Below are 143,615 nucleotides of genomic sequence, written 5' to 3' on the forward strand. Positions count from 1 at the left end.
GCCCATTATTCATTTATTCCTTCCACAAATTCTCCTTGAGATACTTACTGTGTGCAAGACAGAAATTACCCAAAGCTCATCACCTGGTTTCTTTCAGACTCAGCTTCATTTCTTTCTAATTTGTTCAGCTAGCCTAAGAGCTCCTAGACAGATAGGTATTAATGTTTTTTTTTTTTTTGAAAAGCCTCCAGGGAAGAAAGTTTCTTATGTTCTCTCGGTAACTTTAAGTTTCCCAGAACTTCCAAGGATTTCTAACTGTAAGGCTAACTTAAGACCCTCTTGCTACAATTGAAGCTGGTTCCTTATAAGGAGATGAGGAGCAACTAAAGCCAAAGGGAAGTCTTTGAGAATAACCTGTCCTAGAAGGAAGGTAGACACAGTGAGATAGGGCCCCAGGGTCAAAGAATATTAGGGCTAACTGGGACTTTGGGGGCTAAAGACTCTAATTTCCTATTTTACAGGAAAGAAAATGAACCTAGAGAGAGTGAACAATTTTCCCAAATCACTGAGCTCTTTAGTAGCAGAGCTAGAACTAGGGTCTGAGTCTGCTTATTTTCAGGGAGGAAGAACATTTTGATAGAAGGCTGGAACTTTTTGAAGCAGGCAGGTCATGGTTCAAACCCTAGCTCTGCATTCCCTAGCTATGGGACTAGGCAGATTTTATATACTTGGTGCCTTGGTTTTCTGTTCTGTAAAATGGAGCTCATAGCTCCGTCATAGGGATATTGTGGGGATTAAATGAGATAATATATGTGAGTCCCTGAGGCATGGTAGTTTGAGATATAATAGTAGGAGTTCAGTTACTATCTTTCATTTCCCTACCCAATCTTTTATCTGCTGTATTAGTTAATGTAACAAACAACACCAAATCTCTGTGGTGTGGGACACCAATAATCATTTTTTACCAATAACAGATATCGTCGGGCAGGAACTTGGCAGCCACTTCACTGGGTGGCTCTGAGGGCTCGTAAGTTCCCAATCAGGTGTCAGCTGGGGCTGCATCATCCGAAGGCTTGATCGAGGCTGGGCTATTTAGCATGAAGGTGTCTCACACATCCCAATTCCAGACCACATGGGCATCTCCACAGGGCTCCTCAAGTGTCCTTACAGCATGGTATCTGAATGAGCAATCCGAGAGACCAAAGTGGATTCCGCACTGTTATTTACCATCTAGCTTTGAAAACCATCCACTTGTGTACTATTGGCCATGTGGGGCCAGCCCTGATTCCCCGAGGGAGGGGGCCACACAGGGGCATAAAGGCTAGGAGGTGAGGATCACTGGTGGCTGGCTGGCACACAGGCTCATGGATGAGGTTGTTTATAGGTCCACCATCATGCCAAACTGTCATGTCCCCTCTTACTTTCCTGGGTCCTGCGTGTTGAGTTGATATGATTCCATAATTACCGCAGGCTTCTCAGGGCAGACAGGGGCTGTGCCCCCCTTAGTGTCTTCTGGAGTTCCGAGAATGCTGTTTATAATTAGCCAAGCAATAATCCCCACCGCTGAGCTAACTCCAAGGCTCATCTGCTTGCTTCTCTGGAGGTTTTTAAATAGACAGGGATGTGTTAATGACACAGTACATTATCTGTCTGTTACCGTTTTGGCAGGCAGCGTGGAAACGTGACTTTTTTAAGGAGGAGTTAATCAGTATTTAAAAAGCAGCTCCTGTGGCAGAGGCATGAAGCAGGTATCAAAAGGCTGCCTGGGAAGGCTGAGGTTTCAGAACCCTGGGCCCTGACATTGTGCCCTTTGAGTGGCTACTGGGCCCGTCCAGCAGGGCTCATTAGGACTGACATCTTCCCCCTTCCTCTGCACTTCGAACACATTGAATCTGCTCCCCAACTCAGCATCATTCTCACAGAGGAAGCCTGTGAAGTGTGATTGCTGCTTTTTTGCTGATAACTCTCAAATCTATTTGCCCTGCCCCCTACCGAACCTATTTCCTGAGCTCCTAGAACACCTACTGCTCATCTTCATTTGGATGTTCCACAAGCAGGCGGCAAACTGATCTTGTAACTTCCTTCCCACCCAAACTCATGGGTCCTCCTGTCTTCTACCTCAGTAAGTGGCACCACCATTCTCCCTCTTGCCCAAGCCAGACGCCCAAATGCTATGGTGCCATGATCAAGATCTGGCCCTGGGATGAATCTCAGCCCTGCCATTTACAAGCTGGGTGGTCCGAGGCAATTTGTTCACCTTCATGTCTCAGTTTCTTCCTGAAAACTGGAGATAATAATAGAAACAATCCAAGAGGATTGTTGGGAGAAGTGGGAAGTAAATAAGATCATTCCTGCCTGGCATCCAGCAAGAACTCAATAAATGCTCTGAGAATCCTTAAACTCTTTGTGTTCTCTCTCCTAAATATTCCCTGAAATCATCAGCATCTTTCCACTCGCCACCCCCAGCCCGGGTCACCATCAGTGCTCAGCTGGATGAGGGCTTCCTGATGTGATCTCTGAGGTCAGAGAGATATCATAAAGATACAAATGTCAGTGACATCATGTCCCTGCTTAACCGTGACTCCCTTGATTTTAGGATTTGGGGAAAATTCCTTACATGAATGGAAGATTATGCAGGCTCTGCCTCTGCCTGCCTCTCCAGCCACGTCTCCCCTGCCTCTTACTGAGCTGCTTTAAGTCCCTCTGGTGGATCCCACCATCTTGTACTACAGGCCTCATGCATGTTTTTCCCTCCTCAAAGAAAACTTCCCCTGTCTAGCCCCTTCTCAGCATTTGCTATGGAGTTTATTGTTGAAAAAGAAAGGGAGAGGCAGGTAGAGGTGAATCAGATCAAGGTGTTTTATCTCTTCCTTTCAAACTACTCATAGGCCTTCAATAGACACTCGGTTGTAGACGATGTTGGCCTCCCGGGTGTCAGCTGTCTGAAGAGCTGTGGATGGAGACTCTCCAGCTGGAGATTGAGTGTCCCCAGGTGTGTCCTGTGACACCTCCAGTTGTATCCCGTTGCCTGGCCCTTGGTTCCTTTCATCCTTTAATCCTAGTGACACATCACTCCCCTGGGAAACTGTTCGCAGATCTGGACTGGGCCAACCTCCCTCTTCTCCTCCCTCCATGGATTAAACTTTGTTGAAAGTACCTGTCATGAGACAGAGATCAGACTCACTTCTGTATCTTTGGTGCCTGTGGAGCGCTGGGTGCTTAACAAGTCTGAGTTGGATTAACATATGAAGGGTTGCTACAGTTTTCAAGTATCTATACGTTCCAAGTACCCCAAGGGCTTCCAAAGCTTCCTCTTTGCTAATAGTTCACTCTTATTTTCAGAAGCAGGTACATAAATCAGATTCTTAGCTTGAATATGTTGGCATTTCTTTGAAAAAAAAAAAAAACCAGAATTCCTGATTTCACCCAACAAATATTTATTGAGCATTTCATATGTACGAGGTGAATATGAAATAGTCCTGGGTTTCCTATTATCATGGAGTTAAATAAGGTGTTGAAAAAAACATTTGTTGGGTGGGTGAATAAATAGTGAAATGAGTATTTACTTTAAAAAATTAAAGCTTTTAGGGGCACCTGGGTAACTCAGTCACTTAGGTGTCTGCTTTTGGCTCAGGCCGTGATCCCAGGGTCCTGGGGTTGAGCCCAGCATTGGGTTCCCTGCTCAATGGGGAGGCTCTTTCTCCCTCTCCCTCTGCTCCTCCCTCCTGCTAGTTCTCTCTCAAATAAATAATCTTTTCGTTAAAAGCAAAGCTTTTAAACTTTATAAATGCTTAGAACACCTGCATGTATGTGGCTACTGTGCAGTGGCAAACTTATCTTTTAATTCATTTTATTTATTAATTCAAACTATAGTTATTGAGCATCTATTATATATTTTTAAACAACTTTATTTATTTTTATTTATCTATGATAGGCACACAGTGAGAGAGAGAGGCAGAGACATAGGCAGAGGGAGAAGCAGGCTCCATGCACTGGGAGCCCGACGTGGGATTCGATCCCGGGTCTCCAGGATCACACCCTGGGCCAAAGGCAGGCGCTAATCCGCTGCGCCACCCAGGGATCCCCCTATTATATATTTTTAAAGGATTTTATTTATTTATGAGAGAGAGAGAGGAGGAGGAGGAGCAGAGGGACAAGCAGACTCTGTGCTGAGCACTGAGCCCAATGTGGGAGGTTGATCTCAGGGTTCTAAGATCATGACTTGAATTGAGACCAAGAATTGGATGCTGAACCGACTGAGCCACCCAGGCACCCCTCTATTAGATTTTCAGGACAAGAATATCTGGTCCTTTCAGAATGGGAGCCATTAACCCACCCCAAATTTGGGCCTTTCAAGACCAAATGAAATGTCAACAGAGAAGAGCTATTTGCAATGCAGATGTGAAGTCACCAGCCTCTGTAATAAACTGGCTGATGAAATAAACCCCCAAGAGCTTCTGGTGAGAAGATCAGGTTTAGCAGTTTTAATGAATTACAAAGGCAGTGAAAACTGCTTCTAATTTATTTATCGTCCATATCTGAGGACAAGGCATCAATCTGTACTTGGGCAGGACTGCCAGACCGCTGGGTCTGGCAAACTAAGACGTTTGCCTACAGATCAGTGATTTTTAACCTTTCTGAGGACACATTCCCTTTCAAGAATCTGCTGAAAGCAATGAACCCTTTCCCCAAGAAAATGTAGACCCAGCATGCTTTGCGTTCTAGGGATGGGTCCCTGGGAGCCCAGAGTCAAGGTTGAGGCCTCTGGAGTTGAGCCACATATCTGATTCCAAAAGTGGTTCCCTGAAGCTTGCTTTAGAGCAAGGAGATGGAGATGGAACCTGTATGCATACGAGGGACTTCAGAAAGGGATGAATGTTTGGGGTGTGTTTGGGCATCTGTCTGCTGTGGTTCCGGGGCACGTTAGGAGTCCCTCAGGATGGGTGGCAGCCCTGGACCCAGGCAGTATGCAGGAAAACTTTCTCACTGTGTTTACTATGTTGCAGCTGGACGTTCTCTGCGGGAGCACAGAGATCCAGAACTAAAGCCCACAGAGCTTCATGTGCTTTGAGGTGGATGCTGGTTGGTTAAGGCTGGGGATGAGCATCACCTGGGTTGGGGTTGGGCTGTGGAGGCCAACAGCCATGGCCCTGGCATTTGTCCTCTGGGTGGTCTCTCCTGTAACTCTCTTGCTCCTCACTCCGAGGGGAGGGAGGAGGACAGCATCTTCCTGTCGTTGTCAACAGAAATCTTTGTGTCTCTGTGAATCATGACCCATCCCTCCCGAGGAGCCAAGCAGTTTCCTTGGTGGCTGAGCTAGAAGCTCAGGTGAGGGGCTCTCCATTCACCTGACTCCACGTCACCACAGGTTCCTTCTCAGTGGCATTAGGGAGTGTGGGGACCCATTTCCCCGAGATCCCGGTGGAGGAGGAGTGCCTCAGGAGGATGTGGGCGTCGGTTGCTGTCTCAGGCAAACCACCCAAGGCCTGGCTGGCCCACCCCTCTTCCAGGACAGATACGGCAGGCGTGCCAGGCATGGGTCGGAGGTGCACAGGCCTGTCAGTGTTTATTAAAAATCCTGATTGCTCAGTGCCTGTTTGGGTCTGAGCCCTCCTGATGTCCTTCTGCTTCTGAAATCCCTAGGAGTTTTCAAGGATGACATGAAATGCATGGAAGCTTCGGTGACATGCTGCTCCTGGCAGACACTCTGACACTTCACTCCAGGTGGGGGGACCTCGGGCCAGGGCTGGCGAAGAGCTGTTAACAGCTGGAGCTGCTGAGGTCACGGCCTGTGAGCATGCCCACCCTGACTATGATGCTCTAGGCTTCTACCTCACAGTTCACTAATTTTGCTTCCCAGGGTTTGACAAAACCCAGCTTTGCCACCACTGGTGTTGCATGAAGCTGGCTGTTTAAAATATATTAGCAGCTGCTGTTATATCCAGCTGGCAGGGTGCCAGGGAAGGAAATTAAACTTTGCATCTCCCCAGCCCTCCCTCCCCACTTCCTACTAACCCATCGATTCTGTTCAGAGTGTGCCCAGGAGTGCCAGCTCTTGCCATGTGCCAAGACCATGGCACTTGGATTTCTCAGTGAATTCAGATATTCATTTAGCCTCTGCCAACCCATTGACAGGCTCTGAAGATTCTAGTGTTATTCTAGAGAAGGGTCCTCGCCTGCCCAGTGTCTGACCCTGAAGTGGGTATAGCCTGTGGGGAGACAGGTGGGTGGTTGCCAACATCTCAATTTGGCTTTTCTTTTAAATATTATTTATTTATTCATTCATGAGAGACACAGAGAAAGAGAGAGGCAGAGACACAAGCAGAGGGAGAAGCAGGCTCCATGCAGGGACCCTGACGTGGGACTCAATCCCAGGTCTCTAGGATCACATCCAGCGGCGCTAAAGCACTGAGCCACCTGGGCTGCCCATCAATTTGGCTTTTCAATGATGGAGAGGAAATGTAATTTACAAAAGTCAGAAAAGCCATATATGTCAACAGTTTAAGAAATCAGCATGTGAATAATAAATATGGTTCTATTTGTTCTATGGCAATAAACAGTAATCTTTCATTGAGAGAGAACACAACAAATGGACAGAGTGTCTTCTTATGGAGACACTTACCACCACGGTGCCCAAGGAATCTCTGTCTCTCTTCCTGAGCCATTTTATCCAGACTGCCTCTTGGCTCATGTCTAGGGACAAGGAACCACAGAAATGTGGAAGTTCTCTCCTCCTGGCCCCTGGGGAACTCACAACCCACTAGGGGAGATACCAGGCCTGCTCCTCATCCCTGTAACACAGGCTGTGATGAACACTCGTGTTAAGAGAAAAAGCCTCTACAGTGAACACGGTGCACAGCTCAGACCTAGTCCTTCATTCAGCAAACACTGAGCTCCTCCCATGCTCCATCTAGGATACTTCTTGTGATTGAGATTCAAGGACTAAAAAGTATTTCTATCTCTGAGGAATTCGCAATGAGTAGACAGGGAAAGATATGACTTCTGTAGAGAGAAGACAGGTTCAAGTGTTGGTTCTGGCAAGACACTTTTCCACTCTGAGCCTCTGTTTCTTCTTCAAGAAAATAAAGGAGGTTGAGAACAGCCTCAAAGGGATGGTGAGGCTATTGGAAATGAGATAAGGCATGAGGAGGTTTTTTTTCCAGGAGGTAAAGCTCTAAATGGGAGTTTTTCTGAGACACCCTGGTGGGTTGAGAGGGGATACATTAATTGGGGCCCCCTGGTGAACCTCTCTCCACAAGGCCTGACTGTTCCCCCTGCTGGTGGTCCTCGGGATCTTGCCACCTCAGGACTCCCCATCTCGGTTTCTCTGCTTATAGGACTGGCCTATGAGGGGGTGAGTCCTCCTATCTGTAGAGCTTCCCCACCTCTCCTCCCAACTGGGCATCTGGAACCCTGAGGCGGGAGGGGTGGGGGTGCTACCAAGGTGTGGTGTGATGCCTGCTGAAAGCTTTGCCCGTTAGTTGTTAAATAATATCTCAGACATATACAAACACAAAGAAAATAGTATAATGAACCCTGTGTACTCAGTCCTCAAGGTCAACAATTATCAGTACAGGGATGCCTGAGTGGTTCAGTGGTTGAGCATCTGCCTTGGGCTTAGGGCGTGTTCCCAGGATCCAGGATCAAGTCCCACATCAGGCTCCCTATGCGGAGCTTACTTCTTCCTCTGCCTGTGTCTCTGCCTCTTTCTCTGTGTCTCTCATGAATAAATGAATAAATCTTAAAAAAAAACACAATTATCAATACATATCCAATCTTGTTTCATTCATAACTCTATCTATGCCTCCAGTCCCCTGGATTATTTTAAAGGAAAGCACTTCACACACACACACACACACACACACACATACACACAATCATAAGATCACTATCACACCTAAAAATGTAAAGATTGTTCCTTACTACTATCAAACATCTAGTTGGAGTTCACCTTTTCCCCAATTGTCCCACAAATATTTTTGTGGAATAGATTTCTTCAAATCAGGATCTGAACAAGATCCATACCATGTATCATGTCCTGGTATTTTGGCACGTGTGTGTGCTCCCCTAAGTAGGGAGGGCAAAATTGGTTTTGCAGGAAAGGGAGAGAATGATTTCAGGACCAAGGTGTTCCAGTGCACACAAAGTCCAGAGCACAAGTAGAGAAGTTGACTTTGAAGAGGTGTGGAGATGCTTCCTCTCTTGGGATGGCTGGCTGGACTCTGGTAGGCTACCAGGAAGGTGTGTCCCTGGGGATTGTTACTGATATTTCCACAGTGGCTTTGTTTTTTTTTTTTTTTTAACTTTTATTGGTGTTTAATTTACCAACATACAGAAAAACACCCAGTGCTCATCCCGTCAAGTGTCCACCTCAGTGCCCGTCACCCATTCCCCTCCAACACCCGCCCTCCTCCCCTTCCACCACCCCTAGTTCGTTTCCCAGAGTTAGGAGTCTTTATGTTCTGTCTCCCTTCCTGATATTTCCCAACATTTCTTTTCCCTTCCTTTATATTCCCTTTCACTATTATTCATATTCCCCAAATGAATGAGAACATACACTGTTTGTCCTTCTCCGCCACAGTGGCTTTGATGGGTGAGTCTGGATATTGCGTTGCGTGATTGAAATCCAAGAGTTTGGTCAAGGAGGAGACTCATAATTACAGAATTTCAGACTTAAAGAGGTGCCCCTAAGATCCATGCTCATTGCTAAAATATTCCCCAGAGCACCTTATAATCCTTTAGTAAGAGGTTGTTGAGCCAGAGCAACCTGGGACAGAGGCAGAGGGAGAGAGAGAATCTTAAGCAGGCTCCATGCCCAGTGTAGAGCCGGACACGAAGCTCAATTTTATGGCCCCTGAGATCATGACCTGAGCCAAAACCAAGAGTCACACTCTTAACTGATTGAGCAACCCAGGTGCCTCTCAGCCCCTCAGCCACTTTTGGATCACATGCAGTGACTGGGTGCTCACCACCTCTCAAGCAGTGTACCCTACTGTGGGACATCTCTAATGGCAAAAAAACATCAGGCTAATGTGGGGTTGAAATCTGCCTCTGTATAATTTCTACCCACTGAGTCTAATTCTGCCTCTGGAGCTGTACAGTTAGACTCATCTCCCTCCTTCGTGACAGCCTTTCAATTACTTGGAGCTTCCTCCCAGGTCCCCCTGCTGAGAAGTGACACTGCTTCTGAACCTCAAGTAGTAGAGTTCTCCTCAGAACAGCAGCCTCACCCCAAAGCTTGGAGGACCAGATTCTCCTGATAGCTCAATTTCTGTTGCTTTTTCTGGCGGATGTCAGGAAGTTAACTCTGCTGCTGACCCCATTTTCTATTTCTTAAAAATGCTTTCTCTTTTCATTTCAGTGCCCTCGGACCCCAATACAAGCTCTCTAGTACACCCTACTTGTCTTGCCTATACCTTGCACATACCACAGACACACTGCTGGCACATACCACAGACACATACCTGCTTGCTCTTCCTTCCTCTGTTAGAGGGCAAGGTCCAGGGCACCAAGCCGCAATCAGGGGGCTCCTCTGCTGATTCACTGACAGGTTACCAATAGGAAGTCTTTGTCAGGGAAGGTGGGGAAGCTTCTCAGTGTGGCAGACACACAAGTGGAATCTTGTCTGGATTCCCTACACTTACCCCTCACTCTTCAAGTTCTTCCCACACATCAGGGTTCACTTTTGGACCTGTCTCCTCTGTGAAATCTTCCCAACCAACTCTAACCTGTGCTAACTCCCTCTTGCTCAGGGATCTTCATCTTCACAGCAGTGACATATGGGTAGGAGCCATTTTTACCTCTGGGGAGGAATAATTTTTGACAGCTATTGTTTAGAGTTACAGCAATGATGATAGCAACAAGCAGACCTTCTTTTCGTCCATCTACTGATTGTAAATCCTCTGTGCACAATATATCTCCTCATCGCTTGCCCAGGCATGGGTGCCCCAAACGCACCCATGGCTTATTGATTCCTTGCAGCTTGCCATATGTTTCTCTGATTGTTGCATGAGCCTTTGTTTTCTCCCCCAACCCAAGCATAAGCCGTTGATGGCTGAGAGGAGTCTTAACTAATGTTTAGCTAGCCCTTCTGAGCCTGGGCACGTAGTCATGGCTTAAGAAGTAACTGCCTGATTTAGCAAGCGAATTATTGGAGTGTTTCCCCATTCCCAGCATCCACAGCAGTGCACTGCGGTTCTAATCTCCCTTGAAGTCATCCCTTCTGACTGGCCTCAAGGAGGAGAGAGACTAGAGTGAGTGGGCATTTGTGTGTGTGTGAAGGAAGAAGGAAGCACCAGGGGAGAACCCTGCATGCCCCCCGCCCTGCCCCCCAGCTGTGGAAGAAGGCAGAACTGGAATGCTCTCTGGATGGCTGGTCCACACCTACCCAGAATCCCCCCAATCTAATCAGGGGCAGGAATCCTACTTCTGCTCCTCTTCTCTCATCCTTTCTCCTCCTCACTCCCACCTTCCTTTTGTAATTACTCTGATGGGATTTCAAAAACTAGAGCATCTTTTCCTGACCTCAGCAGTCTATATGATTTCATTTTGATTATGCTTTGGCTGAGCCCTTGACCTGTTGTAATTATTTTCCCAAAGTGCCTGCAGTCCCCAGTGCACACGGCTAATTATCTGCAGAGCATGCACAAAGTGATCTCTCGGCTTCTGATGGATCCAGGGCTCTGCAGCCCTAGACTGTTGGTTAAGGACCGGGAGCTCTGGCTGGACAGCTTTGAACTTTTCATTCAGAGCTTTGGCATGTGGGAGGTTCAGTAAGGGCCCCATTCCTTCCGGAGGCTGGCTGTCAATGAGCAACACCCAGTAATCAAGAGTACGCTTTTCCTGGATATTCATTCCAACCACATGGTGGCTAGCCTGCTTTCTGGGAATGAGGCCACCATGGGAAATAATTTCATTCAATTACTCATTCAATTCATTCCTTCATCTATTCAACATCTTTTGAGACCCTACTACATGGTAGACATTATGCCAGGTGCTATGTATCTGATGAATGAATAAGACATGGCCTTTGCTTTCAAGAATCTTGGTCTAGTCAAGGAAATGACAAGCACATAAGAGAGTCTTATGTGCTATGAGGGAGGCACAGATCAAATGCTGCAGGAGTTCATATGACAGGAGGGAAAAACACTTTTAAATGAGGGGACAGGGAGGTCTTCTGGGGTAAGGACATGGTTAAGCTGGACTTAGAAGATGGCTTTAATTTGGATGTTGGGAGGCAGAAAGTGGAAGAAGCCCATTGTGTGGGTGAATCTGTAGGACTTTCTCCTAAGGGCCAATCAGGGACCCCAGCTTCTTTGAGGCCAGCCGCAAAGTCTCTACAGAAGCCTTGCTAGCCCCAGTCCTCACTCCCTCCCAACCTGAGCAGTGATCCTCTGAAGACTGATGCTCAAGGTCATGTTCTTGAAGTGTCATAGGCTTACAGCTCCACCGTCTTCTTTCTGGCCCATCTCACAGATGCTGAGGAACTTCTCCACTTCCAACTCCTGCCACCTCCTTGCTTCCCATCGTACCCTCTCCAGGGTCTGGATAAATCACTCTAAGTGTCAAAGATGCTATCACCATAGACTGAAGACCCGAGAAGCACACCTGCCATGCTCCTGGACCTGCCACGCCCCGATACTTTCTCACCTTTGTTCCTTTGCTTAAGCTGATCTTCCCTCCTTCTCACTCCTCCCAGGGCTGACTCCTTATGTCCATCTAGACTCAGCTCCAGTGCTGCCTCTCCCTTGGGACCCCTTTCCCCCAGCCCAGGCTGTGTTATGTGTCTCTCTTGGAGTTCCCATAAATGCCACCATTGCCCAGAACTGTTTGTTTTTGAACCTATGTACTCTTGCTTCTTTGAGGTCAGGAACTCTGTGTTTTTCATCCCCAGTGCATACATAGTAAGTGCTTAATTGGTGTTTGTTGGATCAAGAAATGCAGGCAGGGTGCTCTATCAAGCAGATGCCTCTGCAATAAATGTGGATTGAAGAAAAGGACTTTGCACATTTTTCTTAAAACTGTCATGATATTTATATTATGTCACAGCTGTGGCCACGTTCTGATAAGTCTTCCTGGCTTCCTGGTAGTCTATGTGGCCTATAGACCTGGCTGCTGGGAGACCTTCTGGGTGAGACTCTTACCCAGATGCATGTTTTAGATAATCTTCAGGAGATCACTTTTCTCAAAGTGGAGTTCTCAGACTCCATTAGCATCACCTGGGGACTGGTTGAAATATAGATTCTCAGACCTCCCTTGAGTGTAACTGGATCAGAAACTCTGAGGGTGGGGCTCAGCCACCTGTGTTTTAACAAGTTGTCATGCTGAAGTCTGAAAACCTCTGGCCTAGCTTAGCGCTCCTTAAACTGTACTCTGTGTAAAAATCACTTGGGGGAACTTAGAATGAAGGTCCCTAGACCCAATCGCAGAAGCTGTGATTCTGAAAGTCAGGGAAGCCCAGGAATGTGTACCCTGGGAGATTTAGGATCCATCTCCAGATCATATTTCAGTTCATCCACATGGCAGGAGATGATGCTGAGGTCCCCGCCACAGCAACTGGCCTCTGGTTCTGGTCGGCAGGGAGCTGTTGATACAGTGAGTGGCAGAAGGTGGGCCTGGGGAGCAGTTGACGGGGAGAGGCCCTCAGGGGGAAACCGTGATGACTGTGACCGCCCTGTGGGACAGGACCCAGAAAGGAAAGTGGCTCTGTGCCTGAAGTGGAGTAGTCTTTCCCCAAAATAGCCTAGAGTGGTACTGGGGGAGGGCGTAGCTCTTCTGCCCCTTTAAACACCCTTGTAATTTGCATTTAAAAATAGAAAGAAGCTCATGAATAATTTGTGAGTCATGAGCAAGCCCCTTCAAAATACAGTCATGAATAAAATATCCTGCTTTCCCTCCTCTAATGGCATCGGCCTTTGATGTTTTATTGATGGCTTGCCTGCCCTGAGTGCTGCCAGGCTCTGGGATTAATTCATACACTTGGGCCCTCGACCCTCCCAGGTTGGTGGGTTTGCCCTTTCTTGCTTGCTGGCTTGCTTACACATAAATATACCACTGTTTTAGACAGTTGGAAAGGGCTGCCTCAGATCCCTTTGGAACAAGAAGCATAATTACAGGACTTGTGGGAACCCCTGCCCGGGCTCACAGAGAGGGTGAGACCTAAATCACCGGGAGCCATTGTTTATGGCAAGGTGAGCATTTAGAGCAGGTGTAAGTGTCTCCCATTTTATTGCTTCCTAGGAAGCCAGGCATGGAAAGCAGACATTAAGGAATTGTAAATAATAATCCCCCAAAGCCTGAAGGAAGAGGTGCCCTGGAGGCATGTGCCCCATCTAAACAGACGCTCTGTTTTTCCTGGAGGGGTAGGGTGGGGTGTGTGTGTGTGTGTGTGTGTGTGTGAGAGAGAGAGAGAAACAAAGGGGGAAGCTCCAGTGAAGGAGCTGGAGGTGGGGCTTGGCTTTATATCCTACCTGGGGAGTCTGGACACCTGCCAAGGACCCTATCTCCAGGCAAGTCCAAAGGACTGCCTGGGTTATGTTGCTATCTACACAGGCATAGGAAAAAGTAGGGGAGGGTCGAGGAGGGCCTTTTAAAAGTAAAACTAAACAAACCAACCTTATTAGGAGAAAAGCACTTCATGGGTGAAGAGGATGCTGGTAGTGAAGTTCCAGACACTGGATGTTCTGATGAAGAGGAGACCCCAGCTTTCCCAAGGATGACCTGGATGGTCTGGGAATTCACCCTGGGACAACAGAGAGTAGAGGTGCTTTGGATCTGTCCTGGGATGGACTGATTGGAGGTGGGACAGTTTTGGGGTGGGAATGTGGGGACCCTACCAATGTCTTTGATTTAGGTCTTGGGCCATGTCCCAAGTTTGCTGAGATAGCCCACTGGAAGAGTAGAGAGAGTTGTAACAGGTGAGGGCAGAGCCCTTCAGAGCCTCAGCCCTGTCTGAGTGGACAGCTGCGGTCATCCAACCATGGATCCAAGTCTGGTGGTGATGAGAAGAGCCAAGGGACACTGGGGACATTGCAGAAGCAGCTGAAGGCATTCAGGCTGGGGAGTGGGAGCGCCTTGACAGCCGGAGACTATGGTGGTCGATGAGGAGACACTGTGAGCTCCCTTGGATCTGACTGCTCTCCCCGACCCCTTCTCCCCATCCTGTGACTGGGCTGGAGTCCCCGGGCTAGTCTCCTGTGAAGAGTAGGACACTGGTCCCATCAAGATGCAGAAAGAGGGACGCCTGGGTGGCTCAGTCAGTTAAGCATCTGACTTCTGATTTCAGCTCAGGTCATGATCTTAGGGTCATGGGATCGAGCCCTGCATTGGGCTCCACTGGGCATGGAGCCTGCTTGTGATTCTCTGTCTCCCTCTGCCCTCCCCCCACCCTGTGTGCGCATGTGTGTTCTCACAACAGCCATGAGGGAGCACAAGCCCTGGTGAAAAGAAGAGACCAGAGCAGACAAGGTTCACGACACCTGCTCCCCCTCCAGTGAGTTAAGGCAGTGAGGTGGTCTGGATAAAGTGGGATCTGTCCTGCTGGTGGTGGTGGTGACACTAGTCCTAGAAATTTGCCTGCTATCTGCCAGAAAACTGTCACAAAAACATAAAAAAATCCCTGAGGATTCTAATATAAACGACACCCTTAGAGCTGTGTAGTGTACAGCATACAGCAGCCCTAGGGGAGGTGGGGAGGGGGCTCCTTCACCACTACCCCAGGCTGCCCTTCCAGGGGCCAGTGTATTGTAATAGGATCAAAGCCTCATGCAAAAGGAAGTCAAGGCTTTGCCCATTGCAGGTAGGGAATAGGCATTTTTTAGGGGGGTGTCTCAGTCTGCTTGGGTTGCTCTAACAAATTACCATAGGCTGGGTGGCTTATAAACCACAGTATTCTTTTCTCATAGGAGGCTGGAAAGTCCAAGATCAGGGTGCTGGTAGATTTGGAGTCTGATAAGGGCTGATTCCTGCCATCAGGAACAGCCATCTTGCCATGTCCCTCAGAGTGGAAGGGTCCAAGGAGCTCTGTGGGGCCTCTTTCATAAGAGGACACATTCCACTCATGAGGCTCCACCCTTGTGATCCTTGTGACCTAATTACCTCCCAAAGGCCCTACTTCTTCTTTTTTTAATGATTTATTTATTTGAGTGAGAGAGAGAGAGAGAGACCATGAGTGGGAGGGGCAGAAGGAGAAGGAGAGAGAATCTCAAGCAGACTTTGTGTTGAGCATAGAGCCGGACCCGGGGCTTGATCTCATCACCCTGAGACCATGACCTGAGCCAAAACCAAGCTATGAGTGGCCCCTCTGGCACCCTCCTGGTACCAGGGCTTGTGCCTGAGCCTCTCCTTGCAGCCACTAGACAGCTGTTTAACTGCCTTGGAGCCCTCTCCAAATGGAAATGATAAAGTTTTTTTGCAGAAGAGAGAGAGAGAGAGAGAGAGAGAGACTTGAGCACCAAGGAGCTTATTGGAGGTGAGAATCGCTGGTTGCTGTCTTGTCCACACAGTCTGGGAGACAACCAGAACTATTTCCAGGTCAGAGGCAGGAGGAGATCGTCCATTTCCTCATCATGCCTCTCAGCCAGCATTCAACGGAGCACCTATGCTCCAGAGCCTTCTTGGCCATTCTTTGGGATGTGTATAGCAGGCAAGCAGTGGCCTAGCCCACCCCTGCTGTCAGGTGGCTGGGAGCGCAGCATCGAGTTCCCACTTACCACGTGCTCTGGGGTACCATGTCCTCAGTGCCGGTGAGCCCCAACTTCATCATGTAAAGCGTCATGCCATGACTTGGCAGTGTTGTTGTGAAAGTGGAATGAGGGGTGTCTCAGTGCTCAGCACTTGATAAGTCTGATAAGTATATTTTTCAATGCTTCTTGAAAAGGAAATACATAGCAACGGGTGACTATCAGTGCAAAATGTGGGAAGGTCTATATATATTAAATATGATGAGGAAAAAACTTTTTGAAGAGATATGCACACAAATCAAATATGGTTAAAGGATATTATGCAAAAATATATTCCCTTCTTCGCTTCTTCTTGGTTCCTTCTCTGCTTCTTCTTGGTTCCTTCTCCCATGAGATGATCATGGGGTTTTTTGGTTCCTTTTTGGTTTTGTTTTTTTAAGATTTTATTTATTATTTGAGAGACTAAACGAGCAAGTATGAGCAGGAGGAGGGGCAGAGGAAGAGGGAGAAGCAGGGGAGCCCAACGCGGGACTTGATCCCAGGACCCTAGGATCATGACCTGAGCTGAAGGCAGATACTTAACCGACCGAGCCACATAGGCGCCCTAGAGATGATCAAGTTTCGCTCTCTGTTGAGACGGCTGTGTTTTGGATTCCCCTTACTTCCCTCTTAGGCTTAACTCATCTCGACCTCCAAGATTTTCTATGCAGCTTCGCTTGTCTGGGAGCCGGTTTTGCAGAAAACATGATTTGAAATGTCTTAACACACGAATAAGTGTTCTCCACATTTGTTCTACAAAGGATTTGTTTCCTCAAACCCCGGTGCCCCAGACAAATACATCTGCCTCGCTGGCACCGTGACCGGCCGCTGGTGTGTTTGTGCACGGTGGCCGTGAGGCCGGACCCGGAGGGAGAGGTGTGAACGGCAAGCGCCTTGTGGGAGTGGGCTGGCGGGGAGCTGTGGCTGCACCTGCACCCTAGCCACCGCCCCTTCTCTCTGCATCGTGACCTGCACTGGTAATCAATGGGCTCCAGCGAAGCAGCCTGTGGTGATGGGGGTAAACTCATGGTGATTCATGAGTAAACCCTGAGCTCTTGAAGCAGCAAATGCCATGGCTAAAGTCTCACTTTGGCAAAGATAGGCACGCAAAGTCAGTGACAATTACCTCTTTCCCTCTGGGCCCCTAAAAATGGCATTGATGTAGAGTCCTGCTTGGGTTAGGCACTTGGCACCAGTCATGGGACCCCCCGCGGTCCCCACATGCCCGATCTTGTCCCCACCAGGGAAGGGCCAAGCCATGTGACTCCCTCTGGGGCCACATGAGGACTGGGAGCTGGGCTGTGTTCAGGTGACTCCAGCTCTGGGGAGACTCAGCCCCCACCCCAGGGATCTCCAGGCCCCCACCAATGGGGAGTGGGACTGACTGGTTCCCCTCATGCAGGCCCGTATGCCAGCTCACAGATGCAATAGGAGAGTTTCTCTGCACAGGAACTGTATTTGCTCCAGTGTAGATGCTCCCTCCATGAGGCTGCAGTAACTGCCCTCAGAGCCCTCGGTTCTAAGGAAAGCAAGGATCCTAGAATCTCATATTCATCCACCCAGGGACCATCTCTTCTGAGGTCCTGGGATTTTGGTATTGCTCCTGACCTCAAGAAACTCACAGTAAGCCAACCGCAGAGCACCCAACGTGAGTGTAGGGGTGCGTGCCAGTAGCTAGGATGACTGAGCAGGTGCAGCAGAAGGGGCAGGGGAGGATGGGCATTCGCACAGGGGCAGTTGGTGTAGAGCTGCCAAGGAAATAGCATGACCTGTTCACAGCCCTGGTTAGAAGTCCATGGTCTTTCCACGACCCCATGTGTCCTATACCTGCTTCTCCTTATTTCCTTCCTTCTTTTTCCCAGTACGAACTCACCTCCGTCAAAGACCTGCGAACTACTGAAGAATTTCCATGGGGAAATTGGTTACCCAGATAGGACATGCTCACCTCTGATGAAGACCAGTGGGTAGGGCCAGTTCAGACTCCGTAGGGCGCTCAGATGAGCTCCTGGCAAGCTGGATGTGAAAGACAAGGCTCATTCCACTCTAACCCCACTGGGCTTCTGTAGTTCCTCAATCATGTCCACACCCGGCTCCAGCCTCAGGGCCTTTTCACTGCTGGTTTCCTCTTCCTAATAAGCAACTTTTCTAGGTTTCCCCCTGACACCAATTTCTTTCAAGCCTATGTTTATTTTTTTTCAAGCCTATATTTAAATGCTACCTTCTCCGTGGACCTTCCCTGACCATCCTTTTTTAAACCCATCAATCTTTATTTTCCTTTCCTGCCATAGTCTCCTCCAGAGCGTTTGTCACGAACGTAGCCTCTGTTTTGCCTGCTGATTTTATCATCTATCACTCCCCAGCCACCAATAGCATGTAAGCTCCGGAAGACAGAGTTTTGCCTGCCTGGTTCACTACTGGGTCTCCCACACCCTAAACGGTGCCTGGCACAGAGGAGGTGTGCCCGACATGTTTGTTGAATAAGTAGCGAAGAAATGGGTATTTCTGCGGACCAAGTAATTGGACCGAAGGGAGGTTCCTCTTGCACCTCCGCTGGGGGGTGTTGCATGGTGGTTGCAGACCACAGGTGAAATCGCTGGGAAACTCCTCTCCTTGGTTTCCAAGCCCCTGATCCCTTGACTCCAGCCTCTGTCTTCTTTCAGAGAGGATCCAGCAGGGAGAGCTGTCCCTAGAGGGGAAGGAGGCAGTAAGGACTTGGGGTCCCTGGTCAGCTTTGTTGCTGTTTCTCCCACAGCTTTGGTGTTAGCCTCCCTGCCCCTGGGACCCCAAGCTGTGTGGTTACTGAGCGACTCAGCACCCCAGAGCCTCCCCATTCCCAAGCTCTATTTCCTACTAAGGGGCACTGATCGTGGGTGTGGGATTTGGGGCATTTGTCTTTATAGATATCAGTTTAATACCTTGGAATTCAGAAGAAATAGCTCAAGTCAACTCAGAAATGCCTGGGGACAAACTTGCCAGCCTGCTGTGTTCACTGCTGCCGTATGGTCCTCTCTATATGGGGTAGGAGAGGGGTGTTAGGAAGGGAAGAACTGGGATCCCTGGGTGGCTCAGCGGTTTGGCGCCTGCCTTTGGCCCGGGGCGCGATCCTGGAGACCCGGGATCGAATCCCACGTCGGGCTCCCGGTGCATGGAGCCTGCTTCTCCCTCTGCCTATGTCTCTGCTTCTCTCTCTCTCACTGTGTGCCTATCATAAATAAATAAAATTAAAAAAAAAAAGGAAGGGAAGAACTGGTTCCCCACCAAAGACCATTTTTCACTCTCTCAGAATCTTAGCAAAAGGTCCCTGCAGCTCCGGTTGGAGCCCATTTCTCTCTGTCTTTCCTCAGTGATAGGAACATAATTGGTTCCCATCATCCTCAATGTAGATAATCTCTCTAGAGTGAACAATTGCTCCGCCTCAGAAGATGCTGCTGGGTGGAGACACAGACAAGTTCCAGAACTATGCGGATAGATTCTATTTAAACTATTTTGTGTCTTTGTCGGGCTATGGGCATCATGATTCTAGCATCTCCCACATGCTTCCTGCTTATTCTGGGATTGGTTCCACCTTCTGTCGTGGTTCGTTCACTACCCTTCCCAACAGAAATGAGACTTGCTCAAGTCCTTCATCGTGACCCTGGGCTTATCAAGTGTCTTTGTGTTTTGGGTGGTTTTGTCCAGCTTCCCTTGGCATCTTGATGGTGAGGAGCCGCAGAAGCAGGGAAAGGACACTTCTGTGCCTCCTCCAAGTTGGGAGGACAGGTGAAGAGGCTACTTACCATCTTCCCTTGTTGTTCTAAAGTCTCTCACCCTAACGGTGGGAAGGGAAGGGCAGGCAACATCTGGCGACTCTACGAACCATTTCAGAAGAGAATGTGCCTCTTGTTTTCCCCATTTGGACGGCTGTAAGAACACCATACATTGGATTGCTTAACCAACAAGGGTCTATTTCTCAGTCTGGAGGCTGGGAGTTCAAGATCAGTGTGGTGGCATGGTGAGGTTCTAGTGAGGGAGTCCTTCCTGGTTTCTTCCCATGGAGGAGAAAGAGAGAGAGAGAGACAGAGACAGAGACAGAGAGAGAGCCCGTGCAAGAGAGTACATGCAAAGGAGTGAGCTGGGGTCTTTTCATCCCTTTATAAGGGCATCTTGCTGTCAAGGAGGCTCCTTCCCCATGACCTCATCCAAACCTGATCACCTCCCCAAGACTAAAATACCCCCAAACCTCATTACCTCCCAGTCTCCAAATACCATCAACTTTGGGGATTAACCCTTCAACCTACACATGTTGGAGGACCCACCCAGTGCATGGCAGCTTCCTACCCTTAGTTTTTATCTTCTAAGCTTTCCCAGAAGCTGAATTCAATCTTCTTTCCTTAGACTGATGGACTCAGTACCAGCTACCTTTCAGGCCGGTGTGACACTTTCTCTCTGCTCCGTGGTGGGCATTCTCCAACGGCCGGTGCAACAGAGGGACACCAGAGGCCTGAACGGGACAATAAATCCAACTGGTTGTTCATGGCCACACCCACAGCCCTGGGATCCGTCACACGAATGTCCTTTTCTCCACACACAGTGCTCAGAAGCCCCTGACACAGACCACGTCCCAGGGCTTCTTTAACTCATGTAGTGTGGTCATCTGTGTGCTTTCTAGAATACCTTCAAGTGGGCTTGCTTTGAATCCAATTGGAATCAGATAATTAGTTTACAGACAGAAAATATATACTGTTTTAATTTTTCCAACTTGAGTAAGGATTGCTTTGGGAGTTGTGTGCAGAATGCTATAAAAATAACTCCTTTTAATTATATTTATTTACTTAATGAATCACACAGATAGTAGCTAAGTGGAGTGTTGAGGCAGCCTGCAGAGTTGCCCAAAAGCGTCATTGGTACCATGCCTCCTGATTTATAATGTAATTTCACATCCAGTCACATCTTCTGTTTGCAGGGAACTTTTTGAGGTTTCATACACCTAGTAAAAGGCAATGCTGGGTCTCAGTTTTGGATCTTCTGGCTTCATGTCTTGTGCTCTTTACAAGTGCATCAGGAAAATTATACAATGGAGTCACGAGGGCGTCCTTAGAGTCCTCACCGTGACACTTAGCAGCCATGTGGCTCTTGGGGGTCACTTCACCTTTCTCAGCAGCAGTAAATGAAGGCTTCATGCATTGCTTAAGATAGGAGACAATCAACCTGAGACTGCCTTGGAATGTGTGAAGTGTAGATCTCAAGCCTTCCATGGCCCAGGACGCCTCCTGATGCAGAGGTTAAATGGGAGAGGCCATAATTACTATTGTTATTAGTAAATGCAATCGACAGCTGCTTCTTCATATATGGTCCAGACAGAAAAGCACCTGGAAGCTGATCTTCCTGAACTCTTTCCCCCTCCTGTTGACCCTCTTGCCACATAACATATCATTTCCTTATTCATTATGTCCGTTGTCTATTCTCCCTCCACTACAATGGCAGTTCCAGGAGGGATGGGTGTTTGTGTGGTCCTGAGAAATGCTTGGCATCTAGAATAGTGTCTGGTACATGAAATAATACATCTCCTGCTCTGCAGATCTCTCCAGTGGTCTCCTTACTTGTGCACATGGGGGCTTCAGGGAGGGGGCATAGCAGAGGAACCAGGGCCTTTCTGTAAGACAGGGAATGAGAGCAAATTCCTCTCCCCAAGGATGCCCGTGGGGCACTCCGGCGGACCCCACCTGGGCTTAGAGCAGGAAGCATGATAAGGTCACTGACCTGGAGAGGACAGGGTTGTAGGTTGTTAAACTGAGTGTAACATAGAGGTTTAGAAATTTGTTGAAGGTGGTTTCAGCACAACATGGGATGGATTTTAGAAAGGCCTCCAGTCCCAGCACCCTTGGCATCGCTGTTCATTGAGAACAGTGACTGAGCAAAGTATGGTGTCCAAGGCTGTACCAAGGTAACAGCTTGTGTCCTGGGCATCCTAGCAGCAGGGAATTGGCATTCTCTGCAAGAATGGATTAATATGACCCTGTTCTTTCTGTCTGGTGTTTCAGCTCTCTTTGGGATGGGTTCAGGACACAGGGTTCCTGACGAATTGGGGGTGGGTGGGCTGTGGGACCTCAAAAGGGACTATCATACTCTCTGCTAACAGGGACTTCTTAGGAAAGTTCATGTAATTAATTTGAAAAATAAAAGAAATGTGACCATATTTGTACCCATTAGTTGATAAGGCAGGTTGTTCCATTTTTTCATGTAGGTAACAATAAATATGTAGTTTCAATTTGAATATTCTGTATTTGTTCCCCCACATTTCTTCTTTAAGAGAGTGTGTGTGTGTATATATATATATATATATATTTTTTTTTAAATCACATACATCATTGTTTCCTTTTCCAAACCATCACAGAGTTTAACATAGAATTTTATGGTTCCTTTTAGTGAGAAAGAAATGCCACTTATTTTCAAGTTTGCTTTAACTGTCACTATGTTCCCAACCCTCATTCATCCATTTGAGCTTTTTACATGTACACACACATGTTCAGCCATCACCAGCACGTTGTTTATTTCTTAAATTAATTAGGAAAAAAGTGCCAATTGCCACAAAGGTGTGTGCCTCAGTTGATGCTTTTTAATGGATAAGCTAGAGGAATCCCTTTTCTGAAATGTGCCTGTAAGGCTGCTGCCCATAGAATTACGAACGTGCTGTTCAGCTCACTTGGTAAGGGGGGGGTGTCCTTGTTATAAATCCGTCTGTTGACAAATGAACCCCCCTTGCCCCATGAGTTGCATGATAGACAAATATTTTTTTTCCAGTAGTGGAAACCACTCTAAGTATCTGAGTCTCCTTGATTTTCCTCTTTTGAACGGTCTGTGTGTGTGTGTGTGTGTGTGTGTGTGTCCGTGTCCGAGAAAGAAAGAGAGAATGAGTATGCATTTTTAACTCCAGCCTTCTTAAAACTGCTGACCTCTCAGAAGAGTGGCAGGAGAGCTTGTGGCAAATAGCCGTGATGGCTCTGAATAAAAGGTCCAGGAGAGAGAACAGCTGTGGCCGGCTGACACCCTGCGCTTGCCAGCCAGGTGCTCCTTCAGGCTGGAAAGCGGGGCGAGGAGGAGGCGGGAGAGGCAGAGGGGCTGGGGGCAGAGCAGGGCTGGACAGTGTGTCCCTCACTTCCCACCCGCAGAGTGTTCAGAATCCCCGTGCACATCAAGATCTCCATCCCAACTATGCTGCCCACCATTGCTAAGAACTGACCATTAAAATATGTGGGACGCCTGGGTGGCTCAGTGGTTGAACATCTGCCTTCTGCCCAGGGCATGATCCTCGCAGGGAGCCTGCTTCTCCCTCTGCCTGTGTGTCTGCCCCTCTCTCTGTGTCTGTCATGAATGAATGGATAAAACCTTAAAAAAGAAAATCCTTTTTGAGAAAAAAAAAATGCACCTTGAAGGAGAGCAGGCAATACCCCAGAAGCCTTAACTACCTTCGAGTATGCAGACTCTTCACATGATCTTGTTTTAGTAGAATCCTAAGTGGCAGGTGTTGAGCTACAGGGATATCATTTAGCGGAAGCAAAGCAGAAACTGGCCAAAGGGTGCTCTGGAGAGGAGGAGTGATGGGGAGTGGGTGAAGGGTAAGGTTTGCCCTCTGTGTTTCTAGAATGTTCTCCTTTCCCCAGTTTTGCAGCGCTAAGTTGGCCTTGTCCTTAGTGGGCAGGATCCTTGCATGTGCCCTCTGTACGTCCCCGAGATGCTTGCTCTGGAGCCTCCCCCAGGCTTTTTAGGAAACCAGCCACTGCATCTTTAATGACGGAATTAAAGAGAAAAGATACTTTGTTGTTGTTGAATACATACTGTATTTAACTTTTTTTAATCCCAGAGAAGTGAAATGCAACATCTGTTTGAGTTTATGTAACATCCAAAGACTGACGACTCAGAATTTCCTAATTAAAGTCATTTTTAAGGCACTCTGCAGAGCCAGCTTTCGTCTCTTCCTCCAGTGGCTTTTTTTTTTTTTCCAAACTGCAGCAGAATACCTGGTTTCTCTTTCTTCCAAGCGATACACACATGCTCATGCTTTTAACCTGCTCTTTGTCCAGACAACACCGAAAAACAGCACAATTCCAAATGGGAAACAGTGAAAGAAGGAAATACATTTGTCAGAGTTGGGGGTGGGTACAGAGAGGATGCTTTTGAGTAAATTAACTGATGGGGTGGTAGCAGAAAAGAGAAGGAGCAGAAGGTAAATGGACCAGGGTGGGGTGGGCCAGATGGCTGGCGGCCAGTGAAAAATAGGCTACATTTCCCAGTGAGGTTTAAATTAATTTAGCTGTTCCTTCTTTTTCTTTTTCATCTTCTTCTCTCTCTCTCTCTTTTTTTTTTCATTTGTAAAGTTTGGGCCAATATAAGGGAGGTGTCTCAAAATCCTGGAAAGTATATGTAGGTAAGTGTGCTTGCTTGTGCTCATGTATTTAGGAAGGCTTGATCTTAGAGATAGGTATGGTTTGGGGAGGCCCTAAGAAGCTCCCCTGATAAAAAATAATCTCCCTTACTGGCCCAAGGCTGTGCCTGAGATACCCACCATTAGAGCCACTCCTTCAGATTAAGGCATTATCTGTAGCCCCAATTAAAACATAAATGTCACCTGGGAGGGGTAACACTCAACTCTTTAGCACCCACTGACTGAACCGTCTGTCACCTATCAGAGAGTAGGACCCTGAGAGATGGGACATGGGGCAGAGACATTCTAACTAATGGGGAAAGAAGGCTTGGTGGCATGGGATGTGGGAGGGGACAGGCTGGCAGCAGAGGGTGTGTGTGAACTAGTACTTGCCCCAGGAAATTACTCAGATGAGGGAAGTCAAATACTAAAAAAACCTCTTGTGTGTTTGACAGTTTGTGTATATTATAACCTTCTTGTGTGTATATCTAATATGGAATTCACCGGGCCCCATTATAAACATGGTACATCTCTACGGATCTCGGTGGTTTGTATGCAGCATATGGACACCACACACATACACACATTCACACACGTGTTTGCTCACACTCAGCCCTGGAGGTCTCGTAAGTGTAAAGGGGGAGATGTCTCTTCTCAGCCATTTGGGATTTGGATGCTGTGCAATTGTTGGGAAAAGAACTGGCTTGGGGCAATGAGACTCCTTCTGTTCCCAGTCGACCCCCATTCAATTCAGGTGGCTCTGCAGAAATAGTCAAGGCTTGGGTTATCAAGACTCAGCCTGGGCCTTCCCATCAGGATTGGGATTTGGAGACATAAATGTCACCAAGTGCCCTTTAAACCTTTGGAGTTGGGGAGTCTAGGGCAGGTGCAGAGAGCATCTGGGCAGGGAGTAGGTTTCTGTTCCTAGAAAAGCTGGACACCATTTGAGAGCCTCTGGGCGGGGTGCAGACATCAGCCTCAGGGTGCAAATGGTGGGACCTGCCAACTCTCCAGGGATCTTCTCAGGTTGGTTGACCTGATGGGTAAGGTTCAGTGAGGAGGAGGAGCTGGAGAAATGGGAAGAGAGTTCTCATTCCCCAGTGGCTTCTCCCATTCTTGCAGAAAGCTCAGGAAGTAGAGAGGATAAAGGATGTGGGTGGGTGGATGGGTGGGCAGGACGAAGGGAAAAACCACTAGAAGTGCTTCTCAACCCTAGTCTCACATTAGGATCATCCAGGGTACTTTTCAAAACACCAGTGCCCAGGTTTTATCCCCAGATTCTGCTGTAATGAGCTAAGGGGGACAGGTACTGGGTCTGGATGGTTTTTAAGCTCCTCGGGTGTCTAATGTGCATGTAGCCTTCAGAAGGCGGCACCAGAGCAGAAGGAGAAGTCTGGTTCTGCGGTGGCCAGGCTATAGCTGACTGCCCCCCGCGCCCCCCTCCCCGCCCCTGCCCCACCAGCACACGGAGCAGGAGGGGAGGTAGAGGGGGTGCTGCTGGGAGGGGGAAGGGAGGGCCGGATGCTGGAAGCTTCCATTTGGACAGTTGAACCTCTGCTGATTTGTGTGGCTTTATCCCCTCACTGTAGCTGGTGGTTTCTAATCCCATTTCTGGCTGAAAATCTGGTTGGGGTGGAAGTATTTGGGCACAGAGAGAATTTCCACCCTCTATTTTCTGTGGCTTCAGAGAGGAGTAACTAACTCACTGTGCTCTTTGGGGCCAAGAAGACAAATTCTGGGGCTGGGTGCCTCAAAGGTGGGAGTGGGTTTTCTGCTGTATAATAAATACATATTTCATAAATGAATCAACTGGTGAGCAAGCCAATCAATAAACCAAAATAAAACATTACACACCATTTTTGCCCTCTTAGGGTGGCTTTCCCCTCACCCCACTGATCCTGCTGACATACACTTTGCCTTTGGTCACCTGAAGACACCTAGTGTGGTCATGCTGGAGAAGGGGGACTGCTTTGGCCCTGGCTCCAAGGATCAGAGAAATCGCGAGAAAGTATCAACACTGGCCACCCACGTGGAGAAAGGAAGTAAAGGGGAGATACGCATTCCCTCTGTTTCCCACCCAGAAGTGTAGGGAAGGGAAGGCAGAGTTTGGGAACCAAGGCTGGTCAATTTTAGGTGTCTCAAGTCCAGGCTGACCAGCTCCTTCTCCCTGGGCGGCTTCACTTAGAGGGTTGGGGATGGACTTGAGATCTGGATGGATGGGCCCAATCTTTCCACACAAAAAGCTACAGCAGGCATAGCTCCCACTTCAGCGCAGCCCACCGAGAGCCAAACAGCCAGCCCAGCCAGTCCATGGGGGGTGCTGCGTGACACATGGTGGGGCAGGAGGGGATGCACATCACAGGATGGGAGGATGTAAGGAGACAGGTATAATGGCACTCGTTTTAATGGGAAATCAGCTGTCCAGGTCTTCAGCTTCTAGAGCCACCAGCCATGGCTCGTTTCCTCCTCTTTAGTCTCTGCCATGTGGTTCTGCTTGCTGGACGTGCCTTGTCCTACTAGGTGACCTGTATGTGGACATGAAAACATGTAAACAAAATGGGCATTAAGACAGTGGCCAACACATGTCATTCCTTAGAAGCAGATGTTTATAATCTGGGCTTCATAAATAGGCTTCAAGGGGACAACGACCCTGACATTTTATGCAGAGTTACTGGGACTTGTTTACAAATGCATTTCTCTGCAATGATGGTCTATAGCATGTATGCAGGTCTTTAAAAAAACTTATCAAAAACTAACAATATTAAGGGATCCCCGATCATCAATAGGTGTAACCCACCAGCAAGGCTTAAAGGGATCTTAAGAAACAGGTGGGAATTCCAGATGCCCACTCCCCACCCCACGGCCTTGTGTCTCAGCAGCTGAAGACACAAGATGTGCAACAATCGCTGATTGATCAGAACCCTGTGGCTTACCCCACTTTCCTGTGCAAGGGCGCACACTCCAACTGCACTAGGATTCCTTGAGTGTGGGTCTATACTACTCAACGGGAAGTTGTCAGTCAGTTTTTCTTTTTAAAAACTTGCTGCCACTATTTCATTGTGGGGGTGCTGGGGATAGATATCTGTATATATGGCTTTATGTAATAGTTATGGTCCTAAAGAAGAGGGCAAACTGAATCTTTCAAATGAAAAGAATATTTTTGAATGCATGGAAGGACGGAAGGAGTGCTCCGAGGTAAAGCCCAAGCACCAGGCATCCTCCTCCTTCTTCCCTGATCATTTTTTTTTTTCATTTTGTGCCTTTGGGTTTTCAAGATACTGGCTTTGCTCATGGGAGTGCACTGCCATAATGGCAGAACAAGTTTCTATGCTAACAAACGAACACCGTTGCATTTTCAGATTTTTATGCGTGGTTTCAATTTCAGGAAGAAAACAAATCTCAAATTCTTACATAGATTGTCAAATAAGCTTGTTCCAGTTGTTTGCAGTGTGCAAACAACCTCATTATACATACAAATGGGGACTTAATAACCTAAAAGCCATTCCAGAAACGGTTCCTCCATCCACCCTATACTCTGGATTAGCTGCCATGCTCCAGGGTCAACGAATGTCTGTTCCCTGTCATGCAGTGAGTCGTCAGAGGCACTGAAGATGCCAGGCTCTGGGAGCCTGCATGTTACCTTGCATGGCACAGAATGACAGACAAGGTGGTTGATGGGGGGAGGATGGGGCACGGTGTGGGCACATGTCTGCAGAAGCCTTGGGACAAGCCCAGATCTGTCTGTTGCTCATGGACCATACTGGAGAGAAGCCTGTGTGCAAAAGTCACATCATCATGACGATTGCTTTATAGGACCATTATATTCATTATTATAATAATCACATTCTGTTAATGGTATTAAACTTACTATACAGTTAGGGGTGCCTTTGGGTTAGCATAATTTTTGCACAGGAAATCTTTGAACTGCGTGCTTGAGTTCTGTCTCTCTGTTTCCCCAAGGTAGCTCTGTCGGTGCGTTGTCACAAGCTTAGAAACGTTGAGGGGGTGATTATGGCACCGAGAACAGGCCTGCCTCCCATTTCACAGATGGAGAAGTGAAGAGACCTCTTGCACAAGAGACCTGCATAATAATGCCAATTCTAAAGCAGGCTGGGGGTGGGGGGGCTCCCGTCTCCTGATCCCTGCCACCACCCTGAGCATTTGAAAGAGGGAGCTGGCTTGGGACGTGCCTACTGCTTTCCTGAAGAGGAAAAGACAAGATCTGTCCTGCAAAAAGTCTGGAATCCAGCTGAGTTTAGAGCTGCTTATTCTCTCGCAACAAAGGCCCTACTTCCTTTCTGATGAATGTGCCCAGAGAAGGCATTTCCCTTTGTTTGATTTTGTGAGTGACTCTGAGGAGCAGGTGTTTTTTTTTTTGCTGTTTTTCAGAAGACCCATGAAATTCTTCAGGTGAGACAGCAGATGAGCCTCAGTCCCTGAGGCGTGTGTGTGTGTGTGTGTGTGTGTGTGTGTGCGTGTGTGCACTGCCCACGAACAACTAGGTGGTGTAGCTCCTCAGTCCCTGTTCATCTGATATGCATATGCAGGGCCCTTCTTTCTTTCCTAATTAATTAGAAGTAATAGCTTTCTATAGTTTCTGGTACGTGAGGGAGTGAAGTGGGAAATAATTTAATTGGCTGTCTTGCTTTCAAAGCCCAGTTTAATGAAATAGTTCTCAGCCTGAAGTGCATGTATTATCTTTCCTGTTATTTTTCCAATTAACATTTCATTGGATCATGTCTGTGTGGAATATTCTAATTGGCTTGAAGGGTGGGGGTGACGGGACAAGAGCAGATGGAGAGATAAGCAGCTGTTTCTCCAGTCTCCAGTGCCCGCGTCTGTACGGATGAGGCTGTGGGTCCTCCCAAGTGCCTTTGCTTGGAAGAGATCAAACAACATGACACAATGTTGCCTGTCACCTCACCCGTCCTCACCGAGTCCTCGGGCCAGAAAGGCAACTTCCCTTCACAGGCCGACTGAGGGAACGCTTGCTAAACTGGGGCTCCTTGTGATGTGTGGCACTGAAGGGGAACAGGGGAACACTGAGTGGTGCCCAGAGCTTCCTGTGAGCCTCGTCTCCCTCTGGGCAGGGCCTCCGTTTAGTCCGGCTCACAGGAGATGCTGGAAGAATGGGCGTCCCAAGGGACCTTCTGGGACCCACCTCCACCCACCCTTGCTGTGAAGAAAGCAGCGCTGCGTAGACGGTGGCGCAGAGCAGGGCTGGGAGCAGGGTGAGGGAAGCAGGTGTCCCGGGCAGACACCGCAGGGCGTTCGCTCTCAGCAGGTGTGGAGTCAGCCTTTGTACAAACCCGCATCAAGGGCCTTCTGAGATTCGGTACCCTGGGCACCTTGGCTGGTTCATCCTCACCCCGGCCCTGGCCTGAGGCAAAGTAGTCCGGCCTCCTGCCTGTAATGCTAATGTCTATTCTCCATTCTCCTGGACACTTCTGACGAAGCACTCTGCGGCTGTAAGGGTTGAGCCACATTTTCTGGGTAGCTAAGGACTCCTGGGAGCCTGGCTGCCAGGACAGGCTCCTGTGTGTGGTCATGTGACCTGCTGCCCAGAGGCCTGGCTTCATTTTTATCCTGGTGAGAAGAGTGGGTGGCTTCTCTTCTGGACCACTCCCCGGGGCGGCGGGGGTTGGTGGTACAAGATGACCTCTCTCTTCAGGGGGCCTGTGCTGCTGGGCCCAGCTGGGAGAGAGGCGCAGTGGCATGTGGGGCCAGGGGCCTTGGGAAGCAGACCTGAGGCAAGCTGTGTGGCTGGTCCACGTGCGGCCACAGCGGGCAGGGTGGGCAGAGAGAGAAGGGCCATTACAAACATGCCTGCCATGTGGTGGGACAGCCCGGGGGGGTGGAACATTTGGAGAACTATAACCTTTTTTTATGTGTACCGTCAGGGCCAAATCTGTAATGCGACCTCCAAACTGTGGAGTCCTAGCCAAGATCTGGGGCATTGGAGACCGTGTAGACAGGCCAGTGGCCAGTGTGTGTTGATTCCCCCCAGCTCCAACACACACACTATATACATAATTACTTTCTGCCTCTGAATCAGTGCAACCCACAAAAGAGGTGTGTGTGTGTGTGTGTGTGTGTGCGTGTAAAATTATTATTCTCATTTTCTGCCTTTGTCTCTTGCCTGAGCTCACAACAGGAAAAATGCCACTGCCCCTGGCTGGCTTCTCCAGGCGACTTAAACCAGGCAAAGTGTGCTGGGATTTCAAGTCTGGCCCAGATCTGATGTTCAGCATCCTTTCCTTGCCAAAAGGCTTCTTGGAGTTGTAGCTACCAATCCTGCCCGGAGCTCTTTTCTCAGGGCTACCTAGTGGTCTCCTTTCTTTTTCTGACTGCCAGGGTCCAGGCCTCTCTAGCAAGGTGTTTGGGGACAGGGGGAGCTCAAAGCCCATCACCCTCCACTGAGGTCAGGCTTACTTGGCAGGAAGAGTGGGCTTCCTGAAAATGGTTTTGGGCTTCCCAGTAGATGAAACTTGAGATCGTGCAGCTAGCTCTAGGCCGTGTGATTCTGCTGATGTGACAATACCTTACAACAGGCAGCAGGTTAGAAATTTTGGGAGTGTTTCCAGATGTCATCCTACTATGTCTTCCTGACTGTGATGTTGATGGGTATTAGTGGCTCAGTTAATGGAAAAGGCAACAGAAGCCCAGGTGAATTAAATGATTTGCTTAAGGTCTAGTTCAGCAGCTGGATCGCAAGTCACGCTGAGGTCCTGGGCTCTGACCTCCAACATCAGAGCGCCCAAATGGGCCTCCCTTCCGATGAGGAATAGGAGGGAAATCCCCTGAAGCCATAGAGCCTGCAATAGTTGAACCCAGACCCTTCAGGTGAGCTGATTCCATCTTGTCAAACTGAGTTCAGAGATCAATCAAAAAGGATCAATCTTTGCACCCCTGCAAAGACTCCCTCTCCTAGTTAGTCAACCCTGCCCAAGGAACGGCAGTAACTAGACAAACAGAAAAATGCTTGAATTTAACAAGGGAAAGAATATTCCATGAGAATGGAGTAAATATATGCAGGCAGAAGACTGAAGCTCAAGTCTTCCACGCACTACTAACATCAAGGTGACCTTGGACAGGTCACTTGACCTTTCTCTTCAAATCCCTTATCTGTAAAATGGGGACATAAGGCAGCTCTTACAGGGTAGTTGAGAACAAACTGACAGAATGTTTGTGTTGGTGCTGTGCAAAGTGTAGCATGGGAGTCAATCAAATCAAATGGGAGTGAATGTTGCTAATAAGGATAGAAAGATAACGCTAAAACTAAGATTTCCTGTCTTCAACAGAGCTGTTTTTTTTTTTTTTTTTTTTTTTTACTTTGTGTAAAGGACAGTAAAAACCCTTTGTAAGCTGTTAAGCATGGTGCACCTGGAAGGGATTGTTAGCAGGATTGAAGTTAGGGTTGGATCCACCGTGGGAGGGAGCAGGGCTGCTCACCAAGGGCAATGGCACTCATCGCCCAGACGCATTCCCATAAAAGTGTTTGAGGATGGCCAAACAACCTTGGCTGTCCTCCGGCCACTGAGCTGGCAATGCTCCTGCAGGCCCTCCATAGGCAGATGTCCTACCAGGGAAACTGGAACCAGATGTACTCCAGATCTCAAAAGAAATTAATGGCAGTAAGACTCTGGGGTAAAAATATCTGTGTGCACTGAGCTTGCTCACTCAGCTCCCTTTCTATCTGAGGATCATTTAGGCTTAATTATAGAGTTCAGGCGTTCATTGGGTTTTTTGATTAATTTTCTTTTCAGCTTGAGGAGTGTGTGAGTGTAGTGGGTCCTTGCGAGTGTGTGTGTTTACATCTTTCTTTGCAACTCAGTTGGGAGCTGGCTCTGGTAATGTTTAATTGTGCCCTCAGTTCTAACAAGAATGGCTCAATGTGCCAACCAGAGCTCAGAAACCATTGTTTGCACTGCTTCCGCCCCACGGGCTGCTCCTGCTGCGTTGAGGGGTGGCGGGTGGCTGGGCCTTGCTCAGCTGGGACCCTTAGCTGCGGGATGCACAGTTTCCTCCTCCTTTTGTGCTTACGGGGTGTTTAAGGGGTTCTGAGACCAGGAGAGCACATTTCCTACTCTACTAATTACCATGCTGTGCTAGAAGCGACCAAGTGACAGCAGTGCCCCCACACTGCAGCCCCTAACAGGCATTTTTTGGGAGGCCAGTCTCCCTGGGGATTACCAAGTTCTCTGCATAAGAAAACAGTGTTCATCCTCTTATTTTTAATATATCCACTTAATAGTTGGTAGGGACAACAGGACCGTGTAGGTGCAAGTGACTTGCTTTCTCCCTTGCTTCGTTCTCTTTTGTGTCCTCCAGGCAGGGAACACCCAGGGAGGCTGAGCAGTACGGTGTCCTCGCGTGGGATCTGGAGCCAAATATCCCAGTTTGAATCCTAGTTCCTAACTTCTCCTATTTGTGTACCCATGGATAAGTCACTTAACCCTTCTGGATCTCAGTTCATTGTCTGTAAAATGGAGATAGTAATGTCAACAACAATGTTACACTCGCCACAAGACTGGGGATGAGAAGATGCAAGTGGAAGGCTTTCGTAAAATACTCTATAAATCACAGTTCCTTTATTTTACTGCTCAGAATTGCTGCTTAGAACATGATTTTGACCTATGAGATATTATTCTTAGCACCAGGAGATAGGGGGTTGTAAAAAGGCCCACGGGATGGAGAGAGGACTAGCCTCCAGCCTTCCAATGGGCTGTGGACCAAGGCACTGACCTGGGAATATAAAACCCATGCTGCAAAGGGCCTGGATTAAGAGTTCAATCTCAAAGCAGCTGTCATGGAAAAAAGGGAGTCTGGAATATTCATTTGTTGACATAATGGTAACAAAGATCTTACCCTATTTTTTAAAGGATGAATTCAATCGTCTCTAGTGCTGGGAGGGTAAACGGTTCAGGGATGGAGACAGGAGAGGACCGTGGGTCTCCGGCAAGTGTGCCCAGGCTGTGCTAGGAGATTTGGGAGACCCAGGTTCTTCTCTTGGCTCTGTTGCTAATTAGGTCTGTGACCCTGAATAGATGAGCTAATTTAAGTGGACCTCAATTTCCTTGAGATTGCAGAAGAAAAGATCTCAAAGGTGACGCCATTTAAGATTTATTACCTGACAAAATGCTCTTTTCCACAGGGAATTAAAAGCTCTTGTGCCACCAGAGACCATTTCATATGTGTGTGTTCAGAATTCAAGTACAGACCTAAGACCACCAACTAAAACCTGATCAAGGCACCGAATGAACCTCTCTAAACTGATGGCATCTGGCATCAGACCCAGGGACTCTCAGGGGAAGAAAAGCCTGTTGGGAGGGTGGGGTGACCCCAACAGAGATTTCAAGGTGAATTCATTCATTCAGCCTTTCATTTGGCAATATCCTGACGAAGCTGAAAGGTAACGATCTAAGGATCACAGAAATAAAAGGGATTGTTTCATTGTAAAACCACTTTAACTTTAAAATAATCAGCTGCGGGGCAATGGAGCATTCTTCCAGGATCATTCCAGAACCAAGAGACCCAACTGCACAGCTCTCAACAGTATCACCGACAATAATCATAATGTACATTTGCCCAAGGGCTGTTAACTTTTAAAAGCACTTTCCTCGCTATTTTTCTCATTTTGTTATTACATAATTTTCCAGAAAACTGGCCAGGTCATTTCTTTTCAGCAGGGACAAGTCTAGCTGTGTATGCTATCCCTTGCTTTCTACAGATACGCCCTTGAAAAAGTTATGCTATATATAAATGTGATTGTGGAAGTCATATCTTGTTTTAATGGATGGGCAAGGGGAATTTAAAAGCAGAAATCTTGTGTTGGATTATGTAATTACAATGATCATTCCTCATTAATCAGTTGTTTGTTACAATTTTGGATTTTTAAATATCAGGTTTTCTCAGGATAGGGCCCCATGGGTGAGATTCCAGGATCGGTGTCCCAGCATCCCATAAGGGTGGCATCTAAATCAATCCGAGGGAGGGTTTGTTGTTTTGGACATCAGAGTGGAAAATAGGCACCTTTATTTCAGCAATGGAGCTCTTTGGAGCTCCCATAAAAAATGAGGAAGCATGGGAAGGACAGTGGAATCCAAATGTAACAGCTGAATTATTTTAAAATGGAATGTCTCCAGGTCTTCTGTGAGTCACTGATGTGTCATTAATGTGCTGCTATAAATAGCTCAGCTTGCCATCAATAACTAATCTATAAGAGAGGAGTTGGTGGTTGGGGTGTGAGGTTAACACTACATGATTTCAAGTGGATCTGTGAACCCTCTCTTGCAAATAAGCACCATCCCCTGGGACAAGAACCTGAGAGAAAATAGATTTAATTGCATTTTTGATAAATGTAATAAAAAAAAGGTTCTTCTGCTTTTCGTTCTCCATTCTTAGACTCTGGCAGAAGACATCACTGGAGCCAACCATAGGGCTGTGATAATTCCTCTGAACTTCTACTCTTTGGCCTCTGAAATTAGGATGCCAGTATCCATCCATAAAACCCACAATGACATTGTGACAGTTTTATAATTATTTTGCTTGGGGGATTTTGAATGAAGAAACCATACGTGTGTGTGTGTGTGTGTGTGTGTGTGTGTGTGTGTATGTGTGTATCACAATTTGCATGATTGAGAATAAAAGGAAAGGCTCTTTATGGGGTGATGTAAGCTAGAAGAGCTGGAAAAAATCCTTACTATAAAGACTGGAAACTCTTTAAAACTTATGATATTGGCCTGACTAAAGGAAATATGGTATCTCATCCTTGCTGGTTGGATCTCAGCCATATAGTCTTGCACAATGTGAGCAGCTCAGATTTTCATTAAAGAGCTCTGAAGTTAAGCATTATGAAGCACTTCCTCACAAATGCTCATGCAGTTAAAGTTGAGCTTCTGTGAAACCTGAGCTAAAATAAACATATAGGAAGTACTGGGCCACAAGTACATACATAGGTACTGCTGGCAAATGTGTTGGTCACGCTATCAGCAGCCTGGTGTGTATGCTTGCATGTGTGCATGAATATACATATGTGCATTCTGTACCTTCACATCATTCAGAAGCTGAAAAGACCCCAAAAGAATGAAAATAGTATTCTTATTTGTTAAAATGTTCTTGAAATCCTACGTGGATTCCATGGTTTATAAACAATTATCTTTTTTTTGTAAACTTAGGGCTGGTAATGGGAACAGGATAAGCAGCTGTAAACAAAATCACAAATAAGGTTTCACTAAAAACATGGTGAAGGCCCCAAATACCATAGCTTTTGCAGAATACAGGAACTGTCTATCCAAATACTGTGATTAAGGATACTCGGAACATTAAAAAAAAAAAAAAGGATACTTGGAACAATCAGATTTTGGGAAGAGGTGGGTAGATGGAACCATCGAGGCACCACCTGTCTGTTCACATCAGAACCTTGGACAGTTCCCAGGAGGCTCTAGTTCTCCAAGTGTACCTTTCATTCCACTGAGTATGTTGAAAGTCTGATTGTCTACTAATAAGTTCATAGGTATTAATTTGTAATAACAACATATTCCTTCCTCTCCCCATTCTCTTCACTACCTTTCATTCCACCCCCTTCCCCGAGCACCCTCCCATCAGACAATGGGACTGTCTGTCTTACAAACACCTGGTGTGGATGTTTTCACTCCCACTTGTAATTGGTTGGGAAGCAGCATTTGCCACAGGCACTGTTTAATTTTGTTTCCATCCCCTGCATCTCACAGGAAAGAAATGGTCAATAGTTCAGATAAAAGAATCATCCTGGTCAGCTCCAAAATATGGCTACTTGCATGGTAATCACAGCAAGTCTGTCATATCAGTGATTTCTTTATTCCTAAAAAGAAGGGACTTTTCCTAAGGATTATGGTTCTACCACCCAAGAAGCAGCCCTACTCTTCATAAGTGGCTGCAAAGGCTGGCAAACCAAGAGGTCTGCTTTGGCTCAGAAACTCAGTTTGGCTCCTGCCACCCCTGGCAACCTCACTGCGTGTCATAGCGTCATGTGCTCCACACACAGTCAGGCCAGTCTGCTTCTACTTAGGAGGGATCACAACCAGAGGTGGTCCTCGCTTGGGCCTCCACATGAGGACCTGGGCATCGTTGGCATTGGGTTTCACTAGTGCATTGGGGGGGATGGGTTCCATCCGGCTCAGGATCCGGGGCTGCTCCTGCTGAGTCCTGCCCACCAGCCGGGCCCGTTGCCCCAAGAGCTGAAGAGGGTCCACCTCAATGTCCACCCTCATCCTCCACTTGATGGTCTGTAGAATGATCTTCTCCTTCGTGGTGGTATTCATGGCCACCAGCCAGGTAGTGAAACTTTGGTCCCTCTTGATCCTTGTGAGCAGTGGCACATTGCTGTCACTCACTGGCACTGCCCACGTCACACTTGGGTAGAAGTTGTCATTCATGCTGACGGAGAACCTGGAGATCTTGTTGGTGGGACCAACCAGAGTCACAGTTTCTGTGGTGTTCCCGTACCAAGGGTAGCTCACCCCATCTGAGTCACTGATGGCTTTTACTCTCCCTTCCCTCAAGTCAGGTAGTTCCCAGCTTGACCTGGCAAAGCAGAAGAGATGCACAAGAAAAGAAGAGGCTAAATGAATTTTTCAAAAGCTGGAGAGGTGCCCACCACTTACTAACACAGTCAAATTGGGCAAAATGGGAAGCTCAGAGGGGAATTCAGGTCAGAAGGTTCTATGCTGTGCTGCTCCGAGATTACAGAGGGGCAAATCTAAACAATACAAAGATTAACAAGCAATACTGAAACAAGTTAAATAAAATCGGAGCTCGTCCAACTAGAAACAGGAAGCTCAAAGAGGCATTTGTGAGCCCCACAGAGGCATCAACTAGTTGGGATGGTGTTAACTGTAATCAGCTCTTTAGAGGCATTCCACTGCAAGAACCACTTTCTTGCGAATTATGAGTATGTGTAAGGGTTGTTTGTTGGGAAGAGATGGTGACAATTTTAAGTACTTGGAAGGAAATATCAGGTGGAGAGGAGGGCAAAAGGAGACAAAGTCAAGGGTTACAACAGTTTCCCAGGAAATCAGAGTAGTAGGATTTCTACTCAACAAAGAAGATTGCTTAAATTCTAGTCCTAGGGCCATCTAGCACTTGGAAAATAGATGTTGAAACTGATGATACAAGGAGATAACTTAGGTCACCTTGGAAACCACCTCAATGCGGATGTTGTGCAGTAGGCTGGCATACACACTGTAATGTGCTGTTCTCCCACTGACTTCAGGTCCAGCCTGGAAGTCCAATTGCTTAGGTTAGCAAACTTGCCATTCTGGATATTTTGCAACTCCTCCTGGCTGCCCCTGACATTAGCGCATGTATTAACCCATGTCTATCCACTCGTGCTCATCATTTATCACCATCACCACCACCACTAGCACCAGCACCATCATCATTGCTGATAACTTATTGAGCACTTGCTTTATTCTAACTGCTGTGCTAAGTACTTTAATTATGTTATCTCAGTTAATATACAAAGTATTCCACAAGATGAATGAATTTCTATTTCCATTTTACACATGAGAGGATGGAGGTATAAAGATGTTAAGGTCCACATCAGGGGTTCTACAGATTGTGAGAGCTGGAGCTGGGAGTTATCTGACTCCAAAGTCTATGCTTTTGACCACTACACCTTACCACTCCTGAAATGCCCTTTCATGGTTCTGGAGAAAACCCGAGTGAAGGGGACTCAGGCTGTCCAGTGTGCTTGCAGCTCCCAGAGCAGCCACAGGGAGCTGGACTGAACCCAGATAGAAGCAGAAGTTTAGTCAGCTGAGCCTGCCTATTTATTCTCCAAATATCCACTGCTAGGACTGGGAATGACTCTCAGTGACACTGCAGAAGAATTTAATAATTTAAAAAAATGAGATGCTCCATTCATCAGCTACGACGTGGTAGCCTTGTTTGATATAAAGTTTGTCCTCTTAGGAAGTGACAGAAGGTCCTACAGGGCTTTATAAGAATAGCTTAAGAGAGAGCTGCATTGTCAAGTTGATGCTGAAATGTCTCAGCATCCTTGATCATCACACCGGGACATGGAGATACTAACTGCTGCCCCTGGCTCATCCCCACAGCACTCCCTGTGCTAGTCAGCCCCAATCTGAAGAGAAAGGAAGGCAGGGCTGCCTGGGGAGGAGGTGAGCCCACAGCTGCAAGAACCTTTTCTCCTGTCTCCATGCCCTTGGTAACTGCTGGGAGTAACTGCAATGTATCATGATTGGCAGAAATGAAGAAGAGGAAAATGAACTCAAGCAGAAAGTCAGAGAGAGCCCTTTTTGCTGCACATGCTCATTGTAGCCACACTGATGAGTAGCTCCCCAATAATGCCACAGCCATGTCTTCCTGTACAAAAGGGTGTAAACGTTGTTTGAACAGGAGATAATGACATATGGGTCAGAGGTCGGGTGAGACCCAATCAGCTGATTGGGTTGAGGAAATGGCCAGACTGGAGTCAGCTTGTTGCCCCCAGCCAAAGTGTAAAGACAATTAGTAAGTCACTAGGCATTTACTTTCTGTGTTGCCTCAACTCTGTTCTCCATTTAAGTTACAGTGACCGGGCCTGCTTTGGGTTCCTTTGTGGGACCGGAGGGCAAGTATTCTCAGCAGTGTAAAATTGTACCTGTTCTCCTCTCTTAGACACTGCCAACTATGGCATATTGCATTGGGGAATTTTCTCATTCTGGTTGATTCTGTTTTTGATTCTGTTATAACACTGTCCTTTTCAGGACTGGCTTATCTTGCTGGTTGATGAAAATACTTTGTCTATAGAGTTTTCACAGTTCATACTTTTGTCCCCACCTTCCTGCCTAGAGCTGTGTGAGTAGACTTAGCCTAGGGTTCTAGAGGTCAGTCATGTGAGAAATTTACAAAGCTTAGCTTGGTCCCAGATTTTCTGCAAACAGAGATAATACAGTAAGTGGCACTCTTGTGCCTGTCTTGGGAGAGAAGGAAGATACCCTTTTCTTGGAGGATTCTGTGGAATAGAGAAATTAAACAAGCATCTTAATCATCACATCGAAAACAAAGGCCCCTAGCTGAGTGTAGCTAACGGGCGTGGTGATCTTGGGAGCCTACGTACTCCATCCATCCGCACTGCTGTGACTTCTGACACTGCTCTATTGGGAATCCTTTGGGTCTGAAGCATATTCTCTCCCACAGCCCCAGGGACCAAAGGACTCCATCATTAAGAGAAGGTTTGGTTTTGGAAGTAACAAAAATTGATTATGACTTAAGTCTAGTGAATAGGTTTCTTTTTCAAAAATGCATTTTTGATTTATGAAAAATGGGTACTAATGTGCATTCGAGGTAGTGGTGTTTTTTTGGTCTCCCCCCAAAGAGTTATGCCTATACAATGCATGACTGGTTTATGTAGCTGATAAACTGGCTTTGGTAATGGTTGTCAAAGAAGTCCCTGATAAATTCCAAGAGTCATAGTACTCTGGAGTCACTCTGTGACCATTTAAGAGGACTACTTTTTTTTTTTTTAAGATTTTATTTCTTTATTCATGAGAGACACAGAGAGAGAGAGAGAGAGAGAGAGAGAGAGAGACAGAGAGAGAGAGAGAGACAGAGAGAGAGAGAGAGAGAGAGAGAGGGAGAGAGAGAGAGGCAGAGACACAGGCAGAGGGAGAAGCAGGCTCCATGAAGGGAGCACATTGGGCTCAATGTGGGACTTGATCTCGAGTCTCCAGGATCAGGCCCTGGGCTGAAGGCAGCACTAAACTGCGGAGTGACCTGGGCTGCCTACTGCCCTCATTTAAATTCAAGCCCTTGCCATCTCCCACCTGGTATACTGATAATGGTCTATCACTGCCTTCTCTGTATCCAATCTTGAGCCCTTTCAAATTTATCTTTTAGCTGCTCTAGTGTTCAAACATGCAGACCATGATTCTGTCCTTTCTACACCTAACACCCTTCAAGGGCTCCTCTATATCGGCATCCCTGGCATCACCCACATGATAAGATTCAATTTTCTTAAAATAAGGCCTTCCATGGTCTGGTCTCCCCACTCCACACACCATGCTGTATTCACCTCTTCCTTTTTTGCTCATGCCATGCCCACTACCTGAAACATTCTTTCCACTGCTAAAGTCTTACTGGCTCTACTTGTCCTTTGAGAATCATTACTTGCATCATCTCCTCCAGGAAGCCTTCTCTTCCATGCTCCTGTGGATATATCCAGCTTTTTACAGGTACCAGTTTATATTATAATTATTTGCTTATGTGTCTGTTTTCATTGTTAGATTATGATTTCCTTGAGGCTTGGGATTGTGGCTTATTTTTTTAATCATTAGCATCTAGCACATTGTTGGCATATAGTAAATCTTGATACATTTTTGTTGAAGGAATGAATATTTTCTTTGAATCACTTTCATGCCTATTTACCTGGAGCTTGTATACAACAAGGTGCTTTATCACAGTTTTACCCTTTATATATTCCTTCACCTTAAAAAAACCCTGACATCTACTATTCATGTATTTTATTATTAGAATAGCACCATGCTTAACACTGAAAGTTATTTATCCTTGAGGGGGATACAGACAAGCTACACACAGATAAAAATGAATGAACTGGTGAATATAAATATATTTAGTGATTGTTTATGCCATCATATATCTACATACAAAAATGGACAACACAGACTTGGAGTGATATGGGACATTGGAGACATGGACATCCACGCAGACTATAGGGGCAGAGCTTTGCTGAGGAACTGGCCTATGAGCCGTAGGGAGCAAAGAAAAGCACACCCTGGTGAGAGGTTCTACTATGGGCAAACGTGTTAGCTGTAAGCATGAACATGGAGTGTCCAGGAAACAGGGGCCACCTGGGAAGAGTAGAGACAAGGCTGAGTGGGCAGAGCAGTGTCAGTCTGTGAAGTAGCCTTAAGTAATGGGCTTAGGCTCTGGGCTTCATCCCAGGGGTGGTGGGACTTTTGAGCAGGAGACCATGTGCCAGGAAGAAGAGTGATGTAAGAAGGAAAATCAGAGGACTAGCAGGAGGGATCCAGGAAGTTCAGGAGCTTTTGCAACATTCTGAGTGATCTGTAGTGAGGCTTCCATATAGGCTGGAAGGAACAGAGGAGAGGGGCCATATATTAGAGATACTGCAAAAGTAGATACTCTATGGTAAGTGACTGCCTCTCACATAGGATAAAGTAAAACAGTCACGCAGAAGAGCCACGCACAGTTGACTGGTGTGTGTGTGTGTGTGTGTGTGTGTGTGTGTGTGTGTGTGTAATAATTCTCAGAAGTAAGAAGGTGTGGTCTCACTGCCTCCGTCATTCCACAGCCATCCCTGGACCCGCCCACAGTGGTATTTAAGAGTGCAAAATCCTGACTCCTCCATGAGGGTGTGAAGATGGAGTCATGTTTGTCTTTGCATCTTTGCCCATGGTGGCATGGGCGTGGATGTGTAGCACACACATAACTCCTGCTGCCCCTGTGTCTCATGATCTCATCCTCACCATCCTTGGCTGATTCTGCTTCAGGTCCCAACCTTTTACCTTTGGAGGGCACCAGGTCTCAGTCTTTGGTCCTCTTCTTTCTATCTACTTATGCTCCCTTGGTGAACCCAGCCTCATGACTGTAAGCACCATCTACATTCTGATGATCTCCAAATTTATATCTCCAGTCCAGATTGCTCTCCTGAGCTCCAGATTCACATACCCCGCTGTCTACCTGCCAACAACTTTGAAATCACTCTTGGCCATACTCACATTCCACGTCCTCTTGACAAATCCTGTTGATGCCATCAAAAATCTATCCACAGTTCATCTCCTGCCCATCCATCACCTCCATTGCCACTACCCTGATCCACGCTACAGCTGTCCCTCCTGGATTGCTGCCCTAGCCTCCTAACTAGTCTCCTTGCTAAAACCTCCGCTCTACTACTCTGGTCTATTTTCAACATGGCAATCACAGTGATCTTGTTAAACAAATGTGAAATTATGTCATTCCTCTGCCCAAAATGATTCCACAGCTCCTAAGCCACTCAGGAAAAGCCCACGTTCTTAGAAGGACCTATGTGACCCTACATGATCTGGCTCTCCATTTCCTCTTGGCCATCAACTTTTCTCACTTTGCCCATTCTGGCTTCTGTGCTGCCCACTGAGCATGCATGGCAAACTCCCCCCTCATGGGAGTTTGCACTTTCTCTTCATTTTATTTGAAGCATTCTTCTCTCAGTCTCTTCAGGGCTTGCTCTCCCTTGCCTGCCTGCATTATTCCTGGCTCAAGTATCACGTTCTCAGTGCAACCTTTCCTGTCAATCATATTTAAAATCACAACTTTCTGCCCCAGCACTCCCCATCCTCTGACTCTATTTTTCTCCACTGTCTAATACACTGTATTACTTTGCTTATGGTCTCTCTCCTGTCACCCTACTCCCCAGATGTAACCCCGCAGAAGGAATTTCCTGTTTTATTCACTGACATATCTCCAGTGCCTGGAACCATGCCCGGCACATAAAATATCTGTTGAATTATCTGTTGAATAGGTAAGCACTGAAATGATCTTAAGTGAAAGACAGGAAAAGACTGAGTTTCAACGGGGAGGCGTTGCTTTTGTGGAATTGCATAGTTGGGTCTTAGAGCTTAGGAGAAAGTCAGGGTTAAAGGTGTCAATTTGGCAACTATCTGCATGGAGAGGATCAGCTGACCTGATGGTGCTGGTGAGATCACTGGGGATGAAAGAGACACCTTAGGAGGCCCATTCAGATGACAGGAGACAAAGAGGAATCTAAGAAGCAGAAGAGCCAGCAAATGGGGACAACTCACTTCCAAAGTCAAGAGAATTTCAGGAAGTCATTGTTGTCAAAAGCTACATGAACTGAAGAGATTTGTTAGTTATCAAGACAGCAGGGAAGATCTGCTGGTAGAGACCATCCTGTAGTGGGGTGATAGAGGGAATGGACAGGCACAAGAAAAAACTGGAAGTTCAGGTAATTCCTTCAAGAAGTTGGGCAACAAAGGGGAGAGGAGAGTGAGGTGGAGAACTGGTTGGGCAGAGTAGCCGAGAAAGGGATTTCTGGAGCCAGGCTGCCTTGGCTTGTAAACCGAGTGCTACCACCTACTGGCTGTGTCAGTTAGGCAAGTCATTTGCCCTCTCTGTACCAGTTCCCCTGTCTACAAAACAGGCACAGTAATAGGATTTACTTGATGTGAGCATTAAGTAAGGTAGTGAGTGCAAAGTATGGAGCATGGTGTATGGCACAAGGAATTGAGATCTGACTTTAGGTATCAGTAAGGAAGAGAGATGGGGGCAGGGTTGGGAAAGAAGGAAACTAACAACCATTGACCTTTCCATTGGCAAGTACCTGACAGCAACCATGTGAGGCAGGGATGATGATTACGCTGGTCACACACAAGGAAAAAAAAGCTCAGAGTGAACCATACCAGGGCTTATCGATAGGAAGGGCAGCACCAGGATCTGGGGTCAGGTCTCTCTGACCTCAAAGCCTGCTTTCTCTCCTTCACCAAATGTGTGGGAAAGCTCCTTAATCTTAACCTTAAATAAATTCTTTTTTTTTTTTTCTTAAATAAATTCTTGATCTCATTTTTTTTTTCTCTTGGAAGTCTTGACCATGGTGAGTGGAGCATGCATGAACACTGCTCTCAGGGGTTTGGTGTCAGTCTCAAGGTAACAGCTGGCTGGCCTCAGACAGGCTGCTCCGGTCAGCCTCAGGCTCATGGGAAGCCTGGGAAGGCTCTCAGAGGTGTTACAAGGATCAAATGGAATGATGGTATGTGGGCAGATACTTTGTAAACTTTAACACGCTAGGTCCACATGAGGTCCTCCTTTCATTCCCCTCCTTCTACAACCCTCTCCTCACAGTGTTGAACACAGTGTTTTCATTTTAGACCATCAGTCATTGACCCAAAGCTCACAGCTAATGGCCTCACCAATGGAGCTAATAATGAACACATCGATTATTGCAACCTTCATGCTTTCTGCATCCCAATCTTTAGAAGAAAAAGGCAAATTTTATTCAAACAAGCTCATGGGAAGCATTTCATTCAAGTAAGTGGTCCCTGGGTTGAGGTCCAGATTCCACCCAGACCCAGCGAGTTCTCCCAGTGCCCATGAGGGGCAGAGCAGCCTCTCTGAAGGAGCCTTGTTTTGCTGTCTCTGAAGCCTTGTGGTCACTGGGGGAGGGGGGCACAACAGCAGCACTTCTGAGGGCAGAGAGAGGCAAGTGTTCAGAGGCACTGCTGACATGGATGTCTCCTGATTGATGGGTGGTTTCAAGCCTGTTTCAAGCTCCCAGGGAAGCCCTGGGATCCAAGATGACACTGCCTCTCAGCCCAGGTGAGAGGAGCCCCTGCTTGGCCCTAAGCTTTGCTTTAAGGGACCCACTCTGGTATCTTCTGGCAATGCCAGTCCACGTTGAGCAAGGGGCCTGTGGGGTTAAGAAGACATGCCCACCTGGAGCCCATGCCCCTCCTTCTGGACCAGTCTAGGTATCTGGGATCTCAGTATTCCCAGCCCAAATGGCCCCAAACATGCCTCCAGGGTTGATGCAGGCCTTTCCCCTGGTCTGTCTTCCTAAGAGCAGTCCACTCCACCTGTGCGAGCCAGAGCTTGGCTGTTTGTTGGGGGTGCGCATGGAGTTTGGACATGTGTGTTAAGCATCCACATGCATATGTGTGATGGTCCGTATCCCTCCAAAGGGTAACAAGCCAGGGTGGGAAGAGGAGTGGGGCCAGCTGGGGGTTGGCTATTCCTTTGCTGCTACACTCCAGCACAGAACTTTGAGGAGTCCAAGAATTTGAAATTTGAACCTCGCTTTCTAGGTGGTTCTAAAGGTGTATCTGTCAAGGTAGGAGGACAGACCTCATGTGATTTAGCATTGCTAGTCTGACTTACACCCTTTGCTTTCCATTAGTTTACTTAGAATTAAAATTAATATTTAGAAATAAGGCATATGGGCCTATATTTGTGTCCTTGCCTTGGACCTAACAAACGCTTGGGGATGGCGGTGGGGGGGGGGGGGGGGGGCGGGGAGCTGGCGACCCAGAGCTTCAGAACCCCGGACAGCTCCAAACCAGCATTTTCTTTTGGTTTGTATGCTTTTTACTCACATCTGTTCAGTCTTAACATTCACAAAGTACTCTCAGAAATAGCTTTGCACCTACTTCTTACATCAATCTCATGAAGTGGGCATCATTCTACTTTCCACTACACAATAGCGAACTTGCTCAAGGTCACCCAGCTAGCGATGGGCAGAGCTGAGTTGTGAATCCAGGATCTGATTCAAAATCACATGCTTTCTTCACAATGACTCCCTGGTACTAAATCAGTGGCCCAAAGGCTCTGAAAAATATGATGATAATAGTCATGGGTGATATTAGCTGATAGACGCTCGCTATCACCACACCAGTTGTTAAAATATTGAAATGCCTTTTTAAATAACTGCTAAACAGACACCCTTCAACCTCCCCAAATGCCTCCTCCCTAGGTACCCAGGTTCCTGCGTGGGGGCCTGGATATCTCTGAAATCCACTGACCAAAGGGTTAATGCAGCAAGCAGGACAGGGGACCTCGGAGACCCCGCTCCCGCTCCAAGGCTGGACAGCAGCCCTGATCATAGCACATGCACTGCTCTGGGAGTCTGTGGTCTCTCCACCTCGCTGAGCCTGCTCTTACAGGAAACTGGCTGCTGGGTGAACTTTACTGCACTTTGATGGTGGGAAGGTGCTCCTGTCTTCTCTCTTCATGGCTCAGACCTATGGCCTTACCACTTGAGAATGTGGAAAATTAAAGAGAATGTCATGTCTTTCTGAGGATTCAGGCTTTTCTCCATCTAGGGCTGGGGAGAGCAATGTGCCACGTCCCAGAGAGTCTGTGGCTCAGGGTCACTTCTGACTTGGCAGGGGCAGTGCCCAGCACCTTTGCTTCCCTGAAGCCCCTCCACACGAGAAGCTGAAGTAACAGCCCACGGCGGGTGGGTTAAGGGAGAGGAGAGAAGGAAGAGAAGCCTCTTCCAAGGAGCAGATGGGGGCGGGGCTCAGGGCTGGGGAGAGGGCTGTGGTGGGAGGTGGGGGAAGAGGAGTTCAAAGTCAATGCCTCATGTCACCTGGTGAGTCCAGACGCCCACGGCCTCTAGGCAGCCTCTCAGCCTGTTCAGACACCAGTCCCAGCCCTGGCCCTGGCATGGGTCCCGATTCTCAGATGGTTTGCACCATGATTACAGAGTAAGTTTTAAAATTAGGTTTTTCCTCATTCTGCACTGTTTATGTCAGACTCCAAGAAGCCTCCCACCTCCTCCTCCGCCCCTTCCTTTCTGACCACATCCTTTTTTCTTGGCACGCAGGGAGGTATTTTTTCCCACAGCAGAAAAGGCAATTTCCAGTGTTTTTAAAGAGGCCTCCGTGTTGGGAGAGGCTCCATGTTTGAGTGAAACGCTTCTCTTGCTGCCACACTCATGTTCTGCTCAGACTGGCTTTCGCTAGCATTGGGGACACCTTCTTATTACCTATTTATCCTTCACTATTTGGAGGTCAGTTTCTCTGGCGGACCCCTAGCCCAGCTGGGTTCTCGGAGGCCTCTGCTGGCTCGTCCATATTTGACAAAGCCTGAAGTCTCAGGTCAGTGGCCAGGCTTCTGGGTCATGTGTGAGGATGGGTCTCCTCCAACTACAATTTTGAGCTTCTAGGAGCAAAGCTCCCTTCCTCACAGACGGCTGCAGGCCGGGGCAGCCTGAAATGGCAAATGTCCTCACCTATGTCTGTGGGGCAGGTATGCAGGTGCAGGCTGTGTCCCGAGCCAGGAGGGTGTCTGCTGTGCAGGCACAGGCACTGTGCTAGGCATGGCGGGGGTCTGTGCCCAGCCTCCAGTGCTCACAGCTTCCTTGCACTCAGAGGTTCCTCACCTCCTCCTGTCCTTGGAATGATGGTTTTGCCTCCCACTCTCGAAGGCTGCCCCAGGGATGTAGCCTTGAGTTCATGCTGTGGCTCTAAGACCATCTGGCTGGTTTGCAGGTGCAATGTCCAGAGTTGCCTACAGGTCAGTGTGAGCCCCCACCCTGCCCTGCCTCCTCAGGTCAATGGCAGCCCACCTCTCAGCCTGCTCAGCTCACGTCCAAAATATGTCACACTCATGATTTGCAACCCTGTTAAAGAACTCATCACTTCCTATTACAGAATAAACACAAACTATTATTATTTTTAAAAGTAGTCTCTATACCAGGCGGGGTTTGAACTTACAACCCGAGATCAAGAATTGCATGCTTCTCCAACTAAGCCAGCCAGGTACCCCAGAATTAATTTTTTTAAATGAGAACAAAATAAAGATAAAAGGAAATACCCATAATCTTGTGATCACAGGTAACTACTCTTAACAGTTTGGTGTATCCATCCAATGTCTTTCTTAATTTTAACAAATAATCCATCTGTAGTAGCAAAATCCCAAAATGAGAGGAAGAAAACCTATGTCCACTTTCCCTCTCCTCTTGTTCATCATTTGTCTGGCTTCTAAGGATGAAAGCAGGGGATTCAGTTGACTGCCATGGCTGGAGTGTGTAGCACCCCCACCCACTCCAGCCTCTTCCAGGGCCTTGGGGTGGAGCTCATGGATGGTACTGTCACATTGAGGCACTCATGATGATGGCTAGTGGGATTTTCAGGGGCTCAAAGGGAAGAAGTCTAATTTCAGAAGAGAGAAGTGCAGTGGGTATTCCTGAGGGACGAGCTGCTCCTCCCAGAACACAGGACCCCATACAGTTGGTTTTCCCGGGGCTCCAAAGACACTGGGGACTCCAGGTGGCTGCCCTGGATCTAAGCTGGGCCTGGATCTCCATTCACTCTCCCCTCTAGGGTTCCACCAGCCTCCTGATTGGGTCTCTGACACCAACTGCAGTGGGGGAGCCGCTGCGGCTCCTGACAAGTGGTTCTGATCTGCCGGTTGCCCTCCTCCAAACTGTGCATTCGGGGCAGAAGGAGACATGGTTTCTACCTCCACCCCGCCTGGTCCCAGCCCCAGGCCAGCCCATGCTTGCTGGGAGCTCCTATGATCTAGAATCCAGCTCCCGTGACAATGACAGGCCTCTGACCCTGTGAGCACCCAAACCCTTGCTTCGCATTTGCTCCTCCTGTTCCGTCACTGATTGGGAGGAGGTGTGGCTTGCTTATTTATTTTTGTGTTATTCAAGTAAGAGTCCTAGTTCAGAATCTTCTGGTGGGTCCCTGGGGGAGGACACCTTGGGGTCCTCCCATTTCCGCAGTCTCAGGAACCGACAGCTTGGCCCGGCATGCTCTGCAGTCTCACTCACTTTTAGCACAGAACATCTGCAGCTTTTATTGTTGTTTATAAAGACACAACTGGTTTTCTGGAGGCTGAATCTAATGATGGCACGTGTCCGACAGAGACGAGGAACACTGAGGCTGGCTGGCGGGGGGCCCAGGCAGCTCTGAGGAGGAGACAACCTCTCCGCCATCCACTCTGACATCTGGACCTAATGCTGATGGAGGCTGGGGCCAGAACCCCGAACTCTTCATATGTGTTGGCCTAGACAGTAGTTGTGATTCCTTCCCATCTGGTTTGGGAACCATCATGGAGGACAGTTCCTCAAGGTCAAGGAGATACTGGTAATGATGCACTTGCTAAATCTTCCCCAAGATGAATAGGAAGTCACTAGATATTTACAACTAAATGAATGAATGGGGACACCTGGGTGGTTCAGGTTGGGCATCTGCCTTTGGTTCAGGGTGTGATCCCGGGGTCCCTGGATTGGGTCCTGTGTTGGGCTTCCTGCAGGGAGCCTGCTTCTCCCTCCTGCCTGTGTCTCTGCCTCTCTCTCTGTGTCTCTCATGAATAAATAAAATCTTAAAAAAAAAAAAAAAAGAATGAATGAACGGATGAACCAGAGCAGGGCTCCCAGGCATACGTGTCTGAGCAGGAGTTCAGGGGCACCACCAACTCCAGAGCTGTCTGAGCCTCACTGACTCCAGCCTGGGAAAGAGCTGAAAGAGCCACTTCCCAGTCCGCCCACCCCATCTGCTAGCCCAACAGACCAGTCCACAGGGCTCAGGCTGCTTTAGGGGTTAGACCTGGAGAGGTAGCTAGAAAGGCCAACTGACCAAGAGGGAGGCTGACAGATGCTGGTCTGGGCCACCAAGCCAAGGGTGGGACTCAGGAGTGACCCAAGGGTATGGGTACCAGGAGTGGGGGTGTCAATGCAGGGTCTGGGGTGCAACCTCCTTGGCCTCAGCACTCTTATGGGGCATAGAGGCTGGAAACTAGAAAATTAAGTCAAAGATATTGGAACCCAAGCAAGACCAAAGGAGCCAGACTGAGCACAACAGCGATGGTGACAAGTTAGGAATCAAGGCAGACAGAGGGGACTCTCAAAAGTATTACTCGTACTGCTATTCCCTGCGAGAGTGGCGGCTATTTACCGGGGGCTTCCTGTGCGCCAAGCTCTCTACTAAATACTTGATTCGGCAACCTCAGAGCAGGCCCAGGTTACTCCCCTCGACTTTTTTTTTCTTCAACTAGGGGACTGTGGCTCAGCTCAAATCATTGGGCAAAGTCACAAAGCCAAGCAGGCAGCTGACCTCATCCGACCCCGACTCTCCAGCACCTGTGCCCACTTGCAGCTCAGAACCAAAGGCTGTTGTTGGCAGCTGGTACTGAGCTGAGTGCCCTAACCTGCTTCCCTCCCCCCACCATCCCAAGGCACTGGTTCTCTGTACAGATGACACCACAGCTGAGGCAGGTCTGTGGGAGCGGGGGGGAGGGGGACGTGGTGGCAGGGGGACAAGACTCTGCAAGGTGCTGCTGGGAGCTGTCCTCTCTCGCTGGCACAGGGCCGATGAGGAACCTGTGCCCTTTCTCCCAGCTGCTGCTGCTGCTTCACAGAGGTCCCAGTTCTCCCGGGGTAACCCCCAAGCAGAGGTCGGGGGGAAGGGTGCGGCACTGGCCAGGCCCCTGGAACTACTCAGGGGAGGGAGGCAGACGCCGGGGAAGGGACGAGGCTGAGGATGGAAGCAGCGTGCCCTAGCGCCACAGACTCTTAAAACCAGTTTATTGTTTTCATTAACTTTCCGCTGCGTGTTCCTCACGCGCCACATTTCACTGCACGCCGAGCAGGGCAGCAGATGTGGGGACCAGCCACGTGGGGGGCAGACGGCACGAGGCTGCGACAGCTCAGCGTGTGTCCCGGTGGCAGGGCCATGAAAATGCTTTATTAGGCAGGCCCCTGCTTAGCACACAGAAGGGGGGGCCCGTCTGCCGGGCAGTGGACGTGGACACATTTTGTGAGCGCCGAGGAACTCACGGAGGTGTTACCCACCTGCAGGGGCGGAGAGATGCCCAAACGCCTGCCCAGGTGCGCGCGGCCAGGCGGGGTGCCCCTCAGCCAGCAGCCAGGTACGTGCTTCACACACCTGTTCTCGCTTGGCCTGTCACAACGCTGCCGGATGGCTGCGATTAGCCACACTGTTGTGCAAAGGAGGAAACTGAGCCACAGAGAGATGGGGTCACGCCGGGGAATCAGGCGGCCGGGAGACCATGGAGCCAGGATTCATACCCCAGTCGCCTCTGTGGCCTGAATTGAGGCACTGAGCTCTCCAGAGATGCAAGGAGATGACCATTTCTCACACTCCTACTATGCCTGCCGTGCTCGGTACTTTCTGAGTCAGCAACTCACGTGGTCCTCTTAACCTCCTCGTCAAGGAGGCGTCGGTAGCCCTGACTTTCGAAGTGGGCGACCCAGGCTGAGAAGTTAGGTAACTTGTCTGTATTGTCCCCATTGGGAAGTGGCAGGGCTGGGGTTTAAACCCAGGAGAGACCCCCACACTCTTTCCCTCTAAACTGGGTGCCTCCCACTTGACCCTGCTTTCAATTTTAAAAAGTCACGTTATTTATCTGCTCTCGACACCCTTCCATCCACTCTCCTTGTTAATCGATTAAATCCTTTAACACATAATTTGTGAAGCCCTTCTGTGTCCAAGGCAATAAGGGGGCAAGGAGGGGACCCAGCGCTGGCTGTGGCCTGGCTCCGGCCAGGTAAGCCGTACATGAATGACCTCGATGCAAAGAGGAAGGTGAGTAGTGTGCTTGGGCCAGAGAACTTTCTGGCGTGCTGGGGATGCCAGAGGACACCTGTTCCTTAGTATTTTAGTCTTTTTGATGCTATTGTAAAATGGACTGTTTTCCTAATTTCCTTTTCAGAGCGTTTGATACTCATGCACAGAAACACAGCAGATTTAGGGAGCGCGTGTGTCTGCTGTCGTTGTGTCCTGTGCTCTGGGGAGGGTGGCTCTGAAGTCAGCCTCCCTGCAATGTGGGGTCCAGGCTGCAGATGATTTGAGCCAGTGCTGCTCGAGCTGCTGGTCACCCCCATCAAACACTCAGGGGACTGGCTCTTGCCCCTGGATGGATCACCTCTGCTCTGAAGATTCTGGCGTCAGCCTGAGAGCCAGCAGGGGAGGTGACTCACAACAGAAACCTCTGGAACCTCACACGCTTTAGATGTTAAGTTGGAATCCGGAGCTTCATGACCCTTCCTGTCTTTGGGAGGCCGACAGAGCTGTGTGAACCAGAAGGAGCCGCGGCGTCACACCCACACGCCGTGCTCCACTTTGGCCTCATTCTCTTTCCAGGGGAATCTCCCCTCTGCAGACCCTGCTGGTGGCGCACACCAAGCATTGGACTTGACGTCAGAAGATCCGGGCCTGCATCCCGGTCTGTCAACTCAGCTGTACAACCCCCATGAGATACGCCCTGGCTCCCCTCGGCCTGCGCTTCCTGAACAGTGAAATGCAGACAGTAACGCCTGAGCCATTGTGTGGGTGACACAGGAAGTATGCAGAATGCTAGGTTTTATGCCCATTACAATTTCGGGGCTTCATCGAGTGACACCCAGCTGTGGCCAAGCCATTTCCACCCCACAGTCCTCTGGGACGTGCTTCTTGACTATCCCACCTCACCTGACTTCTGGAGGGCTCTGTCACCGTTTCCCATAGCACCGAGCCACCCAGATGGACGGGCAGAGGAAACATCCAGAGTGCCCAGGGGGCTGGGAAGTGGGCCAGGAAGTAGGCCAGGGCTCCATGGAGGGGCTCATGTTGCCCACGTCCCTGTGGCAGGGGTGGCCTTGCCCTCCAGGTGTCTGAGGGATACTTGGAATTTCACAGGTATGCCTGGGACTCTGCAGGAGGGAGCGTGCTGGGAGGCATGGGGCTGATTGAACAGCAGCTTTTCCTTATGGGCTGGAGCCCTGTGGTCAACAGTGCTGCGTGGACTCAGCGAGACCCAGCTCATACCGCTCCTGAGCCACAGTGAGGCTCTCCGTCCTCCTGGGGGCAAGTGTAAAGCCAAACAGCAGAGGCAGGGAAGGAGGGCCAAACAGGAAGCTGGTAATAGCCACTTGCAGAAGTAGCTCTTTCTAAATACAAAGGTTCGTACCAAGGTCAGTTATACAAGGCTCCTCCTGCCCCTCCCAGGCCCTGCCATTCCCAGTGCCCACTCTCTGACCTTGTGCACTCATGTGGGTTGAAGGATGTCAACACGAAAACTGAGCAACAGAAAATCCTATCCCGAATGCGCCACTTCTCAGAGCTCCTGAGCTCACAACCCTGTAGATAACGCTCGCTCCACTTTCCAAGCCAGGGTCACACAACCATCTGCCCATTCACCGATACGTGAGTCAGCCCAGCCCCTGGACAGGCACAGCAATGCCCAACCACGGAAACTGACCCCTTATTCAACAGGAAGATTGGCCTGAAAAAGTCAGTCCCAGGGGAAGTACATGCCATGAGCCAAAGAAGGAGGCCACGTGAATGATGACAACAGGACAACAGCTTCCCAGCATCACAGGTTAAGTCCATCCTTCTATGGCTACACCTAGCCCCACCGAAGGGCATGTCACCCCAATCAAAATCAATAATAAAGAAAAACCACCTCAAAGATATGGCTCATTTTAAATCAGTGCCCTGATTTCTGCAGCACCGCCATGTGCCTGGCACGGTCCTCGGTGCAGGGGTCACCCAGACTTAAGGCAGGGATGCTGACCCCAAGGCCACGTCGACATTACTTGAGGAGGTCAGGTTTCGAGGCAGATCACTTCGATACACTGTGGGATATTTGGGGACAAAGATATGTCATCCTAGGGGAGGTAGGAGAAGCGTGAAGACCAGCTGGGGAGAGGAGCAGGTGGCGACTGCAATGACAGCCAGCGCTGATTGAGGGCTTGCTCTGTGCAGGCGTCCTTCCCAGCACTTCGCACGCATTCACTTGTTCATCCTCACAACCACCCAGTGAGGTTGGAAGTAGCACTGTCCTGTTTTAAATGGACCTGAGGTTTGGGAAGTGAACGAACAAGACTGGGGTAATGCGGGATTTGAACACATCCACGTGGAATCCTAGATGAAGAATGAGTGGCAGAGGAGGGAGCAGCATGAGTGGTGGCCTCAAGGTGTGGCCTGGGCACAGAGGGCACATAAAGTAGCCTCTGAATGACTTGAGCATAAAATTGGGCCAAGAGTGAAGGAAGATGGGTGGCTCAGTCGGCTAAGCATCAGAGTCTTGATTTTGGCTCAGGTGATGAGCTCAGGGTGCTGGGATCAAGCCCTGCATCAGGCTGTGCCCTCAAGTCTGCCTGAGATTCTCTCTCTCCCTCTCCCTCTGCCCCTCCACCAGCTTGTGCTCTCTCGCTGTCTCTAAATTCTTTTACCAAAAAAAAAAAAAAAAAAAGTGTGAGGGAAGAGGGAGTGGGAGGGGAGGGGTGGCCTTGCCCACCCGCCTACAGCGGTATGGTCAGGTTGATGCAAGGACGTGGGCTCTCGAGCATAATTCTCAGTGGACCCCCACCTCCTGCTGCCACGGGGATGCTCCACAAATGTTTGGCGACTGACCCGATGGGAAGATCATCGTAGCCAAGTACTGGCTTAGCACTTCACCAAATACTCCTCAATGAGCTCACTTAATCCTCACACTAATCCAATGAAGTTGATATGGTATGTTCTCCATTTTACAGCCAAGGAAACCAAAACTCAGAGAGGTTAAATGATTTTTTTTAAGGTCCCACAGCGAGTAAGTGGATGAGATGAGACCGGTCCCGAACCTCCATCTGCATTCTGCACGTTGCCTACCTCAGTTCTCACTGAGGCAGGATAGCTGGAGAACCCAGAAACTGGGGTTAACGTGGGTGAGCTACCATTTTTCTGAAACACAGAAAGGGCGGGAGGCTTACGTACCAAGATTCTATGTTTCTGATGAATTTTCCAGAACCCTGGCTCTCGGGGAGACTATCTGTCCAAACTGCCTGTAATACGCTTAGTAAACATGAGCCAGAAATAATTAGGTAATAAGCTGCCATCAGTGCTAATTATCTGTGCCAGGGGAGGCGAGCACTGGTATGGAGAATAAAGAGCAGTGAGAAAAACGTCCCCGTGATTGGGGGCACATGGCCCTGCACCTCCTCCCAGTAGGGGATCCTGGGCAGGTCGCCCTGGGTGCAGCCTGTGCTCCCAAACCTGCCTGCAGTTCTCAACCCTCCCCAGCAGGAACCCCTGTAAAGGGACCCCTCCGGGTGGTCAGTGCTCTCCCCGGCCCTCTCCCCTCTCCCACCCTCCCGTCCTGTAGACCCTCCATTGTGGACTCACTCCTGGTTCTCTGCCTATTGGCTGCCTGTTGGTCTTTGAGCTTCAGGCTTCCTTCAGCCTGTCATCCAGGACACAGACCTAAGTGTTCCTCAGCTGCGAGCCAGCCTTGCCCACCTGGAAACCCAGTCCTGGCCCTTGGAGCCTCCAGGGAAGGGCTCCCCAAAGGGTGTTCTGTGTAGGCAGCACAGCTTTGACTACACACCCAACTCCCCAAACATACTGCCTTCAATTTGATGCCGTCTATCTGATTATTTTTGCAGGATAAGGTGAGAGTGAAGAGGCCCTGAGGAATGTCACTCTAATCCACATTTTTGACAAATGAAGAAATAGGTAACTTGAATCCTCCAATGATGCCCACTTTGCAGATGAGCACGTTGGATCTTAGAGATCTTCCACCTTGCCCCTAAGCAGCCATGCTAAGATTAAAGCTGGACCTCTCCGAGCCCCAAACCTATGCTCCTTCAAGTCCACTTGCAAACTTCCGCTGGAGCTAAGAATATGCCAGGAAATAAACATACGGGGGCAGCTATTCATTAAAGGAGCCTTGCAAAGAAGCACTTTTGGAACAGAAAACGGTTGATGTAACAGATAAATGAGTACCCATTTGTTTTTCCTATTTTACAAGTTTCTTTAAAAATAGATATCCAGTTTCTTAAAGTGGGGCACGTCAGTTTGTAGGGAAAGACCCAGAAGAGGTATTGGGTGTGAAGGGGTGGTAGGAACACACAGCTAGGTGGTGCCTCAAGTCCAGTTGCACCTGGCGGTTGTGAACGGCAGCACAAACATGCAGATGGTCATAAATCCTAATTTTTATGCAGGTATCCCAAGTACCTGCCCTTCCCATTACTTTTACCAAGAAAAAAGGGGTCTGATCGTTCCCTTCTTTCCTGAGCCAAAAGCAGATGAAGAATCAAAATATCATGACATGCCAGGCCCTGTATGACCCCCACTTTAAAGCAAAGGGCTTTCTTTTACATTAATGGTCTTTCTGTCCCTTCTCACGTGTAAAGGCTCTAAGACATCAAGCCTGCACTGAATTAACGGAGGACAAACACGAGAGGAAAGTGTGTCAGAGCAATTCCTTGAGAAAAAAAGGCAATCTTGTTCAGCAGAGACTTCTCAGGGGCCGGGAATTGGCAGGCAAGGGGGGTCACAGGGAAAGTGTTCTTTATTATTTTTTTAAAGAAAGGAACAAAATTAGCAGAGTAGATGAGGCAGTGGAGGTAAAGCAGGCATTGATTTTTAGGGAAGAATTGATGCCTCTTGATTGGCTGGGATGATACAGGGACAGGGCTGCTGGGAGGGGAGACTGCTGGTCCTGGGAACAGTGGCAACTCCCTGGGGAGGGCAGGGAGCATGGGGTGGGGGGGTGCACAGGGAACAGAGGTGGGGGGCTTGGGGGGTGGGGGGACCACAGGGAACAGGAAGGAGTATGGGGGATGGAGGTGCACAGGGAACAGAGGTAGGGAAAGGGGGAGCAAGGAGGGCCACAGGAAAGGGGGGCCTGGGAGGTGAGGGGAGAGGTGTTCAGGGAATGTGAACGTGTGTGTGTGTGTGTGTGTGTGTGTGTGTGTGTGTGTGTGTGTTGAGGCCACACTTCAGAGCCAGAGGTTGGGAGGAAGCAGAGGTTGGGATCAGGGCTAACCTCACACAGGAAGCTCTGAATGCAGCCCCAGAGAAGCAGCTTTCCGGGGTGGGAGGGGGGGTGGGTTGGATGGTGCCAAGGCAAGGGCCTGCGGTCACAGCCAAAAGACGGTGGCCCCCGAAGAGCAGGAACAGGAGTGCTGGGGATCCAAGTCACGTGGGCCCCAATGGAGGGGGAAGCTGCAGCCAGGAGCTGGGGGACCCAGAAGCAGAAGACCCCCACCCTGCTCCGGAGGGAAGATGCGACCTGCGCTCCTTGAAGGAGGCTGCCCCCAGGCTGCGGCGGGTCTTCTTCCCGGGCAAAGCATGTGCCATGTGGGCACCTGCACTCCAAAAGCGGCAAGGTGGCCATGCAGCCCCGGGGCTCAGGTGCATCCAGCCCCGCGCTCTCTCGTGCTGTTGGGACAGACTCCCTTCTGCTCCAGTCTGTACCCTCCTTAGAAGGCGGACCGTGCTGGCGTGTCCCGCAGTTGTGGGGACAGGATGCGCCCTACTACTTCTGCAGGTGAACATGTTGGCCCCGTACGGATGCTGCCGTGAATCAGAATGGCTACGTATTCTGGAGGGAACCCTAGAGCTGCAGAGGCTGACGTGTGCAGGAGGGGGCCCAGACGAGACTTCTGTTGTAGTGACAGCCAGAAGGACAGCAGGACTACTTGCTGTGGTTTCCATACTATTCCATGGCACAGAGTATTGCGCTTTTGATGCACTTAATCCCCATGGCTACCCTTCTGCACAGTGGATATTATTAGATCCATTTAATATAGAAGGACACGAGCACTAATACCACTTGTCCAAGGTGACACATCAGAGGTGGCCAAACCGGCAGGTGCTCTGACCCTTCAGAGCCTCCTGCCCATCTTCATCAGGCATGGTGAGCTCCAGCCCTCTGCACGTGCCCTGGCGCGGCCCCGCAGGAGCTAGCTGGCTGGCACATTTCCCCTTCCCCAGAGGGCTTGCCCAGGCCCCATGTGCAGGCGGCTTCCCTGGGGGGTAGCTTCCTTTCCTTTGAGAATGAACGACTCGATGACAGGCCCTCCTACTGACCCAGTCCCACAAGAGGTGGCGAAGCCAGGCCGGAAGGACCTGGGTAGAGGCACGTCCAGGCATCACAAGCACTGGTGCAGCCTGTGGTTTGGGCGCGGCTGGGGGCATGGGCGCACCTCCTAGCTTCCTGCTGCTGCTGCAGGGCTGTCAGAGCCACCAGGGTAGGGGAGGTTAGGGACTGCACCGATAGGAAGGCAACCACCACCGTTTTCCAGTGGAGCTACACAGCCTGGACCTCCACGCACTGTCAGGGGTTTCCCTGCCCCTGGCCCAGAGCTCCTGAGCCGCCCTAGGGCCCTTCAGGCTCCCCATTCATGCCCCTCCCCACCCCTACCCAAAAGGAGGAAATGAGCAGGGAACTGCCCAAGTGGTAGATATGGTGAGTGATGCACAGACCCCCCTGAGGGGACAGTCTCTGGGGCTGGAGTAGGGGAGCATATTCGGACCCATTTAGGGGGGGCAACACTCCCCCAGCAGAGAGGAGTGAGATGCTAACTCCTGAGGACCAGTGACAGTTAGAATAAACACAGAGATGATCAGACCCTAAATGCAGCAAGCTGCAGACAGAAATGTAATTCCCCAGCTGGGAATGGTAACACCTAAAAATACGGAGCTGTGGTTCTCGCAGGAATGCTCAGCGGCCCACGTTCAATCGAGAATGGCTTCTGGATTATGGGTTAGAGTAAATAAAGAAGATCATCTAAGTAACATAACCATAGGTTTTTAGCTTAAAATGACATCTGGTACCAACATATTGTCTATCTCCAAGAAACTCAAATTGCCAGCCGTCCTGGGAGCCTCTGCTGCTCTCAGCAAGTTTTCATCCTGAGTCGATCTGGCTGGTAGGAAGGGCTCAAGTTTGGACCTTCCAGTCCCCCTTTGGGCCCTCGAGTCTCTGCGGTGACTCGGAAGCCACTGCTGGGGACAGGCGACCGTCGTGGGCACCGGGCTGGTGGCTCCGGTGGGGATGGAGAGCTGGGCCCGCTCCCCCAGACACCCCCACCTGCTCTCCCAGAGAAACAGCTTTAAGGGCACCACTTCCTCATGGTCGGCCAGTGGCAGCGGTTTCTGGAAGTAAGGAAAACCTGCCCCACAAGAGATCTAATTCCTGATTTTACAGAGTCCGAGCCACGGGACCGGGGAGAGTCACTTGGCCACCTTTTAAGCCTGTTTCCTCATCGCAGATGCGGACTAAGGAGTAGACTATTTCTCACCGGCCCGAAGCAGCCCAAGAAGGCTGCTTTCATGTTCTCCTGCTCCTGTCCCCGCCCGGGGGCCTTGGTCCCCGAACACCAGTGGGGTAGGTCCGCCCGCACCCCCACCGCATGCTGACCTTTGCCACAGGACGTCAGCCTCGTTACCGGGGAAACCAGGCTGGAGTTCTAGGATCCAGAGAAGATGAAGCGCTGTCTTCAAAAGAAAACGAGCAGGGATTTATCACTGGCCCAGGCCCTGGGTGTCATGAAATCCTGACTTCACATCCTCCTTGGGCACAGCTGGGCGTCTTTGAAGAGTCGGGCGGTGAGAGACTGTAACTGCGGTCTTCCTTCGGCTGTTCTGGACACCGTTCATTATCTTTTCTTCCTGTGGCCAAGGCCTGAGCAAGTGAGGAGCAATCAGAGGCTTTTTTTTCCTCCCCTGAGCCACTGCCCAAGCCTAGCTGATCATTAACGCCCTCACTCCTTTCTTGCTTGGCCAGTCACTGACATAGGGAGCACATGTCACAGGCACGTCAGCTGGTAGTGAGGTGGGCATCAGTCACTTCAGATTCCATGACACGTGGAACCCAGTCACACAGAACACCCAAGAGGGGAGTTTGGAAGAGCAGAACTGCAGCCCCCAAGTGTGAGAGACATAGCTTCTGACACCTCACGTAGCAGGGCTCTGGGATACCGCGAGGCAGGAGCCCAAACTGCCCCTGGGATGACACCGTCCTAGGACAGGTGCAGGGTCCAAGGGCCTCTGCACATAATACTGGGAATTAGTTGTAAGGGGAGACTGTGCTATCCTACAGTTATGCTTGGAGAGGCCCTGTGCCCCATAAATTTTAGGAAAGACAAAGAAACCTGAAGGGTCCCTGCTGAGCAAATAAGAAGGACCCAGCAGTGGAAAGAAACAGTGACTGGTATCAACTCTTCGATGACAAAACCTAGAGGGCGGAAAGTAAAAGGCCGCTGTGTGAAGACCAGTTACAGGCCACTGTCGACAGGGTTCTCCAGACCATCTCAGAAATGCCGGCCTGGACCTTAGCCTTCTCTTTCCTATGTCCCCTGGATCAAGCAACTGCAAGGTCCAGGTGGCTGGGATCTGTCCCAGGAGGGCCCTGCCCAGTGCACCTGCTGTTCTCTGCATCAAGGAGATCCCACATTTATTTTTTATTTTTATTTTTTAAACTTTTTTTTAAGATGTTATTTATTTATTCACGAGAGACACACAGAGAGAGGCAGAGACACAGGCAGAGAGAGAAGCAGGCTCCATGCAAGGAGCCTGATCTGGGACTCAATCCCAGGATCCTGGGATCACGCCCTGAACCAAAGGCAGATGCTCAACCACTGAGCCACCCAGGTGTCCCAGATCCCACATTTATTAAGTTTGTTAGAAGTAGGCCTCTATCCAAGATTGATGGGCAGGGATGGGAAGGATAGGGTTATAATGGGTTCACATTTGCTCTCTGCACCCCAGTAAATGGGCCTCTGCGTTCAGAGGTTGGCCATCAAGTCAAGACACTTGATATGAATGATCTCAAGCACACAGAGAGAAAGCCAGAAATGTCAGATGTGTCCAGGGCTTCCTGTTACAGAGGCCAGAAGAGCTGGGAGCCACCAAGGACACACTGACTGTGAGGTTCATGTACACTGTCCCTGCTATACCTGTAGTCTGTTCTGGAAATGTAGTAAGTCTCTTGTTTTCATTACAGGCAACTGGGATTATCACTGCTTTTTGGCCACCTGAAGTGGGAGAAAAGTCAAACTCACAAGGTCCAAGAAAATGTCTTTACGCGTCAGAAAAATTATCAAGTGGTTACTGGTCTGGGACACCTTCTGCACGGAGCTTTTGCAGGGACCCAATGCATGCAGGACATTAAGGTTTTCAGCCCAGCTCCTGGTACCTAATAAGCACTCGGTCAATGTTCAATATTATCTAATTTCCTGGAATATTGAAAATATAACCAGCCATAGAGCAGGGCTCCTGGCTTCCCAGAGGCTAGTTCATTACCTGTGTCTTACTGTTCTTTATTGCTCTCTGGCTACATTTCTATCCAGGTCATAGTGATTTTGCCTAAGAGGATATAAATTGAGTTCAGTAAGTTGCATGATCATCCAGGTTCTCATGGACTTGAATACCATCAGGAGACGGGACTCAGTGGCCTGGCCTTTCCCGGCTCGAACTCTGCAGTTTTGTGTCTGGAGACGGTCAGGCCTCCCTGGCACTGCTGCTTCTGTCTCACTTCTTGGGGTGTCTCTCTCCACTGCCTCTGCAATTCTCTTTCAGCTGAGTCATTCCCATCTTCAGAATGTATTTACGAGGGATTAGTTTTCTTAGTCACTGATCACATTTCTATTATAATTGTATTCACAACTCTAGTCCCCAGACAGACACAAAGCAGAGGCAGGTCAAGGAAAAACACAGGTGGGAGCCCAAAAAGGGTTCTGTGAAGCCCAGCCTGTTGCTTGGCTTCTCATCCTCAGCTCACTTCACCCAATTTCTATAAAAGCATGAATCCTGGTTTTTTGGGTCCAGAGTCTGAATTAGCCGAGGAGAGGAGCCACGGAGCCAGAAAGGTCACTTTTCCCTTAGAACCCTCCACCTGCGGCCAAGACCTGCTCCAGGCCCTTATGGCATTGCCTCCTCTGAGGAGCTGAGGAAGGACTGCGAGGGGGACCCTGAGTCCTGGAGCTTGCAGATGAAGAGCAGAGCGCATCCTAACCCCCCGAGTCTGCTCTGCCTGTTGCAGACGCCCCCTCCTCAAGGGGCGGATAGAACACGCTGGCTGCTCCGTCACCCAAGAGGCAGGCGTTTCCCAGCTCCTGCCCTCAAAACAGGCAGGACAGGGGTGCAGCAGGGCCCTGGACAGCCCACGGTTCCATGAGTGCTCCGCACACGCCAGGCCCCACGTTCGGCACTCTGGACAGGCACCCCCCTTCTCTTAGCAACGATCCTGTGAAGTACACATGAGGGTTATTCTCACCTCACAATGTGGAAGCTGAAGCCCAGGGGGGCTAGGTCATTAACCTGCGGCCATATCACTAACAGGTGCCAGAGCTGGGACATGAACCCAAGTCACTAGACTCCGAAGTCTGTATTCTTGGAAAAATCTCTCATCTATCTATCTATCATCTTAAGATTTATTTTTTATTTATTTCTCAAAGATTTTATTTATTTATTCATTAGAGAGAGAGAGAGAGAGAGAGGCAAAGACATAGGCAGAGGGAGAAGCAGGCTCCATGCAGGGAGCCTGATGCAGGACTCGATCCCGGGTCTCCAGGACCATGCCCTGAGCCAAAGGCAGATGCTCAACCACTCAGGTGTCCCAAGATTTATTTATTTTAGAAAGAGAGCGAGAACATGTTTGCATGCAAGTGGGGGTACGGGCAGAGGGAGAGAGAGCATCCCAAGCAGACTCTCCACTGAGCATGGAGCCCACTGCAGGTGCCATCCCAGAACCCTGAGATCATGAGTTGGAGCTGAAATCAAGGGTCAGACGCTTAACCTACTGAGCCACCCAGGCACCCCTGGGAAATCCATCTAAAGTTGCATTGTTCAACTGTCTAAGTTACAGAGATGAGAGATTAAAAAGCAGTAAAAAATTAGAAAAACATTTTCTAATGAAATAAAAAACACTACAAAAATGAACTGTAGTGAACCAGGCTCTGAACCAGGCTCAGCTGTGCCCAGTCTGAAGTCTTTTCAGGCCTCAGACGGTCAGTGGCCCCAGACCTGCATGCTCTGTTCTGGCCTCAGGCGGGAGGACAGTGTGGGCACAGGGGCCACAGTGAGCCGGCTGGATGTCACTGTCATCCTCTGCCTGTTTCACTGTCTGCGGCCAGGATGCCTCTGCAGTGGGTCCTGAGTTCCCAGACCCCCAGGATCCTGCCCCCACAGCCTTTCGAGGAGACCCTGTGGGGCAGCTAAGGGAGCCTGTATATCGCTGTGTCCAGATGACTCCACGGTTCCAGCCTTGGCCTCCTCAGCTGTGAAACAGGGCTAGAAGCTACATCTTAGAGTTATGAAGATGAAATTGAATGTGTGATGACAGAAGACATGTCAAAGCTTATAAAACACAAAACTTGTAACACGCTGGCAATTATGTAACTAAATTTATTTTCATTGGGGTGTGAAGGACCATTAAGATTTGCCCTCCTGCATTGTTTTTAAAGATTTATTTATTTATTTATTTGAGAGACAGAGTGTGTGTGAGAGAGTGTGAGGGGGCAGGGGCAGAGGGAGAGGGAGAGAGAGGGAATCTCAAGCGGACTCCCTGCTGAGCATAGAGCCAGATGCGGGGCTTGATCCCAAGACCCTGAGATCATGACCTGAGCCGAAGTCAAGAGTCAGACGTTACCGACTGAGCCACACAGGCACCCCTACCCTCCTGCATTTCAAAAGAGGAATTGGATCAAACTAGATGACACCCACACGAGTAGGGTGTTGATGTGGCATCAGAAAATCCTACCAGCAGGCGGGAGGACTGGAGGCTCTGGCCCTTTGCTGTTGTTCTAGGTGCCCCCGCCCCCCTGCAAGCTCCCTCAGCTGTGCTCCATCCAGAGGGCTGCTGGAGGGGGACAAGTAGATGGGACTGTGTGCAGGAGGCCCTGGCCCTCGTCAGCGCCACATGCGAGGGGAAACTGAAGGAACACGCTCCTCCAGCAGGTGCACTGTCAGGATCCAAACCGGGGCGAAACCACGAAGGCCGAAGAGTGGCCAAAAGCAGGCAGCCCAGCGGCACTGGGGACACCACGGCATCCACTACCCCACGGGTACCTGCTGGCATGTGACTTCTTTACAGAACAAGAAAGATGTGGGACGGTAACGGCATCATGGACCTCATTTATCCCTTCAACACTGGCCACAGGCCTCCTCTGTGCACACTCGACACTGACACCTGTTGGGGGGGGGGCGTGGTTTACCACGTGTGCTAGTAAAAGGACACTTCTGCTGCACGTTAGAATTCGGGAGGTGCTCACATCGGCATGACCGAACCAAATTCTTGAAGCCAGCCTCTACAAAACACAGTCTAATGCCCTTTCCGTGGTGGGGAAAGTCAAGTCCAGGGAGGAAAGGTTTTCTAGCTCAGAGTCAATGGCACAGCTAGGGTTGGGGGCCACCTGTCAGTCAGTCACAATTTTTCAGAATTAATTTTAGTACAGATCTGCCACTTTTTAGAAAAGTCTGGCCGTTGAGCCCAGAGGGTCCAGGGACCCGAGAGAGGAGAGAACGCCAACTTTGTTGGGGCGGTCTCCCCAGGACAGTGGCTACTCTGGCAGGAGGAGGTGCAGATGGTAGAAAAGGGAAATTTTACCTCCTTGTACCCCTTTCTGCTCAGCAACTAGTCGTCTGAGGCCTGATCTCACTGGGTCCTGGGGAAACTGAGGCAGCCTAGCAGCCTATAATCACACTGGTGGCAAGCTGCCACTTTACACTCTCATTTCATCCCTACGATACCCTGTGAGTGGGGCTAAAACCTCCCACTTCACCATAGGTATAAAGCAAGAGAGGAACAGGAGGCTGGGTCCTGCTGCATCGGCTACGGGGTCTGCCCACCATCCAGCCTCTCCCTCCTGTTCACATTCCTGCTGTCAGCGCTCCAGCCCACCTAGACCCCGAGTTCCTCTCCCGTGAAACACCTCAATCGTCACTTTGACATCTGTTAAAAACACATACGTATACATATACACTTTGTGAGCACCAGCAGTGTTCTAGGCTCTGTGCTGGATGCTGGGGAATGACGCTGAGCATGGCCCAGGGCCTGGCATTCTAGGGAGGAAGAGGACAGGAGGCCAGGCAAGCCTAGCACGCGGGATGAGCGCTTCATGCAGGGAAAAGTCCAGCTGTAGCGTGAGCACATGGAGATGCACATGGCCCAGCTGGGGAAGGTGGGGAAGTGGTGTTCGGGGGGCTCGGGACCTCGGGGACGAGTCCAAGCCAACCAACGTCCTCATGACCCGCTTTCAAAAATGAGAATCCAACCACACCACTCCTCTTCTCAAAACCTATCAGTGGCTCCCCATCCCTGACAGAAGGAGGGACGGGCTACCTAGCAGGCTTGCAAAGTTCTCCATGTTCTGACCCCATCTCCTGCCCTGTGTGTGTATGAAGACATTCCTGAGGTCTGAGTCATTGCACCTACAGAGGGAGAGCCAATTCTGCACGCCCTTGGGTCTCACGGGAGGAAGGGCCCAAGCCCCCTGTTATTTTGCTCAGTGAGGGGAGAAAGCGCTGGTAATAAGGAATGAGATGCAGCCCCGGTCCCTCTGTGTCCCGTAGAGAGCGCTATGAGGCCTGTGGACGGTTCTTCCTATGTCTTGACACAGAGGAGTCAGTTTATATGTCCTCTGAGTGCACAGTCCACGGAAACTTCTCTGTCTGAACTGCCCCTTCCCCGGGGCCTTCTCATCCCCTCCGCCCTCCAGGAGCCCCAGGCCCTGCACTTGCTTTGCACACACTGAGCATTCAGAAAGTTTGTTCATAAAGGGTAAACCTTCTGCACTTTGCACCAGGATGGGGTTTGTAACAGAGACAAATTCTCCTCCGCTAATTTTCAAGGAGAAAAGAAATGCACTTCAAGCAAGAAAATTGGGTATCTGGGAAGGTTTCCAGCCAGGAGATTTCCAGCAGGACTTGGGAAAAAAAAATCTCTAGTCCATCCTGCATTAGAACAGAGTGGGGGTGGGAAGGCGACCTTTACTCATCCTTTCCCCAGCTCTGTGCCAGTCACCTCCGAGGACACAGAAGAGGCGACATGGGGCCTGCCCAGGAGACTATAACAATGTGGATTCCTACACTATAGTGTAGGCTCTTTGCTGTTTCCTCCCCAATTCTGAGTCAGCCAACATCTTCACAGTTAGGATGGTGTCTGACCCACGTCTATACCAGGGGCTCCTGACTCCCAGGGAGATAGTCTGGTTTTGTATCAATGGCCTCTCAGCCTTCCTCATTCGATAGCCTAGAGATGGTAGTTTTTAAATTTTGGGAGGAAGGATGAGGCGTGAGAGATTTAGGAGGGGCATGCGTACTACTGTCCTCTCAAGACGTGGCCGAAAGCAGCTTTTGGTGCCTTAACATGAAACACATGGCTTGTTCATTCATTCCACAATGTCTGCTGAGTGGCAGAGACTGTTCTAAGCCCTGGGGTCCCCGCACAGAACCAAACAAAGCTCCTGCCCTCAGGAAGCTTGGACGGTTGGGGGAATAAACAACAAACAAACAGGACCCAGGTAATGAGGGTAAGACAAGTGCAGGGCAGGTCTCTTTGAGACTGTTGTCCCATTGTCATCTGAAGCAAATACCTGGAAGAAGGGAGGGAAAGAAATGCATGGATGTGTGGAAGCCGAGGAGCCAGCAAGGGCAAAGGCACTGGAGTAGGAAAGCACTTCATGCATTTGAGGTCGGCTGGCGGCAGGTGGGTGGACGTGAGGCCGAAGAGGGTGTAGACGCAGCAGTGGGACAGAGCTGGTGGGCCCTGGCAGCCATGTTCAATGAACTCTGGGTATCTCCTGGGCATTTTCTATGTGCCAGGCGTGTCCTAGGCCCTGGGGATACTAAGATTGCACACAGCTTAGGATCTAGCGAGTGATGGCAAACAGAGAGAGAGGAGTCCGGGACCCTGTGGTCAGTGCTGGGGGGTGGGAGGCACGCAGAAGGCCTCCCAGGGGAGAGGACATCAGAGCCAGTGGGGGTGGCTGTGAAACAAGCCTGAGGTCAGCTGTGTTCCGCCCACCTGCCACCTTGGTAAGGTCCCCTGATCTCTCTGAGCCTCCCCTTCCTTGTGCAAAAAAAACCCCCCAAAAAACAAAAAAACAAAAACCCAGGAATCACAATACCCATTCTCTAAAGAGAAAACAAGGCCCTGGGTGTGAAAGTGTTTTGAAAACTGTGAAGCCCCAGATGGATGTAAGATGCTGCTACCATCCCACCACGCTGCTTCCTGTCCCCCTGCACGTTGTGATTCTGCGTGAGGGCGCAAGCTCCTGCCGCTCTCCATCCTCCTGGAGCCCAGCTGCTCAAACACGTGTGCAGACTCCTGTTCTCTTCTGGGCTCTCTGTCCTCTTCCATCAGAACCAGAGCACCCTGCCCCTGCTCCCTGGGCTCCAGCCGAGACAGGGCGCCCTGCACTGGTCGGATCCATCTGCATCCATGGCGGGGAATGCTGTCCCCACATAGGCCATGCGTGGCTCTGACCAGAGCTGCATGTCTCTGCAGCAAGAGGTGCTCAACCGGGGAAAGAAAAGAGCCTGCGCTCTCTATGTAGAAGGGACATTCAGGAGTAAATTTCCACCAGAAGACTGGCATGGTCCAGGTTGAACACCAAACCAACCCCAAATGGAGTTAGAACAAAGTGCGTTGCACGTGCCCTGTTCCAGAGCCAAAGAGGTCTTCATCTCCAGGTCCCTCTGGAAAGACGGGTGTCTGTTCACTGAGCCCCGAGCTTTACGTATTTCTTCTCTGGTGTGTGTTTTCTGCAGAACTGCCCTCCTGTAAGCTCCCCTCCTCAGATGTGACACCCACCCCTGCCTCATGGGGGGGTAGACGCTGGCTGGGTTCAAGTACTGCTTCTGTTCTATCACCCCGAGCACCACCCCCTTGGGCCTTCAAGACTATCTGGAAAAAAAGGTGGGCGTGACAATCATCCACCCCAAGGTGCCATGACCTTCAGTTTCTAATGGTAGCACCCGGCCATCTCTCCTGGCTCAGGATCTACAAGGTCCCCGCATTTTATCATGACTTCTGTGTTTCCATGCTCTCCTTCTGCTTCCCTCCCCAGTTGAGGGAAAGACACGTGGTCCTGGGTTGGATTCTTGCCTAACTTGGCATTTTGTGAAGTACGCGGCTTGCTCCTGGTGCCCCCGATACCACAGCAGAGTAACAGACCCCTGAATCGCAAGTTGGCCTTCGGGCCTTTAGAGGATGAGCCCTTGCGGTCTTGGCACCCCTGGTCAGTGCAAGTGGCTGCTTCTCCAGTGTGCTAATAACATACGTATCCATTTGCTCCCACCTGAGAAGCGCAGTTCCGAGGGCTTGTTTCATCCCAGTCTTAATGGCACTGATTTTTCTCCAGATATGTGCCTTCATGAGCATAGATTTCTGTCGAGAAGGCAGTTGGCTGTTTTATTCATGGCAGTAATGGCTCAATTGTAGGTATAGAAGTAGGTCGAAGGCACTGGGGGTCTGGTTGGTCTGGGGAATGAGATTTAAAATACCCAAGGGGTTCTCATATATTGTAAACCTTCTTCTTCAATGAATGGGGGCCCAGGGGAGGGACATGGGCAGAGCTTTCTGGATTGTCTGGGAAGGGCATGGGACTTGAACTATGTGGGGTCTCACAGGAAGGCTGGCTGGCTGGGCTGAGCAGACCCAGGGAGCTGGCGAGGGGTGTGGGGCCCAGCGGTGCCAGGCCAGGAATGTGCTGGGGGATGCAGAGCCCAACAGGTCCTCTGAGGCTCTGTGGGCAGGAGGGGGAAAGAAAATTCAGAAGGCAGAACAAAGGAGCGCACAGCAGTAGGACCAATGGGTAAAGCTACAAGGACGCAGAGTCCGCCTTCACCGCTGGAGAGGCTTGGGGAGAGGGGGCTGCTACCCAAGATGACCAGCCCTTTGCAGGCTAGGGATAAGCAGGGCTCAGGGAGGGGGAGAGGGGCTCCTAGCAGGTGGGGCAGGGGCACTCTGCGACCCTGGAAATCCCCTGGAGCGCTAAGAGTCTGACATTCTATGAAATTTTCATCAAGTATCTCCCAAGATAGTCATCTAATATACAATTTCAGTTCATTACATCGCGAATAAAAGAACCAACAATTTCATATTCTAATGGGTTTTATGCCTTCATTAGATAAAACATATAACTTTATTAAGTTAGAGGAAGCTTATTGGATATGTTTACTACTTCGACTGTGGCGATGGTGTGTTTCATGAGTCTGTGCAGATGTCCAAACTCATCAAATGATATAGTAAATATGTGCCGTTTTTTTATATATCAGTTATAGCTCAGTAAAGCTGTTAATTTAAAAAATACCGTGAATTAAAAAAAAAAAAAAGAAACTTATTGGTTCTCTAATCCAGGACCTAGGGCCTGTGGCCTATTTTTATAAAGTTTTATTGGAACAGCCACACGCATTCATTTACATGTAACCTTTGGCCATTTTCATGCCACAACGGCAGAGCTGAGTAGTTACGGTGGTGACCATATGGCCCAGGAAGCCCAATATATTTATGATCGGGCTCTTGAGAGAAAAAGTTTGCCATCCGTCTAATTCTAATCACCCAATTCATAGGTAAGAAAACTGAGGTTGACATAATCTGGAGACTTCCTTTAGGTTGAGCGAATCGGTGGCTGAGAGGGGATAAGAACATATAGCAGAGGCCCAGGCCCGTGTTTCTTCTCAGCTTTGGCTCACAGCATCCTGCTGCCGGCGGCTCTCTTTAGAAGTTCCTCTTCATGTCATACCTTGTGCTCATTTTACAGACACAAGGCCCAAGGCCAGAGGTGAACTGATGGGCCCTGGGTCACCTGGCCGCAGGATGGGGCTCCCTTCCTGAGTTCCCATCCCATAGGGCTGGCTCCCAACCACCTTCCCAGGAAGGCTGAGGCCTTGGAGAGCAGAAAGAGCTTCTAAGAGCTTCTAGGACTAGAACTCATCTGGTTCCCCAATCCCCTCTCAGCATTAGCATTCACCTTCTGTTAGCCAACAAAAGGACACATTTACAACTGTGGGAGTTCGACTTGAAAACCCTTTTCACAGGTTTCCAGGGAAATTACTCCAAGTGGCCTTGATGGGTTAAAATGATTTTAACACACCCAGTCGCCTTCAGCTCCTTCTGTGGCATCTGCTACAAGCAGCAGAGCACATGAGTACCTGATGTTTAGCTTCTTTGGAAATAAGAGATTCCAAACAAGATGGTGCAGAGGGGCAAAGCCCCCTATCTACCCGCAATCATATTTAAGAGAACAAACCGCCAATCTGAGGCCCACGATGGGCCTCTGTTCTCTGTGTGGGAGATTTCTCAGAGCTATGAGATCAACTCACCCCTCGAATGATCTAATGTTTATCCCGGAAGAGTATCAAGTGGAAGCTGACCCTCCTTTTCTCCCTCCTCCCAACTGTGTCCCCTCAGAGGGCTGTTTCCCTCCTCCTGACCATTTACAAGCCTTTACATTCTCTGCATTTCCACTTCTAGCACACATCCCTCTTGGACAGAGACCAATGAATAGTCGCAGGAGAAGTTAAAGACCATTGGCATTCCCAATATAAGTGGTCAAGAGAGTAAAGGATGTGTGTGCTATCAACACGAGGGACACCCCCACCCTCCCTACCCCAAAGCCTTGCCAAGGCCATAGGTCTCACAGGTACTAGGTTCCCTGGGCCCATAGAGCTCCTGAGCAGCTCAGACATGAGTCTGAATTTCAAGAGTGACATTTCCCAGCCAAGAGAGGAAAGCTAAGGATGGGAGAGAAGACCGGTCACCAGAGCCAGCTTTGTGTGGAGTTCAGCCATTGGGTCCCCTATTCCTTGTCCCTCTGAACTCAGCCCGCCCTTTTCAGTGGAGTCAACTCCTCACAGCTTAAAGAAGACAACCGATACGTATGGTGTCAGGCACTGGGTGGGGTGCTGGCCATCGAAGCTGGAGACAGTCCTTGCCTTCACATTCTTTGAGAACCTGGACCAGGTTCTATCTGTATGGCCTATTTAAGTCCTCACACAACTAGAAGATCAGATTATCCGTGTTTTATACATGCAGCATCGCCAACTCTGAGAAGCTAAGCAACTGGTCCAAAGACACGCAGGAAGTAAGTGAGGCAGCTGGGCTTTGAACTTGTGTGTGTGTGTGTGCTTGCCATTACACCATGCTGCCTCCAAAGCCTGGGGACTGTCTTTCACTGCAGTTGCTGGCCAGCTGTGCATCCCACCAGTGGGTGCCCAGCGGCTGCAGGAACATGGGTGGAGACACAGACTCACTGGATGTGCTGCCCAGAGTGTTGGAAAGCTGAAGTCATTTGGAGAGGAGAGGGCAGAGGGTGGAAATGAGGGAAGAACAAACCCGATTTGTGTGGAAATACAATTGTGTATGTTAGTGTGAATTATTGGGATTGATCTTGGCTGGTGAGAGTCCCAGATGTACAGACAACTGTGCTCACTTGGGCCTCAGGGGCTCCTGAACAGAGGAGGGATGTCCCCAAGGGCCATTGCAAGGGCTGCCAAAGACAGCAAAAGTGCAAGATTCCAGCGGCACCTGGAGTGAGTTAGGCGGGTGAGGACAGGACCTGAGAGCTGTTTCTGAGAGAAAAGGTGGCCAGTGAGCTGAAGACCTCCACAGTGAGCTGACAGGTAACCCAGATGAGTGGCTGCACCCTGGGGCAGAGGGGTCAGCCTGACTCTTGGAACCCCCGGCCACGTATGCAAATGCCATTTCTCTTGTCCTTTGCAACTAAGTCTCCAACACCTCTCTATCTTCCATCTATTCGCCCACACTTGGCGGAGGGAGGAAGTGAGGATGGAAGTGACCAAGTAAGGCAGACACACCCCAGAGCTTCGGCTCAGAGTACCTGCTCTTGATCTCACTCCTCACTACAAGTATCACCACCAGGCCCACCGTGAAAATCTTCAGGGTCTGGAGCAAGAACAGAAAAAGCCCACAGGCCATATCAGTAAATATTGAAGAGTTATAAATCAGGCCTACAAATGGCTCGGTAAAAAATGTGCTGTTCTCCTGCCTGGGATATTATACATCCTCCTATCTGGAAGAGCAGATTCCAATTCAGAATTTCCAGAGTCCACAGATTTCCAGGTTGAGCCATGGTGGCAAGGGATGGAGCACCCATGTATGTGGACCTCATGGTCGGGGAGGGGCCACACCCACGTGGTGGGACATCGAAGTCCACCTGGGGCCTTTGATCCCCAAGGCAGTGGAGGCCACCCACAGGAGGCTGACCTGGGGGGAAAGCTCCCCATGGGTACTGGAAGCAGTTTTGAAGCAGTTTCAGTGGGGAATTCTGGGGTCTTGGATCCCTGAAGCATGGCTTAGAAGGAGGAGTATGGGCACGTATGTCTCCTTGGCCATTAAGAACTCCATGCCCTGTGGTGTGGGCCCTCTAAGGCATGGAGCCCAGGACAAGGGTGCAAGAGTGGTAACGCCCTTCGCTGACCCCCAAGGGGTGCCACATACTAACAGGCATCCCAAGCATTGTACATGGGCTAATTTATTTAATTCTCACAACTCCAGGACATAGGTACTATTCTTATCACCATTCCACAGATGGGGACCCTGTAACACACAGCGGGGAAGCCACTGTGTGGCTGAATGCACGCCCAAGGTGACAAGTGATGGATGGAGCCAGGTTGTCTGGCTGCCCTATCGACTACCCCTCGCCGCCTCCTCACATGGAAGAGCTCACCTGGGGGACATGTGAGGCTCAAGCAGCAGCCCCTGCAGAGAGACACAGAGCCACGAGACAGCCCCCAATGAGGCACGATAGAGTGCCTGCTGTATACTCGAGGCCAGAATGTTTGTGACAACTCATCTCTCTGCTTTGCTTAATCATAGATTAATTCCCAGACCTGGGAGGGAGATTTGCTGAGGCATCGTTGTGAAACATGGGTAGTGAGTTAGTGGATGGGGTGTGTGCCTCCACCAGGAATAAGGAATGGAATCATCCCTTTGGGAGAGGATAGGCCCAGTCGGAGGGCACTTGTGGGCTGATGCCACAGCTGATAACCAGGAGGAGGCTGCGCTGCCCAGGTCCACCTGAAGCATGAGACATAGAAGGTGGATGATCGAGGGTTCCAGCAGCTGGCAATGGTAGCCGCCCTTGAACTGGGGGAAGATCCAAGCCAAAGAAAAGGAAGCTACTGCACCTCATCTTAGAAGCCCGACCCACCTCTACCTGAATCATATCATGAAGGGGAAGAAAAACCCCATGAGTGTGATATTTACGTATGTTTGTAAAGTGTGTCATCCAACTGTGTGTCAACAGGCTGGTATCTTAGGTATAACGGACATCAGGACAGAGACAGCTGGGACCCACTCGCAAATGGTTAAAAAAAAAATCAGTCTGGAGATGAGAAGCATCACAGATATGGATTCAAATGCTCCCACTCTCCCTTAGTGGCTGTGTGCCACTATACCTTCTGAACCCTGGCATTCTAGCCTGTAATGTAGTGACGGAAAAGTATCTCCCAGGATCACCGTGAGAATTCAGTGAAGTCACATTTGTAAAGTCTCTGGGACATAGAACGTGCTTGGACGACATGCCATTTCCCCCCCTTGAGGCCCTCCTGGGAGCCTTTGTGCTCCTGCGAAGTGCAGGGTCCTGGATGCAGGGTCGCGGGTGTAGGATCTCGGGTGCAGGGTTCAGGGTCTCAGGTGCAGGGTCCCGTGTGTAGGGTCTCGGGTGCAGGGTCCAGGGTCTCAGGTGCAGGGTCCCATGTGTAGGGTCTCGGGTGCAGGGTCCAGGGTCTCAGGTGCAGGGTCCAGGGTGCAGGGTCTAGGGTTCAGGTTGGTCCCAGCTTCGGGAGGCCCTCTTCTGCAGGGATGCCGCGGGGTGGGGAACCGAGGTCCAGCTGAGAGCCCCAGGAGGAAGGCACAAAAGCAGCACAAGGCAGGGTCTGCTTTTGATCAGGAGCCGCTCTAAAGGAAGGTGGGAAACCAGACAGAAGCATCTCAAGGAAGTCCCGGGGCCCTGGGTGGCCCAGCGGGTGAGCGTCTGCCTTCGGCCTAGGGCGTGACCCCGGGGTCCCGGACGAGTCCTGCATGGGGCTCCCCGCGAGGAGCCTGCTTCTCCCTCTGCCTGTCTCTGCCTCTCTCTCTGTGTCTCTCATGAATAAATAAACAATCTTAAAAAAAAATATATATATATATATAAAATAAATAAAAGAAGTTCCCCGTGGCGGGCGGGGACAGCAGAGCAGTACAGCCGGCACCAGGGCGGCTGCAGGGGGGCGGGGTGGGGGCGGGGGTGGGGCCCAGCTTGGGCTCCCTCTGCGCCTGCGCACTCCCCGCCAGCTCAGCCCCTCCCGCCCCGCGGGTCCAGGAGCGCGGCCCCGACGCTCCGCAGCCCGAGTCCGTGTGGCGGGGGCTCCTGGCGCCGCAGCGTTTCTAGAATCCGCTGCCTTGTCTCTTGCTACTTGGAGGCCTGTCTGCACCCACCGACGTGGGCTCAAGCTCGGACCCCGAGGGGAGGAGCCGCGTGCTCTCCCGAGGAGCCGGCCAGGCCCCCCCCCCCCCCCCGCGCTGCTGCTGCCGCCGGGGCGGACCCCACGCGTCCCCCTGGACCCCTCCCGCTGCCCGGGGCCCCCAACTTACGGCCGACCCCAACTGAACGCCTTCAGCAGCAACCTGCGGCTCAGACGAGGAAATCCCGGCCCCGAGGGCGGCCCAGCAGTCAGGCCTGCTTCCTCTGCAAATGTCACAGACCGACCAGAGAGAGCTTGGGTTTCTTTCTTTCTTTCTTTTTTTTTTTTTTTAAGGGTTTATTGGCAGGAGACGGGGAATTTCACAGCCCAGAAGGAAGAACTACGGGAACCAGGGTAGGTGACACCTCCACGGGGCGGGGCCTCCACTCCCCCGGAAGCACACTCCTCCATGGGGCGGGGCCTCCACTCCCCCGGAAGCACACTCCTCCATGGGGCGGGGCCTCCACTCCCCCGGAAGCACACACCTCCACGGGACGGGGCCTCCACCCCCCCCCCCAAGAACACGCCTTCATGTGGCAGGGCGTCCACCTCCCAGGAAACACACACGTCCACAGGGCAGGGCCTCTACTCCTCCGCCCCCCCCCCCCCCCCCGGGAAGCACATGCCTCCATGGGGCAGGGCCTCTACTACCCCCCCGGAAACACACTCCTCCATGGGGCGTGGCCTCCGCTCCCCCGGAAGCACATGCCTCCAGCCACACACCAGGGGGTCAAGCGCCCCCCTCCCAGCAGGTTCCAGTTCCGGTTCCGGTGAAAGGCCGGGGGCGCAGGAGGACTGGCCAGCTCCGGTCACCCGTCCATCCATCCCTCTTGCACTCTGGCCGCAGTGGTGTTTGAGCCCCACTCCTGGGCCTACCAAAGCGGGGAAAAGAGTGGGATCCGGGCGAAAAACAAGTCAGAAGGGTAAAAACCAAAGCCCCCCAGGATCTGAGCTCACGGTCAGCTTAGCGCCTCGCTACTCAGGGTCCCTCCTGGAACCCTACGCTCTGGCGACACCAGCCTCCTGCACTCCCTCGCACTCACCTGTGTCCTGCTCAGGGTTTTCAACACCCCCTTCCTGGCAGGTCTATGTCTTCTTTGCGTGGATAATGCCTATTCATCCTTGTATTTTTGTTTTTAAGATTTTATTTATTCATGAGAGACAGAAAGAGAGAGAGGCAGAGACACAGGCAGAAGGAGAAGGCGGCTCCATGCAGGGAGCTCGACGTGGGACTCTATCCTGGGACCCCAGGTTCGTGCCTTGGGCCGAAGGCAGACGCTCAACCCACGGAGCCACCCGGGGATCCCCCCTACTCATCCTCGTAGATTCAGTGCCTTGTCACCTCTTCCAGGAATCCTTCCTAGAGCCTTGGGGTAGATCAGATGTCCCTCCTGAGCTCCTGGCACACCTGTGCACCTTTACGGCTTACCACAGAATGTCCCTGGACAACAATAACGATAGCAGCAAAGACACACCTATATAATGTTCATTTGCCACGTGCCAGGCACTGTTCTAGGCAGTGACACACTTGAATCCATGTGCTCCTCACCGCAACCCTGCGAGGCAGGCATACTGCTCATCCTCCTTTTATGAAGCAAAGACACCGAGGCGCAGAAGCTAGACCGCAAAGCTAGCACTCAGCAGAGCCGCGTTCAAACCCGGGGCCCATGACTCTGAGCCTGTGCTCCTAGCTACTGTGTCCAGAAAAGGCTTCATGGGTCGCAGTCTGCCCTCCAGGGCGGGGACGGCGACAGTCACCCTCACTCCTGGTGATGACAGAGTCCGCACTAACAAAATACCGTCTGATGGATCTGATAGAACTGAATAGAACTTTCCCCGTTGGGTGGCCAGAGGACGAGGAGGGAAGGAGAAAAGACTCCATGTAACTGGATTTTGCAGACCCATGGAAGGAATGGAGTCAGAGGCCAAACTACCCGTGTCCCGGCAAACCACACTAGCTGGCCAGAGCCCCGCTGCCCACCGCCTATTTCTGCCAAACGCCTCTGGCTGGCTCGGCCACACTTTCTCTGCACCTTGTGTCTATATTCTTTAAGTGAATTTGGTTTTCTCTGTGGTTAATGGAGGCTTACGTCACGGCATGAACGAAGGCTTCTACAACTGAGCTCTCACAGTCGTGTTTTTTCCTTAACATAACATGATAAGGCCAGCGTTGGGGTGTGCAGTGATTTTTCACCTGGAGATTTTCACCTGGAGCCAGGGCATTCCTTGTTTTAGTTTTGCTTTCTGTCAGGTGCTGGCCCAGTGGTAACTCATTGCTGCCCCTAAATAAGTGATCAAACGTGCCCTGACTTGATTTCTCCAGTTGTGATGAAGCTGACCCTAATAACCCACCTCAGTGGGCCTCGGGGCTCAGTAAAAGGGTCCACTTGTTTCTACTAGCAAGGCATGTGGCCAAGGAGGGGCTGCCACCACAATGGACGGGTCACTACATGTGGCCAGTGTTTCCCTCTGGTAGGGCCTTAATTCAAACTACAACATGGCAGCAAATTAATTAACATGAAAGTCAGATACAATGAGCACAGCCTTTTGAGTCCTTGCCATGGGTCAGGCTTTGAGCTAAGCTATTAACAAGTACCATCTAATTTAATCCTTGTAAATCTGTGTCAATCCTTTCAACGGTACAACAAGCACCCACTTATGCCAGACTCTGTATTGGGTCCTTGGGACTGAGTAGAGAACAAAACAGACAAAGATCTTTGACTTGAATAGAGAGAGCAAGCAGTAGACATAATACAAGTAAACTACAAGGTAAACCACATTGTAGGTTAGGGGAAATACGGGTAGAACAGTAGAGCAGGTGAATGGCCGGGAGTGCCGGGGGGGATGATCTAGCTAGGGTTTATTGAGAAGATGCTATTTGAACAAACATTTATTGGAAGTAAGGGGGTTGGCCACATGGAGAATGGGAGAAGAAGATTCTGGGCAAAGGGAAAGGCCAGTGGGAAGGCCTCAAGGTGGGAGTGTGCCAGGGGGTGCTCAGGGTGCAGCAAGGAGGCTGGGGAGGCAGGGGAGGTGTGAGCACTGGGAAGTTAAGCAGCAAAGGTAGTGAGGGGCCACATCGCACAGGCTCTTGCAGGTCACAGTTACAAGCCACTTCATAGAAGAGGAAACTGAGGCAGAGCAAGATGATGCCAAATGTGACGTGACCTAAAAGTAGCAAGTTTCAGAGCTGAGATTGACCCCAGGGGCAGGGAGGACTCTACATCAGAGCCCAGGTGTCCATCCTGATGCTAGAGACCCCCCCTCTCCCTCCACATGGCAACCAAAGCTGCTGCTGCTGGTTTCTACTTTTATTTTTTAAAAGATTGATTTATTTAAGAGAGCACACACAAGCACATGGAGGGGAGGCGCAGAGGGAGAGAATCTCCAGCAGACTCCCTGCTGAGTGTGGAGCCTGATGTGGGGCTCGAACTCACAACCCATGAGATCATGACCTGAGCTGAAACCAAGAGTCAGACAACTGACTGAGCCCCCCAGGCGCCCCACACCAAAGCTTCCTGATGTCCTCCTATGGCAACCAAGTTAGGCCTGAGGGGACCCAAGACTCAGAAAAGTCTCAGCTGGAAGGAATCCCAGAGATCTCCTCCTCCAGTTCTGGTGCCGTGGGGAGAATAACAGAGGCCTCAACTCCTCCCCTGCTGGGCAACGGGATATCAAAATAGGACAGGTATCCTCATCTGCAAAATGCAAACATCCACCCCTCCTCGGAGGGAGCGTGGATTAAATGAAATGATGTGTGCACAAGGGCTGTGACCGTACCGACAGCACCCCTTTCCTGGCCTGTCTCCTCCCCCTGCTTCTTGGAGCTGCAGTCACTGACGACCATGTCTGAGCTCCATCCTGCCCCGGATGGGGACAGGATCTGTATCAGCAGGTTCCACCCAATCGCCACCAATCAAGGGCGGAGCTTGGGATTTTGCTGGAAATGTGGAGCATCGCCCCCCCACCTGTCCCCACACACGGCAAGCCCACAGTCCTCCCCGAGGGCCGGGGTCTGGTGCCCCGGAGGCCCCCAGTCTTGAGTCTCTACTATTCCTCTTCCATCAGCTGGAGCCCTGCTGGATGCATGCAGAGTTCTGCTCAAAGCATTGGACACGCAATAGGTGCTTGATAAATGGTTGTTACTGTTGTTATTAATAGTGCAATGGGATTTGCTGCCACCAAAAGTGTATCAGGCAAGTCATGTACCTCTGTGCACCCCAGTCTTCCCTGAAATATGGGTTTAATACCCACGGTAGTTTCCATCACGGCAACAGCCTGGGCTCATACTGATGAAAAAGTTCATTCAATTGTGAAAAGCTACACACACGGAAGCCACTGTTTTCAGGTATCAGCTGGAGAACAGAGCAGAGGTGGTTTCCAGCTGGATCCCACTGCCCACATCCACGAGCCAGAGCCTGGGGGACCTGGTCCTTGGGCCTCTCCTCCTGTTTTCCCACTGGGAGCAAACCTGGGCCAGGGCTGTCAGCCAAGACCGCCTTCTCCCCTGTGGTGGCCCCAGAGAAGCACGCAGCATCCCTGTGGCTGGTTAGCAGATAAATATTAATGACTAAAAACGTATGTAGGATGGATGGTGGATGGATGGATTTTTTTTTTTTTTTTTTGCACAGGTGTTTGTAGTGCCACTTTATTGCCAATTGCTGACATTGTCCAGGGCTAGTGGAAGGGAGGTTAGAACCCTGGTGGCATCTGATCAGTACAGCTAAGCTGGAGCGGGGAGCAGACTTTCTTGGGCACTGATCCAGGGAAGGGGGTATAAGGCGGCCCTGGAAATGTCCATGGAGGTCTCTCTCTCCCACCCCCAAGACCACAGCAGCTTCTATTCCATCCTGGTACCCAAAGGTACAAAGTGGAGGCCAGAGTCTCTAAGCTTACTGGGACCCAAGTGAGGGGAAAAAGGCAGTGGGGGGCCCTCAGCAGGACCAAAGGGGAGACCAAGGCTTGGGCCCCAGAACAGAGCAGGAACCCAGAATCCCATGTCGTTACAGGATGACGCAAGGAGGACGGCTGTTTGTCCTGGGAGCCATTGCTTTGATTGTCCCTCCTTGGACACATTTAAGGATCAACGTGATAATTACAGAGAGCTGGAACAAAATGATAAAAAGCCTAGGGAGGGGTAAAGCGAAATCCAAGGGAGGAAAAATACACCAGTCGGGTCACCTGCGGAGAGGACACGATGCAAATGTGGCTGAGGTGGCCCTGGAGGGCAGAAGCCTTTGGTGGGGATACCCTGCTCGTGCTCCAAGAGTCCTGGCTCCTTTTTCCTGCCTGGTGGTGTGAGCAGTGGCAGGAAGCCCAGCGGTACCAATTCGGGCTCAGAGCCCCTGCTGTGGGCACACGCCAGTGTATATAGACTCAGGGTGTCCTGGTGTATTGTTAGAATATTCGGAAAAAACAGCATATGGCACATGCTCCGCATGTGATTCTGTTCCTGCTGTTAACGTAGTTAATTCCAAACTCTGATTCTTTCTGCTTATAAAAAGGTGCTTTGCACAGGGACGAAGGCCCCAGACTGAGCTTCTTCTCTTTTTCTCTCACCGAATGTTATTTTTTGAGGGTCACGTAAATAGTCCCTAAAAAAATTATAAATAGATTTGAGAAGCCCATCCCCACTGAAGAAAACAAAGCCCTGAGCAAATAAGCGCGTGCCTTTTCCCACAGGAAGCGTGTGAGCCCGGCCCAGGCACAGGAGTGGAAGCCTCTGGCAAACTCACATGATTAATGCTCTTCCCCGGCGCCTCGCCAGGGCCCACGGTTCCTGATTCCTGGTCCTTCCTCTGTCCCTCCTGTTCTATTAACGGCCTCATCTTTGTCAGGGATCCAGAGTCTACATTTTTGTCCCTCTGCCTCCTCCCCACCCTCCCTCACCAGTCACCAGTCCTGCTGCTTCCCTGTCCCTCTTCCTTCGTTTGCCCTTTGCTCCCTGCTCCCACGGCCATCACTCTCATTCAGGCCGCCAGGCATCTGGTTCTCGGCTTCCCCTCACTCCGGTCCACTCCAGACACTGCCACCAAATGCCTGAAACACGGCTCTGACTGCACCACTCCACTGCTCAGACACCTCCCATGGCTCCCCACTCTCAACATTAAGGGCAGCTGGCATAGCTGATGTGCAGAGCCTTCAGAAGCTGGCCACCAGGTCTCATCTCTGGCTGCCTCGTCCTCTCATCCTCTGTGCTTCTCTGCCCTGAGGAGCATCACACTGCTCCCTGTGCTCAGAACACCTGCCGGCTGCGCTGTCCCGTGTCTGCTGTCCCATGCCTGCCTGCTGAAATCCTACTCAACCCCCAGGGCCTATCCCCAACATCAGCTCTCCCATGAAGTGTTTCCTCTCTGCCATCTGAGCACCTCTTCCCGGTCTCAGGTAAGGGAGCTCTGCATTCCAGTCACTTCTCTGCTGAAAAATTCCTCCCACTAGAATTTATCACTCATGAAAACAGGCACTGCTCCTCATCTCTTCGGCTCTTCACTTCACGCACAGTAGATATTACACACATGAAAAGAAAGACACTTGAACTGCATGAAGGTAAAGCACAGACAGACATACCACATTTCCTGCTGGATCACATAGGGGCCTGGCTTAGAATATGCGGTTTCTTCTTTCTGCTTCTGCATAATTATGGTCAGAGCAGAGAAGACCAAAATGCTAACGGATGCTGATGGTGCCACCAGGATGTTCTGCATTTACACCGGTGGTTATTCTGTGTATCCTGGTAATCCTAGGAGCTAATGCAGTGGCTCCCAGCTGGGGGGCGATGTTGCCCCCCAGGGGACACATGGCAATGTCTGTAGACGCTTCAGGTTGTCACAATGGGGAGGTGCTACTAGCATCTAGTGGGTAGAGGCCCAGGAGGGGGCTAACCACCCTACAATTCACAGCCCCCACAACAAAGAATCATTCAAGCCAAAGTGTCCATAAGGCTCCTGTTTAGAAACCCTGAACTATTGTAAAATAGGCACTCTTAACCCCATGATGGGGCTAAAGAAACTGAGGCACAAACATGGCAGGCGACTCTCCCAAGATAACACAGCTATTTAAGTGGCAGAAATAGATCTACCCCCAGGCTCCTTGATTCCCAGCTGTGTCCCTTCTCCTGACTTATCTGCATAGACAGACACCACGGCACAAACTCAAAAGCACTGGACCCAACTGAGACTGCTGCTACTAAGCCTGGTAGATGTTAAAGTGATCGCAGGAATGTGGGCCAAGGTCAAATAATTTGGCCCATCAACCCCTCTCCGGGGCTAGGATGCTTTTTTAGAGTCCCTCTAAATTACACAAGACAGTGGAAAGCCAAACGAGAGGTCCAGTGGGCAGCGAACCCTCATCCTAGGAGGTAGGGCCAGACTGCTCTGGCACTGAAGCGACTCCATGGGGCCATGCTGGGAAGCGAGTCAGGGAAAGGAAGCTACCTCCCTTTCCTGTCCCTGGAGAGCTAAGCCCTCGAGGACGCAGTGGCTTTGCTGAGACCCAAGAGCATCCAGATTGGCTTTCCCCACTCTAAGCACGGTGATGAAGCCTGAGAAGCAGCCCATGGTGAGTCGGCATCCAGTGGTGGGAATGCCATGCTGGGAACCCCCACACGATGCTGTGGTTACTGGATTCCTTGACTCAAGAGAGCAGAAGGGCAGCATGCTGGCACAGAGGAGAAGGGGCCCAACAGACACAGATGCCACTTTTTCTGAGTATTTGGGCCCATGTCCCAGAACCTGCCATCTGTGGGGAAGCAATGGGATGGAAAGGGGTTGAAGAAGACTGATGGGCAGTGGGCATCTGGGGGCACAAACACTTCAGAAAGTGCCTGGAGGGCCGCCTGGCAAGATTATCTTGGGGGCTCCAGTGGGCACAGCTGAATTCCTGGAGAAGACAACATTGGGCAGATTTGGGCACAATGTGAGGACAACAGTATAAAATCACATGAAGTTCCATGTCACTGGGATCTGGGGTAAGCTGTGTGATCGCTAAAGCATGTTCAAGAAATTCCTAACCGGATACCTCCAAGATCCTCTATGTCTGATGAAGGAAAATGCAAAGGTGGTGGCTGTGTGCTGATTACAGGGCTTGAGCCTCAGCAGCACGGCTGCCTAGGATGGGAGGCAGGACTTGGAAAAACTCAGCCCCACATCACAGGAGACATTCAGCTGGATGCAGAAGACCTCAGCCTCCCAGCGACAGTGACAGACAGGCATCGCTTGTGCTCCGATCAGAGTCGTCGACGTCGGTTGAGAAAGACTCCTTCAATCCGAGGCTGAAAGTCAGGAAGGCCATAATCACTCACCTATGGACAGTTTTCTCCAGGTTCTAAAATTTGTTAGCAGATGTCTCTACAGTGAGAGCAACAGGCTGTGAAGCCCGGGCACGTAGTAGCTGTTGCTATTAAATAAAACTTCTCATAAAACGAACATGGGATGTTCAGTGGTATCATGACCGTTGTGTTACGTGGGGGTGAAGCAGTTCATGTGTATAACTGGAAGGTGCTTGGGTTTTCTGTTCTCACTTGGCTACTTAGAGGGCATAATTCAGGACCTCTGCTCTACCCCCGACACTCAACAGGGTGAGGACTGCAACACCGGCTGTTGACCGACATCCAAAATCTGGCACTGCGACTGAACAGTGTGACCTTGGCCAAGTCACTGAAATTTCACGTGGCTGTTCCCTCACCTGTCATGGGGGCATACTCCTACTCCTACTTCCCTTGGCGGGGTAGTAGTTGAGGATGAAGCGAGATGACTGTAGCGCGCCTGCCACAGGGTCTGCGCACGGTAAGTGGCTGGTGAACGTCAGCCCTCGTGACAAAGGGCTTTCCCATATGTCACCTCTTTTCCCGGGTACCACCATAAGGTACAGCAGCAGGAGATCCCCCCACCGCTCCAGTGTAGGATTCTCAACCTCACGGTTGTTCCCTCCTGCCAAATTGTTCTACTTAATTAGACAAGGACTCTCATGTTAGGATGAAGTCGACCAAGTTCTTGCTTCTAGTTGCCTTCCATAAAGGAACCACTCTAATATATTTATATATATATTATATACATTTATATAAATATATAAAATATATTCATATATATATATATATATATATATATATATATATATATATATATATATTGCATCAACCGTGGGAACCAGGTGGTTCACTTGGTTGCTAACTGCCCGGAAATATTACTAGATAAGCAGTGGCTCGAGTTACCATGCCAGCTCATTAGTGTGATCAAATAATGCGTTGTGGTATGTGTTGTGGTATCTGCCGGCTTTCCTGCGTGAACCATGGTGAAAGCAGTAAGAGAAGTTTGTAGGGATGTTCACAGTGCTACTTATACCTTCTGGGATATGGAAACAATCTCTGGGGCTGATCTCAGGTCACCAGCAGTGCTGGAAATTTGTTGGAGAACTTGCACTGCCAACGATGAGTGGAGGTACGGATTGTGTGTTTGTGAACCTGGCAGGATCTTGGCAGGGCGGGAGGCATTGCTGACTCTGGGAATGGCCAAGTGGCCCTCTTCTTCTCTTTGAGGATAGGATACCTGCTGGAGTCTGCACTTGTGTTCTTCTCTTGGCCTCCTGCATGGGGAACAAGGGCAGAGCTTCGCAGAGCTGACTGCCCTGATCCAGTAGCTGCATGCAGTACCTGAAACTCCTACTATCAAGGGCCCCCATCAGTCTTCCGCAAGGGTAGGTTATGCAAATTCTAGGGAGAGAATGCTTGTTATTTCAGAAATCTAGGTTTAGAGTTATACCTTCCCAAAGATGCACGCTAGAGGTGTGCACAAGATCTTTAGTAAAACCAAAAACCTGCAATTTGCAAATTCTGCTGGCAGGTGACAGCCACATGACCCAGACTGGAAGACCCGCTACCTCCTGTGGGATCTGTCCCCAAACCCCACAGGTGTGCTTCTGCTATCTCTATGGACTTAGGAGAATGTATACAACTTTAAAGCAACATAGATGCGCCAAGCTGAGAAATCTTAAAGAATATAGAACCCCGTGGATATGATGTGGAACACCAAATCTGACTTTTATTGGTTAGAAATGGTTTCTGATGCAAACCCCAGGCCTGTCTAATTGGAGTGGGTTCTGTACAGCTGCAGGCTGCTATTTCTCGGCTGGCCACTGGCGTGGAGGAGCTTGCCACCCTAATCATCCTGTTCGGAACCCCTGCCACCTTCTGTGAGCATTATGATGTACTGAGCACTCCCTTTATACCAGAACTGGACGAGACTTCATGCCGCTCACTGCCACCTCGCCACAATCCCACAAGCTCTACATTATCATCTCTGTCTTATCAGTGAGAGATGGACTCAGCTGGTGACAGATCCACATCCAAACTTGGGACTTGCCCAACGACCCCCACACACCAGGCTCACCCCTGCATGTCGCCTACTTCCTCTACCAGGTTCAAAGAAGAGGAATATACCAGGGTTTCCCTGATGCTGACAGGTCTTTCCTGGTGCTGTCCCTATGGTGCTCCTTTCCCCCCAGAAGGGGTAAGTCCTCTACTTGATCCCTCTTGAAAAATAAGGCAAAGCAGTCCCCCCACCCCCTCCTATTCTTTCATTCCAGGCACTTTCTGAATGAGTTTGCGTATCGAATTTATTTATAAATCTTTCCACCAGTGGGACCTCAGGGGAGCTTGCATCCAACTCCCTCTCTTCGTGATATGATAAACCAGGCAGGAGAGGTACAGTGACACCCAAGGGTCAGGCAATGAGTTGGCAGAGGCAGGACCGGAGCTCAGGGGTTTCCCATCTCATGGCTGGCCTGTAGGACGCCCTATATCTTCCAAATCATGTCAAAGCATTCTGAAGAAGTGGCCAATTGAAAGGGACCAGAATATGAAAATAAAATAAAATAATTAATAATAATAATAATTAATAGATTAAACTGGTTAAACTGGCTTAACAAGAGTGGAGCATGAGAATTTAAAACACCTCAGTAGATCAGACCAGCATTCACCCCACCTTACAGGGAACCCTTGACAGTGGTATCACAGAGGATCATGGGAAAATGTGGGAGATACATCTAGAATGTTAACTTTAAGCACTTAGGAAATGTCCCCTAACTTCCATTGAATAACCCCATTTATATCTGTCATCCATGACTCTCTGAAAGTTCATTCCTGGAATCTATTTATAATTTCAGCCCATACTGTTTCTTGGAGTAACGATTCTTGCACATTTACTACCTACAGCGTAAAGTACTACTTCCTTTTACTTGGCCTAAAACTATCAAGTTCTCTGGCTCTGCTCAGCAGGGCAGGATGAGAAGTCATTAACATCTTTCACCTGAAGAATTATTTTTAAAGAAGCTAATTAAGTCTACAATGAAAACAGGTATATTACTATGCAAAAACATTAATTAGGTCAATTTTGAGGTTCCTACAAGTGCCCTAAAAGAGTTCAGGCCACCTACCGGGCCTTACCTTCTCCAAATGACTTCCACGTAGAACCTACTTTGGTAGGAATTTCTTTTTCTTTTTCCTTTTTTTTTTTTTTTAAGGAATTTTCTTTAGTCACCTACATGGACACGATTTATGGCTGCCCCAGAGGAAAAATGAAAACAAGTCAGCCAAGGGGCAGGGATATATAATCTCCAACTACAGTGTAACAGCAATGAAATCTTCAAAAACACATTCTTTTGTTCTCAAAGTCCAAAATTTTCATTTCTGAACAAAGGGTGTATTGGGAATGACTCCAAGAGCTGAGGCTGGGAGATGGGATGGCAAAGGAAACACCATCCCGATGGAGCTTCAGGTTGCATTACCTGAATCCTTCTGGATCACCACTTAAAATGAAAGCATGCATCACCTCATGTCTGTTTCACTATCAATAAGGGATAAGCTTTCATTGCTTTTCTATTCAGTTCAATGGTACAAGACATGCTGGGTAAAGACATTCTCCTTGAAGATTCAAAGAAAGGGCAGATGGATGGCACTGTCTGAATCTCCTTCTGTGGCCAGCTGAGGAGAGAGGTAGAGAGGCACCCGAGCCAGGGGGAATCCCAAAGAGAACAATTTCCATCATGGGCCCAGGGTTCTCCAGCACAGGCCCAGGTACAGCACTTAACTCAACACCAAGGCACCTGTCAATTGGGGAGGGGAGAGGTGGTCGGTGCCTAAATGAGTTTCTCTTTCCCCTGAAGAGTCACATTCTGAGTGTGCTCTGCAAAGACAGCGCAAAGGTTAATCATCCAAGGTATTTCAGAGTCAGTACAGACCAAACCCTTTTTCTAAAAGTTGGTTTTGCTATTAGGGAGAGATCTAGTCTCCCAAGACCACAGAAATCCCTAGGGGTTCCTGCACACACTGGGTGGAGAGGGGGAAAAATGAAGAAACATGGCAAAGCCTCAGCAGTAAATCTTTTCAAACAGCCCCTTTGAGGGAGACTTGCCATTCACCCGGATTTTTAGGTGGGCTAAGTGCAGTGTCTTCACCAAACTTTGCTAGCGATGTGCTTGTCCAGGGGACCAGCTGGGAACTAGTGGAGGACCCAGAGGATGTAACAGAGCGAGGCTGTAAGAATCCTGATGCACAGAGCAAGGCAGAGATTTGATAAGAGTTCAGTCTTCTACCAATGTCGGAACTCACAGCATGGTTTTTTCTGAGAAGTGCCGAGTGTTTTCCAGATGACACATTCATCTTCCCAGAGCCCGGGGAATGGAAAGCTGGAGGCTGCAGGGGCAGGGGTGTGGGGCTGGGGAGGCAGACCTCCCAGAGTGTGCTCACCCCCCCAGAGAGCCGATGGGTGGTGCAGGTACCAGGACAGCCTTATCCTCACGCCTCGTCCTTCCACTCCGTTGCTGCCCTTGCTGCCAACCCTCCTGCCGGGGTCACAACAAACCGTGACCCTCACCTTTCTCTCTTTACAGCTGCCTGACTTTGCTGATAAGCAATAAGCCAAAATAAGAGACTTCAAAGAGTGGATAAGGGGGGAAAGGAGCCACGTGAAGATCTGCCGAAAGAAAAAACCAGTGAGCTCATGGAGCATGAGTCTCGCCTTCTGTCCCTGGCCCCGGGGCTCCCCTGCCCGAAACCGGGGCGGTGTGTCTGTTCCAGATCAACGGGCCTGGCTCCCTTCTCAGCCTCCGTGTGGGAAGAGAATGGAGATATCTAGTGGTGAGCTCAGGGTGCTGGCCTGAGCAAACCGAACAGTGCCCGCCCCTGCACCTTAGGACAGCGCCTGGCTCAGGGCGCAGCCCCGGAGTGTCTGCTATGGGGTCACACTTGCATCGCATTTTCCGGCTTAGAAAATGTTTGCTGACTTTCTCTCTTTTGCTCCCCATAACTACCACACAGTAGGGGCCGGTAAGGGCCCTGACACTGTAGTGAAACACGAGGAGACAAAGAGCAAGAGCAAGAGGACGTGCACCTACATCTTCTCGTTCTGTTACTCTCCTTAATCTCCAGAAAAGAGAGGGTCTGACCTGGTGAAAAGAGCAGGGGGTGCAGGTGGGAAGAACAGATTCTGATGCCCAGGATGGCCAGAAAGGAACCTGGAGATCTAGTGGAGGGATGGCACGCGAGTTCCTTTTATATGCCAACTCCGATTTTCAGCAGTGGCCTTACAACAGGAGCCAGGAGGACCTTGGGGCTGCTCGGTGGGGCAGTGTGCTGTGATCGATTAGCCATGTCAGCCCCAGACACGGAAAGAGCTGATGGGACCAGGACGTCACTACGACGTCGCCACGATGTCATCCATTGGATGTATTTTCTTTTTCCAGTGTTCCTATTTCTTTTGTAGCCGATGAAATAAATTTTATCAGAAAATTAATCTATTCTACGTTATACAGCTGGATCGTAGCAGAGCCGAGATTTGAATCCAGGCCTCTAAACTACAAGTCCAGTATCGTCTTCACTATGTCATGCTGTCCAGGTCCTAATACCAGTTATGTCCCCAAAAACGTGGATGCATGGGTTCTCCCCTGCCTCCGTTTCTTCACTTGCAGATTAGAGGAGATCATCCCTGTTTTCTCCATCTCACAGAATTACTGGCCAGAGTAATTTTTCAAACAAAAGGCCAGAATCCCAGCACTCTGAGCTCCCAGGCCCGTGTTCTTGCTGCTGCACCCTGTTGCTATCAATAGATGTGAAAACACTGAAAGGCAGAAGCGGCCCTAAAAATGCAGAGTAGCAGTATGGGAAGCGAGGAGTCTGAAGCCCTAGGTTCTGCTTCAGTTGCATCTGCTCCACACCTGATGGCTTTCTCTCCACAGCCCCACATGCAGAAGCTCAGGAAGGAGGAGAACGGAAGAGAACCAAGGCTGACAATGGAGGCAGCACCCCCCCTCCGCCGACTCCCCAGGGGCAGCTGCTTCTGGGGATGTCCAGAAGCTGCATCCTCTCATATCCCTCTCACCCCTCTATCCTGCCCTCCAGAGTGACTGTCCCAGACCTAGTCACCACACTGAGCGGTGTTCCTGGAACCCAGGACGCTGCAGTTCAGAAAAGAGGATGATGACAGTAGGGCCTGGGGATAGTGGGGCTGGAGGTCCTGGGTCTCCACTTGCGGGCTCCCTTTTGTCTCCTTCTGCTCCCTCCTCATCAAAGTCTCCATCTAAGGAGTAAGCTTCCACTGCTCTCAATCCTGTCTTTCCCCCTCCTGACACCCTAATTGGTTCAACCACGTTGCCCATCTTCTGTGGTTCTCTTCAGGCTCAACAACATGTCAACTTCAAGGAAAGGCAACCACCTCCCCTCCTCCATGTGCGTATTCCAGTAGTGGTTTTTGGTGTTGCACATAAAAATAGTCACTGCATCCGCCTCATCTCTCCTCATAGGATGGGAGTTGCTGGAGAGTGGAAGTCACGATTCGGCCTAGAGGTGTCTGAAAAAAGGGAGATAATCCATCTTAACTAGCCTCAGACTCATAGGATTGTAGGGCTGAAAGGAACTAGGATGTTCATCTTGTCTAGTCAACCACATAAGTCCTAAAAGTATCCTTGAACACAGAGACCTGCCTAGCTCCCAGGCAGCCCATTTTGGGGTTCCAAGAAGCTCCCACCCATCATGTTTATGTTTCGATTGTCTCCACTTGCTAGAACGTAAACTCCATGAGGATGAGGAATTTTGTCTATTTTATTCATTACTGCATCTCCAATGCCTAGAATAGTGCTCGGCATGTGGCAAGTACTTAATAAATACGTGTTGAATTAATAATTGGTTTTGTTTCTAGCCTTTGGGGTCTTTCAAAAGAGCTTAAACATTTTTGCCTGCTATATGATGGTGTCTCAAATAATTCAAGACACCTGCCATGTCTTCTCCCTCCCTAAGCTCTTACAGTCCCTTGAACGTTACCTGAAGAATATCCTGATCCTTTGCCACCTCGGGATGTTCTCTGAATGTGCTCCAGAATCACAAAGCAAGGAGGACACCTGGAATTTCCCCAGCTAGCCCATGCTGTCATTCTACAGGCTATGATCTGGTCTTTGGACACCAAAGCCCAGGCTGTCTCGCCACCTTGTAACCAAAAGCAGCTGCGTTAGAGGGGCATGAAGCACTCCTAAAGTGGATGCCGTCTTCACGTGTGGGCCGTGCTCCCCTGACAGGGAGGGCCGGGCCAGTAAACAGGTGGAGAACTCCCAAAGGGCTCACCTGTGGTAGTTCCAACAGAACACATAAGATGCATGGAGATGGTTTCTGCCCTCAGAGTCTGCAGTGGGACAAATGGATAAGTCAACGTGCAATTACATCCTAGTGAGATAAGTGGTTGATGCCCTATCATGAGCACACCAGAGTTTTGCGGACATGCAAAGCTCTGTGGGCTTTACTCTGGTGACTAAGCAAGACATTCCTCTCTCTGAACATCCTTGGAGCCTTAAACAACTGAAGGAAGACAGTGGAGTGTTTCTACCTGTACATTTTTCACATCATTTAGAAACTCCCAAAGACATATTTTCTGAAAGCTGTTGTGACTGTTTACTCTGTGTTGGGAGCTGGGCCCATAGGTCCTCAACAACTGTTTGTTAGATAAGTAGCTGCAGGATCTTCACAAAAACTCTACAAGGTGAGCATGTTTAGCCCCATTTTACAGAAGAGGGAAGTGTGTTGCCACTTGGAGGTGAGGACAGGTACATATCTACATAGGGCTTGGCAAAGGATAACCACAGATACCTGGCAGCAACTGGATGCACAGCCCATGACAGCTCACATTTTTTTGCAAGCACTGACGGATGCAAAGCTGGACATGCCAAACATGGTCTGCAAGTGTCCTGGACTCTGGAGGAGGGAGACTGCTCTGGGCTGGATTGTGTGGAGACTGTGGGGAACAGGCAGGCTTCCAGTGCTGGGCTGGTCCTACAAAGCTGTGGTGCTCTCTGCATCCCAGTTTCCTTGCTCTGGGCACAGTTCTCCTCTGGTCAGACTGGTGGTGAGGGTCAGTGGCACTGTGGCAGCCAGTCCTGCTCTGACCCGAGGCATGCTGGCATGGAAGGAGACCATGGCCTAGAGATCTCTACAAAGGTAGCTCAGTAGGACACATTGCACAATGGAAAGTAATTGTCAGGGGTGGTGTCAGACTGTGCTTAAAGGAGGTTCTAGTGTCCTGAACTCAGTTCTATGGCATTTTGGGGCTCTGCCCCCAGAAATCCACTTCCAACCTGGGATCTCCCAGATGACTGATTCCTTTGAGTGACCTCTACCATCCAGGTCTGGGAAGAGTATGTAACTGAAGCCAAGATACAGGGTGGCAAGAAGCCTTGAGCCCATGGAGAGGCACTTGGTCCCTCTCTTCAAGAGGTCTGGAGTCCAGCTGGGACAATGGGGAGACCCTGTGTCAGGACTGACCATCAATCAAAGAAACTGGCTTTGTTTGTGATTTAAGGAATCATCCTACTCTAGGTCTGTGTATAATCTTGTTTACTTCCTCAACCAAGACACAAGCGCGCCAAGGGTGGAGGTTTTGTCTTCTAAGTCTCTGACCCCATGGTTCTAACTCATAGAAGGCATTCTAGGCCTATTGTAGAGTGATGGGTGGGCAACTGGCTGAATCAAGTGGATTAGTCTTAAATCAGAGTCCCATAGGCCTAGTAGGATGGACCGGCTGAAGGGTTAACTGCAAGGAGATGTGGTCCTGCCTGGAGCTGGGCCACACGGCCAGTTCTAGGATTCAAGTGTGAGTAGCACACAGCTTCTCAGGTCAAGGAGCTCAATCCAGAAAGGGCTATGGTTCAATCAGCAGTACAGGAGGCCACAGAGCCTGTATGAAAGACACAGAATGGTTATGAAAATGCAGACTCTGAAGCCAGATCGGGGTTCAAATCCCAACTCTAAAGAGCTATGTGATCTTGAGCAAATACTTCAATTTCTCTGTCTCAAGTTCCTCATCTAGAGGTGGCCATAATAATAGCTCCCAGGATCGTTGGATCGAGAATTACATGAGTTGAGATATATGAAATATCTGGAAACACATGCGTGCTGGCTATCAATGGGTGGTAGAGGCTGGGGGCAGGGGGTGGGGAGGGAGACCTCATCCAGACTTGGGGTGGGGGGAGGATGCCAGACAAGCTCTCTGGGGAGACGAACAGGTGGAGAGAAGAAGGTGGGCAGGTGTGAGAAAGATTAGGTTAAGGGACAGGATTGGCAGATGCTCAAACACCACCAGCGATAATTCGGGTGGAGCCCTGAACCAAGTCCAGGCCTGTGCTGAGCCCTGGGCTCCGATCCCTCCCCAAACCCTCCAAGCCTCCTGTGAGTAGGGTGGGCGGGAGCCCTCAGGGGCTGCAGGACAGAAGAGACACAACCTGCTACCTTACCTTGGACCAGAATAAAGGAGGAAGGGGACTTCCCGAAGGAATGAGTGACAGGAGGCAAAATAGCTGACAAAAGGCAGCGCAGAGATCCTGAAACCAAATCAGCAGGTCCAGCATCCAGGGCTCCCACGGGATAAAGGGACTGTTGAGTATCTGCTTCTCATTATTCAGGAAATGGACACCAGAACTCAAAACTGCTTGACAGTCTGTCAAACGTGTGTGTGTGTGTGTGTGTGTGTGTGTGTGTAGAGGATGACGGAGGAGAACGGGAGGGGGAGAGGGAGCAGGGAGGGAGAGTATGTTTTCACAGACCCAGGCACGCTCACTCAGCTGGGGTGAAAGTGCTGAGTAAGGGAAGGGTCTGGGAGTGGTTCTGCTCCTCTTTATGAATGATCTTGATGTGGGTGTCACAGGAATGAAATCAACAGATGGCAATAAATTTGTAGGAAATGAAAGAGACGGGTTTAAATCCAGGATCACAAGAACCCTTAAACTGCTTCTATGCAAGAGAGGCCTATGAACACTAAATATTTCCTAAAGGATTAGCTCAATTCCCAGAGGTGGGAGGCAGGGATGGGGAGGAGGAGCTGGCTGTCCTTAGCACCGAGCTTCAGAGCCTCAAGGGGCGGCGGAGGGGGGAGCAGAGAGAGGTCTCCCATTCATCAGAAGCTGTGCCTGGCTCTTGACAGACAGGCAGTGGGCGGCTGTTTATCTCTCAAACTTCAGCTATTTTCTTCAGTAACAAGGTGTAAACTAACTTTCCTCGGGGCAGAATTTCCAGCTTCAAGGGAGAAAGAGGACATCAAAATGGAGAGCCCGCAGGCGAAGGAGGGACCTGCCATTTCTTTGTGGAAAAAAAACCCCTCTCTCTTTTCCCCTCCCTGACCTCACTCAGAGGCTGCTCTGGGACTTCATCTTCCTACCAAAAAAAAAAAAAAAAAAAAAGCAATCCTCTATTTCAACCCCTGCCTATGTAAAGGAGAAGTTTTGAGTTTCTTTGAAAAAGCCAGACATGGGATGGGGGGCGGGGGGGGGGGGGGCTCAACACCATCTGCTAGGCTTGACTATCATTTCAAAGGCCCAAGGCACGCTTTAGTTCCTTGATTCTCACAGTATGCAAAAAAAAAAAAAAAAAAAAAAAAACCCAAAACAGGTGCTAGGGGACCCCCAGTGGTTGAATCCATTTAAGTCCACATAAAGGATGTGCCCCCTAGAGGGCCCTGGAATGAAGAAGGTGACCCCTGTCTGATATCCACAGACTCAGGCGGCCCAAGGACTGCAGGAATTGCCATTCCTGCTTCAGACTCTCATCTTTTCCACCAAGACTGTTTCCAGCACATTCGCTTTTCCAAATCACAGTTGTGTTCTAACCATGGAACCAAGGTGAGGCTTGACATATTGGATGTTTCTACCTGTCTCACTAACCTGTCTGAACAACAAAGAGTTGTCCCAGAGTGCGTCTGGTGTCTTGCCTTCCAGGGCATTCAGCAGGTTGCCACCATGGCATCAGCACTTTGCTCAGGCTTCCAAAGGGAAAGGAGGTTTTTCAACAGGCAAGGGAGGGGTGTGGAAGGGCCTGTGTGGTACAGGACACCCACCTGCTTCTGAGTTTCCTGGGGGAGAGGGAACGATGACTCAGATGTTTTCTCAAATCCCCTTTCAGCTGCTTTGTGACTTTAAGAGAGGCCACAAAGCATTATCTTGGCAAAAGTCAGCAAAATGCTCGTTTTGGATCTGTATATTGTCAAAAGACAAGCTCAAGTGAGACACATTTTTGGCACCAAATGGAGCCCATCCATGCAAGTTTTCCAAATGAAAGGTGACTGGCTCTTCTTGGGTGGCTGCCCATCAAGCTGATGCTCAAATGCAGAACCCGAGGGCTAGAAGGATGGTAAAGTGGACAAAGTGTGCAGCATGGGTTTGAAGAAGCTTGGTTAGACATATCTCTTGCCTTCTGACCTTGGACATGTCACATAACTCTCCTAGGTCTTGGTTTCTTCATTTGCAAAAATAAAAAATAAAATAAACTAAAATAAAAAAAGGAGAGAGCCTACCTCCCTATCTTTGTCTTACAGCTATGTTGAGGGGCAGAGGGAATGTTATGAGCAAAAGCACTTTGTGAGTTTCTGTTACCAACATGAAGGATGGTTATTATTAACATGGCCTGCAAGGTCTAGAATCTTCCCTGAGGGCAATTCATGGGAATGCTCTGGGCCTTTAGTACAATGGACTGATGTTTCAGAGTTACTGCCACGGACACTTTGTTGAAAAGGCTTTTGACCTCAAGGGCCAATTTCTAGTATCTCCGCTCAGGGTTTTATGACATCTGGGACCACAGAGCATTATGTTTATTTAGGATCCTGTCTGAATCACTTTTTGTACCTGTGAATTAAAGTTATTGATTATTGGGTCAGGGTGGCACATTAAGTTGATGTTCAAATTCAGAACCCAGACGGCCCGTCGGATGGTAAAGTGGACAAATCGCGGGGAATGAGACTCAGGGGACATCTCCGCCTATCTCAGCACAGGTAAACGGCCTCCTGAGCATTAGCATGCATTTCATTTTGGCTCACAGGGCCTGCAGTTATCCTGAGCTTCCTCTTTGAAGCTTTGGGTCCCTTGCCTTCGTCAGTATTCAGCGCTCGAGCTCAGCTGATGACATTGTGTTAATGACCCCTCTACTCAGTCGCTGTAGGTCTCATACCCGGTCAAGCATGCACATAAAGCCATCAGGGTTCCTAAAATTTCTGAGCTCATAATCTAATCCAAGGGCTTTGAGCTCTGGGTCTGGGGTTTAGGAGACACCAGATCCAGGGGTTGATGAGCAGAGAGAAAGCCATTCTGGGAGACGTGGTCAGGAAAGAGCAAAGTGCAGCCTAGTAAGTGCAGCAATGGACAGGAGGAAGGGAAATTTGCTGACAACCAGCACAGGGAAGGCAGGCTCTGCATGAGGTAAAGACGGCCAGTCCTAGGGCCTCTATTGAGGGTAACAACTGGCTTCTTTTACTGGAACGCTGTGGTTCTGGGGGTTCAAACAAAGCAGGCATGATGCAAGGATAACAATGCCTAGATGGGAAGTCCTCCTGTGGCTGTTCCCCACTCATGTAGACCTTCTCTGGGAACAAGAGTCCCGAGGATGAGCAAGTTTGAACCCGTAAGGACACTTTAGGGACCTGGTATAATTTTGCCTGCAGAACAACAACTTATGGTGGTCCTTCAGTGGTCTCTACCAGTCTTTTGAGTTCCACCTCCTCTGGGCAGGCCTCCCTGACTACAAAGCCCACAGAGGACCCCGCTGAGTGCCAAGCACCCAGGTGCATAATAACATCAGCTGGCTGATTTAGCTGTATGAAGGGTTTATACACAACCACAAGATTTTCTGTACAGTATGAAAGATTTCCTAGCATAGCTCCTGGCGTCTACCATGTATTCAACGAATATTTTGTCCATTTAGCTATTTGTTCACCCATTTGTATTTATGTTTTTTAAAGATGTTTATTTTTAGAGAGAGAGAGAACATGAATGGAAGGGAGGAGGGAAGGGCAGAGGGAGAGAGAATGAGAATCTCAAGCAGACTCCCTGCTGAGCACAAAGCCTGCTCCATCCCATGACCCTAAGATCATGACCTGACCTGAAGTCAAGAGTTAGACACTTAACAAACTGAGCCAGCCAGGCGCCCTTCATCCATTTTTAAAAACATTAAACAAAAACATGGCATGCCTGTAATGCATCAGGCACTGTTATAAGCATGTTATAAATGTTAACTCATGTACTCTTCCTAACAACTTTATGAAGTAGGTGCCCCCATTATGGATGGGGGGAGAAGAGGTTTAGAGAGGCACCTGAACTGCCTGAATTGCCGTACATATCTAGTAAGAGCTACATATGGAGCTACATAAAGAGCCTCCATGTGGAGGCTCAGAGTCCGTGCTCTTTCATGTTTTGTGGCCTCCAGTCAAAGAGGAGTTAAGGGCAGTGAGTTTCAGGAGACAGGTGGCTCTGAACCCCATGCCCTCTCCACTGTGGCGCCCTCTGCCTGGAAATTTAATGCTTCATCCACAACAATGACAACAAATCTCTAGCTTCACCCAACTCCACCATGTGGAAACCCCAGCTGAATGCAAAGTAGGGTGTGAGGGGTCTAAAGAGCTAGTAACATAAAAAGCACAACTCCTTGATATATTTTTTTTAAAAGAGTGTTTTGTTGGCTTACAGAAAAATCCTGGACTACCTGTCACGTACTTGCAGTTTGGTAAGAATGTTTGCAATAAATAGTTTTGTGATCAGGTGTTCAAATTATTTGCTGTTCCCAGCCTCCTCTTCTTGGAATCTTAAGGTTAATTTCCTCTCTTAGGTGAAGCAATAGTCCTAGTAATGCTGTACTGATACTAGTGGTCAGAAGCATGGCTTTGGAGTCCTTTGAACCTGGTGTTCAATTGTGGTTCTAGCACTGGTTTGGGCAAATCACATGATATTTGAAGAGCCTCCATCTCTTTATGTGTCTAACAGAGATGACAGGAATTGAAGCGAGTTGTAACGAGATACATTTGTGTGAAGCCTCTGGGATGTCACGTTCATCCTATGCCTATCAGGTAGCAAATCAATGAAGGAATGGATGACTGCATAACAGTCACATGGGCGAGGTACGGCTCAGCTCTCCGATGGCTACCACATGCACACAATGGAGGAAACAACTCATTCTGCCCCTCGGAGCCAGGAGGCCCAGCTGAGAGAGGAGGCTCAGACCCTATGTTCCCAAAATAGCACCTGTCCAGGCTAGGTGATTCCTGCCGACCATCACTGCATTGCACAGTGTGTTTCTCGGGGGAATGATAACGCTTGCATAAAAAATTAAACTCACTGAATTGTGATAAAAACAGACATGTGTTACAATAAACTCAATCCTTGAAGGATCTCAGCTGGTCTGACTCTTAGCTATTTGTGTGACTGTTAGACAATTCCCTTTACCTCGTTGCACATCTGTGCAGTTGTTTTAACCTGAGAAATAGGGTAGTCAGATTGGGGAGCTCCAAGGTCTTTCTGGCTTCTAAAGTTCAATAGCCATTTCTTTTTTAGCAATTGCTTAAGGGAGCAATCGTTTTGGAATCAGGTGGCAAGTGTGGCCACTTCCTAAAAGTGTAAACTTGCCAAATCATTTGTTTCAGGAGCCTTGGTTTTCTCCCTTGTTCCACAGACAATGATTGCACGAGCTCAAAGACTAAGCCTGAGCCTCAGCAGAAGTAACTGTGGAAAGCAGTTTGGTAAATGCTACAGTTCCAGCCTCACCTTTTGTTACTGGATTGTAGTTTTATGTGACCCCAACTGCCTTGAGATCCCTACACCCCAGAGTAGCTCGATGCAGGGGATCCTCACCCCCATCCCCACATCTGAGAGAGCCAGCCCATGGGGCATGCAGGCAATGCCAGGCGTTGTGTGCCCTCTCAAGGGTCCCGGGTTCCACCTTCCAAACAGCAGATAGCTTTGCTTCCCCGCCCCCTCCCTCCTCCTGTTGGTCCTTCTCAGAGCCATCTGGAAGAGAAGGAGGCAAACAAGCTCACCACCTGCCAGAAGCCAAATGCCAGTACAAAATGAGCCTCAGGGGTCAGACCCAGGGAAAGAGAAGAGTGGAGAAACCTGCTGTAACTCCTTCTGAGTTCCTGATGCTACCGAGGGATGCTGAGGATGGCTGTGCTCAGGCAGGACCTCGAGGCTTCTTAAGAATGCAGCTTCCTCTCCAGCAGAACATTCTGGCTTGTCAAAGCAGACCTTGGGGCCCTGAAGTGTGGACTAAGGCCGTAGTCATTGAACAGAATCACAGAATCTCTATGATGCCACAGAGACACCAAGTCACTGAGACAGCAGTAAGCCTGTGTCCAGTGCATGGCAGGGGTCTTGCCAGACTCCCTCAACCCAAGATCCTTGCTGTGCCTTGGTTCCTCTCTCCACTCCCCAATGGTGAGGTGCTAAGAAGCCTCAGCTCTTTTTACCAAAGGGTAAAATATCTTGCTTTGAAAGATATTCCTTCAGACCAGAAATAGTAGCCTCTGAAAGCTTATTTTTTTCTTTCCTTACTTTTGCCTGTAGTTATGGAACAAAAGAACCTAGGACGGAAGTCATAATGTAATTAAATAAATATCTTGAAAAACCCTCCATTACAAATCTCTCATGGCATCCATGGTTGAGCTTGCAAAACAGATTCCCCAGAGGTCCAAAATGAAGATGAAGCAAAACCAAAGAAGTGAGCTGGCTCAGCCTTGAAATATCTAAAGCAAACTTGAGCGCCCTGCAGGAAGAGAGTCGTGAATGCACCAGCACGGAGAGAAATTTCAACACATCTTCTCAGTAACTAATAGATCGAGCAGATACAACTTGGCAAGAACGCGGAACATTTGCACAACACAACTAACAAGTTTGATCTTAGGGAAATAAATAGTGACTATTCAGAAGCTGGATGGAGTGACCCCAGAACTAAGATTCTGAGCTTGTATGGAAGTTGGTTTTTGCCAAGGAGCCAAGTGTCAGGGTGATCCATCTCAGTTCCATCCTGAGTCATGCGTGTATCAAAATGTTGACAAACAGGGAGGGCATGACAGAAGCTGAATCCTCCAGAATGGAAACGATTGCAGGTAGAGTTGTAACAGCTCAAGAGTTTGATTCTACCCTGTAAACAGGTCTGTGCTCTTGAACTCTGGATATACTTAGCCCTTGACCTGTCCCAGTGAAGACCGCCTCGCCACCTACCCACTTCCTTCTCTCTGGTCGCTCTGCTTCCATTTAAGCGGAGATGTTTCTAACAGAATTTTTTTTTCAATGTCTTTGCTCTTTTGGAATAGCATGAAAGCATTCCAAAATGCTTTTACTTTTCTGTGGCAAGTTGTAAATACTAAGGTGAAATTCTAGACTCTAACTCTGATGCCCAGACGTTTCAAGAAGCACCAGATGCTGAGAGCACCTCTTAGAAAAACCCCTCTCAGCCTCCAAGTAAGGATGGGTTTCTCTCTCGGAGTGAAGACCTAAACACACCTGTCTCCTGATCCAGAAGCATACTTCCTCTTCTGGGCCCCATGGTGGTTGCTTGTCTGGTTGTGGGGGTACCTGACCTATGACTTCTCCATCCTGAGTCACTGCCACAAACCACAGAAACTGTGGCGCTATGTGAGTAGAGAGGAAACCAGCTGAAGATCCAGGTGTTCACAATCCATCCCCAGAGGGTGCTGTGCCCAAGTGTCTCAGCTTCAAGTCCTGGGCCTGCCATCCCTCAACCATTTGGCTACAGAGAACTGGCTGCTTAATGGAAAAATCTGCACAGATCCGCAGATTCAAGGTTGACAGATACGGTTTCCATGAAAACCTGACCAGGTGGACCGATGCTGCATTACCCCTTCCATTCTAGGCCGAGGACCCGGTGGCATCTGCAGGAGAAAGGGGCCCTTAGCTCCAAATCTGCACAATGGCCCCTTCTAGACAACCCTCAGGTCTGACCCTTTGTCTCGTTATGCAACAGTTCCATCTCTGAAAGTCTTGGGAAGCCCCATGGGTACACCAGATGGTGAGATTCTCTGTGGGCCCCAGGCTCTGGAAAGATGACCTCTGAGAGGTTGTCTGGCCTCACTGGGCAGGAACCTGATTGGCTGTGGCTTCCCTGTGCCTTGTCCACACCCATCAGTTGTCCTCCTTCCCACATCTTAGGGTCTGCTCTTGACACCCAGGCCTTCCTGATGGCTGCCAAGAGGACAGGGCAGTGAACCATCTTCTTAAACTTTTCTCATTCCCCATCCTTCTGCTACAGACTTCTGTGAGTGGCCTGGCCCTGGAGGCTTGACAATCAATCTGTCCCCTCCCTGTCCCACCCACCATGCGATGTCCCCAGTCCTCCGATCTTGCCTGAGTTTCAGCTGCCTTGCCAGACTTCCAAAATTCTACTTTGGCTGCCTCTGTAAGTCACAAACAATTTTCTTTATAAAGATCTTTCCGTGGCTTTTGAAATCCCCACCCCACCCTCCATGAGAGGAAGGCAGCCCAGTGCAGGCTCCAAGGGTACGAGGAAGAGGAGGGTGGCTCAGGGCTCCCAGGGCAAAGGACAGCATGGCTCTTTTGGCCAGGACTCCCTCTGCATTTTCCTGCCCTACCTCAGAGAGAGAGAGGGAGATTGACAGGGAGGGCCCAGGAAAACAGTGGGGGTAGGGGCAGGCATCTGGGTAAATTCCAGCAGCTTGTCAGGGTGGGTGGCCCGAGATAAGCAGAGGACCAGAAACCAGGCAGGAAAATGCGGACATGGACACAGAGATGGCACAACACGTGGTAGACTTGACAAGGCCACACAGGCCAACAGGATGATGGTGAGGGGCCCAACTAGGTCAGGAGATCTGAAGGCGTCTCTCCCTCAGGTTGGGCCAGAGCTGGGCCCCAGTGCAAGTGCTGAGAGGGAGGACCAGGCTGGAACAGGACCATATAAGGGGGGCAGACCACTTGACATTGCTCTGAACTTCCAGAGTCCTCACGACGGGCAGCCTGCAGTGGTGCGGAGAAAGAGCTTTGGAGCCACCAGACCGGCCCAGGTGACAGGCTGCTCGGAGGCACACGCGGCCCCCTCTGCAGTCCTTCCTGCGGACCCCCTCAAATCCCACCAAGGGCAAACTGTATTGGCCTTGCCCGGCTTGCTTCTGTTCCCCCATCCTTCCCTTCTTCAGAGTAAGCAGACAGCACATGTAGGTCATGATGCCTCAAGTTAACAACAACGACAATAAAATAATAAAGGGGGAAAAAATGGAGAGAAACCCAACCAAAAGCCACAACAGAAACAGTCTCCAGGCTGCTAGGATCTCCCTCTCAGACTTCCCCCATCTGTTCTGCTCCATAGGGGCCTCCCAGCTGAGCCCTGCTGTCAGGGGAGGGCCCCCGGCCCCTCACAATCTGTCACCTTTGACACTACTTGGATCTTGTTTCTTCTGGAGCCACCAGGGGCCATGTAGCTACCTTGCCTGTGTGTGGGCAGCGGGCCAGGGAGCCCGTGTACGGCATCAGTCCGTACTCCCATCAGGGCTGGGAGGTGGGGGGAAGGGATTCTGAGTTGCTGGCATCCAGGCAGAGTCTCAGGTTCCCTGCACATCCCTCCTCCCTCAGGCTGCCAAGCCCTCCTGTTTCCTGCCATCTGTGATGGGCATCTCTGGGGAGACCCTCTCCTTTCTTGCTTGCTCATCACTGTCTATGGACACCGGGAGGAGGCTGGTCTCTCTGCTCCGGGCAACTGTGTAGACGTCCCCTGGGCTGATGTGAGCTCCTCCCCAGGCCGCCGAGGGCCGGGCTCTACTTGTACTCTCTGTTGCTTCCTCTCTTGGGCAGGTGGCCATCCCTGCCCAGAAATGGGGACCCTCTGCGAAGGGGGAATAGGGCGGTGGAGGCAGGGATGAAAAGATGGGAGGTGGTGATCCAATGCCTCCTTCCCAGGCTAGAGGTGCCCGGAGTCAGAAGGACTTGGGTCTGTGGCCTGGTTGTACCACTCACTGGCTGTGTCTCGGCCCTTCTCGGGGCTTCGGTGTTGCCGTCTGTAAGATGAGCAGCAAGGAGGGGGGCCCATGTTGTACTAACACCCTGAGACTAATGGATGATTCAGCTGCACTTTTCTAGGTGTTTCTCTTTAGACTCTGCTGTGACTGGTAGCTGGTAGTGATCACTTGCCAGGTAGCTCCAAGGGTAACAAATGCTAACTCAGGTGCTAGGAGGGTCCCTTGGGTCTGACCCCAAGACCCTGGTCTCATTAACGTCATGTCCTGACCAGCTGAGCAAACCAGCTGGGAGGCGAGGAGGCTGGCTATTTCCAATCTGATTAAACCCTTTGTTCTCCAGGTTTGCTCAGTGAGGACAAAAACAAGCACTCAGGCAATATCCCGAACACCCCCCTATCCATTCATTGGTGCATTCATTCGCTCACCCCTTCATGAGGTAGCATCATGTCAGAGTCTCTGGAAATCTGGTTTCTAATCCTGACTATCACTGATTAGCTAGGTAATGACAGGGAAGTTACTCCACCTCTCCGGGGCCTCAGTTTCTTCTTCTCAAACGTGGGGAAAGTAATGGTCCTACTTCACAGATGTGCACATGGTGCAGTTAGCACAAGATGCGTGCCTGACAGACGGCGGCCTCATGGGGAGACAGACGGCAGGCAAATACCTGTTCCTTCCCTAAAGCGCACGTGGGGCCCAGCACCAGACAGGCTCCCAGGCTCCAAAGGCCACATAGACAGTTTTCTGACACAAATTTCTTTAAAAATGTGAAGGTGATTCATGAAAGTTGGAAACAGAGTCTCAATTATTTGCGGGCCTTAAAAAAAAAAAAATCTGGTCTTGAATGGAGTCCCCCAGCCTCAGGTGTGGAGGATGCCATTGGGATCGGAGGCTCAGCCGGTGGCTCTTAGGGAGGAAAGGAGGGCAGCATCCTGCTTTCCCAGAGCCAGCCTGTCTGCATCCCCTTCCAGCCTCTCGGTCCCCACAAACCCCAAACCCTGACCCCGGTCCCCTTCCTCTACGTCTAGAGCAAAGCAACATCTCATGGGCCTGGTTTGGCCATTCCCACCTTGCCGAGGCCTGTCGCCCAGAAGCCCCGACCTCCCCAGCCCGCCTGCCCCCCAAGATGCTGCAGAGCCCGCTGACCGAGGATGCGGGTTTATTGCTTCCCATTAGCCGGACCTCTGACAGCCTCTGAGCGCTGCAGCCTGACACAGGCCCAGAGCCAGCTTGGAAAGGTCAGGCCCCAGGAGAGGGCACCGGCCAGAGGCTGTCTGAGGCGGGCCTGTCACAGAACCCCCACTGAGGTGGCATCAGACACCACGGACTTATTTATTCCACTTTAATCTGACAGCCTGCACATTTCTCATTGCTTCTATTGAATACATTGAGAGGTTCCTATCTGCTCTCTCTTTAGAGGCTGCAAATGCTGGCTGCCCCAGAGGTGCTCAACGGGCACGGCTCTCGTCCGCAGCTCCTGTCTAGGGTTGGCTGACAGTGCACTTGGCACGGGGAGGCCGGAGAGCAGGAGCTGCGGGGCCCGGGCACCGGGCCTGACCCACCCCACGCCTGCCGGGGTCACCTGGTCACCTGGACCACACTCCTTAGCCTCTTCGGGCCTCCGCTTAGCTACCTAAAATGAGAATAACCGTTGCCCTAATGATGTTTCATGACTGTCGTCAGGCTAATTATGTGAGGTCTCCTTATAAAGAGACAAAATCACTTTCCACGGAGAGAATAAAGCATATTCATGACAGCAGACATATTAATAATAATTTGGATGCAAATCATTTCAGGTGTTGGTCTGTCTTCCCCAGGGCTGCAGAGTCTACGGCTACAGCTCCTTCCTGAGCCAGGACAGCATGGCTTACACGCTCTAGCATCGCCCCCAAGTCCTAGGCAACTCACCCGATTGACCCTGTCACCTCAGGAGGGCTCTGGGACAGGGTGGGGTCTCCATAAGTACGTGGCCGAGTCGCAGGTGTCCTGTCCCGGAACTGGAAGCACTTGAGGTCCTGGATGCCGCCCACAGAGCCCACAGCTCAGAGGAGGCCTGGGAGGGCGGCTTCTTGGGTGGGACGAGGGGTAGCCACTCCCCTCACCCCCTCGAGTATGTGTGCAAAGTAGCCCTGGATCCCTATGTGCAAAAGCCAGACTTTCTTCGCCTCCCCTCCGGGTCCAAGTGGGGCCGGAGAGCAGCAGCAGATCCCTCTGGGACCTGTCCATCTTTAGAGTCGGAATGCTTTTCTGCCCAGAAGCCACAGGGCCACAGCCAAGACCTCTCTGTTCCTTGAGGCTCATCGAGAGTCATCCTCTAGTGACAAGTCATCCTCACACCCCATAGTGATAACAGTAACGTGTGGACAGCACATTTCAATTTGGAGAACTCCATCACAGTCTCTACCCCCCAGTGATGGAGACAGGATAGAATAGATCTCATCGCCCAATGACATGTGTGCAAAGCAGACACTGAACTGTTAAGATACCTGCCAAAGGTCATGTGACTGGTGCTTGAACCCAGGAAGACCTGGGTTCTTCCGAACTGAGCCCCTGCGCTCGGGAGCCAGTGGTGGTATCCTCAGCTGGCACAGTGAGCAGCTGGTTCCATCTGGCTAGCATCCCAGAACCCAGTGAAGGAGAAGGGTCCGCAGGGCTAACACAGTGGCCCGAGGGGGCCTTGGGAAAGGAATAATAGTACTAGAATTCCCACGAGACAGAGGGATGTCCGTCCAGTGAGCCAAAGGTCCTCCTGCCACCAGAACTGGGTCTTCCTTCTCTCTTGGTCATCTGTCCAAACAGCGATTGTCTGGAGAGTCTGAAGGACAAACAGACTCTGAAGTGCAGGAACTGAGGGGCCTGGGTGACTGTCTGCTGGTGACTGTCCTGCTGCCCATCAGGGCTGACATGGGATTCTCAAGGCAGCTCCTGGAGGAGGCAGCAAAAGGCTAAACTTGCAGCCCAGACTGGCCGGCTTGGGGTCCCCGAGAGCTGGGGGCCAGCCTTCTCTGCTCCCCCCTCCAAAGACTCGGCTCTCACTGCTCACATCCTCCGCCACCGTCAGCCGGAGCTCTGAAAGATCCACATCCCTAACCTCAGAATGACTGTCTCCATTTCCAAAGGAATGAGGAAATTCGCAAATCAGAGAAATCACTATAGCTTGGGCCATTTTGGAAAAGACTAGCAAACCACAGAGGGACAACAATATTTTGCGGAGTCAGTTTGGAGCACCTCCTTCCCAGGAGTTGGGGCAGTGGGTTAGAAGGAGCAGTGCGTCCATGGTACCCGGAGGCCTGGACTTCTGGTCGGGCTGCTTGCCACCTGAGGCCCCGGACCAGCTACTGAACCCGCTGCCATGGGAGTCCCCCTCTCGCTGCTGAGATTTCCTGGGGGGCCACCATGGGAAAGCTCACAGCACACAGACCCTTCATGTCACCATTCCCCCTCCCCTCGCGGCCCTTCAGTAGTACATCTCCCAGACTTTATCTCCTTATCATCCTTCCTGGATGCCAGCAATTCTCCCGCCACTTCGACACACCACCTCCCTTGTTCTAAAACCCATGGCAACAACCCCACGGTATGTCACTGATGGGAGAGGACCGGTGAGCATAGCAGGCAGCTTGCCCAATACTCTGTGGGGGTTTCTCTGCAGCTGGTGTGTGCACCCCAACCCCTCCCAGGGACCCCAGCACCACGTGGGCCTTGCCCACCTGCGAGTGTTCACCAGGATGCTCTCTTGCTACTAACTTCATGGTATTTCTCTTCTCATGAGAGTCATTTATAAATAGTGGGCACTTCCTGGGGCCTACTTAGTGTTAACACATCAGAAACGGCAGCGTCTCTGTTATCTGTGGCTCAAGTGGCTGGACCAGAAGGGAGCTATGGAATCACCTACCCAGGTGATCCCAACCCCAAGCCTCTCCTCACTGAAGAAGCAGTGAGGCCCCAGGCCCTGGCAGCTGTAACCACTAGGTTTACAGCTGCCAGGGGGAGCTGTATACAGGAGGACCTGCTATAATAATCAGCATTATTCATAGTGCTGATATGAATGGGGTGCTAGCCGGTCCCCTCCGCAGCTGGCCCAAGCTGCGGAAACCTATAGACAGGCGAGGTACAGGGTCAGAAGACAGTCCCTATGCCGCCACTTGCTATGCAAGTGCCCTCCAGTCCTCTGACCTCCCCGAGCCTCAGTCTCCTCCTCAGGAAGATGGGCACACCAACAGGGCCAGAGGAGGGTCAGCCAATATCCAAGTGCTATAGAAATCAGAGGGTAAGGGATATTTGGGATCTTGTGCCCCACATCAGAGTCTTCAGGTCCCTACCCAATCGCCAGTCCTCCCTTAGCCTGGAACATGAAGTATCTGCAGACCTGGCCCCAAAGACATTCGCCTCAGTTGCACAGTGGAAGGTAACTGACACCCTGCTGTCCCTGTCCACCCTGTGCATCCAGGTTACACCAGCCATATTTCATTTTTAACCCCCCTCCTAACCCTTTCCCTGATGCCCCTCTGGTTCCCACCCCCTCCAGCACCAGAGTTGTGCTTTATCTCCAGTGAGCTTAATGCTTCCTGATAAGACCTGCTAATCCTCCCTGCTCCACTTCTCTGAGATGGAGAAGATTAGAGGCAAAAGGTTAGGCCAGCTCCCCTTCAAGGGCACTGAGGACTCTCATGAGGGAAGTGGATCCCGTTTCCCATCTGATGCTTTAGATTGGGAGTCCCGGACACTTCTGGTGAAGAGCAGCTCTAGCTCTTTCCAGATCATGAGCCCCCCATGTCAGGGATGTAATGGGAATGGGGGGTGGGCATTGATGCAAGTGGCTTGGGGGCTCATCAGATGCCCAAAGGAGGCATCTCTATGACTGATGAGGGCCACACTCAAAGCTCTAGTGAACATGCAGGCAGCATGCAGTGATGAACATGAAGGGAAGTGCTAGCTTTGGGGGAAATGACCCTAAGGGGTGAGGTACTAAAGCACCCACGGTCCTGAGATTCAGGCCAGCAGTCACTGATGCAGGTGAACAACGCTATGACACGGTCTCTATGTTACCTCTCCTCGGGCAGGCCCTGAGTGCCACCTGGTCACAGGTGACTGGGAAAGTGAGGCTTCGGTGTTTGCTTGGACACTGCTCCTGATGCAGTCACCGCATGGGGGCAGAGCAAGTGTCAAGACGGAAGCCCGGTGCTGAGGAGGAGTGGAGCTGCTGGGACAACACAGAACGGAACAACACAAAAGCACAGCAGCGTTAAACTGCATATATGCTGAGCAACAGCAGGTTTGTCTAGAGTTCAAGGGCTTGGTCTGGTTAGCCCAGGGTGTAATAATGAAAAGTTGACTTTGAGGGGCACCTGGGTGATGCAGTTGGTTAAGCATCTGTCTGACTCTTGGTTTTGGGTCATGATCTCAGGGTCATGAGGTCGAAATTGAGCCCCAAACTGGGCTCCATGCTCAGCGCCAAGTCTGCTCCAGAATCTCTCTTTCCCTCCCTCCCTGTGTACTCTCTCTCTCTAATAAAAAAACTAAATCTTAAAAAAAAAAGAAAAAAAGCTGATTTTGAAGTGAGACATGATTTGTTGCAGATGACCTCTGATTTGAGGTCTGAAAAAATGGCTCATTAATTTCTTTCGGAATGTTTATGGAGCATCTGCTAGGATAATATCTGTTGGGAGCTAAGCATTATTCATAGAGAATAAAATAGATATAATATCTGCTTTCATGGGACTTATAGTCTAGTAGAAGGGTCAGGTGTTAAATAAACGTGCCATTATGTTCTTATGAACTGTAACAAGTAAAAGAATAGTGTCTCACTCAAGAGAACAAAAGGACCCTAATTTAAACTGTGAAATTCAGGTGGCCTCTGAGGAGCTAATGGTTTAGACCTGAATAAGAAGCAGGAATGTGCTAGAAAAGGCTGGGCAAGAAGAGCATTTCAGATTAAGCAGCACAAGGAAAAGTTCTGAATTGGGATGAAGCTGTTTATTTGTTTTTATGAAATAGAAACCCACTAACATGGCTTAAGGATAGAAATTCAAAGATTGGGAAGAGGACTTTTCCATTGCCTCTTGATTACAATGAAGACTCAGTAAAAGAGTTCAACCAAGAAAGTGATGACATTTATGTTTTAAAAATATCACTTGGCCGCCGTGTGGGGAAGAGACTGGAGGGAGGGCAAAAATGAAGGTGGGAGGTTTGGCTGGAGATCCTCTGTTGGAGCAGGTGGCAGTTGATGGTGACCTGTCCTGGGAGGGTACGAGTGGACGCAGTCTGGTGGACGGATTACAGAGCTGTTTTAGAGATGGGACCAGCAGGGTCTGAGGATGAACTGGACTCATGGGAAAACACCTAGCATGACACACAGATGTTTCAGCCTGAGCTGCTGGGGGGTGGCGGGGGGCTGGAGGTGTTCTTTTTACCAAGATGGGGGAAGAATGGCGGCAGCGGAGATGCAGATTTGGGGAGGGAGCTGTCATGGCAATCAAGAGTTCCGGTTTGGATAGGGTAAGCTTGAGATGTCTTTGTGACAGCCAAGTGGAAACCATGCACAGATGCACACATCCCTCTACCGCAGGTGACCGCACATCACACAGAGCCTCTACTGCCACTGGGATGGATAAAATTACCCAGGGAGAGGATCAGATGAGTAATGTCCTGATGAACTGTACTCCGAGGTAAGGCAGAGAAACAGCTAGAAGAATAGCACGAGGCTAAAAGATGGGAGTGATTCAAGATGGAAGAAGCTGTCGGTTCTGTGGAAGACTGTGAAAGAGTGAGCGTCTCTCAAAAAGCATCTGCTGGATTGGTAACATGGAAATCACAACCTGAGCCAGAACAATTCTGGAATGGATAGAAACCAGCGTGGACTGGACTGAACAGGCAACAAAAGTGGGTAGAGTCAAATCCTCATTACCATTCACTCTGAAGGAGGAGTAGAGACAGGCAGGAGTGAGCTCTGACCTCCTCAAGTTTCACTCAGGCCAAGGTTGTCCCAGCCCTGGGTTGACCACAATCTCCTTATAGTTCCAGAAGATGATGTACGTGGGCTGGCGTGGAGAGGAGCTTTAGCCATTGCCATTCTACCCCTGACCCCAGCTTCACCTCATTCATCTTGACACATGAACCCCATTCTTTGTTCAAACCTCACACAGGAAACCTCTCGGGTGGCATGCTGTAGCACTCTGAAGTGTCCCATCACAGATGTGTCTCTGTTGAAACGCCCCCGCATGCCCCAGAGGTATGAATAAAGTATCAAGAGCCTCTCAACACTGTCTGGTTCAGGAGACCTGACCTCAGCCTTCCCTTCTCTTTGTCCTAGTCCTTTCCCAACAGACCCTGGCCCGCTTTCGGACCTCATCTCCCACTGCTCTCCTACTTGAAAGCTCCACGAGGCCTACCTACGTACGCTCTCTTATAACACCTTATATTCTCCTGCCTCCTTATATTTGCTGTTCTTTCCCCTCTAGAACTAGTCCCCCTCGCTGTCTTGCTGAACCTTATCCAATCCTCACATCCAGCTCCAGGCCTTCTGCCTCTAGAAAACCCCGCCTTCCTGCCCCTGTTCCTCCTCCTCGCCCCTCTCCCCCCCTTCAGTCTCTCTAGCGATCTCTCCTACACCACTTGGGAGCAATGGCTTGTTCTGCACGTGTCCTTCCTCCCTACACTGAGGAACACTGAAGCTGCATGCTGGGTCCTTTGCTTTCTTTGCTGGCGCCCGTATCAGAGAGAGGCGCTTGATAAATATTTGTTTACTGATGGGATGACTGAAAGAAACCAGAGGCCCTTCATTCCTGAAAGATGAAGACTTGCATCACGGCTGCATCAGCAGGGTTCACCAGGGCCAAAGGAGAAATAAGTAGATGACGTAAGTATTCGCCAGCCTGGGTTCTATGCAATCATATGAAGATGTTCCAGGTCACTTGAGTTCAAGTTCAAATTAAGCTCTGGCCATCATGGTCACCAACTATTTCAAATGCTCCTTCAGAAACCTACTCCTTCTTGGAAATGTTGAAACTTTAAACCACAAAAGCTCATGTTTTCTTTTAAGCTTGTCACTAGAAGTTTATTGCCATTTTAAATTGTGGGTTTCCCCTGGCAGTCCCTTTTAAAATGTTAAAAAGGCAGCTTTCTAACCTATACTCTGTGATCATATCATGCTTCATGTAACAAGAGCATTGCAGCAGGATGAAAATTCAACTTGTAGTGCCCCCCCCCCCCCAACTCACGATACTGGCTAAAGTGGATAACTAACAGACTGTGATGACTTTTATGCACTATCACATCCCATTAAAAAGTCTGCTCTGGCTAAGTTTTCGGGGCATAAACATTTTTGTGGAAATTGGTTCAATCAAATTTGGGTTCCAAGGCATCCTTAAACATAGAAATTGTTGCAACCATGAAGACAGGTGGACTCTGGACACAGATCTACAATAAAAGCTTCATGATTTCTTGGGCACTATTTTGCTTCCCTGCATCAGTAAGAACACCAAGAATCTTAAAATACGGATAGTGGCAGTTTAAAAGCAAACATCTTTTCCAAGCCCCAAAGGCAAGAATTCAGTCAGAGAGCAAGTGCCCCTCAGATCCAACACCAGTTCATGCCCATTAAAGTTGGTTCCTCTGTGGACACACTCACCCACAGATTTAAGGAAGTTCAACTACTGTGTCTGTTTGATTCTCAGCTTGGCTTTTAACTGAGGTAGAATAAATTTTCTTTTACGGAAAGAAATGATCTACGTATTTGTTTTTGACTTACTGATTCACAAGGGACACGAAGCAACATTGAGGTCTGGCTGTTTCTGCTAGGTCCCTCCCAGCATCCTCTGCAGGGTCCCCACCCTGGCCCACCCAGGCGAGGCGCACGCGGCCACCAGGGCCAGGGCAGGGAGACAAAAGGGAAGGCTTTTGCCTGGTCTGGGGCTTTCTCCGACTTCATGGGAAATAATGGGGTTTGTAAAAGACAGCTTTGAGAGACCCATGTGTGCAGATGTAACCATCCTTTGGAGGGTGTGTCTGTTTTTTAAACGGCATGATTCACCCAAAATAACATGTCCCCCATTTCTTACAATCAGCTGTCTTCCAGAAAGATAACACAGCAAACAGTCACATAGGGAGAAACTAGGCTCTCACACATCTTCACTGGGAAAGAGCTTTCTCCTGCACTGAGCTTTTTTTACGCTTGAAGAGGAAAGTTCGAACTCCTTGAGGAGGAAGTGGGGGTGGGGAGGGGGACACGGGCAAAACAACCTGTCAAGATTTCTTTTAGCACCTATGACTAGTGTTAACTTACATGCTCACAGAGTGCAATAAAAAGCGTGCAAAACTGCCATTAAAAAGATACTTTGGCCTTTCGAAAGAGAAACTCCCTTGCCCCATATATTCAACGGATGAACCTTGGGAGCTCTAGAGTCTTCCGTTAATAAATGAAATGAGGCCGGATTTCCAGAAATGGGTTTCCTCTATAGGCTGTGGGCTAATTAGGGTGCTCTAGATCAACACTAACCCAGGGAGAACGCAGCCCCCTCCCACCCCAAACCTTTTAGCCACTGTAGTCGCCGACTGCTCAGAGTCGGCTTCTGCAAGGAGGGTGGCAGGGAGTCTAAAAAAAAAAAAGTGAGTAACTAAAAAGTCCTGGAAGGGACAGGCTGCGGGCTCCGGGTCGCCGAGATGAGATGCCGGGTCTCCCCGCAGCCGCCCAGCCCCGCGCGCACCGAGCGGCGCTGCTGAAAGAAGTTGGAGAGCTCCCAGCTCGCCGCCGGGATTCGCCGGGGGCGCGCGCCGGGGAATCCCTCCCAGCGCCGCAACTGGTAAAGTTCTGGAGCGAGAGAGGACCCCGGACAGCCAGGAGACCCGTACTTTGCCGGAGCACAAGGAAAACCCCGCGCGGCGCCAGCCCCCAGGCCGCGCGCGCACAAGGTGCCTTCGCGCTCCCCACCGCCGCGCAGCTCGGCCAGAGGGCGCCGGGCCAGGGAGGCGGCTCCGCCCGGTGCGCGGCTCCGAAAGGAAGCGCCTGCAGGCTTCCCGGCCTGGGGACCGGGACAGAACCAGCAAGTCCCGCCCGGATGCCCGGGACCGTCTCCCGCGAGCCCTCCCGGGCTTTTCCAAAGGACGCACGGCACCAGCCCGTGCGCCCCCGGCACTCCGCTGCGCTCCTCTCCCCGCAGTCACCCCGCACTCGCCCCCGGGAGCCCCATCAAGCCCAGACGGCGCCCCGAAACCTCGCAGGGCGCTCGCCAGCCGCCCCCACGCCCGTGTCTCGAGCCTCGAGCCCTCCCCGCCGCGCTCTCGCCGCCGCGCACCGTCCTCCTCGCGTTCACGGGGAGTCGGGAGCAAACCACGAGAAGATGCCTTCGCGAGGAGCCTCCCTACACCCGCCCTGTCACTGAAACAAAAGCGCAGGGAGGAGGGAAGTGGAAGAGGAGGCGGGAGGAAGGTTTAGAAAGAGGATGGGGCGAGCGCTAAGAAGGAGCCGGGGAGGAGGAGGGTCGCGGTGGGGAGGAGACGCGGGGCCAGGGCCGGGACCCCGCTCCGGCTCCGCGCCGCCGGTCGCTTACATGCCCAGGTCGCTGTAGGTGTTGAAGAACTCCATCTGGTTGCACGCCTGGATCCAGCCCACCACCCAGGTCTCGTGGCGGGGGATGGGGGGCATGACCACGCGGGCCGAGGCTTTGAAGTAGGGGGTCTTGTAGCGCAGGACGATGGGCGAGGTCTCCTCGATGCGCGTGGGGCACTGGTCGATGGTGGCGCACACATCGTACACCACGATGTTCTCGCGCCGGATCCGCGCCTTGCAGGTGATGCTTTGGATACAGCCCATCCTGCCGCCCGGCGCCGGCGCGGCGCGGCGTGGGGCAGCGCGGGGGCCCGCGCGGGCGGCCGGGGGCGCCCGTCACGCGGCTCCCGGGCCGGCTCAGCTCGCGCCTGGGAGCCGGGCGCCGCCGCCGCCGCCGCCGCCGCCGCCGCCGCCGCCGGGCATCCTCCGGGGAAGCCCCCTCCTCCGGCCGCCGCGCGGGGTCCCCGCCGCCCGCCGCCCGCCCACGCCCGCCCCCTCTCTCGGGCAGGGCGCGCCGAGCGTGCGCTCCTAGGAGGCGGCGGGCGCCCCCGCCGAGGGCAGAGCGGGCAGCGGCGCTGCGCCGAGCGGTGCCCACCCGGGGCCGGAGCCCCCCGCCCCTCGCCGGGGAGGAGGCGGCGGCGGCATGGAGCCGGGGGAGGGCGGCGGCGGCGGCGGCGGCAGCGCCCGGTCCGTCTGCCTCCGCGGCGGCAGCAGCAGCAGCAGCAGCAGCCGCCGCCGCCGCCGCCGCTGCATGAACCTCTGCACCGCGGCTGCCCCCCGCGTGCAGCGCACCCAGCGGCGGGCGAGCGGGCGGCCCGAGCGGCAGGCGGAGGCGGCGGCGGAGACCCGCGCGGCCGCCGGCCCCGCCCCGCACTCCCGGGCCCGGCCGCCGCGGGCCGGTGGGGGCGCCAGGGGGCCGCGGCCGCGGGAGGAGGGCCCCGCGGGCCGGGCGGCCCGGGACGCGGTCCGCGGAGGACGCTGGCCGAACGCCAGGAGTTTTGTCCCTCTCCGGCTGCCGTCCGGGTGGCGGGGGGGGCTGTGCAAGGGTGGGGGTGTTTAAAGGGCCGCGGGCGCCGGGGCGCGGCCCTGCACGTGGGGAGGCGCGGCGCGGGGCGGGGCTGCGCGGGGTCGGCGAGGGCGGCGGCGGCTCGGGCGGGTCGGGGAGTAGTCACGTGGCTCGTGGGGCAGAGTTAGGCTCCCCTGCTACCCTCTCGTGAGGAAGCCTCCGCGGTGGCTCGGAATGCGCCGGCTTTGCTCTGGGAGCTTTTCCTGCAAGCAGCCTCCCCGTACGTAGGGAGGGTGCCCAGAGAACACCCCCACCCCACCGCACCCCACGTCACCAAAATGCCAGGAGTTTTGGTCGTAGCCCCCCAGCTCAGCTTTCACTCCTCGCCTACCTGCATCCAGATGCTCTCCTTCTTAGAAAATGCTCTTTCAGCAGAACCCCACACACCGGGGAGTCAGAGCCCAGGTGGGCTTACCTCCCACCCCCCCAACAGGGAGCTGCGTCCTGCAGGCGGGTTGTGCATGAACAGGGGGCTGCGTCCTGAGGGCTGATTGTGCATGACCGGCTAGCGGCATCAGAATGCTGGGCCCCCTGATGTTACCCAAGGTAACCTGTGACCTGCTAGGTATCAGGGGAACTGGAGAATATTCAGTGGAACTAGGCTGGACTGAGGTGGGCACTTGACGGGACGAGCACTGGGTGTTATTCTATATGTTGGCAAATTGAACACCAATAAAAAATAAATTTATAGAAAAATAAAAAAGTAACCGCTTAACTGAACTCCAATAAAAAATAAAAAAAAAAGAACTAGATTACTAGAATGACAATACTGCAAAAAAAAAAAAAAAACAACAAAAACAAAAACAAAACAAAACAACAAAACGGTAACCGCTTAATGATACAAGCCCGGGACACCGGTTTGTAGTAAGCCACCTTCCTCGTAGGAAGCCTGGGATCTCCAGGGCCCAGTCTGGTCTTTGCTTCTCCAGAGCGCAGGGTGTCCGGGCTGACCAGCCTGTTGTCTGTGAATGAATGAAGGAGTAAAGAAAGAACAGCCTCACTGTCACTCCTGCAGAAACTGCCACCATAGATACTGGATGTTGTGTACAGTATGACCCAAGTCATGTGTCTGATATTGCCGTCTAATGTACCAAACAGGAAGGCTTTTTAACAAAGGCCCTTTACGGGGCATCTTTTTACATTTAAAAGTCGATAGGTTTTCTTTAAGTATTTCTTCTGTGATCGTTGAACATTTGCAGGATCCGGTGCCCAAGTGTGAAACACTCCAACTAACAGGCTGCAGGGGGCTGACTACAGCTAGTCTTCAGCTAGGACAGATGTGATGAGCAATTTAAAAATCGGTTGAGATAAAAGCATTCTTCATCCTTGTTTTAACTTCTCTGGCACCTTGATTCACTTTATAGTTAACCAAAAGGCAGTTTTTGCCCTTTGATGATATGCTTCTGTCATTTTACCACAGAGCTACAGATCTCCATCACTGGTCCTTTCATTCAGGAAACAGTCACTCACGGACTTCCTGGCAGTAGCCAAGCATTGTGCTACGACGTACTAGGATTCAGAGATGAGCAGGAGTCACGGATCACTGAAGACAAACCTGTTCACAAGTTGTTAGTGTAAACTGTGACACATACTTCGATAGCGGTGTGTATCCAGGACTGGGGAGGCCAGATAGGCAGCCACTGAGAGACGCACACGTACGTGGCTCTCTCGGAGTACTGACGTTTGAATTGGATGCTGAAGGTACTGAAAGAGGCTCTCCAGGGAGAGGAGAGTGTTCGGGCAGTGTAAGACAAGAGTCTGGCAAATGCAAAATGCGTAGAGGTATGAAAGACCGTGGCGTGTTCAGGTTGATAAACAGCTCACGGTCAAGGTGTTTCTCAGTGTTCTGTACAGACCGTGGGCATCTGAATCACTGGCCAGGAACCAGTTATTGACAGAACCTGTCTTGATCTTCAGGGGAAGCCGGAGAGTGTGAGATTTGCATTTTGAGAAAAATTACCTGGTATCGTTTTGGAGGATAGAGCAAGGACAGTTTAGAGGCAGGGGGTCAGGATATTGTGATGACAGATCACAATGCGCCTCTAGCTGGGGTGGCACCATGGGGCTGGAGAGGCCTGGCTGCATTTGAGAGTCATTTAAGAGGTAAAAATCTATTTACTTGGTAACTGATTAGATGTTGGGGAAAGAGTCTGGCCAACTCTGAATTTCCTGGCTTCAGCAATAAATACATTTGATTCTAATAGTCAAAACGAAACTGAATTGGAAGCAGATTGAGGTGGTGTGTTGGTATGCTAAGTTTGAGGTGCATGGAGGGTGTTTTGGGGAGGGGGCCAGAGTTTGAGTTTCAGTGGTTTGAGGCCCCAGGAAATAGACTAAGAGAAAAGCACTCAGTTGGGGGAATTAAATTAATATTTGTTGGCTTGAATGACTCGTCAGACTGTAGTGTTGTGGACAGGTAGCATCCTTCATCTTCTGGTAGCACATGCTGAGCCTCCATAAACAGGGCAGAGCAACAGCAGCCTTCTCCAAGTTATAGGAAAGCATATAGAGGAGAATATACCTTCTTTCCAAACTTAAAACAAGGCCTTGTTATAGCCAGTCAAGTGCTAATAAAATATAACTCATTTTTCATAGACCTGGACCCTTGACATTCTCAAAGGGTTCATCCATGACCTTCATGAGTCTCCAAAATCATGAATGTCACCATGACATATCATTTCCACTATAAAAAGCAGTAAAGTGTGAAAAATGCAAGGGATCCTCTTAGACTCTTAATGGTTCTATAAATATGGGACCAAGGTGATTTCTAAAGCGACTTAAATAAATTTTGCCATTAAAATAAACTCTTACTTCATTACATCTGGACCTTATTAACTCCACATTTCCCTGGCTCTGCAAAGAAAAAAGAAATGTTAGCCACAGTAGGAGAATTACTACACAGATGTCAAGGAGAAGAGAAGAGCTAAGCCATGCGGGGACATGAATGCGAAGCGTTGGGTGTGGTCCATTCACTAGCTAAGTGGCTGCAAGTGCACTCCACCACCCTGGCAGGCCATTCAAATTGTGTCTCAACAATTACCTCATGATGGGGACCTTTCAGACCACTCAGTGGAGACTGTGTTCATCCACGAGTATTCAGTCTGCAAAGGCCAATGGACTACTCCACGGAGCATGAATGCAAGTCCTCGAAGTGCTGCGAGGTCTCTGCGCTGTTCCTCTTTCTTTCCCAAATTCCTCTCCCAAGGAAGAATTCCTCTTTCTTTCTCCCAAGTTCCTCTTTCTTTCCTGGTATAGTGAGAGTCCCTGCCCCATGAGCATCATCTACCTGCCTCTCTTAGCCCCTTTTGTGCCATTTCACAGTCGAATGCTCAGGCGGATCTCCTTCAGTGAAGCTGGTCACACGTCCAGAGATTGTGCCATCATGTCCTTGCCCAGGCTAGGGCCTGCCACCTAGGAGCTACTCAACAAACGTTAGAATGATTAAAATTATTTTTTAATACGATAAAATATTATCTCCCATAACTTAACTCTGAGCTCTGTCACCTTCCCTCCAGTGAGCATATATTTCTGTCCTAATTCTTCCTGCGTGGTACTTCTTTGTCTTTCCACTTTCCTCACCATCCACCTTCTCGGTGGAAAGCGATACCCTTTGTCTCTGAGCACTATACACCAGTTCATGGGTTATCCATTCTAGGCACCAAGAAAGACTTCACTGACAAGACGTTGATGACAATCATTCCTTGTGAATAAGCTCATTCGAGTTTACTCTCGGGGCACAGCACAAATGCTTCTTTGTATGTCATGCTTTTGATGGTCTTGTACATGACAGAGACCCTCAGTTCCCCCAAGTTAGAGCCCCAGAGCACACTCTCCAGGATGCTGGCCTCTGCACCTCCTCTATAGTCCACTCCCTCAGCCTCCGATGACCCCATGCTCAGAATTTCCAGAAGTGGGGCGATCTCTGACTTTATTTTTCCTACTGGTTGACTCATTACTCAATTTGTCAAGCGTGCTTTTTAGAAACTCTGGGTTACCAGGGCCTATTTTCGAGTTGACCTTGGCCAGAGTTTTTCAGAAACTGTAGAACAGACAACCACAAGTTGTTGCCTCTGGAGCTGTAAAAAATGGGGATTAATTTCCACCTAGCTTAGATGTCCTGAAGACAGGCAAGAGGGTAAATGAATCCTCCAGGTCCAAGAGTTCAGAGTTAAAGAAACAGCTCTGCTTTTTGGGTGTGAGCTCCAGTTTCCACCATTTCAAGTCAGAGTAACCAATTTCTCTTCCAGAGCAGGCTAAGCTTGACACGAGGTGGACCGTAGCCATGGACTCTTTGCAGAAGGCACTCAGCCCGAGATGCGACAGCTGCTTCACGTAGCCAATATCTATCAAGCCTTTCCCAACAGTCTCACATTACCTTAGGCTACAAAGACTGTGAAGAAGGATGCCCTAGTTCCTCAGCCATCATGTTGGAGGTCACTGAAGCCTGTGTCTGCCATATTCAAAGTCTTTTTCTCGGTCCTTATCTTAGGGTTTACTTCCCTTCTCTTTTTTTTTGATCCCACAACTCTCCTCCTAGCCTCTCAGACACCTCTTGCATCCCTGTCTCCCCAAAGTTTCTCCTCCCCTACATGAACTCACTCAGGGCATTTGGTTTGGTTTTAACTATTATTTTCCGTGGACGTCTTCCACATTGGTCCCTCCAGCCCAAACATTTCCTCAATTCAAGGAGAGCGACATTCATCCATCTAGTAGTTTCCATTCAGAAGTACTGCCATCTTCTTTATCTCAGTGAATTGGCACCTCTCTCCCTGCAAGCCAGTGTCTCCTTCTGACTACCCCACTTCTGGCTGAAGGCTCTTCCCTCTCCAGCTTTGCTACTAGCATCCAACACATCAAGGGGAAAGCAAATTTTAATCATGATTCTCCCTATTGTAGAAACTTCCAGTGTCTTCTTGTTGCAGATTCACCAGGGGTCTCATGGGTTGGTGTTGAAGGGCTCCATGATGTCACCCCAAGCAGCATTTTGAGACTTCTTAGTCTCTGCTTCCAAAATACCCTAGGCCTCAGCCTGAGCAGATGACTTGCCATTCTCTCAACAGGGCTTCATCCTTTCCAAATCCCTATCTTTCTTTAAGCTCAGTCCTTGACTGCGTGTTCAAAGCCCACCCTGCTCCACGACGATGATAATGATGGCGGCAACCATGTATGTCTCACTGAGTCCTTACATGAGTCTGAGTTGGTGCGATCCTCCTCTATGGATGGTGGTGCAAAGAGAGTAAGGGACTGCCCCCAGGTCAAACTAGTAAGTGGCTGGGCCGAGATTCAGATCTCTGCCTGCCCACACACTGTGACCCTCTGACTCATAGAAACTGTGAGCACTTCAGCCAGAAATGATCTTTTTCACCCCTGAACTCCTACGCAGAGCACACACTGGATACTGAGTAACTCACACATGAGTGAACAGAATAACAGGATTTTAGAATGGCTTTATCAAAAGAGCAAAGGAGAAGGAAGAGTCAAGGAGAAATCTAAGATTATTAGACTAACTACTTAGAATGAAAACACCATTTTCCAAGTGGGTAACATGAGAAGAGGAAAAGGGGATAGTCTGGTGGGTTGGGGGCTATGGCAACCTTGACATCAGGGTATCCAAGTGTTCCAGTGGGGAAGTCACCGATGGAAGCGTCTTGTTTGAGTTGTTGTTTTAGAAACTATAGCTTAGTGCGATTCCTTCCTTCTCTCATTTCTCCCTCCCTCCCTTTCTCTGCATTACCTTCCCTCCTTTACTTTCTTCCAGAAATATAATTAAGCCTTTTCTTGGTGCCTGGTATTATGATGCTGCTTGGAGACAGTGAGGCATATGAGATCCTCCATCCTGTTCCTACTTTGTTCATAGCACTCACACTTTTAAAAATACTATTTACTTACATGCCTCTCCCATGACTACATTATCATCATCTTGAGTTTGTGTCTCCTATTTAATTCGACTTTGTCTCCTTGGTTGTAGGCACAGTGCCTGGTATGTGGTAAATGCTCAAGTGATGTTGAGTAAAAGGTAGCCTGGTGAGGAGTAAGAGAAAGGGCATTTCAGGTTGAGACCAGTGCTTCTCAAATTATACATAGGCACCCCCTGAGGATCTTGATCAAATGCAGATTTGATTCAGTAGGTCTGGGTGGACTTGAGACTCTGCATCTGTAGTGAGTTTCTAAGTCCTTGTTACTCAAAATGGGATCTGAGGACCCTCAGCACTGGCATCCAAGTTCATGAAGCATGATGGAAAGGATGGTGTTTAGGAGGCAGTGGGACATAGTACTTCGGGATATGGGCATAGGGTTTGAGAAAGCCAGAGAGGGAAGCTGGGACCAGGGCCTGCAGCTCCCATGGCCTATATGAGGCTGAGGGAGGTACAGTGAAGCACTAACACAGCTGGAGTCAGACTTGCCTGGGTTCTAATCTCTGTTTAGACCAGAACTAGCTGCAAAATTTCAGTGTCCCTTAGCTTCATTTTCTGTGTCTATCAAATGGGATTAGAGAGAACACAATGTCTACTTCGTGAGGCTGCTGTGAACATTAATTAAATGTAAATCTCATGCAATGCTCAGTGCATGGTAGGTGTTCAGTAAATGGCAGTGAGCACTGGCACCATTCTAGAGGATGCCAGGGTCAACCTGCGCAGATGGATTAAACATAATCCCTGCCTGTAGGAACTTCAGGAGGGGACAGATCATCAGTGTGGTTGGGCTCCTGGCTTTTTAGCCTCTCCATTTTCTGTTTTGGTTTCAAGACTGGAGGGGATAGGCCTGTACATTGGTTGCACGCATGAGGATACCCACGGGCAGGTAGACCCAGGCCAGTGAACACCCTTAGCAAAAGGCGTCACCTTCTCTGGATTTGTTCTGGCTTCAGTCACATTTCTTCTAGACACCTTCCCCTCTCCTCCCTTCTTACCTCACCATTGGGTTATCTGCCAGGCACAGACTAATGTTGGATGAGGCGTGTTTCATTCCTCCACATGGGTCCGAGTGTGGGGTTTTGATGTAGGGTGCTGGGGCAGCACCTCAAGGTCAGTGTGTATGGGCAGGTACTCTTCCCCAGGGCTGGCTGCCCCGCTCTCGCACTACCGTGTGGAGGGCAGAACCACCGCTGGTTCCTCGTGGGCGCTAATGTTCTTCATCTCCACCACCTCCACCGTCCACCCACAGTGTCTAGTGCACAGGTCTCCAAAATGATCTCCACTGGAGCAGAGGAAGAAAATAATGGAATTTATGTTTTCTGCTTTTCCTGTTAAAATTTCTATTTTTTAAAAATTTTTATTTATTTATGATAGTCACAGAGAGACAGAGAGAGAGGCAGAGACATAGGCAGAGGGAGAAACAGGCTCCATGCACCGGGAGCCCGATGTCGGATTCGATCCCGGGTCTCCAGGATCGCGCCCTGGGCCAAAGGCAAGCGCCAAACCACTGCGCCACCCAGGGATCCCTAAAATTTCTATTTTTAAGAAGAGTTTATGTATGTATGTATGTGTTTATTTATTTATTTAGGTATTTGAGAAAGAGAGAGAAAGTGAGAGAGAGAGAGCGAGAGAGAGAGAGCACAGGAGGAGGAGCCAGGGAAAGGAACAAGCAGACTCTGCTCTGAGCACAGAGGCGGATGTGGGGCTTGAACTCATGACCTGATCTGAAATCAAAAGAAATCAAAAGTCAAAAATCAAAAGTCAGACACTCTACCGACTGAGCCACCCAGGTGCCCCAAAATTTCTATTTTTGTGTGTGGTGTATTAATAGACCTATCAATCAGTGCCATGGTGCTCACATATACAAGTATATAAATAAGTAAATAAGCAAACCTGCATGGCCATCATTGAACTAGACAATTGCAACTTCTAGCTGGTTTCCTGTCTCACTCAATCCCTTCTTTGACATTATACTGAGAATTCTCTTTCCAAAACACCCTTGTCCTTGTTCCCTGGCCTGTCCGAAGCCATTCGTCCATTTGTTTATTGTTTCATTCATTCATCCGTGGGCTGAGCAACAGCCATCAGTCAGGTATTGTACGCAGGAGACACAAAATACCGGGATGTGAGGCTCCTCCCTGGGGATCAAGAAGGCTTTGTAATTTGGCCCCTTCCTACCCTGTAGCATGATCTGCAGTTCTCCCCATCACATGGAGCCACATTGAGGCCCACATAGTTTCTACCCCACATCCCATAAAAGTGCCAGCTCCATGAGGACAAGGATCTTTACCTTTTTGTTCATTAATGTATCCCAAATGCTTACTGTGGTTCCCAGAATACAGTAGGCACCTAATAAATATCGAATGCATGAAGGCTCAGCATTTACCTTTTCTCTCACTTGGGTGCCATTCACGTAGCAAATGCATGAGTCCTTGGGACTCAACCTAAATGTCCAACCCCCTCAGCAGTACTTGTGACCACCCAGGTCCAGCGAGGACTCACTGTTGTGCATTTGGACAGCCCCTCTACCGCTTCCTCACAGCCCTTCTCACAATAGGAGTTACTTAACCACTTCTGTGATTATTTTATTATGATCTCTCCTCCTTGCAAGATTATAAACTCCATGAATGTGGGAACCATGTTTAATTTTTTTATCGCAGTTTTCCCAGGTGTCAGACACATATGTAGCTATTCACAAATCTTCGTGGGATGAGTTGGGAGCCTCGTTTTGGTAACCTGCCCAGTGTCTCAGTCCTTCTAGAGTTGCTGCCCTATGTCACCAGTAGTCCCTCAGCCCCAGGGGTAGGAGAGAGATCCCTGAACTCTGCCTTGGTGACTGAACCTGGTACTTGCTCACAGACTTCCATCCTGCTCTCTGCTTTGTTACAGCTTTGCCTCCTCCCAGGACGCATGTGTCACTTCAGGAGCTGCTCTCATCCTGAGGTCAGGCCTTCCTGACACTGTGCTGTACCTGGAGGACCAGACATGTTTCTCTCAGCAATGTGGGATTTTTCTTTTTTTTTTTTTTCAAGACTTTATTCATTCATTCATGAGAGACACACAGAGAGAGGCAGAGACATAGGCAGAGGGAGAAGCAGGCTCCCTGTAGAGAACCTGATGTGGGACTCAATCCCAGGACCCCAGGATCATGCCCTGAGCCAAAGGCAGATGCTCAACTACTGAGCCATATAGGCACTCCTCCTTTGGGATTTTCATGTTAAGCTCCAAGTCCCACCCCTCCTGGATTGCCCTATCCAATGTGAGGTGCAGACATGTGTCTAGAGATACAGCAGGAGGTGGTGAGGAGCTGCCGTGAGGATCCCCAGGGAGTGATTGTGTAAGGAACTCTAGTGTGTGGTTGTGTTTACTCAGAAAATTCAACCTGGGCCTCAGTCCAGGCTAAATAAACACACACGAGGGCACACATTTCTGTGAGCATTTACCAGTGGAATGAGTACTTGTATTTATTACTGCTGGAAACTATTGATTTATGAATGGAAAGCAAGTCCAAATCACATTATAATAAAAGGAATGAGCAGTATAGGAAGAAAACAGTACAAAAAGGAAGGAGAAAGCCTGAGAATCTCTTTAAATTGGGTATTGTGTTTACTGGAATAGAAACTAATTCTATCTATCGCTCAGTAAGAACCACACACAGTGGAAGCAAAATAACATTAGTGTTTACACTTCCTGAGGCAGTTGGCAACACCCACAATCCTGTAGCAACATGAGACAAGCATCGAGCAGGCCACACATCATAATTTCATTTCACAGCACCCCCTCCATGGAGCTGGGTGAAGAGGACCATACTGTTTCCCTAAAATGTTTGAAGTACAATTGATTGTATCTTAAAATAAGCTCACAGCCTGGCACAGGGAGCTTTATTGGAAAGTTATGTCTCTGAGGCTTTGTGTGTTTCAGTTAATGGAAGATTGGAAGTGATATCAACTCACTGACCTTGGGCAGGTTACATAAAGCCTTTGAACTTCAGTTTCCTTGCTTGTATTGGTAATTCCAAAAAGCCATCTTCAGGACTGACTCCAGATTTCCTCCTGTTTTTGTTCTGGGAAATACCTTCATAAACTGCTTGGGGCAGAACATGAGAATTCGACAAGGAGCTTGAGACCTGGTAAAAAGATGTTGGTTGGTTTCTGCACAAAAATGAATGTAAATTTGGGGGATAGGAAGAGAAGACAGAGAAGGAAAGAGTGGAGGGCCTACCAAGATGGCTAGGGAGATCCACCCATTAGAACAGGGAAATCTAATATCCAATTTTAAAAGATTCATTGATATTAATTTTTTTCATGTAAAAGACCCATTTTTCTGTGTCCCCAAACCTTTAACGGAGCCTCCCTTATTTATGAAGACTGTGTGTGTGTGTGTGTGTGTGTGTGAATTAAAAAAATAATGCTGAGCTCCATATATGGGTGGATTACAAGGCAGACAACTGTATGAGTTATTGTGGAGAGCAGCAGTTGAGGAGTGACATGAAGTCAGAGTTGGAGGAGGCTTTGAAATCTTGCAAGAGTGAATGAACTTTCTGAGGGCATGGGTTAAACATTTGAGCTAATCCAGTCTTTCTCAAGAAGAAGGAAGACCTGAGAATGCCAGGTCACATGCAAAAGGGTAAAAATAAACACAACACCAGGGCAGAAATATTTGTGAGCATTTACCATTGGAGTAAGCACTTGTTTTAATATTGTTGGAGACTGCCCTGCTTACTTACATGGTTGTTAAGAGTTGAGGAGTGCCAGCAGTCAGAGTATGAAAAGCTTTATCCTCATCAGATACTGTTACCACCACCACTACTACTACTGTAGGGACTTAAAGCCCTCTCTGCTTGTGCCTCTAAATGTTGTGACTCAATTTCCAATCTGGAAAGCATCACACAAGGGCTGTTTATTCTTTGGTTGTTGAAGATCGAGAGCCATTCCCTAAGGAGAGCATCTTTCTGAGCATGCTATGGTAGTAACTAAAATGAATGCAAAATAGGGGTGCCTAGATGACTCAATTGGTTGAGAATCTGCCTTTGGGCTCAGGTCATAATCCTGGGGTCCTGGGGTTGAATCCTGCCTCAGGCTTCCTGCTCCAGGAGGAGTCTGCTTCTGCTTCTCCTTCTCCATCTTGCTCATGCTTGTGCTTGTGCTCTTTCTCTCTTTCAAATAAATAAACAATTAAAAAATAAAATGAATGCACAACAGAATAATTCTGCAGAGGTATAAGGATACTAAGCCATTTTCTCCTCAAAGAGGAAGAGATTAGAATACTACATTAGACATACGAAAAAATGAATGAACAGTGGGAAGGAATTCAGCTCCTTTTCTACATAGAGAGTGATGGGACCTGAAAAGAGGGGACGGAAAGGAGATTCCCAAGGTGAGGAGTAGAGACAAAAGCAAAAGAAGTTTTACCTACATTACCTGAGTTTCACGGGGATGAGGACATAGCTGAGCAGAATATGTAAAGTTGAAGATATATAAGCAGACATGGTAAAAACCAAAAGGCCAACTAAGGAAGTTAGTGTGAGAAAATACTTGTCAAGTGAGAATAAAGGGACCACTCTCAGGTATATTAGAATGGTGGGTGACCCCAACACCCCAAGGTGGAAGATGCCATGGCTGTGGAGCAGGCTGACTGTATCTGGGTGATTCCCTGGTTTCTAAGATGTAAAATGGGGAAACTCACTGGGCTATTGGCTGGTCCTACTTATGTTCAATTCAAACGTACTCTCTTTTCCATTTTTGTTAGTGTTCTAAGTGCTTTGCTAGAGATAAGAGCAATACCTAGAAGGTCTAAAGGTCATGGGGTAACCAGGGCTGCTGACAGGCTGGGGAGACCTCCAGCATCTTAACCTACAGTGGAAATCATCCAGAGCACAGCAGCTCAGACCTGCAGGTAGAATGCCTACACTCCAGCACCAGGACCCTACTAATTTTCTCTTCCTTCAGGTCAGGGTGGGCAAGTGTGGCATATGCTCAGAGGATCAGACAGCATGCGGTACTGCGAGCCACCTGGGATTGGATCTCACTGCCCTGCTGCTATCTCACTCCATAATCTTGGGTGAATAATTTATCCTTCCTCAGATTCAGTTTCCTCCTGGAAAAATGGGCTTAATCACATCTTCCTTATGGCCCTCAAGAAGAATATCATATGTATAAACGCTTCAACATGGTAGGGCTCTGAACACATGTCCATTAGATGATGTAATGTTGAGTGGAAAGACAATGTGTTTCTTTTTGGAACCCTTCCAATCTCTGAGGCTCATTTCTTCCTGTGCACTAGTTCCCTCTGTGCCACAGAACACTAGGCTGTGTCTCAAGTGACTGTCAACTATTCTCTATTAAAGTGTCTATTGATCAGGAATTTATGAAGGGCCTCACATGTGGCAGGCACTGTGCTAAGTACTGAGGATTCAAAGATGAATTGGACACCATTCTTGCCCTGATGGAACTCACAGTCTGGGAGGAAAGAAAGAATTATAACAGAAGGTGAGGTTCTATAAGACAGGCCCCCTGGAGTGCTGTGGGGAGATGGTGAAGAAGGGGTGGAAGAGCCTGAGGTTCAAAGAGGAAGGTTGGAGCACAAGAAGAGATCTGTTCCAGGATGTGAAGGGTGAATAAGTGTCCCCTGCGAGAAGACTAGAGAGGACAGTGTTTTCAGGGCAATAGCATGAGCAAAGGCCTGAGCATACAGAGATACTTTATATATTTAGGAATTGCCAAGAAGGCTGATGCAGATAAATCCAGAGTGAAGAGTAGAATGGGGAAAGGTGGAGGATGAGATAGGATGGGTTGCTGGAGGCCAGATCTATTAAAGGGATTTGGAGCAGGTTGGAAAAGCAATGGAATATTGAGGCATAATAGCTTTCCTGGGTAAAACTATTGGGTCAGGAGGAATTATCTTCTTTATATATGGTTAGAGTAGATTTGCTTAAATTTGCTAATGACCTAAAGTGTCAATATTCTGTGACTTATTGTAATGTCATCATCTGGTTTCGGGATCAAGATAATATAGGCTTCACAGGATGCGTTGGAAGTGTTCCCCGTATTATTTTTCTCTTGCTGCTGAACTAATGAACATGGATTTAATGGTTTGAAACAATGAAAATTTATTATCTCACAGTTCTAGAGGTCAGAAGTCCACAGTGGATCTTACTGGGCTAACATCAGGGTATTGGCAGGGCTGACTTCCTGCTGGGGGCTCTGGGAGAGTTGGTTTCCCTGCCTTTTCTGGCTTCCAGAGGCTGCCACATTCCTTGGCTCACAGCGTCGTCTTCCTTCTTCAAAGCCAACAGTGTAGTATCTTCCAATCTCTTATTTTAATCCTCCTGCCTCTCTCTTTTACTTGCAAGCACTCTTGTGATTATACTAGGCCCACCAGGATAATGCAGGGTAATCTCTCCATCTCAAGACCCATAGTCTGGTCACATCTGCAAAATCCCTTTTGCCATGTGAGGTAGCACATTCATTGGTTCCAGGGATTAGGACACGGGCATCTGTGGAAACCATTATTCTGCCTACCGTGCTCTTCTTCAATTGGGGGGGAGAGTTTGTGTCAAATTGGTATTACTTCTTCCTTAAATGTTTGGTGGAATTTGCCAGAGCAGTGTTCTGGGCCTGGAATTTTCTTCATTGAAAGATCTTTTGTAACAAAATCAATGCCTTTAATAGCTTTCAGACAGTTCATGTTATCTACTTCTTTGCAGTAGAGCTTTGGTAGGTTATACCTTTTAAGGAATTTGTACCATTTCATCTAAGTTGTATTTTTTCCATCTTAAGTGCTTCTTTTCACCCATAAAAGTTCAATTTGGATCTTTTAAAAATATCTTTCATGTCTCTCTTTATCAGGCTCATGATTTGTGCTATCTTCTTGAGTTTATAGAGTATATTTATAATAGTTGTTTAACTGCCTTTACTTAATGATTCTTTCATCTACACCATTTCTGGGTCTGTTTCTATTGATTGATTTTTCTCCTCATGAGGGATTATACATATTTTCTCATCTGTATGCCTGATAAATTTACATTTTATGTTTTTGGGTGCTGAATTATTGATACTCCATTACATGCCTTTGTGCTCTGTCCTGGGAATGCAGTTAAGAAAAAACAGCATGGTCCTTTTGAGGCTTGCTTTTGAACTTTGTTGAGTGATACCAGATAGTTTTTTGTGTAGAGATAGTCTGGCAATCGTCTTTCAAATTTGCTTTCCGATATCCCACATATTTCAAGTTTCTCCACTTTAATTGTTGCAAACTATTCCCTGCTCTGTGTGAGTTTTGAGAATGATTTCTCCTTCTCTCTTCTGGTGGATCTTTCTCCTGCTTTAGCTAGATTCCTCACATGTAAGCACTAATCGGTATTCAGCCAAAGATTCTAAGGGAACACTCTGAAGATATCTGCATTTTTCTCCCTGTGCAGGTCTGTTTCCACTGACACTTGATTCTGTGAACTCTAGCTGTCTTGGGTTCCTTAATCTCCCAACTGCATCTTGCAATTCAGGGAGACTCTTTGCCTGGGTCTTTTCTCTTTGTTCTATATCCTGGAAACTCTTTCCAGACATCAATCTGGGACACCACCGGGCTTCTTCATTTGTTCCTCCTGTCTCAGGGAACCCTGTCCCTTACAGCCTGTTGTCCAATGTCTGAAACCTCTTGTTCCATACACTTTGTCCAGTTTTTTAGCTGTTTTAAGGAGGGAGAGTAACTTCAGTCATTTTGACTCTTTCTTATTTGGAAGCTGAAGTAGACAAGAAATAACTTAAAATGAGATTGTTTAAAGACTTGACTTTTAAGAAGCTCAGATCCAAAGAAATAGTGCCATGGTCATGAAAACCTAGAGCATGAACACCTGGCGTATGGTAAGGAGCAAGAGACTAATCTCAAAATGCCTAAAATCTGTATAACTGGTTCTACACTGCCTCGAATCAGAAATCCACACTCTACCCTTCTGAAAGCTTAACTCAAGCAAGATATAGAAGTCCCCACTATCACTGGGAGCTGGGGCATTGATCTTACCCTTGATTCCAGTGAACGCACTTGCTCAAATCTACTGGAAGTTATTGAAGTCTGCGAGGAGTGTCGGGCCTGGGCCCCTGGTCACAGTGGATTTGCTTGGCTTCCTTGAAGACTATTTCTGCCTGTGTTTCCAGGGAAACAGGCCATAACCCCAGGGGGCCTCCTAACCCCTCAACACAAAAACTCAAGACTGAGAAGTGAAGCCATCTGCCCAGGGCCTCACTTTTGCCCTTTGGGATTATGATGAACTCTGTGGCAGAGTTGTGATAAATGACTTTCTTTCCCTATAGTAATTCAGATCTCCTGGGTGGAGCAGCTCTGCTGGGGTGAGGAATAAGAGCCGGGCAGCTCCCTGGGCCGCAGGAGAACCGGTGGCGTGGATGGTTGAGCATCCTTCAGCATTCCTCTCAGAAAGACAGATTGAAACAGAGTTATCAGACGGCTAAGCTTCTCCCCCAGGCCTAGAATCCTCACTTCAAAGACGAGGTGACCTACAAGGTGCTTTTCTTACATGTCCTTGGAACCCAGTACTTCTTCCTTCTGGTTTCTTTCTTTTGAGGCAGTGTCTGTAGAAGCCAATGCCAAGAAGGTGAAGCCAGGGTGGCCCTGCCAAAGGAGGCTCTCTCCTCCCTGAATGATGAAGGAAGGCCTCTTTCCCAGGGCAAACTGTGATTGTTCCTATAAGAATGATAGGTGACCACAGTGATGACAAACGTCAGGTGTCATCCCTGCACACTTTGCATAGAAGGCCCAGGGACTACAAGGTGTGGGTACCCATGTGCCTAGAACATCTGCTGACTCAGCTGCAGTGACTAACATGGATCAGGACACACGGTGAGTACTTTCTGAACAAGTACTCTCTGAACAAGTAAGCACAGAGAGTTCTAGAGTTGTCATTGGAGACAGACACATTGATGAGCTCCTCCTGGGTGTGTGGCATCAACAATGTGGCACCCCAAACTGACAATGACATCTCACTTGCCACAGGGGGGTTTCCAATCTGAGGAAAAGAACTATAGCACAAAGTAAAAAGTGGTAATGTCTGCAAAATCCTTGACTCACAAAGCCCAGGAGGAAGAGATCACTTAATTCCAGCTTCTTCTTCACATGGTAGCCCTCTAGTGCTAATATTTGTCTGTTTCCTAATCACATGCCCTAAACCCCTTTTATGCTTGGGGTATTTTTGCAACACAGGCCTTCCCTCCCCAGAGGGAATGTCTTTCCAGCCTTCCTTGTAGCTGGGATTTATTCACAGATCCAAGTTCTGGCAGCAGGTGCTGGAAACTGCTTTCTGTTGAGGGAAACCTAGGGGCACTTGGCTGCTGGGGGCAGCAGAGTTTGGGGCTTCCAGGGTCGGGAGTGTGAACTGTGTGCTGTCAGGTCCCCCATCAGTGTCTCCTCACTGGACTAGAGCCCAGTGTGGCTCTAGTCTGACCTAGGCAGGTCACGTGGCCCCTAGACCTAGCCCTCTCACCCTCTCAGACATTTTCTGAGTTACCCAGTATTCTTTAATCTGTTCTTTCCCTGCTTATGGCAGCTGAAGGGGGTTCTGTTATGTGTACCTGAAAACCTGATTGAAAAACCTAGGGCTAACACTTCTGGCTTATGTGAATGAAAGCGGGACTCTCTTGTTCTGTCCTCAGGTGTGATTTCCCCACAGGAGCTGGTTCAAAATGAGCGAGCAGGTCCTAAACCACCCTGGAAGGAGTGAGCACAAATCTCGCTTCTGGAAGCTTCCTTGCAACATGTGCACTCCAAACATACTGTTAAAAACAAAATTCAGCTGAGTACATTTGAAGATCTAATCGGGTTTATTAAGCAATTTATGAACTGGGCAGCATCCCACCCAGCAAGTAGAGAGATACTCTGAGGAGTTGCCTGAAATGGAAGGTGTTTACAGGAAGGAGGGTGGGGTGAGGAAATTATTTGGAAAAAAAATGAGAGAGAGGGAGAGAGAAAGGATTGTTTCAGGCCATGACATCTCTTTTCAGGGAAGGAAACAGCAGTCTTTTCTTTTCTTTTCTTTTCTTTTCTTTCTTTTCTTTCTTTTCTTTTCTTTCTTCCCCCCCTTTTTTTGCTATGGCTAAAAACACAATTTTCAAAAAATGCATATTTTTATTGAAGTATAGTTGATACACAACAGCAGCGTTTTTTACATTATTTTTTCATGCAGGTTACCTCACTAGTGCTGACCAGGAAATTTCTGACTAACTTTTAAAAGGTCACATCCCTGGGGTAGGTTAAAACTGTAATTAAGTCTTGGTTTGCTATTATTGGGACAAAGGACTCCATTCTGGGCTTATTTCTTTTTCTTTCTTTCTATATTTCTTTCTTTTTACATGTCTTCATTCTTTCTTTTGTTCTTTCTTTCTTTCTCTCTAAATTTCTTCCTCTCTTTCTCAGTACTGGGAACGAATGCTCTTCTGCCTACATCACCCACCTTGGGTTAGAGTAGCTGGAATCACAAGCCAGAGACATGTCGTCATCCCAGACTCTTCCTGTCTCTATCTCCCAGTGACAAACTTTTAGAATTTGACCTTGTTACTATTGCTTAAATCATTGCACTTCTCTCCATCTGTACTGCTGCTCCCTCAGCTTGGATCTTCATCCACTATATTTGTCCGTCCAGTTCCTTGCCTCCAGCCCCTTCACTCTTCAGACCACCTTCCGTGCCACCAAATTTAAGGTGTCACCCTTCCTTCGAGGATAAAACCTTCAGCGGCTCCTTATTACTTGCAGACTAACGTCCCAGCTCCCTTGTGATCTTACCCCCCGAAAACTGGTTTAAACTCACTCCCTGTTCCCCCCTCATCACCTCCTGTGTCTAGCCACCCACCCGTCTCCAAACACCAGGTGCTCGTAGCTGCCTCTGACATGTACTACTCTTCTCTTCTTGAAATGTCCTTTGTCACATTATGCATTTGGCACACTCCTACTCATCCTTCAAGATTTAGCGAGAATGCCACCAACCTTGGGAAATGGTTTTTGCCATTTCCAGCACTGTGGTGCTTCTTTTCTGTGCTCCTAAAGTGCCTTCTCCAGCCTTCTGAGAGAGCACTTACCACATTGCTGTGGTTACTGACTTACACATGTAGCTTCCCATTTGATGGTGAGGAGTGAGCGGTAGGGCTGAGTTCCTCTGTTCATCTCTGCATCTTCAGGGCCAAGGACAGTGCCTGGCCCTTAGCAGATACTCAGTTGATGCTTGCGAATTAACAAACTAATAAGAGCTATTGCAGGAAAGAAGCTTGAAAGTTATCTAAAACGTTGGCACCCTGCATTCCCAATAGAGCTTGTCAGGAAATCGGAAAGATTCTAACCCCCTTGGCCACAGCCATCCCCTCTCCGGTGGGGCATATGCATCTCCCGAGGGGAGTCTTTCTGCCCTAGAGGCCTAAAGACAGACTGAGGAAAGGGAATGAAGCATCTGCTAATTTACAAGCACCTAGGAATTTGGAATAGTAATTAACACAAAGCTCACTAATAGTTAGGGAGTAATTAATAGCTGAATGTTGGCATTTAGCAAAATGATGTTTTTCCCCTTTTCTACCCAAGCAATGATTTTTAAGTTGAGGATGCTGAAAACGGATTGAAATGGGAGGAAATCATTCCAGACACCACGTGTATTTAAAAGGCAGTGCTACTGGTGGGCGTCCTTCATTGCTATCAACCACAATGGCAAGTGCAAGCATTTACTGAGCCCCTGCCAGCCAAGGCAGAGGTGCAGAACTGAAGGCAGGCCTGCTTACTCAAACACCTCTCAGATGAGAACCAATTAGGCTTGCAAAGCAAAGGAATTTAGAGGGAGACAAGGTTACCATTCACAGCCCAGAAGGACCCTTTGCTATAAAAAAGGGTCTCCCACAGGGCTCCTTTAAACAGGGAACTCCTGGAAACACTTAAAATATCATTGATTCTATAAGGAATCAATTAAGAACTAATTCTTTCAGCAACTGTTCTATGGCACAGTGGGGGCGCAGCTACCTTTAGAATTGCTGCTCCAGCCTTTGCCTTGCCATCAACATTTGCCAGTAACCAACACGCAGTAACATTGTGTAAATGAAAATGCATAGACACCGTCAGGACACCTGGGCTTGAGCCTGGCTTTTGACCATGTTGGCTCAGCCTCAGTGTTCCCATCTGGAACAGTCCTGGGGGCAGAGAATGGAAAAGAAAACGAGTGGAAATGGCCCATGACATGGGTAGTTAGTTGTTCACTCGTGTTATTTTGCTAGGGCTACTGTAACAAAAAATAGCAAAGACTGAGTGGCTTAAACAACAGAACTGTAGTCTTAGTTCTAGAGGCCAGAATCTGAGATTGAAGTGTTGGCAGCGTTCGCTCCTTTGGAAGGCTGTTCCATGCCTCTCTCCTAGCTTCTTCTGGTGGCTGGCTGGCAGTCTTTGGGGTTCCTTAGCTTCTGCTGCATCGCCATGATCTCTGCTTTATCATCACAAGTCTGCTCTTTTTGTGTGCATGACCCCATCTTGACTAATTGCATCTGCAATGACCCTATTTGCAAATCGGTCACGTGCTGAGATCCTGGGAGTTAGAACTTTATCACATGAATTTTGAGGGGACACAATTCAACCCATAATAACTCAATAACAAAGGATTGTTCTGGCCCCAAGTCCCTGAGATGACAGACAAGCTGTGTTTCTCCTTGTTAGATATTTTCCTTTTCTTGGCTAGGATGTTGCCAAGTAAAAGACATTTTTATAGAAACAACAGTAAGCCACAAGGAGAAGATTTTGAACATAGAAATCAAGACAAAGGGAAATGTTAACAGAGAGCAGATTGGGGCAGCTGCCCCAGCAGCACTTTTTCTTTCTCCTGCCAGGTTCCTTTATCCCTCCTTCTCAGGAAGGGGAGTGCACTCATCAGGGATTTGGTCACATTCTCCTTGCCACACTGACGAGTACGAGGGAGGTCTGGCACTCTATTCTTATCATGACTCACTTTTTACAGGAAGAAGATTTCTCACACCCAGTGGAACCATCCTTCTGTCAGATGGAGACGACTCTGCCTTCAGAGTTCTGCCAAACAAGCCACAGGAACAATGAATCGGTCATTTCCTCCCAAGTTTGGTTTTCAGTAAACTCCAAAAAAAAAAAAAAAAAAAAAATCAACTGATGCCATTGCCCCACAGACTCTATTACTATTGGATTGCTGGGGGTTCGGAGGTCAGAGCTCAAAAGTCAGTGACACAACTGTTTTGTGCTCTGGTCTTCAAACAGTGATCCTTGGCTATTGGGGTAGATTGTTTGTGATGATGACCACGTTCACTCCCACGTCCTGTATCCAAGCATTGATAATGCTCCTCCCATACCACCATTGGCATAGCCATGCATCTTGATTTGACTAAGCTTGAAAGTACCCGTGCACTGAGATTTTTCTTCTTGCTGCTCTTGTGACCTCTGCTGCTGCCACCAACCCATTGAGCTCAAGTTAGCCTGCTGGAGGAAGAGACATTACCTGGAGCAGAGGCAAGCCATTTCAGCCAAGCCATGATGGGCTAGCTGGCTGCCAGGCAGCTCTGCAGCTGAGCACAGATACATGAGTGCCCAGCCGATATTAACAAAGTCTGGCCCAGGCTGGAAGAACCATTCAGCTGTGGGAGGCCCAAATTGCACACTCTCCAAACTGTGAGCTAAAATAATGTTTTTCTTTGCTTTCCTCTTTTCATTGTTGTGGTAAGCCACTTGGTTTTGAAGTGCTTTGTTATGTAGCAAAAGCTCCACAGATATTTTCCTTAGGGTTCTCCTGGAGTCTAATACTAGTGACGAAATCGTGTGCGGTGGGATTTTAGGGTCAGTTTTCCATGCAACCAGGGGTAATTTGGGCAGTCTGGGCTAGGAGGTAAGATCTGTTATCAATCATGCTCTGTGCCCTTTGGGACCACAGGCTTGGAGTCAAACTGGCCTTGATTCAAATTATGGCACTGTGTCTTTGCTGTGTAACAGCTGTAATAACATGAAAATCTCAGTGGCTTCCCATCATAAAGATGCATTTCTCCCCCATGTCACAGCCCATTTATATAATTATATATCGGGTGTCTCATACATCTATGGGAATCTGCAGAGTTGGCTGGGTCTAGCTAGTTGAAGATGGCTCAGGGGGGATGGCTCGTCTCTGCTCTGTGTGGTATCTCATCCCCTGACACGCCAGCTTGTGTTTCATCATACTGGAATATAACCATGTAGACTCAGGGACCCAGATTCCTTCCATCTAGGGCCTTCTCTGAGCTTTCCACTGGATCCTTGACATCCAGCCAGGAGACAAGAAAAGAGAAAGAGCATGGAGCATCTGGTAGGACTTTTTTAAGGGCCAGGGTTGGAAGTGGCGTAAAACACTTCTGCCCTTATTCCATTTAGTGCTAGTCACATGACCCCACCTGAATGCAAGGGGACTGGGAACATAACCCTGCAGTGTGCCATGGAAAGACAGAAGACATATATTGGTGAGTTCCAGAAGCCTGTCTCATGTAGCTACTCATTTACTAGGTACTTGAGCAAGTTCTTTGATTTCTCGGACAAACAGTCCCAAGTAGGTTGTGCAATCTATGCAGCAGGTGCTTGCTCTAATCTATGTCTCTTCATTCTGGTCCATGGTCATTCATACTGGGGGAACTGAGGTAGGTTAGTGCTACATCCTATGCTGTTGTTTTCCAGAATCAAGCTCTCTTTGGAATACCAGTGACAAGGCAGTGGGAATGATCCACTCTCAGTGTAGGTAATAAATCAGTGCATTTTCTTTTTTTTCCTTTTGTTTTCAAGATTGTATTTACCCATCTTGAGAGAGAGAGAGAGAGAGAGAGAGAGAGAGAAAGAGAGAGAAGAGGGGTAGGGCAGAGGGAGAGGGAGAGATTGAATCTTGAGCGACTCCGTGCTGAGCACGGAGAGCAATGCGGGGCTCTACCCCAGGACTTCAGGGTCACGACCTGACCCCAAACCAAGAGTCTGATGCTCAACCAACTGAGTCACCCAGGCGCTCAGTGCATTTTCTTTGGAGACTTTTTTTAAAATGATAAAATGAACTGGAAGTTGATCTTTTGAAAATTATTATCATGTGCCACTAATAATAATAATAATAAAATACTCCTTCCTAAATAAAAATTGTTATCTAAGTGCTAAACAATGATGGCATTACTGATAAAGAAGATGTGGTTTAGGGATCCCTGGGTGGCGCAGCGGTTTGGCGCCTGCCTTTGGCCCAGGGCGCGATCCTGGAGACCCGGGATCGAATCCCACATCAGGCTCCCGGTGCATGGAGCCTGCTTCTCCCTCCGCCTGTGTCTCTGCCTCTCTCTCTCTCTGTGACTATCATAAATAAATAAAAAATTAAAAAAAAAAAAAAAGAAGATGTGGTTTATGTATACAATGGAATATTACTCAGCCATTAGAAACAACAAATACCCACCATTGCTTCGACGTGGATGGAACTGGAGGGTATTATGCTGAATGCAGTAAGTCAATCAGAGAAGGACAGTGTATGTTCTCATTCATTTGGGGAATATAAATAATAGTGAAAGGGAATATAAGGGAAGGGAGAAGAAATGTGTGGGAAATATCAGGAAGGGAGACAGAACATAAAGACTCCTAACTCGGGGAAACGAACTAGGGGTGGTGGAAGGGGAGGATGGCAGAGGGTGGGGGGGAATGGGTGACGGGCACTGAGGGGGACACTTGATGGGATGAGCACTGGGTGTTTTTCTGTATGTTGGTAAATTGAACACCAATAAAAATTAATTCATTTAAAAAATAATGGCATTTCTATGGAGATTTTTTAAAAAAATTCTTTATTTAAATTCTGTTTAGCTAACATATACTGTATTATTAGTTTCAAGAGTAGAATTTAGTGACTCATCAGTTGCTTATAACACCAAGGGCTTGTCACATCACGTTCCCTCCTTAGTGCCCGTTACCCAGTTACCCCATCCCTTCCCACCTCCCCTTCAGCAACCTTCAGTTTGTTTCCCAGAATACAGCATCTCTTATGACTTGCCTCTGTTTTCATCTTATTTTGTTTTTCCTTTCCTTCCCTTCCCCTGTGTTCATCTGTTTTGGTTTTTTAAGTTCCACATATGAGTGAAATCATATAGTATCTATCCTTCTCTGAATGACTTATTTCACATAGCATTATACCCTCTAGTTCAATCGATCCCATTTACAATGACACCAAAACCCACAAGATACCTAGGAATAAACCTAACCAAAGAAGTAAAGGATCTGTATTCTGAAAACTATAGAACACTGCAAAAGAAATTGAGGAAGACACAAAGAAATGGGAAAACATTCTATGCTCATGGATTGGAAGAACAAATATTGTTACTACTGAGTAACAATATTAATGGTATGCATAGCCACAATTGAGTCCTAACACACAAGCTCTTGCCTTACACTTTGGTTTTAAGAATGTATTTTTAGAGGCATCTAGATTTCATAAGCAGATTTTCTTTTTCTAAAAAAATTTTTTTGGAGTTCAATTTGCCAACATATAGCATATCACCCAGTGCTCATCCCATCAAGTGCCCCCCTCAGTGCCTGTCACCCAGTCACCCCAACCCCCCGCCCACCTCCCCTTCCACCACCCCTTGTACGTTTCCCAGAGTTAGGTGTCTCTCATGTTCTGTCACCTTCTCTGATATTTCCCACTCATTTTCTCTCCTTTCCCCTTTATTCCCTTTCACTATTTTTTATATTCCCCAAATGAATGAGACCATATAATGTTTGTCCTTCTCCGATTAACTTACTACACTCAGCATAATACCCTCCAGGTCCATCCACATGGAAGCAAATGGTGGGTATTTGTTGTTTCTAATGGCTGAGTAATATTCCATTGTATACATAAACCACAACTTCTTTATCCATTCATCTTTTGATGGACGCTGAGGCTCCTTCCACAGTTTGGCTATTGTGGACATTGCTGCTATAAACATTGAGGTGCAGGTGTCCCAGCTTTTCACTGCATCTGTATCTTTGGGGTAAATCCCCAGCAGTGCAATTGCTGGGTCCTAGGGCAGATCTGTTTTTAACTCTTCGAGGAACCTCCACACAGTTTTCCAGAGTGGCTGCACCAGTTCACATTCCCACCAACAGTGCAGGAGGGTTCCCCTTTCTCCGCATCCTCTCCAACATTTGTGGTTTCCTGTCTTGTTAATTTTCCCCATTCTCACTGGTGTGAGGTGGGATCTCATTGCTGTTTTGATTTGTATTTCCTGATGGCAAATGATGCGGAGCATTTTCTCATGTGCTTGTTGGCCATGTGTATGTCTTCTCTGGTGAAATTTCTGTTCATGTCTTTTGCCCATTTTATGATTGGATTGTTTGTTTCTTTGCTGTTGAGTTTAGTAAGTTCTTTACAGATCTTGGATACTAGCCCTTTATCTGATATGTCATTTGCAAATAGCTTCTCCCATTCTGTAGGTTGTCTTTTAGTTTTGTTGACTGTGTCTTTTGCTGTGCAGAAGCTTTTTATCCTGATGAAGTCCCAATAATTCATTTTTGCTTTTGTTTCCCTTGCCTTCATAGATGTATCTTGCAAGAAGTTGCTGTGACCAAGTTCAAAGAGGGTATTGCCTGTGTTCTCCTGTAGGATTTTGATGGATTCTTGTCTCACATTTAGATCTTTCATCCATTTTGAGTTTATCTTTGGTATGGTGTAAGAGAATTGTCTGGTTTCATTCTTCTGCATGTGGATGTCCAATTTTCCCAGCACCATTTATTGAAGAGACTGTTTTTTTTTCCAGTGGATAGTCTTTCCTCCTTTTCGAATATTAGTTGACTATAGAGTTGAGGGCCCATAAGCAGATTTTCAAATTATCACTCTAAGCCCCTGTATTTTACTGTTTAAAAACTTTTAAATATGAATAAAAAGCTCCAAGTGGTCACAGAATGGAAGTAACTCCAGTTCTGTTCTGTCATCTTCATAAGCATTGTTTATTTTTACTTTATGGCTTTAATGCAGGAATATCTAGTATTGGATACTGGAGACACAGGCTGCTCACCAGGGGGCTTGAACTATTCTGAAACACAATGAGCTTCCTGGGAGTTCACCAAGTCCACTTTCATGTAGAACACACTATCCATTTGAAAGTTAAGTGTTTTAGTCAGCTTGGGCTGCTGTAATAAAATACCATAGACTAGGCAGCTTAAACAATAGATATTTATTTATGACAGTTCTGGAGGCTGCAAATCCTAGGTGAAAGTAATGACCATTTGGTTCATGGTAAGGGCTCTTTGCCTGACTTGCAGATGATGGTCTTCCTGCTATGTCATCACATGGCAGAGAAAGGAAGTTCTAACGTCTCTTCCTTTTCTTATAAGAACACTGCTCCCATTACGGAGGCTCCATCTTGGTGACATCACTGCAACCTAATCATGTCTCAAAGGCCCCACATCCTAATACCATCACTCTGAGGTTAGGGCTCCAACAAATGAATTTGAGGTAAGACACAGACATTCGGTCCGTAACGAGAAGTAATGACATTGTGCTACTTTGAAGATAATTTGGGGGAAGTCGGGAAATTATCTACTTTGGGTTCAAATTCACTAGCTTAGTCATTGTCCCCACCACAGAGGATTGGTCTTTAATAACCTTTCCTTGCCAGGACTCCACTCTCCATTGGGATTCCTACCTCCACTGTGATATATTGGGATCTTCTTAGGAAGGAGAATGACTAGAAAGGACACCAGAACTCCAGGACTCAGATCCAGACATTAATTGTGGCCTGGACCACACTGTTTACTGGCTGGTGAGGCAAAGCCATATTTGTCCCAAGTGGGGCAAGCATGGAAGCCCTGAATCCCTACCTTCCTCTCTTTTACCCATAGTCTCCTGCTCCAGTCTTGTTTGTTTGTTTTACTGTCAACTGCCTCTCAAATAGCTGTGTTCAGTTGTCCTCTTGTCCAAATGATTAAATCCAAATCTGGATGGATCTGTTCTTCCCATATATAAATGACTCTTATTTCACTTGTCCCACATTCATCCTTTTTCTTTTTCATTATTATTATTATTATTATTATTATTATTATTATTATTATTAGCATCATTATTCTCCCAGGCTCAGTAATCTTTGGCATGGTTTCCTTCATTTTCTATAGTTCACTAAGTTCTCTTCTTTCGTATCTACCTTGGTTTGGACTCAGGTTAGCTTCTACGTGAGCTCATGCCTCATTACCCCACTCGCACACCCTAAAACCTGTCTCACACTGCTGCCACATGAACTTTCCCAAACACCACTTCATCATGTCACTGCTCGCCCTAGACTCTGTGATGGTTTCCTGTGGCTAATGCATCATAATCACTTCCCCTTGGGCCTGAGAACACTCAAGCCTGTGACAAACAGATGAAATATTTTTAAGTAAGCATTTCAACTTTCAACTGAAGATGCTTTCCTCAGTCTAAATCTAAGCTTGGTTTCTGAGGGACAGAACACATAACTGGGGCAAAGGAGACTCTATTTTCCTCCATGCACGAGAAGGATATGTTGACTGATGTTGGGGCTCAACACATATTTCTAAATAGAGAAAAGAAACTTATGGATGGCATATGAAGTTGTAACTTCCTTAGGTAGTTGCCCATATTCACCCATGGATGCCGTTTTAGTTATCTATAGCTGCACATATAAACTACTTTAAAACTTAATGGCTAAAAAAAAAAAAAAAAAAAGAAAACTTAATGGCTAAAAACCATTTTATTATCTTCCAAATTTCTGTATGTTGACAGAGCTCCACAGGCCAGTTCTTTTACTGGTCTCTCTTGGGGTGTCTCCTACAGGTGTACTTAGATGGAGGCTTGGCTGGGTTGCTGGCACAGCTGGGCCTCTTCTCTTTTTAAGTGGTCTTACCTCTCTCTTTCCATGTGGCCTCTCCATGTCATCTCGCCATGTGGTCTTTCCAGAAGGAGAGCCAGAGAAACTCAAGGTTTCCAAAAATGAAATAGTGGAAGCTTCCAAGCCTATGAAACTAAGGCCCCAACTGGCATAGCATCAGCTCTGCCATATTCTGTTAGTTAAATCAAGTCTGAGGGAAGCTTCAGTGAAGGAGGGGTCTACACAATGGTATGATGTAGGGAAGTGTGGTCCATTGGGAGCCATCTTTGGAGACAAGCTACCATCCTCTGGCTTTTAATGATTCACATCTTTTTTTTTAAGTTTTTATTTATTTATTTGAGAGAGAGCATGAGCTGAGGGGATGGGCAGAGGGAGAAGGACAAGCAGACTCTCCATTGAGGAAGGATCCCAATGCAGGACTTGATTCTGGGGACTCCAGGATTATAACCCAAGCTGAAGGCAGATGCTTAACCAACTAAGCCACCCAGAGGCCCTGATTCATGTCCTTTCTACATGAAGAATACACTCACCCCTACAAATCTCAGCCCAATATGGCATTAGTTTAAAGCCCAGGATGTTGTCCACTGAACCAGGTGCTCGTATGGATGGGACTCCCTGGAGGAATTCCCTTAAATGTCCTTCTTCTGATGGCAAAAACCAGCAAAGGACAGGTTATCTGCACCTCACCCACCCATCATATAATAATAAAAGAGACAGAAAAACCACAGTTGACGCCTTGTTCAAAAAGAAAGAGAAAGGGAGATATGAGCAGTCACTGATTTATAGCAATTCTGAAAAATCCAGCCTGGCACATGTCCCAATTTCTCTGACTCCAGGCAGGGAATGTTCCTTGATTAAGGCACAATTTTGCTTTTTAGGAATGGTTCTCCTCAGCTCCTGGTTTCATCCTCTGGGCTCTTGTTCTGAGTCATTCTTCCTTTTTTTGTAAGAATGGCCCGTGTTTGCAGCTATGTGGCTCTAAGCCTGCTTCCTGCTTTGTTGGAAGTCACAGGCCAGAAAGAGGGCAAGCTGGTGTGGCTGGTCTACAAACACTGCCCCAGTAGCCACACCTCCTCATCCTTTTGTTGTTTCCTCACTCACTGATGATGGGCTGGCCCCGGGCCCTACTTTAACCAATGGACTATGGCGGAAGGGACACTGTGCTAGCCCTAGACTCAAGTTTTAAGAAGCTCTGGAGGCTTCTGATTTTGTACTTTGGGGATCCCTGAGCCACAACCCTCTAAGAAGTCTGGCTGCCCTACTGCAAAGACCACAGGTAAAGTCCATATAGAGAGGGAGAGGCTTGAGACTACACCAGGAAGGAGAGAAGCCTCCGGAGAACTCAATGTCAAATTGGTGTCTGATCGCAAGTACACGAGAGAACCCAAGTGAGACAATAAGAAGAATTTCTCACTGATCTTAGTCAACCTAGGGAACTGTGAAAGATAAGGAGGTTGTTGTTGTTTAAAGATTTTATTTGTTTATTCATGAGAGGCACTAAGAGAGAGAGAGAGAGGCAGAGACAAAGGCAGAGGGAGAAGCAGGCTCCATGCAGGGAGGCTGTTGTGGGACTTGATCCTGGGTCTCCAGGATCACGCCCTGGACCAAAGGCGGGTGCTAAACTGCTGGGCCACTGGGGCTGCCCAGGAGGTTGTTGTTTTAAGCCAATCCTTTGGGAGGTTTGATATGCAGCTGTAGATAAAACACATGTGATTATTCACTTAAAGCTATTTAACTATCCTTCTGTGCCTGGTACTGTTAGGAAAAGTGGATGCAAAATTAAATAAAGCTTTGGTTCTGAACTCTTATCTTTGTAAGTAGAAATTGTTTAACTTTACATTTCAAAGGTGAAAGATTTGTTTCATTTAAACATACATGCAGTGAGTCCTTTTTTAAATTAAATATTTAATTTATTTATTTAAGAAAGAGAGAGAGAGAGTGAGAGCTTGTGTGCACGAGTAGGGGGAGGGACAGGGGAAAGGAGAGGGTGAGAGAGAATCCCAAGCAGACTGAGCATGGAGCCCAATTAGGGGCATGAGGCTTGATGCCATGACCCTGAGATCATGACCCAAGCCAAAACTAAGAGCTGGAAGCTCAACCCACTGAGCCACCCAGGTGCCCTGGCAGTGAATCCTTTTGTAAAAAGGAATAATTACTGGGAGGCTTTTCATATTTTTTATCTTCTTCATTTCAGAGTTTTTACATAGTGAAGCACAGTTGGGCTTCTGATAACATAATTTAATTCAGCAAATATTTTCTGAGCACTTACTATGTGCTTCCTCTGGATAGTTTTAAACATTGTGTTGAAATTCAGGTGCTGTTTTCTACCTGACGTCTCTCAGCTTGCCTGGGGCTTATTGTCCTGAGTTACTTGGGGATCCTGTTTTTGTCTGTTAGCATGTATTCCTGTTCCTATTATGCATCCCCTGGCTGTTTTCTTATTGCTTCAGCAAGAATTACATTCAGTTGTTGAGTTTCTAAATGACCTAATTAGCAGTACTTTTCCATTCTTCCTTTAGAATTCTCAGTCTCCAGTTGGACTCCCTCCCCCTTACTCTTTTCCTCTCTGAGTTTTACTCAACATCCTGCTAATGAGTTCACGTTCCACTCTTGTCCCTCCACGGATTGCTGCCCAGGCATTTGGAGGCCTCCTTGCCTTAATTATCGGGGAAGAAAAAAAAAATCTCGTCTTGGTCTTTCCTTGATAGACTCTGTTTCCTCTGACTTTCCAGCTTCTTACCTCGTGCGTGTCTGTTTTTCACATACACCAAGACCTTAAAGCAGAGAGGCGCCCTGGAGATCATATAATTATACGAATGAGCAAACTTTGGCCAGAGAGCCAAGTGACTTGTTCAAAGAACCACAGCCAGTCAGTGGCAGAGCCAGGGCCAGGACTTGTATCTCCAAATTGAGAAGCCCTGGCTTCACTAATGTAATGAAGGCACCATCAAACCACATCACACGAATGCAAGCAGACTGGGGATTGATCAATCAGCTCTATTTATAATAAATTAATGGGTTTTACTTCTATTCCTAGTTCTGGACTAAAACTGGGGGAAAATAAGAAAAAAAGGTAGCACAGTGGATTCAGAAGCTTTAAGGTGTAGAGCAGTAGATCATAATATTTTTTAGGGTTTAGGATTTTTAAAAAAGATTATTTATTTATTTAGAGGAGAGACAGCAAGCATGAGTGGGGATGGTGGGGAGACACAGAGGAAGAGGGAGAAGCAGATTCCTCACTGAACAGGGATCCTGACGTGGGGCTCCATCCCAGGACCCTGGGATCATGGACCTGAGCCCAAGGCAGACACTTAACTGACTGAGCCACCCAGGTGCCCCTAGGGTTTAGGATTTTGATGAACACTCTTGAGTATCTCATTAATTTATTCAGTAAATATTTATTGAGTGTCTCCCAATTGCACCCCTGTATGGAAGCATGTACACATATACGTGTTTCATCTGATCTTATTTTAAGGGGACATTGTGCAAAATAGCTTACAACATCCTCATAAATATCTGTATAGTGCATTCAGTTGCAAGATCCATGCCCATGGCAATGTATCACAGATTTGTTGCTTGCTTGCTTGCTTTTTTTTTTTGAAAACCGGGCACATTGATTCCTTATAGATATCCTTTATCTTCCTAATCACTCTCATGTCCCCAATACCTAGAACTGTCTGATACTTGTATTTCAAATGCATTCAAGGGCCACATAGTTAAGGTAAATAAGTGGAGCAGGCTCAGTGTTGCACGGGGAGAATGCTGGTGACTGTGGTAGCACTGAAACTACAAATCCCATTTAAAGAGGGCAGCTGTGACGCTGTGTCAGGTGATTTTTGTCATGTAGGAATTCAAAGGCTAGTATTTCTAGAACTTCTGCCTTTTTAAGATATACTAGAAATCTTTATTTTATGTGAACTCTTCTGATTTTTAAAATGCTGGCGAGAGGTGCCTGGTCAGCTCAGTTGGCTAAGCTTCCAACTCTTGATCTCAGCTCAGGTCTTGATCTCACATCTGTGAGTTCAGGCCCCACACTGGGCTCCATGCTGGGTGTGGAATCTGCTTTAAAAATAAAAATAAAATGAAATTCTGGTGGTTAATTTAAAAAACTTAAAAGTTCCATGTGGGCCAAATAAAACCTGTTTACCAAATTCAAATCCTGGGCAGACATACCCACCACCCTGGTATTGCCTTCTTCATTGGAAGAGATGGCAGGATC

General features: G+C 49.0%; 1 protein-coding gene across 2 annotated transcripts; it reads right to left on the minus strand.

Annotated features, from left to right (window-relative positions):
* Positions 1-23,456: 23,456 nt before the first annotated feature.
* On the minus strand, positions 23,457-111,969 carry FAM78B (family with sequence similarity 78 member B). Of its 2 annotated transcripts, none has more exons than XM_041722997.1 (3): positions 111,574-111,969; positions 35,694-36,624; positions 23,457-26,585 (listed from the first exon to the last, which is right to left on the minus strand). In XM_041722997.1, exons 1-2 carry the CDS (start codon positions 111,834-111,836, stop codon positions 36,102-36,104), a joined length of 786 nt encoding a protein of 261 aa, XP_041578931.1. In that variant the 5' UTR covers positions 111,837-111,969; the 3' UTR covers positions 23,457-26,585; positions 35,694-36,101. The 2 variants fall into 2 exon arrangements, with proteins under 2 accessions (XP_041578931.1, XP_041578932.1); XM_041722998.1 differs by having other exon boundaries at positions 35,690-36,624.
* Between the last annotated feature and the right edge of the window lie 31,646 nt (positions 111,970-143,615).

The sequence above is a fragment of the Vulpes lagopus genome, chromosome 11, assembly GCF_018345385.1.
Source record: "Vulpes lagopus strain Blue_001 chromosome 11, ASM1834538v1, whole genome shotgun sequence".
NCBI classification, from domain to species: Eukaryota; Metazoa; Chordata; class Mammalia; order Carnivora; family Canidae; genus Vulpes; species Vulpes lagopus.

Bases quoted from the DNA above. Each gene is read 5' to 3' on its own strand.
- FAM78B (XM_041722997.1), bottom strand. From the start codon at position 111,836: ATGGGCTGTATCCAAAGCATCACCTGCAAGGCGCGGATCCGGCGCGAG. The intron at 36,625-111,573 runs GTAAGCGACCGG...CTGCTTTGCCAG, and splicing joins ACCTACAGCGACCTGGGCAT to GTCAAGCTGGGAACTACCTG.